At 36.2% G+C, this 144,179-nt stretch overlaps 1 protein-coding gene and 1 pseudogene across 3 annotated transcripts; one reads left to right on the top strand and one right to left on the bottom strand.

Moving 5' to 3' along the window:
- Window positions 1–52,902: 52,902 nt before the first annotated feature.
- Window positions 52,903–135,810, top strand: LNPK (lunapark, ER junction formation factor). 3 transcript variants are annotated; one of them, XM_047772931.1, is made up of 14 exons: window positions 52,903–53,030; window positions 58,703–58,791; window positions 61,305–61,346; window positions 62,196–62,383; window positions 77,594–77,652; window positions 90,887–90,927; window positions 97,646–97,729; window positions 97,812–97,863; window positions 114,697–114,909; window positions 123,110–123,215; window positions 124,733–124,803; window positions 125,484–125,654; window positions 127,205–127,288; window positions 133,425–133,543. In XM_047772931.1, the coding sequence occupies exons 2-13, from the start codon at window positions 58,765–58,767 to the stop codon at window positions 127,261–127,263; spliced, it is 1,113 nt and encodes a 370-aa protein (XP_047628887.1). In that variant the 5' UTR covers window positions 52,903–53,030; window positions 58,703–58,764; the 3' UTR covers window positions 127,264–127,288; window positions 133,425–133,543. The 3 variants fall into 3 exon arrangements, with proteins under 3 accessions (XP_047628887.1, XP_047628884.1, XP_047628885.1); XM_047772928.1 differs by lacking the exon at window positions 127,205–127,288 and having other exon boundaries at window positions 133,425–135,810; XM_047772929.1 differs by lacking the exon at window positions 127,205–127,288 and having other exon boundaries at window positions 52,913–52,990; window positions 133,425–135,810.
- On the bottom strand, window positions 106,783–112,493 carry LOC125122338 (high mobility group protein B3-like; annotated as a pseudogene).
- Window positions 135,811–144,179: the final 8,369 nt, after the last annotated feature.

The raw sequence follows: 144,179 nt of genomic DNA, 5'->3' as shown, positions 1-144,179 counted from the left end.
GAAGGAACTGTACAGAACTATCTCTGGGACATCTGTCAGTTCTAACATTCGAAGACTCTGAAGAGATTTATCTTTCTTACAGAGCCTTCCCTGGAGCAGTCCAGAAACCCCCAGACTGAACTCAACATTTTTTCCTCTAGATTGGTTCCTCTTCCTGCATTCTTTTTCTCAGTTTCTCAGAACCACCATGATGCATTCTGTGGATGCTTGGTGAGCACACAGTAGGTTCCATGACTGCTCCAGGAATTGGTGATACAGCAGTGAACAAAGGGACAAATCCTCTGCCCTGAAGAACCTCACATGCACCCACATATTCACTGCAGCACTATTCACAATAGCCAAGACATGGAAACAACCCAAATGTCCATCGACAGACGATTGGATTAGGAAGATGTGGTGTATGTACACAATGAAATACTACTCAGCTGTAAAAAAAGAACAAAATAATGCCATTTGCAGCAACATGGATGGAACTAGAGACTCTCATTCTAAGTGAAGTAAGTCAGAAAAAGAAAGACAAATACCATATGATATCACTTATATCTGTAATCTAATATAGGGCACAAATGAACCTTTCCACAAAAAAGAAAATCATGGACTTGGAGAACAGACTTGTGGTTGCCAAGGGGGAGGGGGAGGGAATGGGGTAGACTGGGAGCTTGGGGTTAATAGATGCAAACTATTGCCTTTGGAATGGATTAGCAATGAGATCCTGCTGTGTAGCCTTGGGAACTATGTCTAGTCACTTATGATGGAGCATGATAATGTGAGAAAATAGAATGTGTACATGTATGTGTGACTGGGTCACCATTGCTGTACACTAGAAAAAAATTGTATTGGGGAAATAATTAAAAAGTAAAATAAAATAAAATAAAATAAAAGAACCTCATATAGTCTCCTAGGGGAAGGTAGATCATAACACAATTGTATAATACGTTTTAAGAGCTAATAGAAGCTCCTGATGTGGTGCAATGGGGTCAGCGGCATCTTGGGAGTGCTGGGAGAAAGTTTCCATCCCTGGCCCAGCACAGGGGGTTAAGGATCTGGCGGTGCTGCAGCTGTGGCTTAGTTCGAGGCTGCAGCTTAATTTGTGGCTGTGGCTTGGATGCTTCATCTGCTGCCAGGCGGCCAAAAAAAAAAAAAAAAATTCTGTGTAAGAGCTATAGAGAAAGATGCAGCAGGGAAGGAGGATGGGGAATATTGGTAGGATGATGTTGTAGCTTTAATAGGGCAGCCAAGAAAGACCTCACTAGGGAAGTGACATTAGGTAGATACCTGGAAACCGTCCGTAATTCACTGTATTGGACATCCCCTCCCCACCCTCAACCATCTCATGAACCTTCTGATTTCACCATGTAATATTTCTCAACTTTTTTTCTTCCCTTAACTGCTAACACCTGGGTCAGGCCCTTACCATCTCCTCTCTGGATTACTATAACAGCTTCCCAACCACTCCCTGCCTCCTGTCTTTTATTTTCAAATCAGTTTTCTACAAAGCCATGCCAGAGTTACCTGAAAGGCATATCTTCCCATGTCATTCTCCGGCTTAAGACCCACCAATGGCTCCCTGCTGCCAACAAGGCAAAGTCCAGATGCCTTAATAAGGCATTTAAAGCTTTTGCGGTCTGTTCCCTATTATCTTCATCAGCCCCATCTCTCACCCATGTTGGCCTTGACATTGCTGTCCCAAAGGAGAACTTACTTCTCTTTGCAGAACACAGCACCACACAACACAAGACCAGAACACTGATAACCACCCTTTCCATGCCAGCGTAAATCATACTTTTATTTTAAGATCCATTTTAGTAATCATTTACTCCAGATGGTTTCCAGATTCCACACCTTACCCCAGTATGACTAAGCGAACCTCCTTGATGGTCCCTTGATGGTCCCATGATACCTTGAACACATCTTTTAAAAATATCACTTTATTGGGTTGTGGGATGGAAATCCTGTGAAATTGGATTGTATGATCATTATATAACTACAGATGTGATAAATTCATTTGAGTAATAAAAAAAGAAGTAAAAACAAAACAAAACAAACAAACAAAATATCAATTTATTTGCCACATTGTTCTAAAATGATCTGGAATGTCTCTGTTTCCCCCACTAGACTAAGAACTTCCTGAGTATAAGACCATGCCTTGTTCATTTTTGTAATTTTTGGCTGCAGCCAGTCAGTGACTTCATTTGTGTCCTGATCCTCCCATTTCCCTCACACCCCCACTGATCTCAGTAAGGGGAACATGATGATTTATAACTTGTGACTGAAAGACAGATGTGGGGAATGGTCCCGTTTCAAAGCTTATTTCAACCCAAGTTAATTATCAGACACTTTTAGATTCTTTGACTTGGGAGAGCAATTTCAGTTAATCTAGTTCTGCTACCCACCAGACACTTCGAGGCCCTTGTTCAACATTTCTACAAGTTGTAGGGTTATGAAGTCCTTCAAGCAGGTCTAATGGTACTAGGAGTATGGGGAAACCTCAGTTCACTGGTTCAGTCTGTTGTGTGAGAAAGTAATAAAACAAGAGGCTATTTCTATTAGAACACACATATATTTACATACATATGTGCGCGCGCTCACACACACAAACACACACACACACACACACAGTGTAAGTTTAAATCTGTAAATTGCTTAGGATGATGAACGGCAGGCTATTACCTAAAATGTTAAACGTAAGTTAGGGACTGAGATAGTACCCAGAGAGAAAATTATTTGTAATTTGAAGTTAAAACCATCTGTTAAAGCAAGAGGCTCAGAGTAAAAATCACATGAGTAGGCCGACTCTATAGGTGAATGGCAGGGGACAAGAAACGTACCCAGGCAAGGGACTGCCAGCTGGAACTGGTACTTTGGGCACCAATTTATCTACAACCAGAAGAGGGGACTGTAAGCTTCAAGTACCACTTTCACTTTGAGTTTTGTGAGATATACCGACTAACTGTCCCAATTGAACTCAATGTGCTCAAGCTGTTTAAACTTTCATTTTATCTAAGTCTAGATCTTCTCTCTCCTTATCTTTTTTTCCCCCTTTCCCCTTCGTTGGTCTTGTAGGAAACAGAGATGTCTCTGTGAGTGAGAGAAATTGGAATTCTTTAAATTCTGTCTTTGCCTCTTGTTCTTAATCTCTAAGTTGTTTGGGGGTAAAAACTATTACAAAGGAAAACATTAAAGTGTTAAAAAGCAGAGAACTTACTTTGTCCAGAGGTCATTCAGTTCATCAAATAGCCTCTTTGGTAGCTATTCTCTTGGTTGAGTCAAAATCTGTCTTTCTATGGCTTTGATTCATTGATCCCAGGTCTAACCCAGGACAACAAGGAAGAAAAGCAAATGATCTGCCAGGGAGTGGGGTCTCCCAGGACTCAGACTGAAGCAAGATGGCGGGCTCGCAGTCAGCAGTGTCAAGGGATGAAAAGAGGCATGCCTAGAAGCAGATTTTTAAAATTATTTATTTATTTATTTATTTATTTTGGTCTTTTTTTGTCTTTTTAGGGCCATACCCGTGGCATATGGAGGTTCCCAGGCTAGGGGTCCAAGGAGAACCACAGCCCCTGGCCTATGCCAGAGCCACAGCAATTTGCAATCCGAGCTGCATCTGTGACCCACACTACAGTTCATGGCCACAGGGATCCTCAACTCACTGAGGGAGACCAGGGATGGAACCTGTCTTCCTGTGTATGCCACTCGGGTTTACTAACTGCAGAGGCACGAGGGGAACTCCTAGAAGCAGATTTTAAAAACAGTTTCGCTTCAAATCATCTTCTTTCATTCCAGCTGATAATCATCTTGATTCACTATGGCATTGGCAGCAGTAAAATGGGCCACATCAAGCAGAACTGTCTTGAAACATTTATTTCCAGTTCAAAGTGGAGCCCCATATTTCATTTGTTGTAAACCTACATATTCTTCTCTTCCAGATAACTATAATTGCAAAGGAGAGCTTGCTTTGATGTCTGATGGCAGGACAATAGTATGTTGTCACCCTTCTGTGGACATTCCACATGAACACACAAAACCTGTCGCTTGGCCAGATTCTGCACGTTATAATGAAGAGGCACATGTTCTAGTGCTGAAAACTGGATTAGAAGGGAAAGGTGAGAATTAAGAGCAAGGACCCATGATAGAACAACTTAGCAAAATGTTCTTTATCAAGGATCCATGATAGAACAACTTAGCAAAATGCACCTTCGGAATCCTTGTGACAGTATCATAGCCATGGTAGAAAACTGGATCCTCCAAAAGACATATGATACTGAGGTTTTCAGGAATCAAAGAGAAATGCTATCCTGCATCTCATTTACCATTTGAAAAAATACAATTGGTTATATTCACTAATGTTATATAGTAAAATAATTAAAAAGTCTTATATTAAACAAGCAAAACCAAAAACAAACCCAAATTATTTGTCACACTACAGTCCTTGAATATTTTGAGGTGGTTTGCTTGTGTGATCAGAAGTCACTGAATTCATGAATATCATTGCTTAGCACAGTGCTGGCTCATGGTAGTGCCTCAAAACTAGTAGCCATTATTATTATTTGTACTATCACGCTGCCTTTGAGCCATTTCCTCCTTCATAAGCCAAGCCCTGTTAGGAAAGTCATCTGCTGATGTGATAGAATTAACCAAGATAGAGCTCCCTATTTAATCATATCAATACTTTTATTGTAAGTGTTAGACACCAGGGTGCTGGACAACTGGAGATGGCCTTTCTCCACTCTCCACTACTGTACTAAGTGCCAAATCAGCCTTGAAGACTTGGTTTAAGAAGACTTGGTTTAAGTTATTTTCTCTCTGAATCTTTCCCCTCCTCCAAGGAGAACTAACCACTCCATTTCTTCTCTTGATTGAAGACTGAGTATTGTCTGTATTTCTTTTTGATTTCCCCTCCTCTCCACCTCCTCCTCCCTGTCCCACTATCTAGAATGCTGAACTACTCTTGGTATATGTGTCATCAAGCAGAATGCCTGGAACATAGTATGTGATAAATATTTATTAAAGAAGTAACATTTGGGGGTATCAGGTTGTATAATATTCATTCATTCATTCAGGCCGTATTATTTTACTTAAGTACAAAGACTTTTCCAGTCATGTTACCTAGAGATCACCCACTGCTCTGTTTAGCCACCAGTCTCTTGTGTCTCTCTTCAGCAATGATGAGGTGGATAACTTTTCCCTGGAGAAGAGAAATACATGTTTTGTTACCTTTGCCAATAGCAAAAATGTTGGAGAGCCAGGTGGCATCTTCAATGGCTGTTGCCACTGGCATCTTTCACATAAACCACATCAAAAGAACTAGCATTGTACCCCCTCCAGATGCCTCTTCAAGCAGATCTGAATCCTTAATCAGTCAAACCCTCTTATGGAAAGTAAGGAGTATGTGTTCTGGTTATCTACTTCTGTGGGACAGATTATCCTCAAACCTGGCAGCATAAAACAGCAACTATTTTATTATGTCTATGAGTTTGAGGAACAGGGCAGGGCTCAGCTGGGTAATTTCCAATGTTCCAGGTGACATTGCTTGAGGTCACTCATAGGTAATCAGCTTGGTGGTTAAGCTCTGGAGGAACAAAGCCAGACTCACTACCAGGTCTGGCTCCTGCAGGGATTCTTGGAAGGTCAGGATCAGCCAAGTCTGTCAACCAGAGCACCCACATCTGGCTCCTCCTATGAGGTCTCAAGGTGTTAGGGCTGGGATAGCCTCTCCCTTCTCTGTTTCCTTTTAAAATATATGTCATTTGCCAATTTTTTCTTATATTTTTTTATTGTGATAAAGTATATATATAACATTTACCTTTTTAAGCATTTTAAAGTTTCAGTTCAGTGGTATTAAGTACATTCACTACATAGTACAATCAACTATTTCCAAAATTTTTTCATTGCCCCAAACAGAAACCCTGCACTCATTAAGCAGTAACTCTCCATTCCCCAATCCTCCTTCCCCCTAGACCCTAGTAACCTCTAATCTACTTTATGCCTCTATAAATTTGCCTGTTCTAGGTACATCATATAAGAGGAATCATACAATATCCATTCTTGCGCTTGGCTTTGTTCGGTTAGCATAACGTCTTCAAGGTTCATCCCTGTTGTAGCCTCATTTAGGAACCTCATTTCTTTTTATGGCTGAGTACTATTCCATTGTATACATATCACATTGATGAATGGATTTTGTATATCCATTCATCTGTTGGTGGAAACTTGGGTTGTTTCCACCTTTTGGCTGTTGTGAATAATGATGCTATAAACAGCATGAATGTTCAAATATTGTTCAAGTCCCTGCTTTCAATTCCTTTGAGTATATTCCTAGGAATGGAACTGCTGGACGATATGGTAATTCTATATTTAGCCATCAAATTGTTCTTCATAGTGGCTGCACCAATTTTATATAACTATAAGCAGTGCATGAGCATCCCAATTTCTATACATCTTCACCAATATATTTTATATTCTTTTTTTAAAATAATAATTATCCTAATGGTTGTGAAGTGATAAAATTTTGGTTTTGATAAGCATTTTCCTAATAACTAGTGAGGTTGGTCATCTTTTGATATGCTTATTGGCCACTTGTATATCTTCTTTGGAGAAATGTTTATTCAGATACTTTGCTCACTTATAAATTGAGTTATTTTGTTGTTGTTTTTAAGTTGCGTATTTAGCCTTCTTACATCCAGCTCATGGTGTGCAGAAAGAGGATTCCATGGTACAACTATTATGGAAACCAGTATGGATGTTCCTCAGAAAACTGAATATAGTACTACCATATGATCCAGCAATCCTACTCCTGGGCATATATCTGGACAAAACTTTCCTTGAAAAAGATACATGCACACTTATGTTCATTGCAGCACTATTCACAATAGCTAAGACATAGAAACAACCTAAATGTCCATCAACAGATAAATGGATTAAGAAGATGCTACATATACACAATGTGTTACTACTCAGCCATAAAAAGAACAAAATAATGCCATTTGCAGCAACATGGATGGAACTAGAAATTCTCATACTAAGTGAAGTCAGAAAGAGAAAGACAAATACCATATGATATCACTTATATATGGAATCTAAAATATGGCACAAATGAACTTATCTACAGAATAGAAACAAACTCGTAGACATAGAGAGCAGACTTGTGGTTGCCAAGGGGGAGGGGAAGGGAGTGGGATGTACTGGGGGTTTGGGGTTAGTAGATGGAAACTATTGCATTTGGGATGTATAAGCAATGAGATCCTGCTGTATAGCACAGGGAACTATATCCTGTGGGACATGATGGAGGATAATGTGAAAAAAAGAATGTGTGTATATATATATATCTGGGTCACTTTGCTATAGAGCAGAAATTGACAGGACATTGTAAATCAACCATAATAAAAAATTAAAAAGAATACATTTTATACCACACACACACACACACACACACACACACACACACAAAGGGTATTCCAAGCAACCTTGGAAACTGCAAGGCTTCTTATGACTTACCTTCAGAAGTCCTGGAACCTCACTTCTGTTGTATTTTATAGGTCTTGCAGGCCATCAGGGCCAGCCCAGATTCTGGGGGAGGGGTAGCAATAAATTTGTGGCCATCTTTAATCTAACAGAGAACAATATTAAAATTAACTAGAAAGTTCAATTGTTTGAATAACAGTAGCATTAATAATGAATTCTGCTACAACTTGGAATTCATATGACTTCTTTTCTCTTGAGGTCTTAGAGTGCTTTCACCTATAAAGGTCTTCATCATGGCATTTTTTACACATTTTAGGGATCTTTAATTATGCTATAGAATTGGGCAAAATTACTTGATTTTTAAAATCACTTAGCTGATTTGCTATATAATGATGGGATGAGGCAGGGGACTTGGATTTCAGTTTTGGCTCTGTCATTAACTGGCTGGCTGGCCTCTGGGGATGGTGCGCTGGATGTCCTCTAACTTCTAGCTCAAACACAATATTGTTTTTAAGAAAGAAGATAAATTGATCAAGAATTAGGATGTAGAAAATATCTAAGTAGAGGGAGATTTGTTGCTTAGAAATATTCCATTTATTTATTCAATGGGACAGAAAAATAACTTCAGCTTAATGGCAATTATTATAATAAGATTAAAAATTGCCATCAGTAAAAACACATATACAGTTACAATGGGAGTTGAAGGAGGGCTGAAGAAATGTTTGGAGCCTTGAGGGAGAAGGGCAAGAAGATAAGTTAGCCAGGTGCAAAAGGACAAGGACTATGTTTTTCTGGATCAAAGTCTTAGTTTAAGAGCAGTATATAGCAATAAGATCTGCAAACGATGTCTAAATCCTTAACATACGCAGGAGTTCCCGTCGTGGCGCAGTGGTTAACGAATCCGACTAGGAACCATGAGGTTGCGGGTTCGGTCCCTGCCCTTGCTCAGTAGGTTAAGGATCCAGTGTTGCCATGAGCTGTGGTGTAGGTTGCAGACGCGGCTCGGATCCAGCATTGCTGTGGCTCTGGCGTAGGCCAGTGGCTACAGCTCCGATTGGACCCCTAGCCTGGGAACCTCCATATGCCGCGAGAGTGGTCCAAAGAAATAGCAAAGACAAAAAAAAAAAAAAAAAATCCTTAACATATGCAGCAATAGGTAGTGGGGTGAGGAGAAAAGTCACCAAGCATTAGTAGTGTGTTTCTTTTATATGCTAAGCTCAGGGCCAGTTGTTTTATACTGAACTCACTTGATTTTCATGGGCAACCACAAGGTAAAGCATCACCTACTTCTATTTCTTGTTTTCATGTGAAGAAGCTGATGCTCGCAGCACTTTGCATATGGTCCTACAGCTAAAGACCTGGGAGACACCAAAGCTCATGTTTTTCCTACATCAAGCTGCCTGAAATAAGCCAAGATGCCATATTTATAGGAGAATATTGTTTGGGAAAAAATACGTATTAGTAGACACAGTCTTCTCAAACTTAGAACGTAATCACCGTCAGTTTTATAGGTCCTCTTTGAAAATGAAGAGAATATATCCTCTCAAGCTTGCTTTGGAGGATCACTCACTGGCTGTTTCTGATCCCTTGCGGAATTCTCCACTATTATCTGATTACTTCATGTAGAGAAAAAGGATCCTAATTAGAAGAGATGATTATAGTATTTTAAGTAGGTTAGTTCTTTAAAAAGTATGAAACTTGTGGGTGGATCTCAAGGACATTCATTCTGAGTCTAGAGCGGTTAAGTTGCCAGTTCTTCCTCTAGTCAGAGAGGACCCCTACCTTGTATCACTGCAGGAGCTCAGGCCCACAGGTTTTCATAGCTCTCCCCCAGGGCAAGGGGCTTTTGTTTCTACCCTTTCCCCAGAAGCCATGGATCTTTGCCTGCATGGGAAGCTTTGCTTTTCTCCTCCTGCCCATGAGCTGCCCAAAGCTTTTGCCTCTTATGAGTGAAGATTGTGGGGAAGTGGGCTGGGTTTCAGACCTCTCCCACAGTGGGAGATGATCATTAACTGCAATACCTGAGCCTCCAAAGGGGACAGTCTGCTACTTCCTGCTCTTCGTTATGATGACCAATGTTTCCTGTGATGGCCTAGTAGATAAGAGTTTGGAATAAGTGCAACATTCCTTGTAGAAGTCTGGTGTTCCCATTTAATTCTAAACTGACACACTAGCCCACATTTGGCCTTTAAGAATTTGTTTAAAAAGTTTAGCTATTTTCTTTTTACCTACCTGATGGTGGCCATTCCTTCCTTCCATGCTGTGTCAAAGGTAAAATTTTATACAGTTCCTTTTTTCCTTTGTCATTCTTTGGAATTTAGTTGCCTTGTGTACTCAGGTCTCTAATGGATTCAAAAAATTATGATTTTGTAGACTATCTGAGCTTTTTCTTGTTTTTAGGATAGAAGTGATGTTCTCTTGAAGCTTTCTAGATCCTAAGCAGAAGAGGAACCTTTAAATGAAATTAAAAAAATCCTTTATATTATGGAAATTTTCAAACAAAGAGTAAGTACTCACCACCCAGGTGTATTGTATAGTATCAAGATACTTCAGTTTATATAACCATTTCCACACTGATGGTGAGCTAAGTCATTTCTAACTAGTCAGTATTGCATCACACTTTTTTGTACATTTTTCTTTGTGTTCTAGTTTTTTGTTTGGGATGGATTTTTGAAAGTAGAGTCCATGGGTCAAAGGTTATGGATATTTTACATTTTGATAGATAACATCAAATTATCATTCAAAAAATATCTGTACTGATTAAATTCCTACCAAACATTGTATAAGTGGCACCAAAAATTCCAACCTAATTTAAAAATCTGAAGCTACTTACTCTAAAGAAAATGATCAAGCAATTAGGTTTCCAGTTGATCTATTGAAAGACATTCTCACTGTAAAAGCCTACTTGCCATTTCAAAAGAGCCTTTCATAGAAGGAAGTAAAATGGGAATTTATTCTTTTAGTCCAGTATTTACAGCTGAAGCTATTTGCTATTTAAATGCAATTCACCAAAATTTAGTGCTTACCCACATGAACAACACTTCTGGTTTCTATTAGCTCCCTGTCCTTGTATATCAGTGACTTTAGTAATGGAGCTGATGATTTATGTCATCAGTGCTTAACACTTGGCATTAAAGGAAAAATGGCTAAATGACATTCTATAGCTTCCAGTTTAAAAAGGGAGAGAAAAACATCAGACAAAAGAGATTTGCTTCAATTCTCATACTTCTAATTATTTTAACTTCTAGCATCCCATATGTAAGGTTTTTTTATATTCAATAAATATTTAAATTTAGTTCCTACAATATGCATGTACAGTCTGCTATGCTATGTACTGAGAGGATTAAAAATTAGCTATGGTTCCTCTAAGAATTTTTATGCATATATACATGTAAATTTACAGGAATCTATCCTATTTACTCATCCACCTATTCATCCACTATTCATTCAATAAACATGGTGTCTATAGTGTCTGTTCAGTTGTAATAATGCAGTGGGAACTCAAAGTTGAATAAAAGGTGGTCACTATCCTTAGGGAAGGACAAACTAGTGAGAGAAATAGACATGCTCTTGTCTTACGAGGGGATTAGAGATGGCTTTCCAAGAGAAGTGGAATTATAGATGTTTGAAGAGTATGTAGGTCTGGTTTGAAAGTGTGTGGATGGCATAAGAGGAAGTTCAGTTCAGGCTGAGGAAATATGATATATGTTGGGCAAAGGGATGCAGGTGCAGAAGTGTACTGGAGAACAGGTTGGAAGAGGAGGTTGGTGGTATAGCAGATGCCAAATTGAAATTGGAAAAGAGTTGGCTATGATCAGTTAGGAGAAAGAGTATTATTGTGGTAGCAATGGTTGGAGAAGAACTTGTGGAGAAGGAGGAAGTACTTCCTAGGCATTACTCCACTAGATTGCCTTAGCCAACTCATATTCTTCCTTTAGTTCTCATGTTAAATGTCAGGTTTGCAGAGAGGCTTTCTCTGATCTCCCAAATTAAATTAGAATCTTTCTGTTCTAGTTCATGGTACCCTATGATTTTCCCTCATAAAATTTATTACCTTTAAATAATACACATATTTGTGAATATTTGTTAAAAGTCCAGTTCCTCCACTAGACTCTAAGCTGTATGAGAGCAGGAACCATGAATTTTTCTCAGCACAGGTCCCTAGCTGGCATATAATAGGCACTCTATAAAAATGTGTGAATTGAATGGATGGATTCATCTCAACTCCTATTCGATAAAAAGAAATCTTACTTTGATCAGGTTAAAAATTGCTATTGTACCAGGGAGGGGGAACATAAAAATGAATATTAAGCTTAGAGCTATGTTACAATGTGACCCAAAACTGATAGGTACCGTGTACAACAGATAAGACACTCCAGGAATTACATGGTTTAAAAGACTCACAGTTATTGTAAATGACACTGTCAAATGCCAGTTTTGCGTAAAAAGTCTTGTCATTTGTAATAATATTCATTCCTACTTTCTTTTATAATCAAGGTTATATCTCACAGTAAAGCAAATTTTAAATGCATTTACACAGACCAGAACTATCTTGCTTTCCTTATAATAAATTATCTGCATCAGAAATGCACAATCATGGAACTGGGGCTATAAAGAGGTTTTTATATGGGCTAAAGAAATGATTATAAGCCAGTAGACTGCTGTCATTCAAAATATTGACTGCTATATGTTTCAAAATTTATTTACATATTAATTTTGGAGCAGTTTTCAATTAGAGGGATTTAGGAAAAATCAGTTTCAACACTTTATTCATGTCATGAAATGTAGGTGTACTCTATCAAACCTCAGCATATTTGGAAAATCTACCTATAGAATATTATTTAAATTTTGTCAAATTATTTGGACAGCCTGAATGCACTTACTTTCTCTGCTTTCAGTGGGAAGTCTCATTGTTTTTGTCCTGAATAAACACTCAACTCTTTTAGTGATCACACTAACTAGTAACTGATTTTATCACTTTTTAACATAAACACATTTTTGTGTTGTTACGCAGAAACAACAAAGTATCGTAGATTTAGATTTCTATTAGAATAGGTGAGGAGTTCCCTCTGTGGTACAGTGGGTTAAGGACCGGGAGCTGCTGCAGCTGTAATGCAGATCACAACAGTGGCTTAGATTTGATCCCTGGCCTGAGAACTTCGGTATACCATGGGTGTGGCCATAAAAAAAAAAAGAATATGTGAAGAAATTTAATTTGATTTCGTTATAGTCTTCTTTTTTTTTTTTTTGTCTTTTTAGGGCCCTACCCATGGCATATGGAAGTTCCCAGGCTAGGGGTCAAATTGAAGCTGTAGACGCTGGCTTACACCACAGCCACAGCAATACCAGATCCTCTTCGATCTACACCGCAGCTTGTGGTAACGTAGAATCCTTAACCCACTGAGCAAGGCCAGGTGTGGAACCCATGTCCTTATGAATACTAGTCAGGTTCATTACTGCTGAGCCACAATGGGAACTCCCTCATTATAGTCTTTTATCCAGTCTTAAGTTATTCTGTGTTTAAAGGGCCTGAAATTTTCAATTCAGTAATATGGAAATTAAAGGTTTAAGTAGTATTTGTTCCAGAGGGAATCTAAAATCAGAATTTGGGGAGTTCCTATTGTGGCTCAGTGGATTAAGGACCTGTGATTGTCTCTGAGAGGATGCGAGTTCAATCCTTGGCCTCCTTCAGTGGGTTAAGGATCTGGTATTGCTGCAAGATTCAGTGAAGGCTGGCAGCTGTGGCTCCAAATTGACCCCTAGCCTGGGAACTTCCATGTGCTGCAGGTGTGGCTATAAAATAAACAAACAAATTAATTAAATTAAATCAAATCAGCATTTGGTAGGGCGATGTGGGCTGATCTATTTAATATAATTTCACTTGTTAGGCAATCTCTGGGAGTAAGCACCAGCACCATTTGAGAAAATGAATCGTCATTTCAAATCATCCTCTTCTTTCTCTCACACATTGTTTGTCCTTACTGATTATTGATTACTTCTTATATACGGTATTGATTAAAATTTGTAAGAATCTCATTATATAAATAAAGGCAATATGTACAACTAAGAAACTAAAAATCCAATTCCTTTACTTGACAAGGAGACATATTTTTTAGACCTTGCAAAGACACAGGTGAGATGGATTTTTGTGTGGCTTAAGGACCTTTGGCATTTTCTTTTCTGGATCACATTTACATCTCAGTCTTATTTTGTTCTGCTCATGAGAATATTTTAGATATGTTTGAAACCATTACACCCTTCACAAAACTGAAACAGGAAATTGGCTTTTCTTTGAAAGATTTCATCTTTTGAGCAGCTCCTGGCTGTTTCCCAAATCTAAGTTGGGTTTTTAATATCCCATTAAGAAAACCACCTCACCCTGGTGAGATGAAAATAGACAGTAGGATGTCTATGTTCCAGTCCTATTTCAATAGAAACTTGGAATGACTGCCCAAGAGTTCCGTGTCTCAGTTTCTCCATCCATAAAATGCTTTGTAGTAGGTGCTCAGTGTTTGTTGAATGAATGAAATAATAATAACCAATACTTACTGAATGCTCACCATAGGATAAATACTTATATGCGTTATCATATTGAAGCCCTATGAAGTAGATGCTGTGTTTTGTTTTTTTTTTTGTTTTTTTTTTTTTTTGGTTGTTGTTGTTGTCTCTTTTAGGGCCACACCTGTGGCATATGGAAGTTTCCAGGCTAGGGGTCAAATTGGAGCTGTAAGCTGCCAGCCTGCACCACAGCCACAGCAATGCCAGATCTGAGCTATGTCTGCGACCTACACCACAGCTCATGGCAACGCTGGACCCTTAACCCACTGAGTGGGGCCAGGGATCGAACCTGTGTCCTCATGGATACTGTTCATTTTTGTTACCGCTGAGCCACAATGTGAACTCCAGATGCTGTTATTAACTCTATTTCATAGAGGGAAAAGTTGAGCTTAATTGACCTGTCCAAAGTCATTTGGCTAGCCATGTGTGAAATAAATTTGAATCCAGGCCATCTAAACCTAGTGCTTGTATTCTTAAACATGCTACATCTGAGTTTTTCCCCTAGCTCCAGGAGGAGAAATTCAGCTAAAGGCAATTAACAGCATTCCAGCCATCCTTTGCTCAGAAAATTCCCGTCTGTGCACTGTTGTGTTACACCATTGAAGAAGAATTTGGAAGGGTTGGAGTCTCTCACCCTGAGGTGTCAGTAACTTGGGGTGCAGGAAAACTCCTTTACCTTTTGTGTCTTGAAGATTGCATAACTAAGGTCCTTCTAAACCAAAGAGACAGAGTAATTGACCTCAGAATATGATCCTTTGATCCCTCAGGGGGTAACTGAGGAGCACAGAGCTAAGTATTACTGACATCTCCTCCAGAAATCTAAATATAACACTCTCAGAAAGAAAGCTGACACCTGCCACAGCAAATGGCTAATGGATGCCTCAGATCCAGGTGGTGGTGGTTGGGGTTTTTGCAGTTTATAGAAGCCAGAGAGCATCCTAACATTTAGCAAGCGTGTACATGGATATCGAGGTTGAGTTTATATGACTCTGAAAACTTTCCTTTCATTTTGTCAACAGTGCCACAGCATGACCTGGCTATGTGGAGTCTGAGATGAGATTCTGGGCTCTTCCTTACGGTTTAGAAATACATTCCTGTTTTGGAATCTTATTGAAATCTGATTTATATGGTGAACACATTCTAGGGCATAAATGGAATATTTTATAAAGCTGAAGTTAAGTGAAAGTGACTCCAGTTACATTGTGGGTGTCAAGGGTGAGCTGAGGCAGAGCTACCCTGCATGTCTTGAACAGAATTGGAGACACTGCTGCATGTGTGAAAGGGCGAGGAGAACTAACCACCTATTAGGTCAGGCATGAGAAACAGATCTCATCACTGAACAAATGTCTATCCTCCCTAATCTGTGTTTCAAAATAACTTTAAACAATGCAATTTGGCTGAGAGGAAGAGAACAGAGAAGCTATCCCAGAGTACTAGGAGGAGAGAGGCATGGAGTGGAGAACTGTAAAGAAAACAGAAGTTATGTGATTTCTGAGTGTTTTCTTAACCAGAATCACATATCAAAAAGAGACGAATGCTTCATAAGCTGTCAAAAGTACTTGTCAAAGCACAGATGTTTTAAATGCCCCCCCTCTGCAAAAACAAAAAACAAAAATCCCCAAAACTATGAAGACTGTGAGACAAGCCAGTAGGCAGCAAAATACTCTTGTTAAACCTACCGTAGGCCATTGTACCACAACAGAATGCTGTTTTAATGGTTCTCTGAGCATACCCTGCAGTGTTTGTGTTGGATGACACATTATCTTTCTAGTGTAAGCGTGCATTTCCTTTCTTCCTTTCTTGTTCTGTCTGTAAAAACAGAAGTATTCTAAGGTGATGCATATAAATATAAAAAATTTAATAGTTAGTAATGGACTAAATATGCTTAAAATATTTTTAAAAACCAAAGCAAATCCTACATAAAATATTTTGGAAATTTTCAACAGGAACCTCTAAAATAGTTTTCTGTGTTAATACCTGCACCCCCCCCCCCAAAAAAAATACAGGCAATGTAAGCTGTGAGCAATCTTTAAATCATTCATGTTTGACTTCCAAACGTATTACTAGAGAACATAAAAGATGCATCCATTTTTACCTCTCGATGACTCTGTGCTGATGGCTTTATGTCTGTGCTGGGACAAAGCTTGGAAGGTATCCCAGAAGGACATGGGTGATTCTCATAAAGAATCTGAGGAATCACCTTCCAGCATCAGCACAGTAAGGCCAGTGCCTCAGGATCTGGAACCTTCTAGCACTTTGGAGGGGGGGAGGGGTAGAGACAGAATGGGCTTAGAAAGGAGGCTGTGCTCCATTAAAATCGAAGCTAAACTAGGAAAATAAATTTTTCTTCCAAATTAGCTTCAGGGAGAGAGGTTTTAAGGTGGATATTCAAACCATGTACAGTGCATAATTAATATGGATACAAAAAATAGGAGTAACTAACTCTGAAGAAACGAGCTTAATTATGTAAAAAAGCAGTAAATGGCATTAAATTGTTAACTTGTAAAACTGAATACCAAGAATGTTCAGTCTACATTTATGATATCCCAGCACAATAACTTTTACTTACTAAAAGTACTTTTCTTTCTTTTCTTTCCTTTTTTTTTCCAGCTGTGCCCATAGTATGCGGAAGTTCCCAGGCTAGGGAATGAACCTGAGCCACGGAAGTAACAACACCAGCTTCTTAACCTGTTGAGCCACCAGGGAACTCCAAAAATATTTTTTCTCGTAGAAAGTATCTGAAGAGCTATACTTTAATCATTTAAAATCGTTGTGTTTATGGAATCAAAATCTATTAAACATCTGAACCAAACATCTGAATATTTGACAATATGTAATTTATTTATTAGGAAAAACTGAAAAAAAAAGATGAAATTGCTTTGTTTGATTTAAGGCGGGATTTATACTAATGCTCTCACGAATAAGGGCAAAGATCTTACTCATAATGTGACGTGGGTGCAGATTATCTCCTGTTCCCTCCACAGGTCTTCTTATTTCCCTGTTAAGCTTAAAGGAAACTCCTTTCTCAAAGAACCTAAGGTTAGTGAAATATTATGGTTAATTTAATATTCTGAGTAACAAAACAATTGCCACCCATACGAACCCTTAAATCCTGGATCATATATTTCAAGGAAATAATAAGATGTCTTTAACATTCAGTCAAACATAATTGTCCTGGTTTGTGCTGCAGAAGGCACTTTCATCTTGCAGAGCTGTGGGGCCATCCATAGGAACATAAATTATTGCCCAGGACTACAAAGAATTCTGGATATTTGGGTCTGGCAAAGTAGGAGCTTATGGTATTTGCTTCAATTTTCCTTTGACTTCACATAAGTAGAACCTTAAGTGAAGTGGTTTTCAGAACTTTTCTTAATGGTCTTTTTACAGTACAATATATTGCTTTTTATGCAAGATATTTCCTTCGGAACTAAAAGTCACAAAATATAGTAATTTATCTCTAGTTGTTAATTTACTTCTGATTTCATGCAGTCTCTTGTTAACTAATACTATAATATTATATATACTACATATATTAAGTCAGAAATAAAATTTTTTAATCTATCAGGAAAATCAGTGTAAAATTGCATTTATAATGTACGTGACAGCATAGTGCCTCCAGTTTAAGAACTAAGTATAATTGGGGGGTCAGTGAGGGAGTATATTCTTTAAACTTTTCAAAAATTTTTTTTTGCCCCCCACACATGTGGATGTTCCCTGGGCCAAGATCAGACCTGCTGCACAGCTGGGGTAACACCAGATCCTTACTTAACCTGCTGTGCCACATGGGAACTTCCTCAATTTTTGAAACTATGTATATATGTATATTACCACTTCAAAATAAAAAAAAGAAAAGAAGACAATTAACATTTTATTAGGTTAGGATGCGGCGGTAACATTCTATTGTCTTAGCACAGGTAAAATGCCTTATTTTAAAAATTGTCTTGTACAGTCAGAATCATAATTTTACTCAGTTCTCGCTCATTGCGTTGCTCTGGTACTGCTCTCTGACTTTGAACTGCCAAGTATGGCCATTTCTTTAGAAAGATTAAAGTAGTCAAAATCATTCATCTCATGAAAACATTGTGACTAAGATTAGAGAACCCTGAAAAAGTCCTTTAATGTTTAAAAAAAAAACATGCATCGTGTTTTAAAAAAAGCGTTATTATATTGAGTTTAGAAAAAAGTATTTAGAGGCCGGTTTCACAGTGGTTCTTTCCAGAGAGTTGATGTTTCTACATTGGAATATGTGGAAAACAGGTGGATGGCTGCAGGGGACTTTATTTTCCCAGCTGACCCAATAAAACCACATATATCCAATTATGCTTTTTTCATGGGAAGACACAGGACATGTATGTTATGTTATTGTTTATTTAACTTAGAAGAATTTAGGACAAAAGTTAGAACCCAAAAATCTGGTGTTTCTGTGGAATTATGAAGGCAAAATAATATGAAATACTTGATTTTTGTGCCAGAAGTTGAGATTTGGAAACTGATGACAGCTCATCAATTTTTTTTAATTGACCACCAGGCAACATAAATAATGGCGGTCACATAATTCTCATCAGGTTTTGTCTCCAAATTTATGAGTGGTTTTTAATAAAAATATTTTATAGACTCCACTAATGAAATGACTTTGGAAGATAATTTCTTATCTTTCTACAGGGTCTTGCTTGCTTCCAAATGTTTAGGTGAATATGTATCATAGCAATAGCTCATTTTTATTGAGTGCTTACCATGTGCAAAATGGTTTACATGAGTTATTCCATTTAATCTTCACAAATCCTCATAATGTCAGCATTATTATTATTTGTACTTTATCAGTAATGCAACTGAGACTCAGAGATGCCAAGAAACTTGCCCAAGAACCTGTTCCTGAACATCAGAAGTGGAATTAATTCAGGTCCATCTGACTCTAAAACCTGAGCTCTTTCTATTATACCATCACTCTCCAGACCTGAAGTTCTTAACCGACTGCATAGTTAGACAATATTTTGTTAAAAACACATAACTGTATTATTAAACACCTCTAAATGCTCTGACAAATTGTCTATAATTCACTGCATGAACTAATGGGCTGAGGGAAAGTTTTGTTCCTGTATATATTACTCATTCAGTTTTATGATCTATCATTTCTTTTATATTTTCCCAAGCTGGATTCTAATCTGTACTGTGATGTTCCAGATCTTTAAAAGTGACTTACAAAATAAACTATTTTCACGTTTCTAGTTTCTTGATGATTTGGGGAGTCATCATCTTTACATCATTACACAAGATGCCCAATTTTATTCTTATATCCTTCTGTGGTAAGGAACTACATGCTAGGAAATGCTTCTGTCTCTGAGATACCATTCATTTAAAAAGAATTAAAATCTGAATTTGCTTTCACAATAAAATGATCAGTAAGGCAGAGAAACCTCTTGTGAAGAAGGAAGTAAATAAAGGTAATAAAACACCAACTAAAGTTTATGGCATTGTAATTTGCTCTATTTTACATGCCCTGGGTACTTCCCCTTATAATTTCTACTGCATTATTTTGCACTTACTCATCTGTCATTTTACACTCCTCTTTGGTCATCTCACTGGAATAGGACTTCATCTTCCAGTTTTTTTGTTTTTGTTTTTTAGATTATGATCCTGAAGACCGAAGTATTATGAATAAATCAGCACTCCATAAGTGACCACTAAAAGAATACTTAGTCATTTATGTGTGAAGGGAAGAATTAACTCCATTAAATAAGAAATGAGCTTTATTTATTTCAGAGTCAAAGAAACAAGATGGAATTAAATACCTTTTTACAATTCTAAAATCAGTGTACTTTAAAAAATATGTGCCTCATTAAGGGCAAGTTATCAACAGACAGCATTTTCATGGAAAAATCATGAGGAAGAAAAATGCTTATTAAATTTTACAATGGTGAAGTCTTAGGCCACGGGCGGTGAGTGTATCAAGACTCTCCATTGCAGGTTTTTAAAATGGAAATGAAAGAGCATAGAAATCTTACAGTCTTTGGGTACAAGAACATCTTATTCTTCCTGAGAAGGTGCTAGAGTTTTGGTTTGTGGGTGTGTTACCCCGGCTACTAGTCCTTCATTAGTCCTAGGAACATTTATTTTAGTAAGTAGTTTGTCTTTCTGTATTAAATTTCATTGTGATTATTGCCAACTACTGTAGATGCATATTAGGGGATCTAGACAAGCTGGACTAAACTTTTTTTCTGGGAGAGGAAGTGAAGGTATAGAAAGAGTGAGTGATTTCCCAGAGCAATTTTCTACATAAATCTCATCTTTTCCCATCTTGGCCTGGTTTGGGGGTACAAAATAAATACCAGGTGAAGCCAGCAAAAAAAATTTACCTCTATAGACCCCAGAGAAGATGCATGTGTTCTATTGGTATGTGTTTGATTTGTACTTTAGACGTAATTTTTTGTTTTGGATGATGACTGAAGTAAGGTCGTCTACGAAGGGCCCAGGATATTGCTGACGCGTACAGCTGTCCCCCCCCCAACCTCTTCCAAAGTACTTGCTGAATTTCCTAAAGCTGGGGCAGCAATTAGACTCATAAAAATGAAGTTCGTTAATGAAAACTAATTGAAAATTAATTCACCACGACTCCAGGGAAGAGCTTGCATTTAAAATGTTGTGTTGTTAGCGAGTGAGTCTCTAATCATCAGAGCATGGCAAAATACTTCAGAATGACACATAGGTTAATGAGGTGGTGAAGCATCAGAAGAACAAAGTCTTGTAATATTAAAATAGCCACTACGCATAAAACGGCTGCCTTGCCTCTCCCTCTGACTTCCCTGTCTGCCTCATTCCACTTTCTTGTTTCATTGTCACCAGACAGAGCAGAGCCCATGTGGTTAGCCCTTCTCCCAACAAGTCTTTCTTAGGGAAGAAATTCACCGGAATCCCCAAGTTTTGATTACTAAATATGAATTTTGCAAATGCCACTTTATCTATTCTGCACACCTGAAGGAATACACTTTTTCGTTTTTTAAAAAAATATTATGGAAAATTTCAAACCTACACAAAAAGTGAATGCCAAAATGAAAGCCCCTCATGCAGCTTCACAGGTTTTCCGTCAAGAACCTATATTCAGCCATATTTTAGTGAACTTGAAAGAGCAAATGTTTAGATTTACAGTATTTTTTTCCTCACAAAATAGATATTATGCCATAACAGGCAAGCTTTTCTACTTTTTCTCTCATTCATCTAAAAAATATTTGTTGAAGGTATTGTATGTGCAAGATGAAACTAAGTGGGATGGGACATTTATTCTTTTATTTCTTCTAAAAAATCATATAGGATTCTCTTGAAGCATCTCTACATGAAGATAATTTCTAATTTTATGTTTATATTTATAGATATTTTTCTCTGTTAAGTCTCACGTCTCATTTCCATTTTACTGTGTTTTTTGGTCACTCTGAGTGGAATTGTTCTCCATGAAAACATCTACACCTGTATTTTCATTTTGTTCTTAACACAATTCATAGTTATGCTGATATTAAAAATATTGGTAAACTAGTATGTGAGAGAATCTGATGAATGCCTTTCCTCTCTGTAGTATTATTTTATTACTTTTGAAAATGATGAATTAAGGGAAGAATTTTGAAGGTAAATTCCTTTTCTCCATTTGGTTGTTACTAGAGTCAATTTGTATTTCCTTTATCGTCTGTCCTTTCAGGAAATCTCATCTCTCAACTTGTCCAAAATTTATTATTCAAGTATTCCAGCTTCGGCCTCAATCCAAAGAAGATAATAAATACAATCTCTATGTTGCCTCTTTTAGAAAATTTTAAAGAAAGCTATTCAAAACTATCCAACTATTCTGGAAATCTTTAGTACATTCTTTCAAAGTATGGAGTTTATACATACTTTCACAGTAGAGCAGGGCCCTCTTAAAATCCTGTTTTTTCTCCACATGTTCCTGTGTATATGAGTTTAACACTTCGCTTCTTACAAGTCATTTCAGAACAATTCTGCTTTAGTGTCTTCTTTTTGAATTTCTTTTTTAAAAGGATATTTCCTCCCACAATACATCCTTCTGATTTTTCCAATGCAATGGTTTAGGCAAATATATATTTATAGTATGGCTGTACTGTTATAATGTTTTGAAATAGGAAATTTTAAATTGGAGAAAAGGAAATTTGACAGAGTAACAAGTTAAACAGCCTAGGAAAACACCTAGCACTGTTCTAGGTAGTAGCCTAAGAGATTGGTGTTGGGCTCTGTGATTTCATTATTTATTTATTTCTTTGTGAAGAAAAGTTTCTTGCATAATTCAGTTTTTAAAAGAAGGCTTGATGTAATACCAGCATCCACAACCTTATTAGTACAAGACCCAATTTCAGTGGGAAAAACGGAGACACGAAAAAGACTCTCCCAGTTATCCCAATTTGCATATGTCTCTTTAGTTTATCTGATATATTTGGTCAGATATTTCCCTCCTTTGACTGATTTCTTCTGCATTTTACAGTTATTGGTTGAAAGGAATATTACGTAGTCTGTTTGGGGGTCCCTTTCTTGCCCTCCTGTACAAGATTACTATGCTCAGTACAGAACGACGTGATGAGTTAACAGGAGTCATGGAACAGGAAAGGAAATGGGCTGTTTAACGGAGGGATCCATTATGAGAAAGGAGCCCAAGACTGGATGCAAGAAGCAGCACATAAAGTTGTCTTCTCCTTCACAGAAATACGAGCTTACCCGCTGCACGTGTATTAAAGGAAACACATGCGCACAACATTTCTTGAATTTCTGCACTGGTCTTTAGTTCCTGAAAGTCATACTCATTTTCTGTGCATCAAGTTCCTTGGCAGTGACCAATGAGGGGAATTTTAGGATGTGAGCAAAGTATTTGAATGACAGTATCAAAGAAAATTTGGCTGCTTTCCTTTATTAACAACCAGTCAATTAAATATCTCTAATTTTCCTTAGATAACTTACAATGGAACTTATAGCAGAGACTTAATCTTGTAAAATTTTTTTAACTGTAAAACAATAACAACAATGAGAAAAAGAACCCTTGGTTTAATTTGAATTTGAGCATTTCAAAGCTGGCATTTGCAAATGCAGAAAAAAGAGCTTTTCATTAATCCATGATTTTGGAAACAGTTACTCTAACCCACAACCACATACAAATACAAAAATCCTAATGGGACTATTTTCTTACTAAGCCTGTAACAGTTTACATTCACCTAATGGCCTGGGGTTATGAGCAAACTACTCAATTAGAGAATTTAGGCTGGTTGCCCACATATTTTAGAGCAAATTATCCCTTCACAAATGCAGAACCCCCTATATAAAACGCCTAACCAGTATTTCCTGTAAAAAAATACTATTCCCTAAATTCCCACCTTGAACCTACTAAGAATTTCCCTTTTTGCTAGGGCAAAGATTTTATGGAAATATTTGTTTTTATATCACATACCTTACTGTTGGTCTTCCTGTGGGCTTGTGTTTTGACCTTAAAGCAGCTAAAAATTTATCAAGACACTTCTAAATAAGCTATTTCTTTTCTTAGTACTTTTGCTAAGTACTTAAGCTAAGAACCTAAAGTTGGAAGGTGTAGAGTCCTGCCAATTCTTTGATAACAGATCTTCTGCTTGGGGGGTTAAATGAATTTCATGGTTATCCTTAACACTTCTTCTTAGGCCTCTTTCATTTAAAAGGGGGTCGGTGCTTCCAATCTATAAACACCTATTAAAAGTTCTCCACCCTTTTATACGTGGCTGCTGGTCTTAATTGTCTGCAGATGGGTGGATCACTGCATTTTTATTTCAAAGGTAGAGATTTGCAAAATGTAAACGAGCCTATTAAAAGTTCTAAATCAAGACTCTCAACATCCATTAAAGGGATCCATGTGTAAACGGGGATAGACTCAATCTGAAAGTGTCTTTGCTGTAACAAACGTTTTCACCCACATCTAAGTAAAAGCGCATCCCACCACCAATGCATTGCACATGTATTCAGCACAAATAGCACATCGCTAGAGGGGTATCTAAAAATTTCAGGCAAAACTTGGAACTAAGGAAAATATATGTTGGCAAAACATTTTTTCCTTGTATACTGGTTGATAGATAAGAGATGCCACATAACTTATCCTACATTATATGTTTCACTGGGTTGAAAAGAAACAAAAGATTTTTTTGTATTTTGTAAGATAAAGTAACAACAAAATAAAAAATTAATACCCTGTAGACCTATAGTATTAGCAAATGTTTCATTGCACTTAATACAAAAGCTTAAAATGTGACTCTTTTTAGTTCACCTACTAAATTATTATTTTCTGTCCTGGTAAAATTCCTTTTTAAAAACTGAACCTCAACTGGCAGTGTTGTTTGTGACTGAGAACTGAAATTCGAGCTAGTTGTTCTTGGCACTGTGGTGTTCTGGCTTATCTTGCCCTAAGGGACTGACAGTTTATCTCAGATTCTACAGTTTCTTCCATCCTTCTTTCACTAGCATTTCCCCTTAGTCTTGCTTTTCATTAGCCCACCCTGATGGCCCACCACTTCTAATCTATAATATTAAACAGAAGGACAACACAATAGTGCGCTTCTTTTATCTCTGGAAATCAAACCTATCACAAAGACAGAATTCAGTCTGAGTTCTTCAGGTCTAAAATAAAATATTCCAAGTAGCACAAAATGTTGCTAGAATACCTGCTTTTAAAAGCCAGCTTAATATACTCACCTTGCAATGAAGAATGCAGTGGAATTGCTTCAGACTATTTACTTTGGCTTTGAGCCCCATAATCGGTACCCAGTAGTCAAATCAAGGTTTGAACATCTGACAACTACATTTCCTTCATCCTTTCTCTAAATGCAGTGCACAATTTATTTAATTTTAGGGGAATGGTGTTTCTAATTTTAATATACAGATTATAGGGACCATATTCCAGAGATGATCCAACCTTTGAAATTGCATTTTCCTTTCTTAATTTTTCTGTGTGACAAAAGAGAGGCAGAAGTTGGGTATCTAAATAGAAATAAAAAACAATTTAAATTATTCTCCTTCAGCTTGCAAAAATACGTTTACAATCTCGCAACACAATTTTACTTTTAAAAGCCATTTTAATATTTGTTATCTTTTTCTGAGTAAAATAAGCTGATGCTTTTACATGTGGATCTTGTTATGTGAAAAGCTAAGCCTGCTATTGAACATAATCGTATGAATTACGAACTGTGACTTTATTTCTTTTATAATCTTTGTAGTTCTTGCCATTACTTTTACATGTCTATGTCTGGCATTATGTAGCTTTGAAACTATGCCAAAAATATTTATTGTCGTATATCTGGCATTCTCATACTATGTGGCTGAGTTTGGTTTCCAAGCTGGGTAAAACTTATTAGCAGATATAGTTCTTGGCATTTGTTGCAAAAAAAAATCATATGTAATTTTAGTACCCTCCCCACCCTCCCCCATAATACAACCTTTTGCACTCTTTGAAACATGCATAGAGCTGAAATTCCAATGCTTGAACTGTCTCTTTTTCCAATTTTGAATAATTCTTCAGTTATAAAGCACATAAAATAGAACAAAATAACAACAACAAAAGAAAATAGAAAATAAAAGAAGGAATTTAACTGCTCTGGGACATTTTGAAATATCTGTATGGATGGTCTGTGCAAAATATTTCCCTAGTATGCAAATCCCAGGAAGCTGGGCAAGGGTCTGAATGATCCAGTGTAGTGATAGTGCTGATTGTGATTACATGAATTAATAATGTGCTAAAAAGCAAAATATGTATGAAGAATTCTTCTAGTAATCTTTTTGCTGCCTAACTAGTAAAATTCTTTAAGAAGTGTATTCAGTTCCTGCTCTTGTTTCTTATGTTCAGGCATAGCACAGTGCTCATGTAGTTCATTCTCAATATATTTTTCTGTACATGCATGAACTATTAGCATGATTTAAGGTGTCTTTGAAGCATTAAAGCATATTTTCTAAGAGAAGGTAAAATCATGACATACAAATATAAAATAAACATATCAAATCTTTTATTTAATATATCAATTAATGAGGGTATCAATAGACTGTTATAAGTAATTCATAGAATCACCTACACGTGGGCGATATGGAAAGCTAAAATACATTTGTAAATGATGCAAAAATGATCTATGCATAGAGCAGTAATCAACTGAATTCTATTAGATATAATTTATTTGTATTTTTATGGAAAGAATCATTTGTATTATCCATTTTCTATAATTTACAGAGTAATATATAAGAAGGCTTATACCATGTGCTTTAGATGGTAAAGATGCTATTATTTGAAATTTAATATAAATTATTCTGTATTTATATACTCATTATTTTGGGGGGGTCAACAAAAAGTTTTTTTGAGTGCCTATTATGTGTTAGGCATTGCATTTGAGTCTGGAGATACAAGGTCATCAAAAGCAGCCCTCATAGATCTATAGTGTGGGAGACAGACATTAATCAAATAAGCACAAAATAAATGTGTAGTTGTAATGGTGAGCAAAGCCACGAGGTCTCAGAGGAGTCTGCAGGGCTCCAAGAGGGTAAAATTTGTAGAATAGTCATCTCAATATAAATTAATTTTTACTTTAAGGACAATCTATGTTTCCTGATTTTTGTGTTTATCAAAGGTGATACTTTAACTTAGAAACCTATCTTTAAAAAATTTAATCTTGCTAGGTCAGTTATTCACACAAAACCTAGTAATTCTGCAACACGCAAATAAGTCTAATATTTACATACCTCAATATTATTGTAAAAAAATACTATGTAACATAAACATCTGTGTTAATTTGTTAATTAGGATCTTAGATGGTTACAATTAGTAAAGTCAAAACTAAATCAGCTACTCTTTCACCAATTGCTCCTTCTGCACCCTTCTTTCCCACACCCCAGCCCCCACACCGTTTTTCCTATGGTGCAGCAGCCAGTACCCTTGTTCAAGACAATTATGTGCAATGTATTCGGCCCCCCAAAAAGATGTCACTCTTCAGTGCTTCAGAATCCATGACATCCTGTACCGGAAACATTCTAAGTCCCTGAGGATTATCCAGGGCTGAGGTATCCCTGAGCAATTTTGTTGCACATTCTCTCTATTCATTTAACGGTATTCCCTTTATCTTCAAAGATCCAATTAGGAGACTGCTTTTATGAAGCTTGATTTGATAATATACAGTAAGATACAGATGTTTTCACTTTTTTTTTACTTTTTTTATTACTCAAATGAATTTATCACATCTGTAGTTGTATAATGATCATAACAATCTGATTTCACAGTATTTCCATCCCACAGCCCAAGCACATCCCCCCACCCCCCAAACTGTCTCCTCCGGAGACCATAAGTTTTTCAATGTCTGTGAGTCAGCATCTGTTCTGCAAAGAAGTTCAGTCTGTCCTTTCTTCAGATTCCACATGCCAGTGAAAGCATTTGATGTTGGTGTCTCATTGTATGGCTGACTTCACTTAGCATGATAGTTTCTAGGTCCATCCATGTTGCTAAGAATGCTGGTATTTCTTTCTTTTTAATGGCTGAGTAATATTCCATTGTGTATACGTACCATATCTTCTGGATCCACTTCTCTGTTGATGGACATTTAGGTTGTTTCCATATCTTGGCTATTGTAAATAGTGCTGCAATGGACATCGGAGTACATGTGTCTTTGCAAGTCGTGGTTTTCTCTGGATAGATGCCCAGGAGTGGGATTGCTGGATCAAATGGTAGTTCTATGTTTAGTTTTCTGAGGAATCTCCATACTGCTTTCCACAGTGGTTGCACCAATTTGCAATTCCACCAACAGTGTACTAGGGTTCCTTTTTCTCCACACCCTCTCCAGCACTTCTTGTTTGTAGACTTTTGGATGATGGCCATTCTGGCTGGTGTAAGGTGGTACCTCATAGTGGTTTTAATTTGCATTTCTGTTTTCACATTTTGAACAGGTTGTAGATATCTACATCACAAAATCTAAATTTATATGTATGAATGTGTCCCTAGCAACAGAAATACACATTTTATTTTTTTTTCCACCCATAGTAGTGATGGTCACTGCGAGTTAAGTCATTCATACTTGTCCAAATGCACCTTTTGATCTTACATGTACGGCCGCTGAAAATCATCCTTTACCTTGGTGTCTTAGGTTAGGTTTCCTAGAAGCAGCCCATCAAATGAGGATTCAAGTGTGAGTGATTTATTAAGAGAGTAATGCTGGGGGAAACCAAGAAGGGGATATGAAAAGCAGGACAGGAAAGAGAAGACTTCTGAGCAAGAATGAATCTCAGGACAGTTCCCATGGAGAGTAGCTTCAGCCTGTGCTTGCATGGGAACTCTGAAATTTAAGTTATACCTCAGAATCATCCTGACCACAGGGGGCAGGAGGGCTTTCATACTCCTGCGCCCCTTAATTCCCTTAGGGTGAGATAGAGTAGGGGAAGTAAATTCTTAGGACTTTCCAGTGTCCCCAGAGCGTCTTCTGAAAAACAGCCTGGTGTTTCATATTGGAAGCAAAAACATATAAAGAGGTAAAATGGATCTTAGGATATTGGGGAGAAACAGTGATAGTGTTTGCAACACCCTATCTACCCCCCCAACCCTCATCCATTCTTCTCTTCTTCCTGGGCATATTTCCTGGTCTCCCTTGGCAGGTATGACCTTGTAACTGTGTTCTCTTCAGTGGAATGGTGTGCAAGTGATGTGTGCTACTTCTGGGTCTAGGATACCTTCATCCATACTGTCTTTCTCCTGTTTGCTGGCTGGAACTCTGGTTGAGCCAACTCTAAAGATGATGACAGTGACCTAAGCTGTGATGGTGTAACATGAAGGGGGGACTAGGGTTTCTGAATGGAACAGAACTGCTTGATGATCCAGAGAAGTCAGGGTGGACTATTAGGTAAGAAAGAACCTCTTTGCAAACTACTGCATTATTGTCAAGTCTCTATCATAGCAGCCTAGCTTTTTTCTAATTAATACAAGGTGCTTTATTATTATCATAACATTAGATCCATTTTAAGTGCTTATTCTTGATTTCCTCTATCAGAATATATATTAAATGAGAGCAGGAAATTTGCCTATATTTTTCTTGCTGGCCCAAGATACTAAGAACTTATTTAGTGAATAAGCAAAAGTGTGGTTACCTTGTCCTACAATAATTAAAAATTTAAAAACCACACTACAATTGAAAAATTTACTGTAATGCTAAATTAGGAGTGATACAGAGAAAATGGAAAGGGTTTAATGAAAAGTAATCCAAATGATTAATGAGATAAAATATTGACAGAGATAAAATATTGATATATTAAAAATAGATAGAAGATAAATTATGTAAGCTTGAAAAAACAAGGCTAAAGGGCACCTTGGTAACTGTCTTTATGTATTGGAAAGGTGATTATAAAGAGGTTGCTGACCAACTGTTTTCCACGTCTGCAGAGGAAAAACTAGCAGGAAAGAGCTTAAACTGACCTGACAGTAATAGTGATTAAACATTAGAAAAAGCTCCAGAGTAATATTGTAGATTCTCTGTCCCTGGTGAATTTTAAGGACAAACCATCTGTCTTAGACATTTCAGGCAGAGTCTTGCAGGAAGAGAGAGGTCTAGATTAAATGACTCCTTGAGCTGGCTCCCTTTCAATTCCAGGAGTCTGTGCTTCTACACAGGGTATCAGGGGATCTGGTGGTGACATCTTTCACTCTAGTGACCAGCCAGATTGATTAATTGGCATCTCTTATCTGTAACTTGAGGGAGCTATTTCTCTGGATGAAGATGATGGGGGTAGGTGGAAAGTAGGGAGTAGGAAGTCCGATTCCCCCCCCAAATATTAAAAAATACAGTTTGTAACTACAACTCGAAGACACTAAGTAATCTCCATACTATCAATACAAACTAACTAGAAAAGTTCCAAGATTTTTGGTACATTTCAGGTGCTAGGTTTTTATTTAGTAAGACAACTTCTATAACAATGATTGAAAGAAAATGATTTAATGCCAATAGTGACATGACACAGAACGCAGGGAAATATTACCATTGATATTCGTTTATAATATATTCATTTATATATTGGTGTTGCAACAGTAGGAGCAATGTAAGAATGTTGTTTGTGCATACTGCATTAAAATTTATACTATTCTTAATAGTACTTCATAATCATGTTAGAATTTCCCTAAAGACAAGATTTTATTAGAAAAGGGATTTTCTAAGTCTTAGAAGTTCATTTTTTTGTTATTGAAACATATCTCAGCTATTGTTTTGAAGGCAAACTTTTTTTGGTATATACATAGTTTTGTATTTTGGCACGGAAATGTGAAAGAAATTCAAATTGAGCATTTATATATTATGGGGATTTCCAACTTCAGTAGTAGATAGTCTTAATGAAATTTCACATGTTTCTTACAATCCAAAGATAAACTTTTGAATTCTTCCAGAAAAGGTGGCAAAACTCTGCTTTTATATTCTAAGGTGTTGTAGTGATTGGTTTGTTTGTTTGTTTGTTTTAATGGTAACTGTTATAAAGTTATAACTCAGTAGGAAGTTTTTTATCATTGAAGGGGACAAAATCTAGTCAAATCTGGAAGGAAATATCGACTATTCTTTATGTAATAAGTCTTGAAAATAAATGTTGCTCTTGAACACATATAGTGATGTTCCACATTTCTAATCAGAAAAATACAAAACTATAATGAGATACCACTTTCAAAAATTGACTATCATATTGTCAAAAATTAAAAGAAAAAATGTGATCATATACTCTTTTCCAGGGTGGGGAAGAAGGCATTTCTGGTAGTAATGTAATTTAGTACCACCTCTATGGAGAGTAATTCGGCAATAATTATTGAAATTATAGTTGGATATATCCTTTAACCCAGAAATTCTACTTTGAGAAATTCTTTCTTGAGATGTATATTGACATAGAAATAAATGGCATATGCAAAAAGGGTATAGACTTTTTTGCGTTGCCTGTGACTGTCAAAGGTCAGAAACAACCTGTGTTGATGACGAGGAATGCTACATTCTTCTGACTGAATATAACACAGCCACTAAACACTTATAAGGAATTCTTAGGATGTATGCAGAATAGTGTATAGAGTGAAGTATTTTTTTGTGAAAAAAAAAAAAAAAGGAGAGAGAGAGCAAAATATACGCACATAGTGACAAAATACATACGAGGAGCTAACTAAGAACTGGCAACAGGAGTTCCCATCGTGGCGCAGTGGTTAACGAATCCGACTAGGAACCATGAGGTTTCAGGTTCGGTCCCTGGCCTCGCTCAGCGGGTTAAGGATCCGATGTTGCCGTGAGTTGTGGTGTAGGTTGCAGACGCGGCTCAGATCCCGAGTTGCTGTGGCTCTGGCGTAGGCCAGCGGCTACAGCTCCGATTCGACCCCTAACCTGGGAACCTCCATATGCCCTGGGAGCGGCCCAAATCATATGCCCCGGGAGCGGCCCAAAGAAATAGCAAAAGAAGACAAAAAAAAAAAAAAAAGAACTGGCAACAGTGGTTGCCTCCAGGGAAAGGAAGTATGAGTCCTAAGAACAGGGTGGAGGAGAAACTTTCACTGTATGTCCTTTTGTAATTTTTGAATTTTGTATCATATGCACGTATTAACTAATCAAAAATACACAAAATAATTAAAAATGAAATATTATGAATAGTATGATAATTCATTTTTTTCTGAGTTTGAGGATTTATTTACATTTAACACAAAATTATCTTTAATTTCAAAGTATAGAATTAAGACAATTTCAAAAAATTTTAGACTCTACTTATACTTTCTATGTGGGTTATAATCATGGGTTATAATTAATATTTATAATGTGAAAACATACCACAAAATAGTTTTAAAATATTGCCCTATGTAAAGACCATAAGCTGTCATCTTTTTCTCCTTCACTCTTACAGTATGAAGTCCCAAGCCAGGGACTCTATACTCTTTCACCTAGAAGGATAGAATGATAAAAAATTACTTTTTTTGGTCTTTTTGCCTTTTCTAGGGCCGCACTCGTGGCATATGGAGGTTCCCAGGCTAGGGGTCTAATCAGAGTTGCAGCCGCCAGCCTACGCCAGGGCCACAGCAACACCAGATCTGAGCTGCGTCTGCTACCTACACCAAGAGCTCATGACAACGTTGGATCCTTAACCCACTGAGCAAGCCAGGGATCGAACCTGCAACCTCATGGTTCCTAGTCAGATTCGTTAACCACTGCACCACAACAGGAACTCCAGAAAAAATTACTTTTAAAAAATTATTTTTTTAATTATAAAAGTAATATGTGCCATGCATATTTCAAATTTGGTGGTTATTTAAAAATTGACCTTAAGCAAGTACCGGTTTAAACTTTCACCAAAAGCATGTGAGAGTACACATTACAGAGCATATCTCAAGTAGAATATTTGAAGTATTTTACTCTATTATCTCAGAGAAACCATCATAAATAAATTTGACGAAATAACTTAGATGGAAAATAAGAACAACTTTCTGGTATATAGGTAGAATTCCTAAAAGAAGCTTAAGACCTCTGAAGTACTCTGAAATGGGTCATTTTGCAAAAGGTTGAGAGTGAAATTTAAATAGCTCCAGTGTGGAGTTCCCGTCATGGCTCAGCAGAAATGAACCTGACTAGTATCCATGAGGATGTGGGTTCAATCCCTGGCCTTGCTCAGAGGGTTAAGGATCTGGCATTGCTGTAAGCTGTAGTGTAGCTCGCAGATGTGGCTTGGATCTAGTGTTGCTGTGGCTGTGGTGTAGGATGGCAGCTTACAGCTCCAATTTGACCCCTACCCTGGGAACTTCCATATGCCGCAAAGTGCAGCCCTAAAAAGACAAATAAATAAATAGACAAATAGCTTCAGTGTAGGAAAAAATGGAGTAGATCATTCTAGAGTGAAGTAATCTCTAATAGAAATAGATTTCCAAAACAGTAAGCTATTTTTCAATAGCACAAACAATATTTCAAGGTAAAACAAAAAATAATTTGCTCATAATCATCTATTGTAGAGGGTCAAAGTTTAATGCTAGAAAAATTAATATTGGAGGTGTTGCAAGATGGTATCTATAAAAATAATATTTAAATATACTATGAATAGTTATAAAAAGAAATAATAGTCCAAATTCTCCCATCGAGGGGAGTTTTTTGTTTTTTTTTCTTTTTTTAGGGCCACACCTGTGACATATGGAAGTTCCCAGGCTAGGGGTCAAATGGAAGCTGCAGCTCCTGGTCTACACCACAGCCACAGTAACTTGGGATCTGAGCTGCATCTGCGACCTACACCATAGCTCATGGCAATGCGGGATCCTTAACCCACTGAGTGAGGCCAGGATCGAACCTACATCCTTATGGATACTAGTCAGATTCTTAACTTGCTGAGACACAACGGGAACTCCCGTCCTATCAAATTTTTATCATCAGTCCCAATGGGAGATGTCCTGAAGTCTAAGGCAAAGGAAAAATCAGTATCACTGATACTATCCTTTAAAAAAATTTTTTAGGGGTTCCCGTTGTGGTTCAGCAGAAACGAATCAGACTAGGAACCATAAGGTTGTGGGTTCAATCCCTGGCCTCGCTCAGTGGGTTAAGGATCTGGTGTTGCCATGAGCTGTGGTGTAGGTCGCAGATGCAGCTTGGATCTGGTGTTGCTGTGGCTGGCAGCTGTAGCTCTGATTGGACCACTAGCCTGGGAACCTCCATATGCCATGAGTATGGCCCTAAATAAGAAAAAAAAAATTTTTTTTTAGTATTTTGTTCATTATGGATTTTTTGCATTGATTTTTAAAAAATATTGAATTAAAATATTATTGATAATGATTATTGAGTTTTTTGATACTCCCTATACTCTGGACCTGAGGCAGATGCCTCACTCCACTTTCTTTTCATCACTTAAATAAGAAAATAGTGTTAGAAGAAGAGAAATAAATAATTGAAAGTCTCTCTTAAGCACCATTTTCTCAATGTTCCTGGTATTTTATGGAGAGATATTAAAATGAGAAAAAATAGAATTTATGAAATGAAATAAACTTAAAATGGCTGAAAGACTTAAATATACAACAGGACACCATCAAACTTCTAGAAGAAAACATAGGCAAAACACTCTCTGACATCAACATCATGAATATTTTCTCAGGTCAGTCTCCCAAAGCAATAGAAATTAGAGCAAAAATAAACCCATGAGACCTCATCAAACTGAAAAGCTTTTGCACAGCAAAGGAAACCCAAAAGAAAACAAAAAGACAACTTACAGAATGGGAGAAAATAGTTTCAAATGATGCAACCGACAAGGGCATAATCTCTAGAATATATAAACAACTTATACAACCCAACAGCAAAAAAGCCAATCAACCAATGGAAAAATGGGCAAAAGACCTGAATAGACATTTCTCCAAAGAAGATATACAGATGGCCAGCAAACACATGAAAAAATGCTCAACATCGTTGATTATAAGAGAAATGCAAATCAAAATAACTATGAGATACCACCTCACACCAGTCAGAATGGCCATCATTAATAAATCCACAAATAACAAGTGCTGGAGGGGCTGTGGAGAAAAGGGAACCCTCCTGCACTGTTGGTGGGAATGTCAACTGGTACAGCCACTATGGAGAACAGTTTGGAGATACCTTAGAAATCTATACATAGAACTTCCATATGACCCCACAATCCCACTCTTGGGCTTATATCCAGACAAAACTCTACTTAAAAGAGACACATGCACGCGCATGTTCATTGAAGCACTATTCACAATAGCCAGGACATGGAAACAACCCAAATGTCCATCAACAGAGGATTGGATTTGGAAGAGGTGGTATATATACACAATGGAATACTACTCAGCCATAAAAAAGAATGACATAATGCCGTTTGCAGCAACATGAATGGAACTAGAGAATCTCATACTGAGTGAAATGAGCCAGAAAGACAAAGACAAATACCATATGATATCACTTATAACTGGAGTCTAATATCCAGCACAAATGATCATCTCCTCAGAAAAGAAAATCATGGACTTGGAGAAAAGACTTGTGGCTGCCTGATGGGAGGGGGAGGGAGTGGGAGGGATCGGGAGCTTGGGCTTATAAGACACAACTTAGAATAGATTTACAAGGAGATCCTGCTGAGTAGCATTGAGAACTTGTCTAGATACTCATGTTGCAACAGAACAAAGGGTGGGGAAAAAAATGTAATTGTAATGTATACATGTAAGGATAACTTGATCCCCTTGCTGTACAGTGGGAAAATAAAAAAAAAAGAAAAAAAAAGAAAGAAAAAAGGGCCCGAAGAAATTCTTCGAAATTAAAAAAAAAATTTATGAAATGCTAGATTTTAAAAAATTCTTACAAGTCATCAAGGCATATATATTTTTTACCCATATTTAATTTTTTTATTTGCTTTTTAGGGCCGCACCTGAGGCATATGGAAGTTCCCAGGCTAGGGGTTACATCAGAGCTACAGGTGCCAGCCTATGCCACAGCCACAACAATACGGAATCCAAGCCATGTCTTCGAACTACACCACAGCTCACATTAACGCTGGATCCTTAACCCACTTATCGAGGCCAGGGATCAAACCCGAAACCTCGTGGTTACTAGTTGGATTCATTTCTGCTGTGCCACAATGGGCATTCCTATCTGTATTTTATATATAAAGAAACTGAGGCTCAAAGAATTTAGTACTTTGCTTGTGACACACAAAGAACATGTGGCCCAGCCAGGCTTGAAACCCTCTACCTGTCTTATCAAAGCCCAAATTCTTCCCAGTACTCGAGTTCTTTCTCAGGGAATTATTGACATTTGCATTAAGCCCTGAGAGAGAAGTAGGGAGTTTCCAGGAGCACAAAAAGGGATAAGATATTCCAGGCAGTAGGGGAAATTGTGGATAAAGCCTGGAAGTAATGTCCAGAGGCAGATTTACCATGAAGTAAGGAGGCTAATGTGTCACAACTCCTTGGAAGACACTTTTAACAAAGCTTTTTGACAGGGACTCTGGTAATATTTTCCCAAGATTGTATATTTTTGCAAAATTTGCCCAAATAAGATATTTTCACTCCAATCAGTGGGGATCACTATGTCTTTCCCTTCTGACTTTCCCTCCATCACACTTCCCCTTCTGTTAGGTGGCTTTGCAATTGCTTCAGCATTTTGGGGATCCAGGTTAGGGGCAGTTGACTTGGAGATATGCTGTTTTAGGTTTGTGAGATGTATTTACATAGTTTATACCCACTCCTGGGGTTATTGCTAGACATCTCAGGGTAAAATTAGTTCTTAGCATACTTCAGTTGCCCTTTGTGCTGACTTACTTGGCATGGTGATATGAAGGTGCAAGGCAGAGGCTACTACAAATCAGTTGTACTTGGATAGTGGGAATAGGTTGTCATGGAGCAGAAACAAGGTTTGCAATGTATGGAGCTAGAAGCTAGTCTGTGGAAAATTCTTTCAGTCATCAGATGAGTAAAATTATAAGTGGAAAACACTTCTCATTAATAAAGTATCTTTTTGGAAGCCAAAAATTTAAACTGAAGATTTACAAAAGCTTCAAAATATCAAAAACTTTCTTATTAATTTGGAATGTATGCTAAATGTGCCAAAATCTTGAAGAAAAGAAAGCATTCATTAGAGCCAAGAAAATATAGGTGATTAAAATGACAGCAGAAGAGATAAAGATTATGAGAATCAAGGCACTCCCAAAGAGAAAATGAAAAAAAAAAAAAAAAAAAAAAAAAAAAGCAGGAGAAATAGAAAATAGTCAAGCAAAATACAATTTGGATAGTTAACATAGGTTGGAAAAAACTTCATGCTGATGACCTCATTGACTTTGATGAGGACTGTGGTCTTTGATTATAGCCTTTCACAAAAAGTAATAATGTTATTCAATACTTTAAAGACAACTTTTTCTTCCAAAATTGTGCTTCCAACAATATTTATATAGAATCAAACAGAATGTAAAATAAGCAAAAGAGATGTTTCTCAAAAAAGATATTTTGAAAAAACAACTTTAAATGGTCATACTGTTATGTGATTCCAGCTGTTTTTTCCCCAGGCAAAAACAAAGGTCATAAATATTGTTTGTAAATTATTTTCAACAAGACACTGGATGAGTTTTCAGATTAAATGAATATATTAAAAGCCCTCAAAATCTGTGACTATTTTATCGAGCACAAGACAACTATTTTTTCCTTAGGCTATCCAGAAATAAGAAAACAACTAAATAACAGTCCATGTTATTTTGAAGAGCTAAAAGGAGTAGCCAAGGTTGTTGCATTTTTTTTTCCTCTCTCTCTTTTTTTTAGGGCCGCACCTTCTAGGCATATGGAGGTTCCCAGGCTAGGGGTCTAATTGGAGCTACAGCTGCCACCCCATACCATAGCCACAGCAATGCACTATCCGAGCTGCGTCTGCGAACTACACCACAGCTCATGGCAATGCCAGATCCTTTACCCACTGAGCAAGGCCAGGGATCCAATGCAACCTCATGGTTCCTAGTTGGATTCGTTTCTACTGCGTCATAATGTGAACTCCGAGGTTACCGCATTTTTAAGAGACCCTTCAGAGGTCATGATGAAATAATGATCATGAATCAAATAACAAAAATTTAATGGGAATCCTAGAGATAATTGTTGTTTAACTCATTTTTGCATGAGAATTTGGAAAAATGCCCAAAATGGGGGAAAAGTAACAGTTTATGAAGAATGAATAGAAATAATGGGAAAATATTTATATAATGAAAGTGTTAACAGATAAATAAACCAAAACCCAAATACTGTTCCATTTTTGTAGAGTCTAGGCTGGATGTGTTTGACTGATTAGCTGGCCATTATTATCCTCTACTGCTATTATTGAAAAACTATGTATATTGTTAAACTTTTCCAACTGAAAACCAGCTTGTGTCTTTATTCAACGATGTGAAATAGCTTTTGGAAATGGTAATGTGTGGCTGAAAACACTCATGGAGTATTGTCCAACAACGTGGCAGCTATGAAAGGTGAAGAAAAGGGCTCCTAGCACTTTTTAAAGATATTAACAAGTGCAGGATGTACAGCATGTGCAGCTCATTCCTTTAATCTGGTAAGAGAAAAAGCTGCTTCAACAGTTGTTAATCACAGCTATTATTGCGATTTGGCATTTTACGACAGTTATTTTCATTTACAGTTGGCATTTTACGACAGTTATTTTCATTTCCGGTTCCTCTCATAAATGGAGTGTTTTACATACACATCAACTTGGATTAAAAAAAGTGTAATATAATGGTTATGTTCAAGCTTTGCAACATGGGTCAAGGACATTTTATGGACTCTAAAATACATTTTTCAAAGATTGAAAGAAAAAATCCAACACACACAAAAAAAACCCAAAAAGCTTATTAAAAAAATTGACAGCAAGTGGATAGATCATTAAAACTGCAAAATAGGAAGACACTTTGAAATGTTTCTATATTTAAGAAATTTTCATCACTTTATTTGAATTACATAAAGGGGACCATCTTTCGTCATCTTTAAATCCATTTATAAAGAACTGAGAAAAAAATTCAGATTAAAAATTGATGGACTATCTGTGGCTGTGGCTGTGGCTGTGAAGTAGGCCAGCAGCTATAGCTCTGATTCGACCTCTAGCCTGGGAATCTCCTTGTGCTGCGGGTGTGGCCCTAAAAAGACCTAAAAAATAAAAAAATAAAAAAAATAATGGACTATGAACCAAAAGTGGAAAAGGAAAGCAATTAAGTTAATAGAAATTATTCTGATATCAACAAGTATTTGTGGAGTTCCTGTCCTGGCTCAGTGGAAATGAAGCTGTCTAGGAACCATGAGTTTACGGGTTTGATCCTTGGCCTCGCTCAGTGTGTTAAGGATCTGGTGTTGCCATGAGCTGTGGTGTAGGTTGCAGATGAGGATTGGATCTGATGTTGCTGTGACTCTGGTGTAGGCCAGCAGCTGTAGCTCCAACTGGACCCCTAGCCTTGGAACCTCCATATGCCCTGGGTGTGGCCTTAAAAAAAAAAGTATTTGTAACAAAAACGACTTCAAATCATCATAAAAAGCAGGAATTCACTAGATTGAGAGATACATGTCAAATACAAGTGATGAATAGGCTCTTGGGTTGTTTGATAATGCAATTAATGAGAGGAAGGAATCATATGAACACACTAAAAGGAGTTAAAGCTGTTTTTGATTTGACACATACATGATTACTTTGAAAAAAGTAATATAAAACTCATAATATGCCATTACAACAAGGACATTAAAAATGAGTAGTAACTCTTATTGATTCAAAGAATATTCTTTTCTTTTCTTTTTTAGGACCATGACAATGGCATACAGAAATTTTCAGACTAGGAGTCAAATCAGTCTATGCCACAGCAAAGTGGGATCCAAGCCACGTCTGCAACCTACACCACAGCTCACAGAAAGGCCCGATCCTTAATCCACTGAGCAAGGCGAGGGATCAAACCGAGTCCTCGTGGATACTAGTCTGGTTTGTAATCCACTAAGCCACAACGGGAACTCTTAATTGAAAGAATATTTCTGATTTATTACTGCACAAAGAAACTTGAAAACCCTGACATCTTACTGTGCCTATCTGAAAAAACTAACAACCTTAAAGCACTTTCCCCAAACTTGACAACCATTCTTAAAATTTACATGATATTAACACAAAGTTGTTATATTTTCCTAAACTGTCAATAATGCAAAAAATTTTAATCAACCAAAAGATTGAATTATCTTTCTATTCTTTATAGAAAATGATATTACAAAGTCATTGTCACATGAAGAGGTAGTTAAAAAGCAGCAGATTGAACTTCTGATGTGGCCACAACGTAAGCCCACTAAGGCCTTCTTCTGCTGATTACAACTGAAAATGCTAGACAGCATGCAAAGAGAAACTATCTGAAGACTTTGAAAATTAAAGAAAAGCAAAAGATTGGAGAAAGGAGTCAAAACCCGACTGAAGTGAGTTGTGTGGGGGTAAGTTTCCTAGTTTTTCCCTTTTTTTGGGTCATGGTCTTAAGCTCAGTGTGGGCTCCTGGCACAGCAGGGGCATCCACACTGCAGACAGTGACAACTTAGAGAAATCCCATCTGTGTGTCCAGAAGACCAGGAAAGGGGATCCCTATGGGCCAAAGAGTGTGAGGGTAATATTCTTCTGTTTTACTTCCTTTTTCTATGTTTGCGGCTTACAGAGCTCTGGCCTATAGTGGAACTGAAGCTGTGGGCTTCCTGCCTTTCTCTCCAGAGAGAAGTTGAGAAAGGGGAGCTCAGGGCCAGAGAAGGTAGGGAGAATTCCTGTTTGTTCATGTTTTTTTTAAGCCTTCCTTTTTTTTCTCTCCGCCTTGCCCCATGGGTGGCCCCAATTGTGGGAACTATGCAGCAGCATAAGCATCTAGAAATCCAAAAGGAATCCCATTTTTCTCGCCAGAAGATCAGGAAAAAGGGCTCCTGTGGGCAGGACAGTGTGGGAGAAATCCCTGAGGGGAGAGACTTGGAAAAGATGACCCCCCCCCCCCCGCCCCCCAGGCTGTGATAAACAAGCATAATGCCAGACCCATCACTGAGTTGCACCTGTGCAGGTGAACTGTTTTAACTCACAACACTTCTGACACCAATTTTTTTTTTTTCTTACACCAACGAATTTTCCAACTCTGTGGACATCAACTGGGTGTTCACCAATCACTTCAGTTCTGACACTAATTACCAGAAATTAGCATCAGACACTACAGATTTAAAGTGCTAGGTCCTGGAAGATGGCCGTCACTTCAGATGCCAGTCACAAGGATTGGGTCCCCAGGTTACAAATCAGGGGTTCCTAAAACCCTCCTCCCTCAGGTTCAGTGATTTGCTCAAACAGCTCATAGAACTAAGGAAAATAGTTTAGTTACCAGTGCTAGTTTATCATAAAGGATACAACTCAGGAACAGCCAAGAAATGGCAAAAAGACAAAAAAAAAAGTACCAAAAAATCATGAAATATTTAGATGTAAATCTAACAAAAATATGCAGGATCTGTATGTCAAAAACTACAAAATAATGATGAAAGAAATCAAAGAAGTTCTATTTATTTATTTTCTTTTTGGTCTTTTTGCCTTTCTTTGGGCTGCTCCCGTGGCATGTGGAGGTTCCCAGGCTAGGGGTTGAATCGGAGCTGTCGTTGCTGGCCTACACCACAGCCACAGCAACGCAGGATCTGAGCCACGTCTGGAACCTACACCATAGCTCACGGCAACGCCAGATCCTTAACCCACTGAGCAAGGCCAGGGATCAAACCTGCAACCTCATCGTTCCTAGTCGGATTCGTTAACCACTGAGCCACGACAGGAATTCCTCAAAGAAGTTCTAAATAGATGGAGAGAAATACTCTGTTCTTGGACTGGAAGACTCAATATTGTTAGTAGGCCAAATTTCCTCAAACTAATTCATATATTCAATGCAATTCCAATAAAAATCATAGCAATTTTTTCCCTAGGAATTTATAAGTGTATTTAACTTCCATATAGAACTAGAATAGCCAAAACAATTTTTTAAAAGAACAAAGTTGGAGGAGTCGCACTATCTCATTTAATTACTGTAAAGTTATAGTCGTTAAGATGGTGTGGCAAATGGCAAAAATATAGAACATTGGATCAATGGAAAGAAAGGGAAGAAAGAGGAGGGCCAGAAATAGATCCACAAATACATAGTGAACTGATTCTTTACAAAATGCAAAGACAAATCAATAGAAAAATGGTAAGCTTTTGAACAGTTGCTGCTGAAACAATTTGACATTTATATGCAAAAAAACTAAGAAACTGAGCTGCAACTCATACCTCACACTCATAATGAATTAACTCATAATGAATCATAGACCTAAAAGCAAAATCTTAAAGCATAAAACATGTAGATGAAAACTTAGGAAAAAGTCTTTGTGATCTTGTGTTAAATAAAGATTTCTTAGATATGACATTAAAGGCACAACCCATAAAAGAAAAAATGATAAATTATCTGCATTAAAATTAAGAATATATAGAGTTTCCTAGTGGCACAGCTGTGGTGTGAATTTCATCCCTGGCCCAAGAACTTCTGTATGCCATGGGCAAGGCCAAGAAAAGAAAGAAAGAAATTAAAAAAAAAGAATTTATGCTCTTTGCCTAATGTACAGCACAGATAACTATATCCAATATCTGTGATAAACCATAATGGAAAAGAATATGAATATATTCCTTTATATATTTATAAAGGAATCACTTTGTATTATTTTTATAGAAATTAATATAGCTTTGTAAATCATCTATACTTCAATAAGATAAATTTAAAAAAGAATTTGTTCTCTCTCTTTTTTTTTTTTTGGCTTTTTAGGGCCACACCTGAGGCATATGGAGGTTCCCAGGCTAGGGGTCCAATAGGAGCTGTAGCTGCCGTCCTATGCCACAGTCACAGCAACATGGGATCCGAGCAGCATCTATGACCTATACCACAGCTCACAGCAACACTGGATCCTTAACCCACTGAGTGAGGCCACGGATCAAACCCACAACCTCATTGTTCCTGGTCGGATTTGTTTCTGCTGCGCCACGATGGGAATTCCAATTTATACTCTTTGAAAGATACTTAAGTGAATGAATAGACAAGGCACAGATGGGGGAAATATCCGAAAGTTACACGTATCATTTTTAATGATTAAACTAATATCTAGAATTTATAAAGAATTTTCAAACTCATTAATAAAAAGACAAACAATATAATTTAAAAATGGGCAATTTTTTGAAGAGATAATTCCCTGAGTATGACCTATTTGGGGAATAAAGAGAAAACTGTACAGCTGGTGTGTCCACAAAGGTAGCACCTAGAGATGGTTTGGGCCCTGAATACACTATCCAGGAAGTTGGTCTTTAATTTGTAAATAAGTATCGGGTCTGATTTCAGTATTGCCATAGCATGGGGCCTTTTCTAGAATCACGTACATATACAGAAAACTAGTGCTTTTGAATACGTCTTCTAAAGTGAAGTAAGTTCCTTTTACACTTTGGCTCAAAAGTATTCTTAAAGCTTTTTTTTTTTTTTTTTTTTGGTCTTTTTGCTATTTCTCGGGCTGCTCCTGCGGCATGTGGAGGTTCCCAGGCTAGGGGTCGAATCGGAGCTGTAGCCACCAGCCTACGCCAGAGCCACAGCAACTCGGGATCCGAGCTGTGTCTGCAACCTACACCACAGCTCACGGCAACGCTGGGTCGTTAACTCACTGAGCAAGGCCAGGGATTGAACCTGCAACCTCATGGTTCCTAGTCGTATTCGTTAACCACTGAGCCACGACTGGAACTCCTTCTTAGAGCTTTTTAACTTGTTCACAATTCAGCTGCATACAGAACCATATGGAATTTTATTTATATATATGTTTATTACAGATGGAATGATATAGCTTGGATTAGAAGTTTGGTGTAGTGTCTACTGTTTGGGAAAACTAGTTCTTAAGATTTATAAGAAATGAGTTGTTTAGTTAGGATTTCCTGTTGCCTAATTTTAGAGGTTTCTCAAACAAATCAGTCCTACACTTTTTCTCATGTATTGGGTTCATGCCTCAAAGCAGCAAGTCTTTTCCTTTATCCTTATCTTTAGTTTTTCTTCTTTCCTCATTTCTTAGAACTTCGTCTTTAATTTTTCACATCTCTTTTTCTTTCTTCCTTCAAGCTTTTGCAGTCTTTTTCAAATCCCTGGCATTTCTCAGTTCTGTTTTTATAAGACATTTTTCTCTTATACCCACGCGTCCATTGCTGATCACTTGTAAATCACCATGACAATATTTTTTCCTGTTAGCTACTGCCTGCACATGTTTTACTAAGCTCCTCAGGGCAGAAAATTTGTCTTCTATATTTTATGCTTTGTAAAGTGCCATGTACTCTTTTGACTTCTATTAACAATAAATCTAAGTATGAATTAGCTACATCTTCCTTGTTTTATGTGTAAGCTTTACATGCATACAAGAGAAGACAAGTTTCACCAGCTCCCTGATTTTGTCATGTGTATCATTATTTTTTAGGTTGCATTAGAATGCCATCTTTTGGAATTACTGGGCAGCAAGCCAATAATTTATTGTAACCTACTTATTTCACATACATATTTTCCAGAACAAGCAAATTATTTTTTTCATTTTAAGAAGGAAATGTTTTTTCAGTAAACTAGATTGAGCTCACATGGAATTGTCTACATGTCAGGATACATTGTGCTCTAATTTTATTTTCTTTATTTAAAAAAATTTGGCCACACAGCATATGGAAGTTCCCTAGCCAGGGATTGAATCTAAGCCATAGCTGCGACCTGCACCATAGCTGTGGCAACACCCGATCCTTAACCCACTGTGCTGGGCTGGGGATTGAACCCACGCCTCTGCAGCAACCAGAGCTACTGCAGTTGGATCCTTAACCCACTGTACCACAGCGGAAACTCCTTGTGTTTTATTTATTTATTTATTTATTTATTTATTTAAATTTTTGGCTGCCATTGCAGCCCATGGATTTCCTGGGCCAAGGATCAGATGTGATCCACAGTTGTGACCATGTTACAGCTGTGGCAGTGCTGTATTCCTAACCCACTGTGTTGGCCAGGGATTGAACTTGACATCCCAGCATCATTGTGCCACAGTGGGAACTCTCTATTTTATTTTATTTTATTTTTTGGGTTGGAGGGCCCCACCTGCAGCACATGGAAATTCCCAGGCTGGAGTTAAATCAGAGCCGCAGCTGCCATCCCATGTCACAACCACAGCAATGTGGGATCTGAGCCATGACTTCGACCTACACCACATCTCATGGCAATGCTGGATTGTCAACCCACTGAGCAAGACCAGGGATTGAACCCACATCCTCATGGATACTAGTTGGGTTCATAACCCAGTAAGCCACAATAGGAACTCCTATGTTCTAATTTTAAATCATGCCTTTCAGACACAAATGGTCCCTGAAATTATGCATTGTATATAATCTAGGAAACTTTAATGTTAGACTTGATAAATGTCAGTATCAAAATACATGGATATTTTCAGTTATTTCATAGCAGTCTAGACTTTATTTCTTCACTTAATAAAGTGAGGAAATAAATTTTTTATTATTATTAAAGTACAGTTGATTTACAACATTTTTTCAAGTTTTTTTGTACAGCAGAGTGATCCAATCACACACATTTCCTTCTGTTGTACAGTAGGATCCCATTGCCTGTCTATTCCATTGCATCCAAATACCCCCAAAATGCCCATCCATCCCCCTCCCTCCCCTTTTACCTTGGGAACTGCAAGTCTGCTCTTCTTGGCCATGATCTGTTTGTTTTTTGTTTCTTTGTCTCTTATTTTTAGATAGGATCATCTGTTCCATATTTTAGATTCCACAAATTTGTGATATCATATGGTATTTGTCTTTTTCTTTCTGACTTACTTCACTTAGTATGAGAGTCTCTAGATCCATCCATGTTGCTGTATATGGCATTAGCTTGTCTTTTTTATGGCTAGGTAATATTCTATTGTATATATGTACCACTTCTTCTTAATCTGTTCATCTGTTGATGGACATTTAGGTTGTTTCCATGTCTTGGCTATTGTGAATAGTGCTGGTATGAAAATAGGGGTGCATGTATCTTTTTCAATGAAAGTTTTGTCTAGATATATGGCCAGCAGTGGAATTGCTGGATTATATGGTAGCCTCTATATTTAGTTTCCTGAGGTACTTCCATACTGTTTTCCACAGTGGTTTTACCAATTTACATTCTCATAAACAGTGGAGGAAGGTACCTTTTTCTCCACATCCTCTTTAGCATTTGACTTGTTAATGATGGCCATCCTGACTGGTGTGAGGTGGTACCTCACTGTAGTTTTGATTTGCATTTCTCTGATAATTAGTGATATTGAGCATTTTTTCATATGCTTGTTGGCCATCCGTATGTCTTCTTCAGAGTAATGTCGATTTTGGTCTTCTGCACATTTTTCAATTGGGTTGTTTGTTTTTTGTTGTTTCTTTTCTGTTGTTGAGTTGCATGAGTTCTTTGTATATTTTGGAGATTAGGCCCTTGTCTGCTGCATCATTTGCAAAGATTTTCTCCCATTCTCTGGGTTGTCTTTTCGTTTTTTTTTTTTGTTTGTTTGTTTGTTTTGTGTATGTGTGTGTGTGGTTTCCTTTGCTGTGTAAAAGCTTTTGAGTTTGATTAGGTCCCATTGGTTTATTTGTGTCTTTATCGTCATTATTCTAGGAGGTAGATCAAACAAGATATTACTGTGATTTAAGTCAAAGAGCATTTTGCCTATGTTTTCTTGCAGGAGTTTTACAGTGTCTGGCCTTATGTTTAGGTCTTTAATCAATTTTGAGTTTATTTTTGTATATGGTGTTAGATAGTGTTCTATTTTCATTCTTTTACATGTAGCTTTCCAGTTTTCCCAGCACCATTTATTGAAGAGGCTATTTTTCTTCCACTGTATGTTCTGTCCTTCTTTGTCATAGATTAGTGGACCATAGGTACTTGGGTTTATATCTGGGCTTTCTATCCTGTTCCAATTGTCTATATTTCTGTTTTTGTGCCCCTCACTTTTTGTTTTATGGGAATGTGGGAACTACATTTAGCTCACATTTGCTTCTAGAGCATGGGATGGATGAGGCTCACAGTGAAGTGAGCAAATTTCTGCAGCAAAAGCTCTTGGCTTTTGATGCTGTGCTTTTTCCAATTTGTCCCTCTCCTCCCAAGCACTATCTGTCTATCTACAAAACCCTTCAGAGACAGCTGAGAGTAACCTCAAGTGCCATCTTCCTTAGATATAAAATTTTAGAAGACAAGAGAATATTTTAGTGATCTTAGGGTAAAAGATCTCTTAAACAGGAAAGAGATACCACTGATTATAAAGGAAAAGAGTGATAAACTGAATTCAATTAAGAATTTATTTTTGTCAAAAGACATTATAGAGTGAAAAGGCAAACCAAAGAGTGGAAAAAAATACTTGTAGCACATATAATCAACCAAAGACTTGTTTCCACATTATATAATCAATTAATACAAATCAATAGAAAAATTCAACCCAAAATAAAAGTGCGAAAACACATGAACAATGAACAATGCTCATATGAAAAGATGCTGTTCTTTATTAATAATCAGGGAAATGCAAAACAGTGCCACAATAAGTGGCATTACATATCCATTAGATTCGCAAAAATTAAAATGTTAGATAATTCAAGTATTGGTGAGGATGTAGAGCAACAGGAACTTTTATTTTTTTAATTAAAAATTTTTTTAAATTAAATTTTATAGGGTTATAGCTGATTTACAATAGTGTGTTAGTTTTAGGTGTATAGCAAAGTGAATCAGTTATATGGAAATTTTGTATGTTATTGTTGATTATATAAGTTGGCACAATCCTTTTGAAAAATTTTGGCATAGTCCTATAAAGCTGAACGTAAACATACCCTATGGACCAGAAATTCTATACCAACATAAAGACTCTACAGAAATCTATGTTTATATGCTTCAGAATACACACACACGCACACACACATTCGTAACGGCACTGTTTATAATTATCCCAAAGCTGGAAATAGACTGTAGGTCCACCAACAGTAGAATAGATAAATAAATTATGGTATATCAATGCAATATATTATCCTACAGCAATGACAATGAATAAATTACAGCTACATCCACATGGATGAATTTTTTTTTTTTTTGGCCATGCCTGTGGCTTGCGGAAGTTCCCAGGCTGGGGATCGGACCCACTGCATAGCAGCGACCCAAGCTGAAGCTGCAGTGACAATGCTGGATCCTTAGCCCACTGTACCACAAGAGAACTTCACATGGCTGAATCTTAGAGACATAACTTTGGTTAAAAAAGTCCAAGATGTGAAAAAAAAAATCTTACTGTATGATTCCATTTACATAGAGTTTAAAAACAGGCAGAAGCCATATTGCTTAAGAGTGAGTAATTAGGCAATAAAACTCTAAGGGAAAGCAAGAAGGTGAATATGTTACTAAGTGGTTATCCTTAGGTACTTGAGGGTTATAAGGGAAGGGGTACTTTGAGGCTTTGTGGTGTTGGTAATGTTCTACTTTTTGAGCCACTGAAGGTTACATGAGTGTTTGGGTTATAGTAGTACACTTTAAGTAGTACACTTCTGTTTAATGAGCTTTTCTGTGTGTTTGCTATATTTCCCATCACAAAAATAATTGTAATCTTTTCTGCCCATATTTTCTGATTCTTCCTCTACATCTATAGTGCCTCATAGAGAAATAGAGTTGTTACAACAAGACTACGTAGAAAACAAACAATTTGGTCTTGAAAAACAAAATGCTTACCAAGAGTAAAAAAAAGCTTTGCTGAGAGTGAAACACAGCATTTAAACCAACTTCTCTCCCAACCCTAGCCAAATTAGCTAAAAACAAACAAACCCTGAACTGGAGCCTAACACTGAAGAATACTGGGGTGGCAGGGGGGGTGCAGGGAGGGAAGGATGAGGATGATGGCAGTGGTGGAAAAAAAGAGCTTCAGAGTAGGCTGAGCACCATTTCAGAGGACAGGGTGGGAGCCCTGGGCTAGGGGCCAGGAAAGCTGTTACCAGCTTCCTGCTGCTTACATTTGCATAGTACAACAAAGGACACCAGCTTCCCTCTGAACTGCTGGGTAGAGAGCCTAGGACACCTCTGTCAAAGATGGGGGGGGTGGTGAAATCTTGGGCCACTTGGTTGCTATACCTTCTCCATTTCTTCAGTCCTCCCATCCCTCCTATCCCGAGAGATTTTAGTTTGCAGGGCCCAAGAGTACCCCCCCCCCCCATATATATATATATATATATATATAATTTTTTTTTCTTTGTAGGACCACACCTGTAGCAAAAGGAAATTCCCAGATTAGGATCGAATTGGAGCTGCAGCTGCTGGCCTATGTCACAACCACAGCAACACTAGATCCAAGCCACATTTATTACCTAGGAGGCAGCTTGCAGCAATGTCAGATCCTTAACTCACTGAGGGAGGCCAGGGATTGAACTGGCATCTTTACAGACACTATGTCGGATTCATAACCTACTAAGCCACAATGGTAACTGCAGAGTTTATGTTTTAATAAGCACTTCGGATAATTCATGCAGATGGCCTCTGGCACTGGGGTATTGTTGCCCAGAGAAACTGCTTGATAAGAAGGTAAGAATCACCAGTGGCACTTGGTGGCAATTTTTAAATCCAAATTTCTGGGCCCCATACCAGACTTATACAATCAGAATCTTAGGGTGGAAGACTGAGAATTTTTTTTGTTTCCTTTTGGCCACGCCCATAGCATGTGGAAGTTCCCAGGCCAGGGATAGAACTTGAGCTACAGCAATGACCTGAGCTGCTGTAGTGACAACACTGTATCCTTAAATTGTTTGGCCACAAGGGAACTTCAAGAATTTGTTTTTTCAGGAGTTCCTGTTATGGTGCAGTGGAAATGAATCCGACTGGTAACCATGAGGTTGCAGGTTCAATCCCTGGCCTTGCTCAGTGGGTTAAGGATCTGGTGTTGCCATGAGCTGTGGTGTAGTTTGCAGACATGGCTTGGATCCAGTGCTGCTGTAGCTGTGGTGCAGGCCAGCAGCTGTAGCTCCAATTCGCCCCCTAGCCTGGGAACCTCCATGTGCCGCAAGTGTGGCCCTAAAAAAGAAAAAAAGCAAAAAAACCGCTCAATTTGTTTTTTCAATGAAGGCCCCAGGCGATTTTAAATTCTGGGGAACTGCTCTAAAGACTTCCACTTTTTCTTTCATTTTCCGCAATATATTTAAAAACATTTATAATATTGTCATTTTGAAAAAAATAAGTACCTTGTGGAAAAGAACATATTACAAACTGTAAAATGCTTTTTTTGGTCCAGCCCAGACTTCTCCTTAAGTGTTGCAGACCCAGAGATCTATTTACATTTCTTCTTGAGGTCACAAAAACATGAGACTCAACATGTTCAAAATGAAATCTCCATTTTCCCCCAAACCTGACACTCTTTCAGTGTTCCCCACACTTCAGTGAGCATTGCTATTCACCCACTGGGCCTGCTAGAAATCCTGTCATTTTTTTGTTTGTTTGTTTGTTTGTTTTTTGCTTTTGAGGACCACACCCACAGCAAATGGAAGTTCTCAGTCTAGGGGTCCAATTAGAGCTTCAGCTGCCAGCCTACACCACAGCCACAGCAACTCAGGATCCTAGCCATGTTTGCCCATATCCTCATGGATAATAGTCAGTTTTGTTAACTGCTGAGCCACAATGGGAACTCCTGAGGTCCTGCCATTTCTGGCTTCTTCCTCTCCTTCAATCCCCATTCATTCCACTCCACCATATCTAAATTCATTCCTAAGACCTCCCATTTTACTTCCTAAATTGTTCCATTTTCCCTTGTGCCCATCCCAGTCCACTTGAGCTACTTACTACCAACACCAACCATGACCCATAAATCCTAACTGATCCAAGGCTGGCCCTGTTCATGTTCCTAACTGCAACTGGAATGATCTTTTCAAAACACAGATCTGATCAGGTCAAATCCCTTCCCCCAAACTTCTCTCAAGAAAAAGATGAAGGTTCTCAGTATGGCCAATCAAGTCCTGCTTAGTCTGTTCTTTAGCTTTCCACAGTAACACCTTCTCCCTTCTAACTATTCTCTAGCCACAGTGGCCTCCTTTGAGTCTGAAGCTTGCACTCTTTCCTCCTGACAAAAGGCCTTTGCACATGTTCCCTCTGTTTTCTCTTCTCCTTTCTTTAGATTCTCATCCTTTAGACCTCTATTCCAGTGTGACCTCCTCAAGGATGGCTCACCTTTTCTGACAATATCAGTGAATGACCCTAATGTAAGCTCTCATAGTACCTATCTCTTGCAATTTTCATTTATTTAATGTGACTCACTTATTTGTTGGATTAGACCTTTTCAAATTCCTTTGCCCAGAATAGTTTCCTTGCTCATCTTCTTTGTTCTTTAGATTTCACTTCCTGAACATATCCCAGAACTATTTAGGATTAATAGGGGATAACTCTACAATATTGGGACTCAGTTAAAGCATCACCTTCATTGGCTTTCCCACATCCCTTCTGGATGCTTATCATTAATATTAGCCTGTACTACAACATTTATTTACCTTATATTGCATTTTTTTGTTTTCTTGCAGGTTTCTCTCAGTAGTGTCAGCTGCTTTAGGACAATTGTTTCATTTATCTCTGTATCCTTAGCATTTAACACAGGGTCTTATCCTCAATAAATATTTGGAATGACCCTTATGGTGCACATGCTTATTTCTGTTTCTAATGTCTTTTCTCACTGTATCTGACAAAGTCTTATCATTTGATATAAAGGAAGAAGTATTATAGTATTACCTTCAACAATATATTGTATAATTTTTCTACTTTTCAGTTGATTCAATTGAAAACTGACACCTTAAAAGGTTGTTGGGAGGATTAAGAGAGTTGATGATTCCATTATTTCTCCCCTTGTCAATCAAAACTTCTCATCTTCTAGATCAATTACCTAGGGAATTTTGTCTCAGGAATAGGTTTTTTGGAATCTATTGCACCCAGCTAGCTCTTCTCTTCTCCCCTCCTGTTTTTGTCCCATTTACCTTAGATCTTGACAGTTCAATTAAAACTACAAAACAAATTATTAGCGAGTAGAAAATAATTCCTTATTCTCTTAGGAAGAGATCATCCTGAGGTGGGGAGATGTATTTGCATAACTGCACAGGCCTTTTTTTAAACAAACAAAACTTTGAATTGCAAAGGATGAAAAACAAAATGGTTAAATTTTCATGCCAAAATAGATAAAATGTTTTCTTCTCATTTTCTTTTAGATTTGTAAAGTGACCCAGATTACACAAGAAGAAACTTTGCTTCCCTTCCCCTCACATTTACAAAGCTGGAACTAAAGATTTTAGCAGTTAAGGAACTCCACAGTGAGTCATCTGATAGCTTCCAGTATAATAAATTATTCTTACCAAGTAGATACTATGCTCACTTTCTTTTACTTAACCTGTTTGGTGTCAAGGTTTAAACATATTAAAGTGATTATACTCTTTAAAAATAATGGACACTTTAAAAATTATTTTAAAATGTGTATGTAACCAAATAGAAAAATCCCATGAAAAATATCTGTACACAGGGGTTAAACATGACAAAATCTTTTGCTGAAGTTTCTCTACGCCCACACAACTTAGTGCGGTTCAAGTACTATTTGTTATTTAGACCTGTCATTCCCAGTTGACTAGGAAATTTAACGCTCTTTAGCCACTGTTTTAAAACTGAGGCAAATAAAACCTGGGTGGTTTATTTGCGGGCCTAGTACCAGCACCTGTGACAGGAGTGTTCTTGGGTAAGAGTTTTAAGATAGAAAAATCAGCTTATGTTCTTATCCACAGGCTTTAAATCAATATCATTGTGCCTTTGACGCTAACCACACACTGGTGAGGTAAGCATCCAGTCACAAAAGACCCTTTTTGACGTCCAGAAGTCATAAAAGCCTCAAGCACTCCTGGAGTCTAGGCTGAATTTCTCCGCTGGCATATTTGGGAACTGGTCTCTTCCAAGCTGTGTAGTATTAACTTGCTCTTCTGGCGGCTGGACGACAGCTGATTGGTGACTCTTCGGGGCGGACTCATCTCCACCCCCAAGCCCGCTCTTCTATCTCTCGGTCTAGGACCATCAGGACTAATTTTGGGGTTTTCTTTAGCCGGTGAGACTTGGCAGAACAGGCTGTAAAAGAAAACGAAGCAGAGGAGGAGTAAGAAGTAACCCCTTTGGTAAGAGTCATAATAAATGGCAATCCACCTCTGAGATGCGACAATGAGCACCCTACTTGGCCACGGAAACCACAGGGAAAACTGCCCTAGGGCCAACTGTCCGCCGCGCCCCCAACTGCCCGCCAGGTCACGATCACGTGACGGGGGAGCGGCGCGCGCTGGCCGCGGCTCCGATTGGCCGGCGGAGGGAGCGCGGGGTTTGATGGGAAGGTGTTGGCCGGGCCTCCAGCTCTGTCAGTGGTGGCTGCTGCCTGCTCTGGAGGCGAGCTCCGCGGTGGCGGCCGAAGGTGGCAGAGGTGAACGCTAGCGCCGGGCTTTGCCCGCTTCTTGTTGAAGGTAGAGGGCTCAAAATGAAGGCCAGTGGGAGAGTTCGGCAGTGGGGAGGCGCTCTGAGCTTTTTCCTGGGAAATACTCTCCTGGTCCCCACGCTTGCTTCTCCCAGGCGCCTCCGCCCCACGCGGAGTGGCCTAGGAGCTCTGTGGCGGCGGCTAGTCGAACTCCTGCCCGGCTGCTCGTTCACCCAGTCTCGCCGCCGGATCCCCTTATTGTCCCAGCACAGTGGCAAGGGTGGCCGTGGAGTGCTGGAGACCCCTTTCTGTCTCCCAATGGGGAATTGGTTCCCCAGCCTTTTCTCGGAGATTTCGGGGTTGGGTGGGGCGGTGACTGGGACGAGCTGAGCATCGACTCTTTGGCCCACTTCTGTGTTTGAGCGAAAGGTCAGAAGGTTTTACACTGAGCTATCGCTTTGAGTGGGTTCTTACCCATGTGGTCTTTTTCTGAGTTGTGCGGAGGTGCCGAGAGTTGGAAAGATCGTGAGGGACCGAAAACTGTCAGTGTCATGCTGCTCGGCCCATCCTTGTGGGCGTGGATTGTGCGCTACTTAGAGAAGCCTCTGTACCCCTGTTGTCCTTATTTGAGCGACGGTGGGCGGTGTAAGGGGTGGAGGGAAGGGCGAGGTTTCGTGTTTGTCATGGACGAGGCAGAAGGGGAAGAACAAGAATTAAAACAACAGTAGTTTTAATTCTTGAACACTGCGTATGGGATTTGAGAGAGAGCTGGGATTAGCGAACTCAGTTTTGCTGATGGTGCTCTCACTGTACTAAGTAAAATCTGAGTCACAGAATTTTCCACGTTCCGCTTTTCCCAGTAGGCTTCTGTTTTGTGGCACCTAGTGTCGATTGTTTTCTCTTTCCCTGTGGCCTGGGTGTCACCATTGGCAAAATTGTCGTCACACAAAATTCAACAGCAGTTTGTATGGATGTGAGTAAGCTTGGTTTCAGGCATATGTTCAAACTGGCAGGGAATGCTAATCTCTTGTTCTCATCGACTCTCATATTTTCATTTTAGGAGAACTAAGTCGATTTTGAACAATTTTCTCCCTTTTTTTTTGAACACATTTTTTTAAAAACGAGTGACGCTTTTGAAATTAGAATTTCAAGTTTTTTCTGTCATCTACTGGGATCAGCCCAATGCTGTTAAAAACTTAGTGTTTATATATATTATTAACTTAAAAAAATGTAAGAAAAGGAAGAAATTATATGGCTTACTACAGGTATGATTTATTACAGAAATCTTTTAATCAAAGAGTCATTTTTTGTAGTATTTAATTCAGAATGAACATTGACTTACCATGAAGACTAGAACTTAATCATTATATAATAAAAGTGCTTTTAGAGCTGTATTTTTCAGTAATTTTAGTTTTGAGTGATAAATGTGGTTTGGGATATTTCAGAATTGTCTTTCGTTAGGATATTTGGAAGTTAGTGTTCTAGAATAGACACTTTTAATCTCAAGTTGAATAGTAAAATGCGTTGTAGTGGTGGTGTTGATGGTGACTGAATAGTTTCTACTTAAGTTTGGAACTTGATAAACATAAAAGTAAACTTCCTTTGCTGTTAAAGGCCTACAAAGTTATTTTTAATGAAGTCTTCAGATTATTTTGCTTTATTTTTTATATTGGAGAAAATGAGAACAATACAATTTCAGTTAAAATGCAAACTAATTTTATTTTCCAGTTTTAAAATTATGAAATAGGTCCTTTATAAGAAGTTAGAAATGTGTTCCATATGAGAAGTATTGCTGTACTACATGTGTTTTCTGGCAATAGTAATAATAATGACTACAATTTATTATGCACTTATTTGTTGGGCACTGTGCCAAGTGATAATGTAATTTCTTGTAATTCTTAGAACAATTCTGTGAAGTGTACATATTTTCACCACTTTACAGACGCTGAGACTGAGGCTTAGAGAGTTTAGTTTACTGAAGATCACATAGCTAGTATGTGGTTGAGTCATATTTTGATTCTAGGCCTTTTTTATTCCACTATTTCAAAATGACTTGAAGTAAGCTGAAGATTTAAGAATAACATGTCCGAGATTCTGACACCTAAACCTGAGTGTGAATAGCAGTTAGTAGAAAACATACAGATAATATGGTGAGCTTTATTACTTATTGAAAAACACGTTAGATGCATCCAGCTCCAAAGGTCATGTGAAGTCCCACTGTGATACCAGAGTGGAGACGCTTTGAACATGTTCATGGGAGAGTTCTTGGAACAGATCACTTGAGATTGAACCATCTGTCCACTCAAGGGCAAGCAAGTTGATTTATGCTTCAGAAGAAATGCTAGTTATTTGATTCCCATGTATTTTCCATGTTTTGAAAGGAAGCAGAAATGGACTAGAAAACAGCAACAGCCGCAACAGTAAAAACAATTTGTATCAAGAAGTTAGTATGTCATGGCTGTTGTAAATACTTTAGAATGCATTATGTCACTTAAAATTTTCAACATTTAAGAGGGCTGTTAACTATCACTCTTTTGCATATGAAGATAATAAATGAGAGATTAGGTACCTTATTTACCCAAGGTTTCATAGTAATGGGCCGTAGGAATTGGAGTTAAGATGTTTGAGTGGCGAAGTGTTTGAAAATAGAAGAGGTATGAAATCAAAGGAATAGAGAAAATAGTGAATTTATTTAATTTTGTTAGGCTTTCATATTTGTTGGAAAGTACTATGTTTACATGTGCATTATAGTAAATCAAGCTTCTTTAACAAATGCTGGAATCTATAGAAAAATTTCTGGAACAATGAGGGTTGATTGGCTCTTTGATTATGAATATGGCATTGACTATTACCATAGTTGTTGTTCTAGAGGGCAAATTTAGAAGCACAATTCCCTCCTTCAGGGATCTTAAAGGGCAAGGCATAGTTTGTTTCATTAACAGCAAAACAATTCTTCAAGCAAATAATCAATGTCAAAGTTGCTATTAATTACAATATATGTATACATTTCCTATTATATGTATTTTAAAAGTGATATGCAGTAAACAAGTAGAGGCAGTGCTTGCAGACTTCTAGTACCAGTTCTGCCCCTAGCTGGAGCTGCATGGTTTTGGCACATCATTTAGCTTTTCTTCTATGCAGATTTAAGCATTCAGATTTAATCAGATGAACGCTTTGGGCTACATACTAACCCTTTCTCAGTAGCTCTGTTTACCAGCTATTTGAGAATGTCTGAGGTTCTTTTATATATTTTATATATAAATATTCCAATCTAATCTATAGAAAGCAGACTTTATTTCTGCTTTGAGTTATTAGAAATGGCTTGCTGCTTTTTTTGCCTTTTTAATTGAGTGTGGTTGATTTACAGTATCATAAAGTTTCAGGTGTACAACATAGTGACTTACAGTTTTTAAAAATTATACCCCATTTAGAGTTGTAAAATATTGGCTATATTTTCTGTGCTATACAATATATCCTTGTAACTTATTTTTTCTTTTTAATACGTAGTAGTTTGTACCTCTTTATCCTCCTACCCCTATCTTGTTGCTTTTTACAAAATCAAAACCTAAAATATGTCTGGCTCCACTACTTAGTATCTTTGGGAGCTTAGTGAAATTCTTCACTTCCATAGCCTCAGTTTTTTTATTTGTAAAATGGAATGATAGTAGTATCTAAATGATAAAATTCATGTAAAGCATTTGTTTTAGGGCCTCCTAGATTAAGTACTCACCAAGGTTCTAAATCATATTATTGTTGTCATTACTTTCAAATATTAAAAATCCTGATTTGTGATGGCTACAGACTTAACAGGGACAAATAACTGTTTCAAACCAAAATGTGTAGGTCAGTTGTATATAAAACACTGTGCTGTACACCATACATGTATGGTGTAATATATACTTTGAAAATACACAAGTTAAGGGGCTCGTCTGAATCTTCCCTCCTTAACCACCTTTCTTGGTGATTTTTAGCATCTTAAGGTTTTAAGATCTATTTAATGTCCTAACTCAGAAATTTATACTTTTGTTCACTAAAGTTTCTGGATTTCCTACAACCACATATTAGAAATTTGAATACTGAGTTATTACTGAAGGATTGAGTTACTATTGAAGGATTAATATTCATATTTAGATTGCAACTTGAATGTGGCTTATAACATTCTTTATATTTATAAACTTTAAAAAAATTCAGGACTGATTATAGGTATTTTTGTCCCTAAAAATCACTTTGTAAGTGCTTTTCATTATTGAGCTTTTCGTTACTTCTTTAACCAGGAAAGTCCACGTTTGGCATGCCTTATGCTAATTCCAACCTATAAATAGTGTTGGAGAGTGAATGTACTTATTTGACATTGGCATTATTTTGTGATTAGACTTACAGGTTAAAAAAATTAAGATTTACAGCTTAACTTTTTGTGGGTTGAAATGAAGCAGTTTTATACATTGATACAGTTATAACTGTAACCTAGTAAACGTAGGTAAGTTTGAAAATATACTTTCATTATTTCAACTTAAAAGAATAAAAATTTATGTAATTATTTACTGGTAAATTGATTTAGGGTATAATATTGCTGATGCATTTTTATACATCCATTTTTATTTTTATTTTTTTTTTTTGCTTTTTAGGGCCACACCCACAGTATATGGAGATTCCCAGGCTAGGGGTCTAATTGGAGCTATGGCTGCCAGCCTACACCACAGTCATAGCAACGCCAGATCTGAGCCACATCTGTGACCTACACCACGGCCCATGGCAACGCCGGATCCTTAACCCACTGAGCGAGGCCAAGGATCGAACCCACAACCTCATGGTTCCTAGATGGACTCGTTTCTACTTCACCACAACAGGAACTCCTATACATACATTTTTAAACATAAATTGTGATATTTAATTCATTTGAGTTATAGGAAAACAACTAAAAGAAGGGGATATGATAGCTGACATGACGTTTAACTAACTTGAGAGATTTACACATTTTCAGAGAGAAGTGTTTATTTGGGTGTTGAAAGGTAGTGAACAGATCAGAAGTCTGAAGATAGAATGGCTTTGGGTAGTGTTTCTTCTGAGCTATTTGGCAAATCACTAAACTTTTTTCCACTTAGTTTTCTTATCTGTAAAATGGTAATAGTGAAGGCTATCTTGTGTAAAGTGGTAGCATTATTAACAGAAAATAAAATTATGGCCCACAGACATTAAAGGATAAGCCTCGCAGGTAGCTTTAATAACCCTTATTTTCTTACTCATAATCCAGTTGGCTTTCTACTCTTATTTGTAAGGTGATGTTATTCTAAACATTGTGGAGTACCTCAAATTCCAAATAACTCATTTATTTGGGAGACTGCTAAATGATAGAAATGGCTATATTTAAGAACGTAGAATGAAGGTAGTATAGTAGAACTTTTCTTATAACAGCAACATAGGGAACATACTTTAATGAACAGAAAATTGCAAAGTGGTAGGAATATACACTTTTAAAATGCCTTTTCAGTTAAAAAGCCTTTCCAGCTTTGTTTTCACTTTTAAATATTTCCTGGCTTAGAAGGAAGGATTTTTAAAAGGTGGACTGTTTATCAAGACTGTCTGAATTAAAATTCCACATAAGTGGAGTCCAAAAAAAATAATATTTTGTAATATTTGGGGGAAGTATTGCAATATCTAACTTTTATGGTAGGTGTGCTGTGTGTTTCACTTAAAGTTTAAAAATACTTGTTTTATTTCTAGCTGTGAATTCGTTTGGACAATTGATGATATTTATCATTGTGCCCAGTTTCTACAAATAAAAAATGGGTGGATTATTTTCTCGTTGGAGGGTAAGTTACTTTTTTTTTCAGCCAGTTCTTAGTCTAATATAAAAGCGTCACATAGAGAGTTCACTGGTGGTCTAGTGGTTAGGACTTGGTACTTTGAATGCTCTGGCGTTGGTTCAGTCCCTGATGTGGGAAATGAGATCCTGAATCAAACTACTGTACACAGTGCTTCCCCACCCCGCAAAGTGTCATACAAAGCTATTTGTAAAGCTTTCCTTTGTGGTGTAGACTTGAGTAATAGTTTAATATTATCCCCAACTCTGTTTAATTTTAATTTTTTTCTTTCTTCTTTTATGTATGAAGTTTTTTATTTGGACTTTAATGGTTCTACTAGCTATGTAGGTGTCTGATGTCTCTGTTTAACAGAATTATTTCACTTTGACTTATGAATTATTTTTATTTCTCTATTTATACATTCATGTACAAATGGTTATCTTTCCTTGTTTTCTTTTTTTGGTCTCACCTGTGGCGTACAAAAGTTCCCATGCCAGGGATCAAACCTGCACCATAGCAGTGGCCTGAGCCCCAGCAATGACAACTCTGGATCCTTAACCTGCTGAGCCACCAGGGAACTCCTTGTTTTCTTTTCATACTGCCTAAATTTCAATTGTATTTGAAAGATAGTTTAAATTAAGTATTCTATATAATACTTCTGTTGTTTTTTAAAAAAAATTATTGGAATATAGTTGGCTTGCAAAGTAATGTTAATTTCAGATGTACAGCAAAGTAAATCAGTTATACATATACAAATACCCATTCCTTTTCAGATTCTTTTCTCATATAGGTTATCACACAGTACTGAGTAAATTTCCCTGTGCTATACAAATACTTATGTTTTTAGAGGCTATATCTTTTTTCTTAAAGCTTGTCACAAATATTTGCTGAAGTCACACTAGATATACTTTTAAGAATTAATAGGTTAAACAAAATTAAAAATGTGGTTTGATTTTATTGGCTCAGTCTTTAGAGGAAGTAGCTTAAATTTAGAGCTATAAAATGTAAAATATATTTGTAAATGCTCTTCTCCAGTATAAGAGGAGGTAATATAGTCTGTGATAAATAATTTGCTTTACTTTTTGACTCCTTTTTTTGCCATAATAATGGAGTCTAGCAATACTTGGTACATAGTTTAGTTTTTGGACTATTCGTCTATTCATCCTTTGTCTTTCTTGTTAGGTTGAACCATATGAAATTACAGATCTTCAACAGTTTGGACTGTATAAACAGCAGTTTCATGAGGTTCAACCTAATATTAACAACTCCTGTGGGAGCTAAAAATAATTGATAATTATTACCCTCTTAGATTGTTGAGTATATAATTGGTAATTATTTTTTAAGTATTGTATGAGCCATTTTGGCTGATTTTTCTTCTAGGTTATATCAAAAATATCTTTGACATGGAGTCCCCATTGTGGCACAGCAGAAATGAATACGACTAGGAACTGTGAGGTTGCAGGTTCGATCCCTGGCCTCACTCAGTTGGTTAAGGATCTGGTGTTGCCATGAGCTGTGGTGTAAGTTGCAGAAGTAGCTTGAATCTGGTGCTGCCGTGACTGTGGTGTAGGCTGGCAGCTGTATCTCTGATTGGACCCCTAGCCTGGGAATCTCCATATGCTGTAGATCTGGCCCTAAAAAGCAAAAACAAAAACAAAACAAAAAAAAAAACAAAAAACAAAACAAAAAACAAATAAAACAAAAAGCTTTGACAAACAAGCTGTGCTCTAATGAAGTAGTCTTAGATACCCTTTAAAAATCTGATGTTCGGGAATTCCCGTCGTGGCGCAGTGGTTAACGAATCCGACTAGGATCCATGCGGTTGCGGGTTCGGTCCCTGCCCCTGCTCAGTGGGTTAACGATCCGGCGTTGCCGTGAGTTGTGGTGTAGATTGCAGACGCGGCTCGGATCCCGAGTTGCTGTGGCTCTGGCGTAGGCCAGCGGCTACAGCTCCAATTCGACCCCTAGCCTGGGAACCTCCATATGCCGTGGGAGCGGCCCAAAGAAATAGCAAAAAGACAAAAAAAAAAAAAAAATCTGATGCTCAGAAAAGTACTTTAGGAATTTAGAATGAAGGTAGCCTATTGATTTTTGACCCCCAGAGTCTTAAGTGAACTTTTAGCAATAATTAATCATACCATCTTTAGTTTTGAATTTTTTAATATGTGAATTCTTTTGAATAATCATATCTAAGAAAATTTTCCTTGGAGGAAAATTTGTTTCTCTCAGAGAAGTATATGTTCTATTGGGGTTAAGGATGGAAAATTGAACTATCAGTTGAAAGTACTTCTAGGACTAAAAATAAATAGGAACTCTTTATTTCATATTTCTTTAATCTTATGTAATTCTGTTATAATTATTATTTAAATCTATCATTTGTAAATAGGATTACATATTATTGATAACATTGAAAAAACTTAATTTTGTTTTAAAATATTCTTTTACAATTATATAAGTCAAAGTGTTTCCAGTTTTGCAATAACAAGTTTTAATGCTGTTTCTTATTTCTATTTCTATAACAGACAAAACCTTCAACTGTAGAAGTTCTGGAAAATATAGATAAGGTATGTTCTTTGGCTCTGGGGTGTTTTCAATTAATTTTAGGTTTTATGTAAATATTATTTTAGTATATATTATTTTGGAGACCAGATCTAATATGGGAATTTAGAAGTGATATAGTAAGCCTGAGAACTTTAAGGTTAGGTGATCTCAAAAAAAAAAAAAAAAAATCCAGAGTCTATCAGTGACTTTAGAAGTCTGGGTCAAGTAATAGTGACTGTTAGAATGAAATCAGATCTCCAACAGTGTATAAATCAATGTTACAGATAGAATAAAGTAGACTATAAAATAGTCTGCAGGCAGAAGTATCAAGACAGTGGAGGAGTAAGACGCTCACCTTCTCCCACAAACACAAAATAGTCTGCAACTATTTGTATCAGTTTGCAAACTTCACAGCTTATTATACTTTTGTCATTATAAAAAATGGTTATTCCTTGATGAATAGATTGAAAGAATCTAGTATGGTCACTGTTTCAATTTTTATTAATTCTTTTTATAGCTAGATTTTTTTTAAGGCCTTATGCAGGGAGAATTGTTACTTGTTTCCTTTAACAAATACTATCTATTGATGCCAATTGCATACCTCTGATCTTTGCTAACTTGATAGGTTAAAAAAGAATCTTAATTTTGCATTTAAAAAAAGATTTGTCAAATCACAACTGGTATTTTTCATATATTATTAACTTCATTTTTAGTTTTTTTTGTATTATGTTTTAAAATACTATGGTGTTATAAATTCATTGAATTTTAAGAGTTCTTTCTCTTTAACCTTTCTATTACATTAAAAAATTTTAACATTTTAATTTCTTTATGAATTCGAGATTTAATAATATAAAATAACTTTCTCCTAACAGGAAATTCAAGCATTGGAAGAATTTAGGGAAAAAAATCAGAGATTACAAAAATTATGGGTTGGAAGATTAATTCTCTACTCCTCAATTCTCTATCTGTTTACGTGTTTAATTGTATACTTATGGTATCTCCCCGATGAACTTACAGCAAGACTTGCCATGACACTCCCATTTTTTGCTTTCCCGTTGATGTAAGTAAAATGTTCTTTTTGTTGACCTTTCCTCTTTCTGACCAGATAGTTTTAATATAGTCAGTTTCTGTTATGAAACAGTAATGTTGTAGATTGAATAAATTTGCCCTTTTTTTGCAGTTTAAAAACTATTTCTTTAAGAAAGTGGAATAATATTTTTAAATCTTTACTTACAATCCAACATACTTGAAGAATATGACCCACTGGACATTAGTAATAATGACTCTATGTGGTAATCTTTTGTGATTTTCTAATAGAGGATCATGCTTCCTGAAGAGCATTGGGTATGGAATGGGGATTGAGATTGTGGGTAATGGCAAATGAAGGACGGCTTGTAAAACAAAAAGAACAACTGCCCCAATGATTCTGAGTGTATTCCATTCATCTGACCCTTCCTCTCTTCTTAGTAACTACTTTAAAGCAATTGACCCTTACTATAGAAATATTTTATAATACAGCACTTTACAGGAGGTGTGTCATGATTGAGAATTTTGTGAGACAGTTGAATGAAAAATTTGTTCATTCAATCAAATTTTTATAGGTGTACAGTTGCGTATCATGATGTATAGTACACAAAAATACAAAACCTTTGATGGTAGATCTTAGACTGTATACATAAATTAGGTATGATTAATATTTATGAGAGAGAAATGCCAAATACTTTGGGATCATTAAACAGAGTCCCCAACACTGTCTGGAGTGGAGGTGGGGGTCAGGGAAGGACCTTTGTAATCTCTTTCTGCCACAAATTTAGTAACTTAGAGCAACACCCATTTATTATAACACAGTTGTATAGGTCAGTAGTCCAGTTGGTTTGACATTCTTTGTTTAGGGTCTTGCAGGCCTAAACCAAAGTTATCAGTTGAGGGGAGAATCTGCTTCCAGGTTCAAACACAGTGTTGACTGACTTCTTTCTACTGCACCTCTCTGACATACTTTTCTGCCCTTGGCTAGGAGAAACCTCTGCTCTTAAGGGGTTAACTAATTCATTAGACCTACCAGGGTAATCCAGGTTAATCTCCCTATTTTAAAGTCAACTAAGTAATACATAATTATATCTGCAAAGTACCTTCATAGCAGTACCTAGATTACTATTTGATTGTATAACCAGAAGATGGAAATCTTGGGAAGAGAGAGGAGGATATCTTTAGAATTCTGCCTACTACAGTCTCCCTGAGATAGTGGGATTGAGACATGAGGGATGAGTATGTGTAGCAAGGGTGGTGCGACATGGTACGTAGTGTTTTAGGCAGAAGGAACAGCATATTTGAAGGCCCTAAGGGAGGATAGAGCATAGTAGCTTTAAAGAATTGAAAGGCCAAAAACTAGATTATAGAGGAAAGACTGGATAGTTTGGCAAAGGATATTTTTTTGTGGGCTTTGTAGTCCATGATAAGAATTCTAGGTTTTAATCTGAGAGTAATGGGAAGCCATTGGAGATTTTTAAGGAGGAGTATGACGTGATCATACTGTTACCTTGAAAATACCACTGAGGCTACTGCATGGAGAATAAATTAGAAGGGAGTAGGAATGGATCTGGAGTAGCAAGTTAGAAGATTATTGTAGTTATCTAGGGGAGGAATGATTACTAGTGATTTCACTATCAATCAAGTGGTGATTTCACCGTTTGAGTGGTGGTAGCAGTGTTGAAGAGAAGCCGATGGGTGGAATGAAGTGGATGGGTTGAAGTGATTTAGGAGGTATAATTGAGGTAATATGGAAAGGTTCTTAGTCATTGGTTGGATGTTGGGTAAAGGGGAAGAATTGCATCAAGGATAAAATTCAAATTCATGGCTTGGGAAATTTGGTTGATGGTAGGTAGTATCATTCATCTAAATAGGGAACAATGTGAGGAGGGGTAGGTTGGTAACCCACTAAGGTATTTTGGTGACAAAATAGCTGTGTTCTATCCAGATAGAGCTCCCAAATGGGATGGTTAAGTATTAGTGTGGAGCTCAGGAGAGAAATTTGAGTGGGAAATACAAATTTAGGATTTGGCAACTTATCAATATTAGTCAAGTCATCATCTCTTCATTCAGTAAATGTTGGGCACCTTTAATGTGTTAGGTGTTGGGCCAACCCTTAGTGATTAAGAAAGTTGTGACAAGATCTCTTTCCTAATGGAGCTTATATTCCATTGGGGTTGCACAGACAAAAACTGAGAGACAAATGAACATAGTTAATTTAGAGAGAGATAAGTGCAATGAAGAAGATAAACAGTGATGTGATAACAAGTTATAGGCTACTTTTGGATGGTCCTGGAAGGCCTCTTTTGAGGAGGTGGTATTTGGGCTGAGAACTAAAGTAAGAGAAAGAACCAGTATGGGAATAATTGGAATATATGGAAAATTATTTATACATATACAGTATATAGTAGCACATACATCCATAGAGAGATGTAGGAAAGGATTATCCTCAAAATATTAATGGCAATTTTCTCTAGGTGGTAGAATTTTAAATAGCTATATTTTTCTACATATTTTGGTATCGTTCATTTTTTTTTTTTTTTTTTACATCAGGGTGTTCTTCAAATAAAAAAAAAATTCCAAGATCTTTCCATGAAGAAAGAACGGAAAATGCAAAGGCTGTGAAGTAGGAGAGCGCATGACTTATTCAAATAGGGGGTCAAATAGGTATTTCTAGAAAGTATGATGGAGAGGAAGAGTGATATAAGGTGAGCTTGCACAATCAGGCAGGATCTGGGTCCTGGAGAGGAGACTGAATTTCATTTTGGGTGAAATGGGAAGCTTGTAAAGGTTTTAGTGGAAAAATGACATGATGAGATCTAAGTTAAGATCATATGTGCTATCTTGTGGAGATGGAGTAAGTGGAGGATAGGAATAGAAACAGGGACGTCAGCTTGGAAGCTGTTACAGAAGTTTAATCTAAAATTGAAGATGGATTGGACTGCCCAGTGGGAGTAGAGTTGAAGAGATGATTTGGAAATATTTTTTAGGTGAAACTGTGGCAGTTTGATGGAAGGAAATGGAAGATAAGAGAAAAAAGGAACCAGTATATTTAGGTTTTTTGGCTTGACATTGGTAGGGCGGGATCTTTTTCTTTGGGACTACTATAGTAAACAGTTTTTGCTTAGTCTTTAGTGCAGGGTGTATTTTCAGACTGGAACTCCTGGAGCTGATACAATTTTAACTTTGTATGTAGATAAAAGAGCCAAAAACTTAGTGCATGCATATTACAAAATAATCATCTCTGCCATTTAAAATTTTTTCGTCCTCTTTTGAAATCTTTTGGAATGCTTCTTATCCCAGGTGTAGTCACAGATTTCATAAGCCCCTTTCCCTTGTTTCCTTTTTTTTTTTTTAAATGAAAAGAAGGGAGAAAAATTAGAATAAGTGTGATTCAGTTGATTGAACTGTCTTTAAAAACTTAAAAAACTTTGACATCCATTTCCATGTAAAATTGATTTTCTGATTATAAAAGATTTGTATCTAGTTGCAAATGAATGTCTGATAGGGAACTCTACGGAGCTAATAATTCTAATGCCTATTCACAAGTTATGATCAGCTAATAAGACTAAGAAGACTTTTTGTGTGTGCTTGAAATAAATCATATACTAATTGTTTTTAAAAGTAAAACTTCATTTCTTTAAAAATGTTTGTTATTTCTTCAGTATGGTCTCTCTACTGTTTTGAGTATGAAGCTTTGCTATTCTTACTATGTCCTGCCTTTTCTGCCTCTCTTGCATCTAGTGTTTCTTGGCTTGTTAAGCATCAGAGCCATTTCTCACTTTGTCTCATTCACATCTGTGACCTGGTTCTCAACTGCTGCAGCTTCTATTTCAGTGAGCTCTTCACTTTTGGAAACATAAGCCAGTTATCCAACAAAGAATAGAATTGTCCTTCTGATTGATGACAATCAAAAGTGTTTCTGCATTCCAAGTTTCCCAAATGCTTTTACTGGCAGAGAGGTCATGGATTCAGGACTGAGCATATATTGTCTAATCATAACTATTCTAAAAACTTTTTTTTTGTCTTTTTTTTGCTATTTCTTTGGGCCGCTCTCGCGGCATATGGTGTTCCCAGGCTAGGGGTCGAATCGGAGCTGTAGCCACTGGCCTACGCCAGAGCCACAGCAACACGGGATTCGAGCCACGTCTGCAACCTACACCACAGGTCACGGCAACGTCGGATCCTTAACCCACTGAGCGAGGCCAGGGACCGAACCCAAAACCTCATGGTTCCTAGTTGGATTCGTTAACCACTGCGCCACGACGGGAACTCCTATTCTAAAAACTTTTATGCTAGAATATTAATACTCTACCTAAGATGCTTTGAGATTTTATTATGTCCTCTTTTTAGGATGTAATATGAAAGAACTTGGTGAAATTTCAGTCTTTTTTCTGCCTTTCAGATTCAATGACATATTTACATCTCTCTGATATTTTCAACTGTTATTGAAACTGAAATTATAGTGAATGATTTCATAGGAATTATTAAGGCTATGCTTTGTAGTGAGGAAGGTTTGGGTTATAGTTGAAATTTTGCCTTTTTGCATTATGCTGGCAAATATGCATTACCTTGGGAGTTGGTTTATTTTCTAAGGGGGAAGAACCCATAAACTCTGTCTCTATTCTTAACTAACTCTACAAGCATCTTACAAACTTTTAGTCCTAGGTACCTTATTCTAACAAATTATAATTTTCTGGAAATTCCATTCTCTATCAGGTCATTTCAGAGACCAATTAGCATAAAATGTTGACATTCCCAGAGGATTTAGCCATATTTTCTTTGCTTTTCTCTCTGTGTGTGTGTGTTTTCCTCTTAAAATGAGATTATTGAGGGAAAATTTAAGCGAAAGAACTGAGGAAGGTAGTCTTGACCCATTTCTTATGTTTTCGAGTTTTTCTTTCTTTGGTCTTTTTTTTAGAGCCGCACCTGTGGCATATGGAGGTTCCCAGGCCAGGGGTCCAGTAGGAGTTGTAGCGGCCGGCCTACACCACAGCCACAGCAACACAGGATCTGAGCCACGTCTGTGACCTGCACCACAGCTCATGGCAGCGCCAGATCCTTAACCCACTGAGCAAGGCCAGGGATCGAACTTGCGTCCTCATTGATGCTAATTGTGTTTGTTAACTGCTGAGCCATGACAGGAACTCCTGTTTTCTTATTTTTTCTACTTAAATTGAAAGCCATTTGAGTTTGGAGCTTTAATCTTATACAATTTTTATGCCTCCTTCCCACTTTTCCTCCTTCCAACCAGTTTGTAATAGATATTTCCTCCATCCAGCTAGACAGCTGACAAAAGTAATTTGTAACCTTTTGAGGAAAGTTAGCCAGTTGTTTCAGACACCTTAATAATAGTACAAAGTATCTCTTATCAGCTGTAGTTGGCTCTGAAAGGAGAACATCTTAATACTTACTCAAGAAGAATATATTTACTCTTAATTTTTGTAGAAAAGAAAATCAGGGAGTTCCCACCGTGGTGCAGTGGAAACGAATCCGACCAAGAACCATGAAGTTGTGGGTTCGATTCCTGGCCTTGCTCAGTGGGTTAAGGATCTGGCGTTGTCGTGAGCTATAATGTGGATCCTGTGTTGCTGTGGCTGTGGTGTAGGCCGACAGCTGTAGCTCCAATTTAACCCCTAGCCTGGGAACCTCCACATGCTGCGGGTACGGCCCTAAAAACAAAAACAAAAAAAAAGAAAATCATATTGCAAGCCTCCCTTTTATAATATTGATAGATTTTTACTTGATATAATTTTTACTTAAAGAATTATGTAGTGAGACATAAGAGACAGATCCTATTCTTGGATGGGAAGACTGAGTATTTTGATTAGATTGGTTCTCCCTAAATTAATCTGAAAATGTGTGAGCACAGTAAAAATACCAATAATACTTTATAAATCTTGGCACACTTATTTCATAATTTTTAATGGAAAAATAAGCACTTAAGTATAGTCTTGAAAATTCTAGAAAGGAGCAGAATGAGAAGCAGAGATCTGCCAGGCATCAAATGCATTATAAAACTTCATTAATTAAAAGTTTGGTAGAATGTCTGATTAGAGATGCAGACCAAAGAAGGAAACATGAGCATATAGAAAAAAATCTTCAAGGGAATTTTTATTTTTATTTTATTTTATGGCTACACCTGCAGCACATGAAAGTTCTTGGGTTAGGGGTTGAATCCGAGCCAGAGCTGTGGCCTATGCCAACACTGTGGCAATGCTGGATCCTTTAACTCACTGAGCCAGGCCTGGGATTGAACCTTCACCTCCACAGTGACCTAAGCAACTGCAGTTGGATTCTTAATCCACTGTGCCATGGTGGGAACTCCATATATGCTTTTTAATATACGATAAAGGTAGCATTTCACATCGTTGGGGGAAAATGGTGTTGAGTTATATCTCTTCCCCTGCCCCCAAATAATAAAATAGAATAAAAAAATAAAGCTTTTTACTTATGCCAAAATAAGTCATTATTATTTGTCTCAATGTGAAGGTAATTCTTGCTAAAGCCTTTGATGGTTAAATAAAGTGGCAAAATAGTCAACATTGTTATAAATATTGAGACTTGTGTTTTTTCATTTTTAGCTTTATGTATTGTTAAGTTTCATCTTAAAAACATTTCAGTAAATTGGATAGGACTTGTGTGGTTGGAAAGAAAGCACTTAAATTTGACAGAAAGGATGAAATAAGTGAAAATTTCTTTTATAGATGGTTGATGAAAAATCATCAGAGGTTTATGGATATATATAATAAATTATACATAAAATATATATATTAATATATATTTATACACTTTTAGTAAAGTGTATAAAGTATATATTTATACACTTTAGTAAAAGTATGGAAATATATATTATATACATAAATATATGTAATATATATGTTATAAATATAAATTAGATTTGTATTAATTGAATTTTAAGTATTCTGCTATATTTTAACTTCGAGCATTTTAAATTTTAGTACACTGTGGCTCCGTGGGTTAAGAACCTGACACAGTCTCTCTGAGGATACAGATTTGATCCCTGGCCTTGCTCAGTAGGTTAAAGATCCAGTGTTGCCCTGAGCTGCAGCTTAGGTCTCAGGTGTGGCTCAGATCTGGTATTGCTGTGCCTGTGGTACAGGCCTGCAGCTATAGCTCCGACTTGACCCCTAGCCTGGGAAGTTCCATATGCTGCAGGTGAGGCCCTAAAAAGGAATTTTTTTTTTTGTACACTAAAACAATGAATGTTAAGGATTTTAAATGTTTATTGAATCTAAAGTGTGATTCTGTTATATTGAGGCTCCATATTCCTATTAGAACTCCTTTATGCTTTTATAGTGAGTCACTGGATGATATTTAACAGAAGTTCATGCTGTACTTATGTTTCAAATAACATCAGTTTCACTCAGAAAAGAAATGGAATGATTTCATGAATGTGAATTAAGAAAGAGTTTTTGATATGTCTTAGAATCGATTGTATATATGAACTTACTGCTTTTCTATACTAATTTTGTATTCAACTATAATTATCTTATTGTTTTTAACAAGTTTTTGGTTGATTCTTTGAGAGTTTTCAACTGTATAATCATATTATTTGTAAATAGCAATTAATTTTTCTACCTCCTTTCAGATTTTTTTTTTCCCTCTTGGCTAATTGTATTGGCTAATAACACTTTCAGGACAGTGTTTAGTTTCAGAGAAAATAGTGAACATTCTTGACTTGTTCCTTGAGAATGCTTCTAATGTTTCCACATTGGTCATTATCCTGACTTTTGAATTGAGACAGATATATTTTATGTTAAAGAAATTTCTAGCTATTTATATTTTATTTAGTTTTCCTTTAAATCAAGAAAGATTCTTAAATTTTGTTAAATGCTGTTCCATCATCTATGGAGATAGCCATATGATTGCATCTTATATCTCTTGATATGATAGATTATATTAAATATTTAAATCTTAAATTCTAGGAATATTTCTACTTTCATAGTTGTAATCATTTTATTAAAACATCAGAAAGCTTTTCTTTCTTTTTTAATGCTCTGGAACAGTTTAAATAGTACTGGCATCATATCTATCCTTTACAGGTTTAGTAGTATTTCGTTTGAAATCTTTGGAGCTTGGTGTTTCTTTATGGAAGGTAGCTCTTACCAACTTTTAAGATTCAATAGTAGTTAATTTTATAGGCTTTCTGTCTGTTCCAAGGTGAGTTTTGTTAAAAATTATATGTCTCTCCATTCTACAATTTTAAGATGTATTTGCATAGAATTGTAATAGTAGTAGTCATCAGTCATCACTGTCTCTTAGTGATTTTCTTCCTCCCCTCCTCCCTTCCTCCTGGTGATCTAGGAGTTATTTCCAGGTGGCAAATGTGTGTTTATATGTTTGTTTTTTTGGCTTAATTACTACTTCTAGGTTTATAGTATTGCTTTAGGAGAATGTTGTTTAATAGTATTTCTACTTTGCTTTTATTGAGACTTTTTTGGTGGTATGCTGTTTGGTCACTTGCTGTATTTCATGAATACTCGATATATTCCACCCCCCCAGTCACACAGAGTATAATACCATTAATGAAAGCTACCTTACTATATTATATAGGCCTTCTGTATCCTAATAACAATATATTTCTACTTCTCCCTATATTCTCTTTAGTTTTGCTTTATGAATGTTGATGCTTTTCTATTTTATGAATAGATATTCCTGTTATTTCTTCATTGTCAGCACATCTCTTAAAAATACCTTTATTCTGAAATAATTATAGATTCACAGGAAAAAAGATACAGATTTATTGGAAAAAACAGATGTGCGGACAAGTCCTATGTACCCTTCACCTAACCTTCCCCAGTGGTAACATCTTGCATGATTATAATTAAATATCACAATGGGAAACTGACGTTGGTTTAATTCACAGAGCCTATTGAGATTTTACTAGCTTTACATACTCTCATTTTTTTACGTATGTGTTTTATATTTTTATGCAATTTTATCATATGTGTAGCTTCATGTCATTACCTCACAGTTCAGATCAAAAACTGTTCATACATAGAGTTCCTTTTTGCTGTCCCTTTGTAGTCATACCAACCTTGCTCCACCTGCCCCATTCCTACCCCCCTCACCCACTAATCTATATTCCATCTCCATAATTTTATTTCAAGAATGTTATAAGTTGGAATCACATAGTGTGTAACCTTTTGAAATTAGCTTTTTATTTTTATTTTATTTTTGCTTTTTAGAGAGACACCTTCAGCATATGGAAGTTCCCAGCCTAGGGGTCGAATTGGAGCTGCAGCTGTTGGCCTACGTGATAGCAATTCCAGATCCAAGCTGCATCTGCAAGCTAAGGAACTGCAGCAATGCTGGATCTTTAACCCACTGAGCAAGGTCAGGGATTGAACCTGAATCCTCATGGATACTAGTCAGGTTCTTAACCTGCTGAGCCACAATGGGCACTCCCTGAAATTAGGTTTTTACACTCAGCATATTCTTGAGAGCCATTCAATATGTTAAGTGTATTACTAGTTCCTTTTTACTGTTGAGTAGTATTCTATGGCATTAATGTCATGGCTTGTTTAGCCATATGCTTGTTGAAGGACAGTTGGATGGTTCCAGTATGGGGCTCTAACAAATGAGGCTGCTATTTGTGTTCAATTTTTTGTCTGAACATAAATTTTCATTTCTCTGGGGTATACGCCCAAGAGAGTAATTTCTTAGGTCCATATAAGTACATGTTTACTTTTATAAGAAACTGTTAAACATTTTTTCAGAGTAGAGGTACCATTTTATATTTTTACTAGTTATGTTTGAATGATCTAGTTTCTCTGCATCCTTGCCGGTGCTTGGTATTATCACTATTTTCCAATGGTTGTGTAGATAGGTAGCTCATTGTGGTTTTAATTTGCATTTCCCTGATTGCTGTGATGTTGAACATCTTTTCATGTGTTTGCTATATGTATCTTCTCTTCAGTGAAATGTCTTTTCATGTCTGCTGTCTAATTTTCTAATTGGGTTATTTGTCTTTTTGTTATTAAGTTTTGAGAGCTCTTTATATATTGTAGATACAAGTTCTTTGTTGAATATGTGGGAATATTTTTTCCCAGTCTTTAGTTTGTCTTTTCATCCTTATAATAGTTTTTTTTTTTTCAGAACCAAATTTATTATTTAAAACCTTTCCTTTTGTGGGTATTCTTTTGTGGCACAGTGGATTAAGGATCCAGTGTTTTCACTGCAGTGGCTCAGGTCACTGCTGTGGCACAGGTTTGATTCCTGGCCTGGGAACTTCTGCAAACCAAAATTTTTCTTTTCTTTTTTTTTTTTTGTCTTTTTGCCATTTCTTGGGCCACTCCTGCGGCATATGGAGGTTCCTGGGCTAGGGGTCGAATCGGAGCTGCAGCTGCCAGCCTTCGCCAGAGCCACAGCAACGCAGGATCCGAGCCGCGTCTGCGATCTACACCACAGCTCATGGCAACGCTGGAACCTTGACCCACTGAGCAAGGGCAGGGATCGAACCCTCAACCTCTTGGTTCCTAGTCGGATTCGTTTAACCACTGCGCCACGACGGGAACTCCCCAAATTTTTCTTTTTCCTTTTGTACATTGTGCTTTTGTTGTTAAGAACTGACCCCTCTGTAGCTATAGATCCTGACAGTTTTCTTCTTTTTTCTTTGCTTTTTTTCTTCTAACACTTTACATTTAGGTTCATAATCTGTTTTGAGCTAATTTTTAATGTAAGGTCTGAGGTTTACATTGAAATTCTTTGTTCCTTCCTCCTTTCCTCCCTTCACCTGTGGATGCCCAGTTGCTCTAGCACTATTTGTTGGAAAGTAACTGAATTCTTTTTAATGCTATTAAAATGACCTTCTTTTTCCAGTTTAAAGCCTTTTTGGGGGGGAGGAATCTTGAATTCAATCTTGTGACATATTAAGATTACAACCCTTATTTTGTTCCTATTTGCCTTGTATATTTTTTGCCCATTGCTTTATTTTCAACCTTCAAAAACACCTAATTTTATTTTATTTTTTTGTCTTTTGTCTTTGTTAGGGCTGCACCTGCGGCATATGAAGGTTCCCAGGCTGGGGTTGAATTGGAGGCATAGCCACTGGACTTCGCCACAGTCACAACAATGCCAGAACTGAGCCACGTATTCAGCCTACACCACAGCTCATGGCAACGTCAGATCCTTAACACACTGAGTGAGGCCAGGGATTGAACCTGCATCCTCATGGATGCTAGTCAGATTCGTTTCCACTGAGCCATGACGGGAATTCCTAAAAACACTTAATTTTAGATGTCAGTTTACATTATAGCATTGGTTTTTGTTTCATGATCCAGTCTGAAAGTCTTTATCTTTTACCATGGTGAGTTTGGCTTATTTACATTTATTGAGATGAAAGACATTGGTTTATGTTTTGAACTGTAATTTTGTGTTTTGCTTTTCCTTTTATAACTTAAGAAAAACTCTAGCTATGCAGTATGCTTACTTTACTTTGGCCTGGTTTTTTGAAAGAGGTTTATGTGAGAGTATTGAGGCATGTCTTCCTAAATTTAGGCTATCTAGGCTTTTCCTTATGATCCAAGATTTAGTGTGTTAGTTTGTTCAGCCTTTATCTTTCTCCATAGACTAGTGTTAGGCAGCTGTGTATTTTTTTTTTATAATATAAAAGTTTTCTCCCCTGCTGCCATAGGAGTAGAAGAGTCTTTGTAAATAGGGCATACCTGAGTGATTTCTTTTTAAATCCTGCCTTTTCTGTTTTATTGTTGGAACCAAACTGAGGAGTTTCTACCTGTAGCTTGTATTTCTTATTCTCACTGTAATAAACATGAGTTTAAGCTTTACACTTCAAGAAGTTTATCTTCCTACCTTTTAGTGAGATAAATAGTTTTCCTACTCTGCTTTTACTCTTTTGAACTCCTGTGTGATCTCCATTGCTTTTGAGAGTCCTTCTACGTATTTCAAGGGTTGGGTTTTAGCTTATCTTAATTTTATCAGAAAAGGAATTTGTGTTTTTGTTTTTGTCTCCTTGCTGTTTGGATGATTTCTCAGAAGAGAAGAGAGAAGTGGATATTATGACGTTATTCTCAAAGTGGAAGTCAGTAATATCCACAAAACACATTGCTATAGTTTCATAAATTATAATTATTAGGAGAGCAAAATCTTTGCTGGAATAACTAGAATATATATTCCTGAAATACTTTAATTTTTTCCCTAAATTTTATTTTAAAGAATTCTTTAAAATAATTTCATTTAATTTAGCCTTAAATAATAACTAACTCTGTTATATTCTACCTTTTCAAATGTAAAGACTTGACATTTGGACATGTGTATTATTTGATAGCTCATTTTCTTCACCAGTAGTTCTGATAAAAACCAAAAGAAGAATTTGTTGTCTACAAAGTGAGATTAGTGAGTTTTATTTTGAAGTAAGGGAGTATATTTCCATTCTTTTAGTTTTTACACTTTGGAAATTACCCATACTTTCTTAAAAGTATCTATCTTATGAGAAAATTTGCTGACTTTGCACAGAATTTTAGTCATTATTTCTGCAATTCCTTCTCTTGTGTCCTCTGCTTTCTTTCCCTATACTTTTTTCCTATATCATTGCTCTTAACTTGCCACTTTTTCATTGGGTTTGCAATGGGTAAATATTATTATGGGACTTTTCTACTGCTATATGATCCTTGAGAGTTATGAGCAGTATGTTTAATCTCTCTTCTCATCTCCTTTCCCTTGATAAGGACAATGCTCAGTGTCTCTTTTTAGTGTCCAAATACCATGTGGGAACCTAGTGCTAGTAATTTTGGTGTTTACTTATCATAAAAATAAATTATCACAATATAAAAAACAGGTATTGGAGTTCCCGTCGTGGCACAGTGGTTAATGAATCTGATTAGGAACCATGAGGTTGCAGGTTTGATCCCTGGCCTTGCTCAGTGGGTTAAGGATCCAACGTTGCCTTGAGCTGTGGTGTAGGTCACAGACGTGGCTCAGATCCTGCATTGCTGTGGCTTTGGTGTAGGTCGTCGGCTACAGCTCCGATTGACTCCTAGCCTGGGAACCTCCACATGCCGCAGGAGTGGCCCAAGAAATGGCAAAAAGAAAAGACAAACAAACAAACAAACAAAAACCAGGTATTAGTTATCTATTGGTGTGCAACAAATTGCCCCAGGATTTAGTAGCTTAAAACAACAAATGTTTATCATCTCTCACAGTTCTTGAGGGGCAGGAATATGGCAGCAGCTTTGTTGAATGGTTCTGCCCTAGGGTGTTTTTCCTTTTCTTTCTTTTTTTTTTTTTTGCCTTTTCTAAGGCGGTTCCTGCGGCATATGGAGGTTCCCAGGCTAGGGGTCTAATCGGAGCTGTAGCTGCCAGCCTACGCCAGAGCCACGGCAACGAGGGATCCAAACCGCGTCTACGACCTACACCACAGCTCACGGCAATGCCAGATCCTTAACCCACTGAGCAAGGCCAGGGATTGAACCCGCAACCTCATGGTTCCTAGTCAGATTCATTACCCACTGGGCCATGATGGGAACTCCAGGGTCTTTTTTCATATAGAAATTGCAGTGAAGCCACTGGCTGGGGTTACAGTTATCTCAAGGCTTTAACTAAGGCTGGAGAATTTACTTCTAAGCTCATACATGTAGTTGTCAGCAGGCCTCAGCTCCTCGTTGGCTGTTTGTCAGAGACCTCTGTCCCTCACCAAATGGGCTTTTCTATAAAGTTACCTGAATGTCCTCATGTCATAGTGGCTGGCTTCTCTCAGGGCAAGTAATCCAAGAGGGAGAAAGATAGCAAGCACAAGAGGCCTGAGATGGAAGTTCAGTCTTTTATAACCTAATCTTGAAGTGATATTCTATTACTACTTCTATCATATGGACCAACACTGGTGAGAGAGGGCTACATAAAGCTGTAAATATCAGGAGATAGGGTTCATTGGTGATGACCTCGCAGGATGACTCCCAAGGATAAGGATGATTTCAGAGTGAAGAACTAATTTTCATTCTTATTATCTGAATTTATATTTAGATCAATGTATTTTTTTTTTAATGAAGGGCTAGATAACATTCGTATACTTATTTGACATGTTCTATGGAGAAAGAAATTTTGCTTTAATTATATTGAATTTAAGAGATGACCTGGATAATTCTTTGGTTTTCTTTCTTTTTCTTTTTTTGTCTTTTCAAGCCACACCCATGGCACATGGACGTTTCCAGGCTAGGGGTCGAATCCGAGGTGTAGTTGCTGGCCTACACCATAGCCACAGCAACGCCAGATCTGAGCTGTGTCTGCAACCTACACTACAGCTCATGGCAACGCCGGATCCTTAACCCACTGAGCAAGGCCAGGGATCGAACCTGCATCCTCATGGAAGCTAGTCGTGTTCATTTACCACTGAGCCACAACAGGAACTCCTGATTTTCTTTTAATTCTTTTTATATTATTTGATGTCTTATTAATGCAAGGCCTAAAGAGTTATCCTGATAAAATCTTTGAAAGGAGAGGTTTAGCTAAATTTACTTAATCAATTATTTATTTGAAGATAAGATTTTAGTTTTTCTTCAGATAATTTTTCTTATTTAGTAGAGAAGATCCCTCTAATATTTAATAACAGGTACTGGATTAAATGCTCTGGATTATACGAATAATCGTGTTTTCCCCTAGCACATGGAAATAGATAAATTTTTGGAGTTGATGCCTATCTGGTAAGAAGGAATTTTATAATTTGTTTTTAATCTTTTGGGGGATTCATAGATCTCTTTGAGAATGATGATTGCAGTGGTCTCCCCACTTGGCTCTTTCCAGTGCCTATGATGAAATGTATTTATGCACATAAAGGCAATTTTTCAATTCAGGGGGACCCTCAGGAGATCCATAGATTTTAGATTGAAAACTCCTCCTTTGAAAGCACAGATTCTGGTGGCTTCTGAAAAAAAGGAGTGCTTTTTGATTTTCAGAAAATCCGCTGTGGTACAAAGGAATGGGTAGTTTTTCTTCAGCACTGGCACGTAGGTTTGATTCCCGGCCAGACACAGTGGGTTAAGGATGCAGCTGTGGTGTAAGTCACAACTGCGGCTTGAATCTGATCTCTGGACCAGAAATTCCATATGCCATGGGGAGGCCAAAAAATAAAAAATAAAATAAAAAAAGAAGGGAAACAAGGTACCTAACTCTAACTGAAAATGTATGTATATTTGTTTTCATCTTATGTGGCTTCTATTTCATGTATCCTAATTCTGATTTTTGTTTCTGAATTTTGCTTCCTCTGTAGCATCTGGAGCATAAGAACAGTGCTTATTTTCTTCTTTTCCAAGAGAACAGAAAGAAATAGTAAGTTTAATTTCTAAGTTTTTATAAATACATTAAAAAAACCCATCTTTTGGTACATTGGTTTGTAATTGAATGATAGGTTATAAAGTGGTATATTGAAATGACAGTATGGTAAATGTTGAAGAGTTGTTTATTGTAAAGCATAAGAAAGGTTATGAATGATCAGTCTGGTTCTGTTTTTCATGTGTTATTTCCGTCTTGTCCATTTATAATTTTTTACACTAAACAATTCATTTCTTTAAATGAAGAGAAATTGTATTTATTAAATTATTTTCATAGAAATTGCGTTATAATGGAGTAAAATATAGTTAAACATCTTTTGATTTATTCTATTAATTGCATCATCCTCTTCAGTCTCACAGCCCCTAGGCTGTTGTTTTTATTGAAATATGTAAATTATGAGAAAAACTCCTACTGGTTTTGTTCTGTATATGTACAGATTTTAAAGATACTCAGGTCTTAAAACTATGAGTTATAATTAACCAAAGATATACACATTTCATTTTAAATGAACTTTACATGTGACTTTTTTCTTGTTTTAACTTTTTATTATAGAATATTTCAGACATCTGCAAAAGTAGATTGACTAGTATAATGAACTCATATTGCCTATCACATGGCCTAAACAGTCACCAGCTTGTCATCAGTCTTACTTCATTTTTCCTCCACCCACTTCTCCATCTCTTATTTTGAAGTGTATCCCAGCTATATCTATCCAAAACATGCTTAAAATATATGTATATGAACATAATACATTATACCTCAAAATGAATTCTTAAAATTATACAATATTAAATATAAAAATAGGACTTTCTGTTATGGCTCAGCAGAAACGAAACTGATTAGTATCCATGAGGACACAGTTCAATCTCTGGCCTCACTCGGCGTGTTAAGGATCTGGTGTTGCCATGAGCTGTGGTGTAGGTTGCAGATGTGGCTTGGATTTGGCATTGCTGGGGCTGTGGCATAGGCCAGCGGCTACAGTTCCTCTTCGATCCCTAGCCTGGGAACCTTCATATGCCTCAGGTGTGGCCCTAAAAAAGGATAAATAAATAAATATAAAAATAATAAATTTCCAATTATCTTACAAATGTCATTTGCTTTAAAAAAATATTTTGTTTGACTCAGGATCCAAGTAAGATTCACATAGATATATGACTTCCAGATTGCCTTTCTCACTTAGGACTTTTCTTTGACCCAGTAAGGTTCTACAGTCCAGTCCATTGGCCATCCCTTGTAGATACTCATCACTCCTTTGGCCTGCTTTCCTATCCTACTTGTCTGGGAAACTGTGCCTTGTTTAAATACAGTTATATGCTTAATCCATGACTGCATCAGGAAAGCTAAATTTTTTAGAGGAAATTCATACAACATGATGACTAGACTCACTTTAAATCAATGATTGCAAATATCAAATGTACATTCAACACTGCTATATAATCCTATTTTATAGTTACCTAGTAAATTCAACTTTTTCCTTTATGAGAGCATTATTTGACATTCTCCTGAAATCACTAATACCTGCTGCTGTACCAAAACCCCAAAACCAAACCAAAATAAAACCAACCAACCAAATGAAAATTCGGAAGCCACAGATAAAGGAAACTTCATAAAATCTATCTGGCCCTTCTCACCTGGTAGTCTCACTCTATGAAGAAAAGAGATGTAAAACAGGTGAGAGCTATCTTTTTTTTTTTTTTTTTTGGCATCTCTTGCGCCGCTCCCACGGCATATGGGGGTTCCCAGGCTAGGGGTCGAATCGGAGCTGTAGCCACCAGCCTAAGCCAGAGCCACAGCAACGCAGGATCCGAGCCGCATCTGCAACCTACACCACAGCTCATGGCAACTCCGGATCGTTAACCCACTGAGCAAGGGCAGGGATCGAACCCGCAACCTCATGGTTCCTAGTCAGATTCGTTAACCACTGCGCCATGACGGGAACTCCTCTTTACTGCCTAATACATAAAGTTAACTCCATCTGTTACTCAGTATGTTGTCATCTATCATGGTAATTTGGACGACTGACCTGATCCTATTTATGGGCAAGCCTTCCATTGATACTCTGGATTCTGGATACTCTGGCCATCTCATGAACTTTGCTCTTGTTGTTATCCCTACCTACATCTCTTTTGCATTATCTTTTTGTATTGCATTGTTTATACTGGCATATAATCCTGCCTCAGTACACTCATCTGGGGGAAAAACCCTATCCTGACTCCATATTCCCTTTAATTTACAATGCATTTCTCTCTCCCCTTCAAAGTTCTCTCATCTTTACCTCCAAAATTATCTTGATTATAACCATTTATAACTTTCTTTACTACTACTACAATTCTAATTCTAATCCTCATCTCTTTCTTGCACTACTGTAGTGGCTTCCTAACTAGTCTGTTTTTATTGTACATATCAGGTATTGTATCTTTTCTGTTTAAATTCCTCTAGTGGCATACTCATGTAAAAACAAGAAAAAATTGGACTTTGGCTGTTTCATGTTTAGGGCACAGTGGAGTATGGATTATTATGCAATGATGTCATAAATATACTAAAAGAATACAAATACACATTGACATTTTCATGCTAAGTACTCATCATGATATTCTCAATGCACGGAAAAGCAACAGTTGAAAAATTAGAACATTTAAAATGGATTTCTCATAGCAGAATTTCTTTATAAAGTAAGAAGTGAAAATGAAGCTTTAAAGTTTCTGAGTGGCTTATTTGCGAAGCAAAGAAAGCCATTTAGGAATGATTAATAAATTGTGTAATTGCCACAGCTGAAGAAAAGTGCTTAGACAAAATATTTGCTTGGCAAGTAGCCTTTTTGGCAAGAATAATTGCTTGAAGAATTAAGAACATAAGCAACAGAGTTAATTTAAAAACAAGTCATGGGAGGCGGAGCAAGATGGCAGAGGAGTAAGAGGTCAAGCTCACCTTCTTCCACAAACACATCAAAAAAATACATCTACATGTAGAACGACTTGCACAGAACAGTGAATGCTGGCAGAAGAACTTAAACCTCCAAAAAGGGCCGAAACTCTTGACATAACTGGGTGGAACAAAAGAAAAAAAGAGAGAGAAAAGGAATCAGGATGAAACTAGCATTCCCAGAGGGAGCTGTGAAGGTGAAAAGGAACCCACATCATGGGAAGCCACCCAACTGACGAAAAGATCAGCCGCGTCGGTGGGACCTCAAAGTCACTGAGAAAAGTGCAGCAGCTGGACTGAGAACAGCAAAAGAGTGAGAGCCTCATAGATCATCTGAAGCACCGGCCTGGGCACCACAGGCTGAGACGCTCGGGCAGGGGCTGGGCTCTGAGCGCTGAGACTCAGGCTCTGGAGGTCAGTCCTGGGGAGAGGACTGGGGCTGGCTGTGTGGGGACAGCCTAAGGGGCTAAGGAGCAGTGTGCCATGGGTGGGGGAATGGTATGCCATGGGCTGGGGAGTGGAACGCCACAGCAGAGGGAACACCAGAGAAGGTCCAGATCCGCAGGAGAGGCAGGGTGCCATTGTTGGAGAGGGCAAGAGGAGGAGGGGTGGACCACCATAGGAAACTCCTTGCACCAGAGCATGCGCATGCCCGTGGGCTTAGAGGGTGGGGCAGCTCTGGCGCAGGCTATGGGGTGGCGAGAAGCCTCTTGCTCGTTTAGGGGAGACTGGGCACTTCTTGTGCAGGCTACTGGTGGCCAGGCACCTCTTGTGTGGGCTAAGAGCATCAGGGGGCTAAGTGTTATGTGATGTCTCTTGCACGATCTACAGGTGGCAGGGACAGACTGCGGTGGTCATCTCAGAGGCCAGAGGGAGGCGTGGCTTGCCACCACTGGGGTCCTGTGAGTGGGCTCACCCTGTAACCCCAGTCACCTCAGGGGTTGGCAAAAAAGAATAAAAGGGGGCATTGCAACCAAGCAGCATAAGCTGTTGTTCTCACTCCCCTGGGAACACACCTGCTCTGCAACTGCCACTGCCAAATGCTCTGGGCGGCGCCCAGACACTTGGTCACTGTCCTTTCCCAAGACTCTCCAACTAGGAGCATCTGGTATAGCACCTCCTGCTTGGGCTAAGTGGGACAGGGTGCTTCTTGCATGGTCTGCGGGAAGTGGGGGCAAACCGCCACAGTTATCCCTGATTTCAGAGGTGGGTGTGGTCCACTGCCATTGGAGATACTGGAACAAAAATCACTTGCAGCCCCATTCACCTCAAGGGCACCACAGAGGAGGGCATTATGACCGAACACCACCTGTTGGTGCTCTCGCACCCCTGGGACTACACCCGCCCTGCTGCTGCCACTGCCAAATGTTCCAGGCAGTACCCACACACCTGATCTCTGTCACTTCCCAGGATCTGCAAGTAGGAGTAGCCTGTATAGCACCTCCTATGTGAGCTAAGTGAGACGGGTTGCTTCATGCATGGTCTACACATGGTGGGGGCAAACTACTGCAGTTATCGCTGACTCTAGAGACGGTCATGGCCTGCTCCCAATAGGGGTCCCTGAACAGGCACCACCTGCAGTTCCAACACCTCAGAGGAGGGCATTGCAATAGAACACAAGTTGTTGTTGCTCTCACTCTCCTGGGAACTCATGCACCCTGCTGCTGCTACTGGCAAATGATCTGGTCACCTTGAAGATCTGCCTGGAGGTTTTACCATTTCCCAGGGCCCTGCAACTATAAGTAGCCTGTGCCACCTTCCTGCAGATCCTTGCTTCTGTTGAGAACCCAACAACCAGGCATTGACTGCTGGCCCTGCCTATTACCCCCTTCACTCTGAAAACACACCGAGCATCCTGGGAATAACAGCCTGCTCACACTTAAGAAAGAGACAGCAAATATTCAAACTCCCACACCACAAATAAATAAATAGTAACCCCCCCCAAAAATACAAAGGGGTATTCTTGCATAGAAGTAGCCTTACAAGACTACAGTTTGGCTTCCCCAAACTCACAGAAAAAGAAAAACACAAGCAAGATAAAGAAGCTCAGAAACCATTCCAGTTAAAGGAACAGAAGAATTCACCTAAAGCAGTCAACAATGAAACAGACCTCTGCAGTCTGACAGACATTTAGTTCAAAAGGGAGACAGTGAAAATACTGAAGGAATTAAGAGAGGGTATGAACAATAATGCAGATTCCTTTAGAAAGGAACTAGAAAATATAAGGAGGAGCCAAGAAAAACTAGAAAATTCATTTGCAGAGATACAAACTGAGCTAAAGGCAATAAAGAGTAGAATGAATAATGCAGAGGAATGAACTAGTGATGTGGAAGATAAAATAATGGAAATCACCCAATCAGAACAGCAGACAGAAAACCAAATGAAAAAACGTGAAAGCAATGTAAGAGACCTGTGGGATAATATAGAGCAGGCCAATCTGCGTGTAATAGGAATTCCAGAACAAGAAGAAAAAGAAAAGGGGATTGAAAATATATTTGAAGAAATTATGGCTGAAAAATTTCCAAATCTAAAGGATACTGATATCAAGATACAGAAAGCACAGAGGGCCCCAAACAAGTTGAACCCAAACAGGCCCACACCAAGACATATTATAATAAAAATGGCAAAAGTTGAATATAAAGAGAGGATTCTAAAGGCAGCAAGAGAAAAGCAAAGCATTAATGATAAGGGAACCTCCATAAGGCTATCAGCTGATTTCTCTACAGAAACACTACAGACCGGAAGGGAGTGCCAAGATATATTTAAAGTGCTGAAAGGAAAAAAATTTGCAACGTAGAATACCTATCCAGCAAGAATATCATTTGAAATAGAAGGGGGAATAAAGAATTTCTCCAGCAAACAAACAAAAGCTAAAAGAGTACAGCAATACTAAACCCATTCTAAAAGAAATACTGAAAGGGCTTCTCTAAATTTAAAAAAAAAAAAAAAAAAGAGAACAGAAAAAAAGAATTAGGATGGAGGAAACCACAATTGGAAAGCAGTCACTTAAATAAGCCAACATACAGATCTAAACATGAAGATGTTAAAAAAAATACATCAAAATCATACAGTGTGGGGAAGGAAAGTAAGAAAATATAGATTCTTTTTTAATTTTAATGATGCGTTTGAGCCTATGTGACTATCAGGCAAAAGCAAGCAGATATAGGAAGGGATTAACATATTTAGAAAACAGGGCAACCACAAATCAAAACCAAACATTACATTCACCAAAACTGAAAAGTTCTCAAGCATAAAATAAATGGAAACCATCCAACCAAAAAAAGAAAAAAGAAAAGCAGAAAAGGGAAACATAGAATCAACTGGAAAACAAGGTTTAAAATAGCTATAAATACATACCTATCAATGATCATCTTAAATGTCAATGGACTGAATGCTCCAATCAAAATACACAGAGTGGCAGATTGGATAAAAAAGCAAAAAGGCTTCAAACTGCTGTCTATAAGAAACTCACCTTAGAGCAAAGGACACATAAATTGAAAGTGAGGGGATGGGAAAAGATATTGCATGCCAATGGAAAAGACAGGAAAGTAGGACTTGCAATCCTCATCTCAGACAAAATAGACTCTAAAACAAAGGCCATAAAGAAAGACAAAGAAGGACACTATGTAATGGTTAAAGGATCCACTCAAGAAGAGGATATTACAATCGTCAATAAATATGCCCCTGATATAGGAGCACCCAGATACCTCCAACAAATGCTAACAGACATAAAAGGAGAAATTGATGGGAATACAATCATAGAAATTGATGGGAGTACACTCATATCAATGGACAGATCCTCTATACAGAAAATAAGGCAACAGAGATCCTAAAGGACACAATAGAAAAGTTAGACTTAATATGACATTTTCAAGACATTACATCCAAAAAACTCAGAATATATATTCTTCTCAAGTGCACATGGAACATTCTCAAGAATTGATCACATACTGGGGCACAAAGCTAACCTCAGCAAATTTAAGTATATGGAAATTGTTTCAAGTATCTTCTCTGACCACAATGGCATGAAACGAGAAATCAACCACAGGAAAAGAAATGAGAAAAAACTAACTACATGGAGACTAAACAACATGCTAGTAAAAAACCAATGGGTCAATGAGGAAATCAAGAAGGAAATTAAAAAAATAACTCAAGACAAATGATAATGAAGACACAACCAGTCGAAAGCAGTGCTCAGAGGGAAATTCATTTCCTCAAAAAGGAAGAAAAACCTCAAATTGACAACTTAACTCACTACCTAAATTAATTAGAAAAGAAGAACAAACAAAACCTAAGGTCAGCAGAAGGAAGGAACTCATAAAGATCGAAGAGGACATCAGAAAAATAGAGATTAAAAAAACAATAGAAAAAATCAATAAAACCAAGAGCTGTTTCTTTGAAAAGGTAAACAAATTGACAAACCTCTGGCTAGACTCACCAAGAAGAGGAGAGAAAAAAACCAAATAAAATAAATGAAAAAGAAGTCACAACTGATACTATAGGAATAGAAAAAACCATGAGAGAATACTGTGAACAATTGTATGCCAACAAATTTGACAGCCTAGAAGAAATGGACAACTTCCTAGAGACTTACAGCCTGCCAAAACTGAATCAAAAAGAAATAGATCAACTGAACAGACCAATCACTAGAAATGAGTATGTCATAAAAACACTCCCTACAAATAAAAGTCCAGGACCAGATGGCTTCACAGATGAATTCAACCAAACATACAAAGAGGAACTTATACCCATCCTCCTTAAACTTTTTCAAAAGGTTGAAGAAGGAACACTCCCAAAGACATTCTATGACACCACCATCACCCTAATTCCAAAACCAGACAAAGATACCACCAAAAAACACTATAGACCAATATCTTTGATGAATATTTGATGAATATAGGTGCAAAAATTCTCAGCAAAATCTTAGGAAACCGAATCCAAAAACATATGAAAAAGATCATACACCACGACCAGGTGGGATTCATCCCAGGTTAACAAGTATCGTTCAACATATGCAGATCAATCAACGTCATACACTACATTAACAGAAGAAAAGTCAAAAACCACATGATCATCTGAATAGACGTAGAGAAAGCATTTGACAAAGTATAACATCTATTAATGATCAAATGTCTTACCAAAGTGCGTATAGAAGGAACATAACCTTAACATAATCAAAGCCATTTATGACAAACCCACAGCAAATATAATACTTAATGGAGAAAAGCTGAAAGCTTTCCCACTAAAATCTGGAACAAGACAATTATGCCCACTCTCACCACTGTTATTCAACATAGTACTGGAAGTCCTAGCCACAGCAATCAGACAAACAAAAGAAATAAAAGGCATCCAAATAGGAAGAGAAGAGGTAAAACTGTCACTGTATACAGATGACATGATACTGTATACAGAAAACCCTAAGGACTCAACCCAAAAACTGCTCTAACTGATCAACAAAGGAGCAGGATACAAGATCAACGTTCAGAAATTGGTCACATTTCTGTATACTAACAATGAAGTATTAGAAAATGAATACAAAAATACAATACCTTTTAAAATTACACCCCAAAAAATTAAATACATGGGAATATACCTGACCAAGGAGGTAAAGGCCTTATATGCTGAGAACTATAAAACATTAATCAAGGAAATTAAAGAAGATACAAAGAAATGGAAAGATATTCTATGCTTCTGGGTTGGAAAAATTAACATTGTAAAAATGGCCGTAGTACCCAAAGCAATCTACAGATTCAATGCAATCTCTATCAAATTACTCATGACATTTGTCACAGAACTAGAACAAACAATCCAAAAATTTATATGGAACCACAAAAGACCCAGAATTGCCAAAGCAATTCTGAGGAACAAAAACCAAGCAGGAGGCATAACTCTCAGACTTCAGACAATATTACAAAGCCACAGTTATCAAGACAGTGTGGTACTGGTACCAAAACAGACAAACAGACCAATGGAACAGAATAGAAAACACAGAAATAAAACCAGACACCTTTGGTAATTAATCTTTGACAAAGGAGGTAAGAACATAAAATGGGAAAAAGACAGTCTTTTCAGCAAGTATTGCTGGGAAACCTGGACAGCTGCATGCAAAGCAATGAAACTAGAACACACCCTCACACCATGCATAAAAATAAACTCAAAATGGCTGAAAGACTTAAATATACGACAGGACACCATCAAACTCCTGGAAGAGAACATAGGCAAAACATTCTCTGACATCAACCTTATGAATATTTTCTCAGGTCAGTCTCCCAAAGCAACAGAAATAAAAGCAAAAATAAACCAATGGGACCTAATCAAACTGACAAGCTTTTGCACAGCAAAGGAAACCCAAAAGAAAACAAAAAGACAACTTACAGAATGGGAGAAAATACTTTCAAATGATGCAACTGGCAAGGGCTTAATCTCTAAAATATGCAAACAACTCATATAACTCAACAGCAAAAAAGCCAACAACCCAATTGAAAAATGGGCAAAAGATCTGAATAAACATTTCTTCAAGGAAGATACACAGATGGCCAAGAAGCACATGAAAAAATGCTCAACATCACTGATTATTGGAGAAATGCAAATCAAAACTACCATGAGATAGCCCCTCCCACCAGTCATCATTAATAAGTCCACAAATAACAAATGCTTGGAGGGGGTGTGGAGAAAAGGGAACCCTTCTGCACTGTTGGTGGAATATAAGCTGGTACAACCACTATGGAGATCAGTATGAAGATACTTTAGAGATCTATACATAGAACTACCATGTGACCCAGCAATCCCACTCTTGGGCATATATCCGGACAAAACTTTCCTTAAAAAAGACACATGCACCCTCATGTTCATTGCAGCACTATTCACAATAGCCAGGACATGGAAACAACCCAAGTGCCCATCGACAGATGATTGGATTCGGAAGACGTGGTATATATACACAATGGAATACTACTCAGTCATAAAAAAGAACAAAACAATGCCATTTGCAGTAACATGGATGGAACTAGAGACTCTCATCCTGAGTGAAGTAAGTCAGAAAGAGAAAGACAAATGCCATGTGATATCACTTATACCTGGAATCTAATATATGGCACAAATGAACCTTTCCACAGAAAAGAAACTCGTGGACTTGGAGAATAGACTTGTGGTTGCCAAGGCGGGGGGGAGGGAGTGGGGTGGATTGGGAATTTGGGCTTAATAGATGCAAACTATTGCCTTTGGAATGGATTAGCAATGAGATCCTGCTGTGTAACTCTGAGAACTATGTCTAGTCACTTATGACGGAACATGATAATGTGAGGAAATAGAATGTATACATGTATGTGCAACTGGGTCACTATGCTGTACAGTAGATAAAAAAATTGTATTGGGGAAATAACAAAAAAATAAAATCAGGAGTTCCCATCGTGGCGCAGTGATTAACGAATCCGACTAGGAACCATGAGGTTGTGGGTTCGATCCCTGGCCTTGCTTAGTGGTTTAAGGATCCGGCTTGCTGTGAGCTGTGGTGTAGGTCGCAGACGCAGCTCAGATCCTGCATTGCTGTGTGGTATAGGCTGGCCGCTACAGCTCCAATTAGACCCCTAGCCTGGGAACCTCTATATGCCATGGGAGCGACTCTAGAAAAGGCAAAAAAAAAAAAAAAAAGACAAAGAAAAAAAAGACAAAACACTGTATAATTCTACTTATATGGGGTACTCAGTGTAGTCAAACTCATAGAGACAGAAAAATCAAAGTCAACTGAAAAAAATTAAAAAGACAAAAAAAAATCATGATTTCAGGTGATTGTCATTGGTTCTTGATGAGTTGCCAGATATTACTGATACATTCCAATTATAGTTTATTTAAGGGGTCAATACTGAACTTGAAGTGACTGAAGAATTACCCTCTGTGAACAGTTTTGTAGAACACTCTGAGAGAATATTTTTAAAGAAGTTGAATAAACACTAATTCAGTAAAACCTGAAGTGGAATCTGCTAAGATGTATTTATAGCTATTGGTGGTAAAAATATGTGTGAAGCAGGAAAAGGCTTAGTTGGATTGATTTACAAAGCTCATGAAATTGTTAGGTGTTTACATTCTGTGGTTATCCACTGTTATTCAACAGCAGGTACTTGCAGAACATATTTGAACCTATCATGTGTTATTGAACTAGTAGTGTCAATGGGGAACTTCATTTGCTCTCATGAACTTAATCATCATCAGTTATGTGAACTTTTATCAGAAATATAAGCTGAGTATCTTGATCCAAACAGCAATTGGATGGAGTCGTGGTAGCAGTGTAATTTATTGATGTTTTGAGCTCAGGGGCCAGATTGAAATATTTCTGAATGAGAAGAACCAACTTCAACCACTGTGATTGAACTGGCTTTGAAAATTAAATGTTTTTGCTGCAGACTTGATGTAATGAATTCAACCTAAGATTACAAGACAAAACAGTCCTTATATGTGAAACCAATACTGCTGTAAAGTGATTTAGAAAACAAATAGCATTGTGATGACAAAAAGTAACTCTTTTTTTTGGCTGTGCTGGCAGCACCCAAAAGTTCCTAGGCCAGGGATTGAACCAGCGCCACAGAAGTGACCCCGAGCCACTGCAGTGACAGCACTGGATCCTTAAGCCGCTGCACCCCACGGGAACTTTAAAAAGTAATGTAAAGAAAATGCTCTGAAAAGTTAGGAAGCAAGATCTTCATTCCCACACAATTATCTGAGCACAAACTACAGTTCCAGCAGTATTTTTTAGACCTCATGCAAGTAAAAAGGGAATTTCCATATTTCAAAATTCATTTAACTGGAGGTGATTAATTTGCAATGACATGACAAAAGGCAGATATTAAGAGAAGAATCTAAAGATTTTTATACATACCTTTTACACAATGAATATGCTCAGTTAAAATCATGTATTGTATATTGATTTCAATATTCAGCAGCACCTATCTGTGGGAAAAAAACATTTTCAAAAATATAATGTATGAAATCTTATTACAGATGAATTAACAGGTTAACATTTTGCAAACAATTTTGATGATAGGGAACACTAACTTTGAATCTCAAGTGAAATGTCATCCCTCACCGCAAGGAAGATCATTCCATTCTTTTAATTGGTAGACCTATATTACAAAAAATTGAACTCAATTAATAGTGTATTTGAATTTTATCAATAAAGTTTTATGGAAATTTGTTGACTCTTTTGCTTTAAAAGTACAGACTCAATTTTTGTCTTTCGGCCCATAAAGCCTAAAATATTTACTGTTTGGCTCTTTTACAGAAAAAGTTTGCTGATCTCTGCACTAAAGGATAGCTATTTGGCTTGGTCTTATCCAACTTCTCTTTAAAAATGTCTGCAGACTTTTTTTCTTTCTTTCAGTAGTAAGTCTGAAATTACAGACATTAAGTTACAGACTAAATACATTTTAGAAAAAATGTAGTTAAATCTTTTTATATGTTTGTATATTTTTGGATTTTTACATAAATAATATGCTTTGAATTGGGTATTCAGATGTTTGCTACTCCAGAGCTTTAATGAAGAGATAATTTTATTTATAAAATTGAATTAAATATTAACAATTATTTAAGTCCTATTTGGTAAAATGTTTAAATCAAGCTGCGAGTCTTTCTTCTTTCCACCTGGAATAGTATTCCTATTTATAATAGTTAAATATTTCTAAAGAAAAATTAGAAACCTAAAATAAATTTGTAAAGCAGATATGGGCATTCATAAATCTTAGGCTTTGAAGTGATTCTTCATGTCCCACCAGTGCAGGCAAATCTTGGAAAAGTTTGAAAAGTAGTTAATATTCTTTTCCCTTCCAAGTCTCTCCTCAGGTATAATATAATAGATTTTCAAAGGTTTCCTTTATTAGTGGTCAATATCTTGGAAGTTGGATAACTTAATAAAATACTTCTTTCCTTATAAACAAAGTACAACATTTTTATTACCAATGTATAAAAAGATTTGGTTTTAATTTTATAAATTAATGTGGGTGGGATGTTGAAAGGAAGGAGAAAGAATAAAACTATTTCTGAAAACATTTAAAAATATATCTTTTTAAATTTGGAAAGCTATTTTAATCTATTTAGAGTCCATTTTTTCCTCTACTGAGCTTGTAATATATAGGCAAATATATGAAATATATATTCGTAAAGATTTAGATAACTTTTGTCTGTACTCATCAGTGAGAAATCCTAAAATGAGGATGTTTTCTTGGCCCTGCTTAATTAACGTCTATCATTCGACATTTTTTTTTCTTGTATCTAAGTATTTTAATATCTGATTTATTTTGGTTTAAATCTTGTTTTCTAGATGAAGCATTGGATGATTTAAAATCCCAGAAGAAAAAAATAGTAAGTTAATTTTTATTTAAAGTTAATTTATATAAAACTAATTAAGAACTGAATAATGTTTATATGTTCTAAGTAATGACTCTAAAAGTAACAAGTGTGTTTTTAGATAGCAATTTAATGGTTAAGTTAAATTAAGTTAAATTATGAATATTTTTGCTAGTTAATAATGATTGACAAGAAGATGGACTTCTGAGAGTACATCAGCTATAAGCTAAGAAGTAAGTAAATGAATAATTGTATTGGAGGACTACCTGAGTCCGAGGGGTAAGAAGGTGGTTATCCAGATTGATTATTAGGACCAGAAAAGGACCAAACATCATGTGTCAGTTCTTAGATTTTCTTGACATGATAAAGCTAGGAGAGAGGGAATCAAAATTGGTTGTAAAAGACAAATTTAACATGAAAAAAAAAAAAAAAGACCAAAGAAAGGGAGAGAGGAGAGAGAGAATATTTTTTCTTTGGTTTCTTCCATTTTCTGTCAGCAATTCTGATCACATGGGCATCTATTGTAGGGCCAGTTAAGTGCATCCTTCAGATGTGTTGGAGAACGAAAGGCCAAAACTAAGAGAGGGAAAAGGGCTCTAGATATTTAGAAGTTGATATGTAATAATTTTTAATAAGTAAATTAAGTTTGACTTTAATTTACTTATACTTTTTTCATATAATTATTTTTGAAGTATAAAAATGATAATCGATGGTAGTATCATGTTATATGGAAACTTATTTAATGAAATTCAGTCAGATGCAAAATCAATTCAATGTATTTTAGTTTAACCTGTAATAAGTAACAATTATGTCAGGAACTAATAAAAATTATTAAGGTTGTGGAATTCCCGTTGTGGCGCAGTGGTTAACGAATCTGACTAGGAACCATGAGGTTGCGGGTTCGGTCCCTGCCCTTGCTCAGTGGGTTAACAATCCGGCATTGCCATGAGCTGTGGTGTAGGTTGCAGACACGGCTCGGATCCCGTGTTGCTGTGGCTCTGGTGTAGGCTAGTGGCTACAGCTCCGATTAGACCCCTAGCCTGGGAATCTCCATATGCCGCGGGAGCGGCCCTAGAAAAGACAAAAAAAAAAAAAACAAAAAGACAAAATTATTAAGGTTGAGATTAATGTTAGAAGTCGTTCTGTGAATTGGTAAGAAAAGGCATTGGTCTTGAGGGATTTATGTACCTTAAAAAATAAAGAAACTATTTTTTTTCATTTTTAAAGGTTTTATTGTAGTTGATTTACAATGATGTGATAAGAAACTTTAATTCTGAAAGGATTCCTTGTATTTTTTGTTTGATGCCTTGTCAAAATTGCATTGACATTTTTTGATGGTCCTAAATAGAAATATTCCTATTATATCTTGCTTTATTTCTGGAATTCTGCAAATTATGGTACAGCCAGAAATTCAAAATGAGGAAATTTGATAGTTCTCAGTAATACACAAATTATGATATGATTGGTTTGGTTTGCTGATGTGACAAAAAGGAGAGCTGATAGTATTGATCAGAGCCAAGTCCTACTTGTACCAAAATAAAGAAATATAGATTAAAATAGACAAGGAGGAAAACAAAAGAAAAAAAGGGAAAAAAAGAAGAATAAAAATTTCTAAATAAGATGCTGATTCAATGTCAGTGGCATCATGTGACCAGAGAGCAGGATCTTAGAGAACATATGATTGGGGGGAAACTTTCAGTAGAGTAACAGAGAGAACTTGGAATATTCTGTGAGAGGGCACACTAAGCTATTTACTTCTTTAATAGCCCTTGAGGGAATCACAGCATAAAAGATGCTCCATCTAGGTCTGACAGTTGAGAAATTCAATTCAAGGTCCAATAGTTTTGTATATCTAATGGTTCATGAGGCATCAATATTACAGAATAGTTCAGTATGGCATTTCTCTTGCAGTAAGATTAAAGAAAAATAAATTGGCTGCTCTAACTCATTTTATTATTTAGAGAACACAATATTCATTGACTTGTTGATTATAGTACTGTTGCTGTTGGGAACTAGTCCCTGGCCTTTATTGCCCAACTCCTTAACAGAGCTGCTTTGTTTGAGAAACTTTACACTTTATTTAGAACAATAGGTGTTAAGGGTGAATTTGAAGGAGCACAGTGCTAGCTAATGATTGTACTGGTGAAAAAAAAAATGACATTAATTTTTGAGCAAAAGCAAAATGTCATCAAAACTGATCTTGTTCATAAATGTTGAAATTTAACTCTATTATAGCTTCAAAAATGCTGGCAGGAAAAATAACTATTAGTTTAAAATCATCCAACTCCTAACCTTTCTTTTTTACTAAAAAATGAATATAAATTGTATTTACTACTTTATGTTTTATTAAAGGTGGTTTTCTCAGGGATGCTTTTCTTTCTTTTTTTAACGTCCCCATCTGTGGCATATGGAAGTTCCTGGGCTAGGGACTGAATCTCAGCCGCAGCTGTGCTGCAGCTATGGCAACATCGGATCCTTTAATCCACTGTTCTGGGTCAGGGATCGAACCTGCACCTCTGCAGCAACCCAAGCCACTGTGGTCAGATTCTTAATCCACTGTGCCACAGTGGTAACTCCAAGGATGCATTTCTTTAATCTGGATGGATTTATAATGTAATTTTTAATTTGTGAAAATGTAATTTATAGCAATAAATATGAATTATAAATTGATTAAAAGGTTAAATTACTTAGGAAAATGAGTTACAACATTTTAAATCTAAGCACTTAATATAACTATTTACTTGTTAAAATAAAACTAGGAATTAATCTTTACCTAAAAAACCTCTCAAATTTTTGTACATTTTGCCTCTCACATATTTTGCGGTCCTTAAAAAAAAACTTTTAATTTAAAAAATATCACTGTTCAATGGCCTAGTGGGTAAGGATCTGGTGTGGTCATTGCCGTGGTGCTGGTTCAGTTCCTGGCCCAGGAACTTCTGCATGCATGGGCGTGGCCAAAAATCACTATTCAAGAGATAATCTACAAAAAAACCACTATTCAAAATCAAAATTCCTCAAAACATAAATCAAAATGACCTCTTTAAGTGGCTTCATGAAAATACTGTACTTTTTCAGATAAGTACAGGTATTTCTATGTGATAATTCCTTTCTGGCATTTCTCAGGAAATTTATGTTTTTTCCAAGTCCTGAGAAAAATTTGTTGAGAAATTGGGAGCATGGGAACAAGTGTTATAATTTTCTGAGAGTTAAAGCTTAACAGTCACTGCAGATGTTACTGGTTCAAAGGAATCCACTAATGTCAGTTGAAAACAAGAGCAGGAAATGCTGACATGCTGGGCTAGAGGTTAATGTGGACATTTTAGGGAACGGGACAGAAGCACATAGAAAAGAAGTGGCACATCCTAATTAGTCAGTCATTCTTGCTTTTGTGGCTATGCTATGAGTATGTTTTTATGGGCCCTGTGTTAATGGTGAGTTATTCTTGCAAATAAATACTAGTTAAGTTTATATACATAGTATATACTATACAAAATCCTTGTGATAGTCCATGAAATAAATTTTGGAGGCAAGAAAATCCTTAATTTGTCAATATTAGCATGTGATTCTGTGTTAACCTCACTATAAATTTCAAATGTTATATTTTCATATTACCTAATTAGTTTGCTGGCATTTTCCAGTGTTTGGATATTCACTATAGGCTGTCAATCTTTGTAAATACTTTAACAGAAGAAATATAGAGAGGGATGTTACTGTTATTGTGAAATACTCCTGTATGAAATCAGAAAATAATTTAGACTCTGAATTAGTAAAAACAATATTGATTTCAATAGCAAAACCAAAACTTGGGTAAGAAGACTATTTTCATCATTGTAAAAATATGAGTTTAAATGATGCCACATGAACCCTAGTGCTGTGAATTGAAGATGCTTTTGGGCATACTCTTAATAGTTTGACCAAAGTCAATGCAAAATGAAAGAAAATTTTCTACATCTGGAATATTTGTTATGAAGCAAGGATCAAGAATGTTGGATAGGGCAGTTAATAGCACTTTGCATGTTTTAAAACTTTATTTCAAGAATTTTAATTTAAATGTAGAATTATCTTTTCAAAATAAAAAAATTGACATTTATTTTGTGTTAGTGTTCCCTTCATTTAGTGTCCTTTCAATGAAATTCTCAATCAAGTAGAAATAATTTTTGTATGTTCTTAAAATATATAATCTCACCAAAATGATGTTGATTCATAATAAATAAGCAACCACATGTTAAGTATACTCTTTTTTAAATTAAAAAAACTCTGAAGCTTTTAGTATAACCATATCACAGAAAAACAATTTACTCCTTGTTATAGCATTCATTTTTTAAAATGTATAAAATATTGTGAAGAATACAGAATAACTTATAAGTTAGGGAATTCTAAGAATTCAGTTTCTCATTCCTGAATCCTGATATTGATATGTTGGATATTTGAAAACACTGCTTGTTTTCAGACCCATTCTGAATAATTGAGGTATCATTGAAGGTTATGTGTTTCTGTGTTAGGTACTATTGTAGACTCTCCTACATTATTTAAATTGCACAGCAATGGTATGAGAAAGTATTAGTGTTTCTGCTCTACAAAAGGAGAAACTGAGGCTGACAAACTTGCTCAGTCTTTCTACAGCTAATTAAGAGTGGAGATGTGATATTCTTCCCACTGATCAGATGTCTATTTGTAAAACAGATTATTCACTTAAAGTATTGTGGGATAAATGTATTAATTAAGCTGTTATGTGGAAAAAAAAGCAAGTGCAAAAGAAAAAGAGAATGGATTTGTGTATTTTGCTTTTTACAATGGTTTTATTTAAGATAGTTTACATGCACATAGACATAAACACGAATACTTGCTGAATGATTTACTAGAAATGGCATTTGTTTGGTAAAGTCACATTTTGGTTTTGAGTTTTGTGTGTTGTTTTAAAGATCACAGTTGTATTGGAATTCTTGTCATGGTTCAGCAGAAATAAATCTGACTGGCATCCATGAGAATGCAGGTTCAATCCCTGGCCTTGCTCAGTGGATTAAGGATGCAGCGTTGTCTTAAGCTGTGGTGTAGGTCGCAGACGTGGCTCGGATTCTGCATTACTGTGGCTATGGTGTAGGTCAGCAGCTACAGCTCTGATTAGATCCCTAGCCTGGGAACCTCCATATGCAGTGGTTGCAGCCCTAAAAAGATGAAAAAAAAAATCGCATTTGTATCTGATCTTCTTTTTAAGCCTAGCAGTGGTCTCACTTTAGAATTGTGCTGTCCAAATCAGTAGCCCCTAGCCCCATGTAGCTTTTTAAATTTACATTATGTAGAGTGGAATAAAAGTAGCTACAATTCAGTTCCTCAGTTGCACAAGCAATATTTTAAGTCATCACATATGGCATTGTAGCTACTGTATTGTGCAGATATAAATCACTTCCATCATTACATAAAATTCTATTGTTAAAACACTGTTCTAGACAATCAAAAATTAATTTGTAGAAATCAAGGATTTAGTTCTTTGCTATTTTATGTAGATTATGTTGATTTGGGGATACAACCTATCTTACCCACTCTCTATCCCCATCCCCAGTTTTTCACCAACTCTAAAGTGATGTTACAAACATTTTCTTTACATCAGAAAATTGCACTTGTTTTGAGACTCTATCATTATTTCGAAATAATTAGAAAAATGCTTTAGTTTCACTTAATGAGAAATCTATTAACTACTATTTAGCAGCATATTTTAAACTATTTAAACTTGTTAAATGTGCTCTGCTTTGCATTCTAAAACAAATATTCTTTGGAATAAACATGGCATTTAATGAATCTAAGTGGCTGTCGGTGGTCACTGAAAAGATCCTTTTCCAAGTTTTGCAAAAGCATTTTCTATACATCAGCTGTTTATTCATAACTATGACTGTCTGTACTAAAGTTAAACTTTTTCTGATATTGGGCTATAACTGCTAAAATGATACTTTACTAGTGTTTACTTTTTAAATTAAACCCATATATTAAGCCATAAAGTGACTTGAGTGCATTGTAAACAAAATGCTGTAATAATGAAGTGCTTTATTTACAGTCCCTAATATGAGCATAGAATTCAGTAAAATTTTTTCTTCTTATTATGTACAGTTTTTTCCCTCTAAAGTTGTTTGAATCTAAGTTAAAAAAGGGGAGCTTCAGCTTTTAAAGTCATTTGAGCAAACTCCATGAGAGAGCATGGCTGTTCTCCCAGTTAGTGGGTTTTCACTGCATTTCTCAGCAAGCTAATTGCTCCTGCTAATAAATAATCTAAAATCGATGCTGACAGCAGTTAATTGGCACAGAGATTTTATTTTGTAAAGCTCTTGGCTAACGACCTTCTTTAAATTAATAGCATTAAGTGCTATGAGGAAATAAATCTGAGGAATTGCCTGTCATTTGCTTGTCATGTCTAATAACTTCCAATAATGATGGCTGATAGATTTTTGCACATTCCATTATTGAAGTTGGTGCATGTGATTATTCTCCTCATTATACATAAACAATTAGCAATAGTTGGTATTTCCTTGCAGTAAAGCTGTTAAATGCAAGTAACATATTAGCGGTTAGAAGCTATTTTAAAATCTGGATTTTAATTATTTGAATATAGGAAGTCTTTCATGCTACCTGTATATAATATGTGCTATTTATTTTAAGCCTTGTGCTTGAATACTTTTTGAATAGGACTTATAATGTATGTGTGTTTTAACATGTAACAATTTATGGAACTTTGTATTTGCAGCTTGAAGAAGTCATGGAAAAAGAAACTTATAAAACGGCTAAATTAATTCTTGAAAGGTTTGATCCAGATTCAAAGAAAGCAAAGGTAAGGCTGTGATATCACTACTATTTTATTATAAATTGCATATTGTTGTAGGTCACTGTAATAACATTATTGTATTTGACAGGAGTTTGAGCCGCCATCTGCTGGAGTAGCTGTAACTCCAAGGCCTGGACAAGGTAAATAACTTTGTAGAAACTGCTGCTGCTGTTGGAAAGATCCATATTTACCCAAGTGAGTTCAAAGGTGTGATAGAGGTGTGTAAAAACTTATGTAGACTGCTTTTATGCTAATTTCTATTTGGTAATTTGGGATATGACTTGAAGTAGATGGCAATATATTTCATTTTGATTTTATAGGAATATGTTGATAAGTAAAGATGTTATCCATTGAGGTTAAATATATAATTAGTTTTAATCTTTTGAAGTTAAGTGATTTCACCAGTATTTTGTAAGGCTTTTTTTTTTTTTTTTTCCTATTGAAGTAAGAATCTGCTGGAATATTCACTATTATGAAAATTCTTAAATTTTTATGATTTTTGAAGTAATGAAGATTTTTGTCAGATTTGAGTTTCTTCTAAAATAGCACCTTTAATTAGGAAGAGAAGAAAATAATTGAGAAATGAGAAAAAAATTGAATTACTGCTATATAATAACATTGTCTTTCTTTTTGAGATTATATCACTAGATTACTAGTGAAACCATTACTATGATATCATTAAATAGTACATTATTTAAAAAATATTATTTTAAGTAGTTACATAAAGCATTCCCAAGACTGGCATGTGAGAAGATATTTTTGAGTTTGCATTGGCTTCCCTCTTTGTTCGCTTCTCTGGAATATAATAATATACAGGCATACCTCAAAGATATTGCAGGTTTGGTTCCAGACCAGCCCAATGAGGTGAATTTAGCAATAAAGTGAGTCACAGGAGTTTTTTGGTTTCTCAGTGTGTATAAAAGTTATATTTACACTATACTGTGGTCTATTAAGTGTGCAATAGCACTGTGTCTCAAAAAACAATGTACGTACCTTGATTAAAAATAGTTTATTGCTAAAAAATGCTAACCATCATCTGACAATGCTGGGTTGCCATAAACTTTCAATTTGTAAAAATTCATTTTGTAAAAAAACCTCAGTAATTCTGAAGCACAAGAAAATGAAGCACAATAAAATGAGGTATGCCTGTAGTTTGTAAGGCTTTTGTTGCAATATACAATGTACTTTAAAAAATGTAACTTCTAGTCTTATAAATAAACAGAATTGGAGCCTGGTTTATAAAGTTAGGGTGACATTTAGACCTTTGAGAAGTCAGTCCTTTTGTAAATATCCACAAAGATTGTGGGTACTAAATAAGCCGTAATAGTTTTAGGTTTTCTAATTGGTGGAGCTATGTGGGAAGAATCCCACCCCCTCCTATCTTTCATAAATAGGATTCCAGTTTACAGAAATATTAGCCTCCTCTTTTGATAAATGTAGAAGTTTATCAAAAGTTATATAAAAGTTTAAATATGTTAAAACAAATTAGGCATAGATACTTGCAATGAAACATCTACTTTCATAATCAGTTTAAATTTTTTTACAATTTGTACTTCTTTCCAATAATTGTAAACAAATTTTTGGCCTGTAGGCCAGGTTAATATAATTTCTACAGCATTTTGTATAACTGGTATTAACTTTTCAAAAATACTTTTAAAATAACCTTAGTGAATATATGTCTAAAATGTGATATTTCGCATAAAGCTGTTGCTGTTACTTTTTTTTCTTTTTGTCTTTTTAGGGTGGCACCCACAGCATAAGGAAATTCCCAGGCTAGGGGGCAAATTGGAACTGTAGATGCCGGCTTACAGGCTTACACCACAGCCGCAGCAGTGCAGGTTCCTTAACCCACTCACTGATCGAGGCCAGGGATGAGTGAGTCCTCATGGATACTAGTCAAGTTCGTTACTGCTGAGTCATGATGGGAAGTCCTGTTGCTGTTACTTTTTTAAAAATTTGTTTTCTCATTAAAAAAGAATAGATGTGTGATTCCCTTTATTGACATTCTTAAGCATTTATTAATATTTAGGCAGTAAATACCTTTAAGAATCTAAACTTATCTTTCCTTAGAAACTTGAGACCCCAGTTTTTTCTTCCTGATGTCATAATTATAGAAAAACCATTGCTGGTTTCTCTGGTTTGGCTTCCTGCAGCACTACTTTTAGATATTCTTCTGGAGAGAATTAACATTAGCTCTAATATAAATGAATCATGCACTGAAAAGAATGTATTAAGTAACTCTTATGTGTAAACATCAGGAGGAATAAAGCCATGAATGTAATGTGGTTTTTGACCTTACAAAGCTTGTAACATATTTAAAAACTTTTTTTTTTTTCCTTCTGGGGTACACTATTCTAGTATTCCTACCTTTTCTAGGTCTGTAGTTATTAATTGCTCTTTGGAATTTTTTCCCTATTTAGAAAGATCATAAACTATATCTCAACTTTATTTTACTCTTGAGAATTATAATTTCGTTTTCTTGTTTAATTTGATCTTGTTACTGTCATTTTTATAGGTGACTTCATTGTATACTTCATTTAAATTCTGTTTCTGTGAGTTTAATATCAAGTCTTTATTTTTAGCTTTGAACCATTGTTAGTTCCTTCCTTCCACTTCTCCTTCCTTCCCTACTCTTTCACTTCTTCTCTTCCTCCCCCTTTCCTTTCTTTCACCTATTTAAGAACTTAAATAATAGAAAAGGGAAAAAAGTATGAAAGGATGTATGTATGTACATATTTGGCACATGAGTAGATCTGCTCTCCAAAATGAATCTTTTTTTTTTTTTCCCTAAATTCTTTTCCTCCATTCCATTCTCTCTCTGGATTCCTAATCTGAGAAGAATCTATTTCCTGTGACTATTCTCATGTCACTTTATTCTTTCATCTTTTTTAAAAAGAATATATTTTATTCAAATTGAATCTTAATTATGATGCTCTCATTTTACCTGCTCTCTTATATGATTGCTGAACCAGAATTTTGATTAATGTGCAGTAGATAGCTTTCTTTTATTTTTTATTATTGAGGTATTATATGTAATGATATATGATTACAAAATTCAATTTGATTAGGTTTAGCACTAAAAGGAATATATTTGCTGAATATAATACTAACCTGGCCGCCAGCCTCCTCTCTCTCTCCCTTTTATCTCTTATGTTTTTCTTTATTTATTAAAAATTTTATTGAGGTATAATTGACATACAGTATTGGTTTCAGGTGAACAACATAGTGATTCAACATTTATATACATTACAAAATGATCTCCACGTTAGGCATAGTAACCATCTGTCACCATGTAAAGGTATATTCCCTATGCTATACAGTATATTATATCCCCATAGCTTATCTATTGTATGACTGGAAGTTTGTACTTTTAAATCCCTTTCACCTGATTCTTCCATTCCCCAACTCTCCTTACCTCTGGCAACTACCAGTTTGTTTTCTGTAACTGTGAGTCTTTTTCTATTTGTTTTGTTCGTTCCTTTGTTTTGGTTTTTAGATTCCACATATAAGTGAAATATTTGGTTTTTGTCTTTCTTTGTCTGACTTATTTCACTTGGCAAAATACCCTCTAGGTCCATCCCTGTTGTTGTTGTATATGGCAAGATTTTATTCTGTTTTATGGATGAGTAATATTCCATTGTATATATATATATATACCACATCTTTATCCATTCCTTTATGGATGGACACTTAGGTTGCTTCCATATCTTGGCTATTGTGAATAATACTGCAGTGAACATAGGGTTGCATATATCTTTTCAAATTAGTATTTTTTTTTCTTCAGGTAAAAACCCAGGAATGAATTGCTGGCTCTTCTAGTTGTTCTGTTTTTATTGTTTGAGCAACCGCTATACTGTTTTCCACAGTGACTGCACCCAATTGCATTCCCACCAACAATGTACGAGGGTTTCCTTTTGCCCTGGCCAGCACTTGCTATTTGTTGTCTTCTTGGTAATAGCCATTCTGATAGGTTCAAGGTGATAGATAGCTCATTGTGATTTTGATTTGCATTTCCCTGATAATTAGTGATTTTGAGTATTTTTTCATGAGTCTGTTGGTCATTTGCATGTCATCTTTGGAAAAATGTTCAGGCTCTCTGCCCATTTTTAAAATCAAATTGCTTTTTTTTTTTTTATATTGAGTTGTGTAAGTTCTTTGTATATTTTAGCTATTAACCCCTTATTGGATATTTCATTCACAAGTATCTTTTCCCATTCAATAGGGTGTGTTTTTGTTTTGTTGTTGGCTTCCTTTGTTGTGGTTTTGTTCTGCTTCTTTCAAATTTTTCATTTGATTAGACCCATTTGTTTATTCTTTCTTTTTTTTTTCTTGCCCGAGGAGAGAGATCCAGAAAGACATTGCTAAGACCAATGTCAAGACTTTATTGGCTGTGTTTTCTTCTAGGGGTTTTATAATTTTAGGTTTTACATTTAAATCTTTAATCCATTTTGAGGTTATTTTTGTATATGTGTAGGAAAGTGGTCTAGTTTGTTTATTTTGCATGTAATTGTCCAATTTCCCCAACACAATTAATTGAAGAAACTGTGTTTTCTCCACTGCATATTCTTGCCTCCTTTGCCATCAGTTACTTGATTGTAAGGATAGGCGTACTTCTGGGCTCTCTATTCTGTTTCACTGATCTATATGACTGGTTTTGTGCCAGTATCATACTGTTTTGATATGATAGCTTTGTAGTATAGTTTGAAATCACAGAGGATGATAACTCTGGCTTTGTTCTTCTTTCTCAAGATTGTTTTTGCTATTTGGGTTCTTTTATGGTTCCATACAAATTTTAGGATTGTTTTAGTTCTGTGAAAAATGCTATTGGTATTTTGATAGGGATTGCATTGAATTTGTAGTATGGCGATTTTAACAGTATTAATTTTTCCAATCCATGGACATAGTATATCTTTCCATTTATTTGTGTTGTTATCAATTTCTTTCATCAGTGTATTGCAGTTTTCAGAATACAGGTGTCTCACTTTCTTGGCGTTGTTTTTGATGCAATTATAAATGGGATTTTTTTCCTAGCTCATGTTTTTGATGCAATTATAAATGGGATTTTTTTGAATTTCTATAGCTTTTATTCAGTATCTATCATGTGCCTACAAGGTGCAAGGCATGATTCTAGGTACTAGGGACATCTCTCAGAAACTCTGGAAGACAGGCAATAAACTTGAGAATAAGGAAGTTACGATAATAATATTAGATGCTAAAGATGGAGCAGTGAACAAAACAGAAATAAAATCCTTATCTTTGCAAACTTCCATTACAGTACCTTATATTTAAGTTTGTTCAATTATGCTGGCTTATTATTGGTAGCATATAACTTAGATTTCCTTCTAGAGTTTCTGCTTTAATCAGCAGACTGGGTGCCTTAATTCAAAGATTTAGAAGTTAGTTGGCAACTTAAAAAATTATCTTTTTTCATTCTCTCTTAGGTATTAATAGATTTTTCCCATATCAGCAGTGCAAATAACAGTGAACTTTCTATGTGTTTGCTGTCTATTGATGACTTAGTCACAATTTAAGACTTAGCTATACTTAATATATTAGAATTATAATTTTGAAATTTACAGAGTTCCTGCTGTGGTGCAGTGGGTTAATGATCAAGCTTGTCTCTGTGGAGGCACTGGTTTGATCCCTGGCCCAGCACAATAGGTTAAGGATCTGGCATTGCTGCAGCTGTGGTATAGGTTGCAGCTCTAGCTCAGAGTCCATCCCTGGTTCAGGAACTTCCAAATGATGTGTGGGTGGCCGAAAAAGAAGAAAAAATGTTTATTTTGTAATATCTTCTGAATTCTTTATTTATAATTTGGTAATTTCCATTTTCTTTTTTATTTTTACATTTTTTAAAGTGTAGTTGATTTACAATGTTGTGCCAATAGCTGCTGTACGGCAAAGTGATGCAGTTATATGACTTTTCTTGTATTATCTTTCTTTTATCTTTCATCATGGACTATCCCAAGAGATTGGATATAGTTCCCTGTGCTGAACATTAGTACCTCATTGCTTATCCATTGTAAATGTAATAGTTTGCATCTACTAATGCCAAGTTCCCAGCCCATCCCTCTCACTCCCTCCTCCCCCTTAGAAACCACAAGTTTGTTCTCTGTATCTATGAATCTGTTTCTATTTTGTGGATAGGTTCGTTTGTGCCATATTTTAGATTCCACATGTGCAATATCATATGGTATTTGTTTTTTCTTTCTGTCATACTTCACTTAGTATGATAATCTTTAGTTGCATCCATGTTGCTTCAAATGGCATTGTTTTGTTCTTTTTTATGGCTGAGTAATATTCCATTATGTATATGTACCATATCTTCTTAATCCATACAATCTGTTGATGGACATTTAAGTTGTTTCTACATCTTAGCTATTGTGAATAGTGCTGCAGTGAACATAGAGGTGCATGTATCTTTTAGAATTAATAGTTTTGTCCAGATATATGTCCAGGAGTAGGAGTGTTGGATCATATGGTAGTTCTATATTTAGTTTTCTGAGGTATCTCCATATGTTTTGCATAGTGGATGTACCAGTTTACATTCCCACCAACAGTGTAGGAGGATTCCCTTTTCTCCATACCCTCTCCAGCATTTGTTATTTGTAGACTTATTACTGGTGGTCATTCTGGCTGGTGTGAAGTGGTACCTCATTGTAGTTTTGATTTGTATTTCTCTAATAATCACTGATGTTGAGCATTTTTTCATGTACCTGCTGGCCATCTGTATGTCTTCTTTGGAGAAATGTCTGTTTAGGTCTTCTGCCCATCTTTTAATTGGGTTCTTGTTGTTGTTATTGAGTTGTGTGGGTTGTTTGTATATTTTAGAGATAAGCCCTTGCTAGTTGCATCGTTTGCAACCATTTTCTCCCATTGTGTTGTTTGTCCTTTTTTTTTTTTTTTATGGTTTCTTTTGCTGTGCAAAAGCTTGTGAGTTTGATTAGGTCCCAATAAATGGGATTATTTTCTTAATTTCTTTCTGTTAGCTCAGTACTGTATAGGAACAAATACTAATTAATATTAACAAATGCTAATTAACATTAGCAAACATTAATACTGAAATACTGATTTTGTATCTTTCAACTTTACCGAGTTTATTAATTAGTTCTAAAAGATTTTTAGCGATATTTTTAGACTTTCCTATATGTAATATCACATTATTTGAAAATAGTAACATTTTTGCTTCTTCCTGTTTGAATGCCTTTTATTTCTTTTTCTCGTCTAATTGCTGTGATTAAGACTTCCAATACTACTTGAATAAATGTGGCAAGAGTGGGCATTTTTATCTTATTCCTGATCTTAGAGGAAAAGCTTTCAACTTTCTCTGTTGAGTCTGCTGTTAGCTGTGGGTTTGTTATCTGTGGCCTTTTTTATGTTGCAGTATGTTCCCACTGTACTCACTTTATTGAGAGCTTTTTCTTTTTTTACTCATACGTGGATATTGGGTTTTGTTTAATGCTTTTTTGTGTTTGTTGAGATGCTTATGATTTTTATCTTTTGTTAATGTGTTGTATCACATTAATTGATTTGTGGACATTGAACCATCCTTGCATCCTTGGGGATAAATCCCGCTTGATCATGGTTTATGATCCTTTTAATATATTGTTCAGTTTGGTTTACTATGGTTTGAGGATTTATTCATCTGTATTAGTGGCCTGTAATTTTCTTTTTTAATAGTGTCTTTGTCTGGTCTTGGTATCAAGGTAATAGTGACCTTATGGAATGAATTTGGGAGTGATCCTTTTTTTTTTTTTTATAATGACTTTTATTTTTTCCAATATAGCTGGTTTACAGTGTTCTGTCAATTTTCTACTGTACAGCAAGGTGACCCAGTTATACATACATGTATACATTCTTTTTTCTCACATTATCATGCTCCATCATAAATGACTAGATATAGTTCCCAGTGCTATACAGCAGGATCTCATTGCTTACACATCCCAAAGGCAATAGTTTGCATCTATTAACCCCAGACTCCCAGTCTATCCCACTCCCTCCCCCTTGGCAACCACAAGTCTGTTCTCCAAGTCCATCAATTTCTTGTCTGTGGAAAGGTTCATTTTTGCTATATGTTAGATTCCAGATATAAGTGATATCATATGATATTTGTCTTTATCTTTCTGACTTACTTCACTTAGTATGAGAGTCTCTAGTTCCATCCTTGTTGCTGTAAACGGCATTGTTTTGTTCTTTTTTATGGCTGAGTAGTATTCTATTTTGTATATATACCACATCTTCTTAATCCAGTCATCTATCAGTGGACATTTAGGTTGTTTCCATGTCTTGGCTATTGTGAATAGTTCTGCAATGAACATGCAGGTGCATGTGTCTTTTTCAAGGAAAGTTTTGTCTGGATATATGCCCAAGAGTGGGATTGCTGGGTCATATGGTAGTTCTAAATTTAGTTTTCTGAGGTACCTCCATACTGTTTCCATAGTGGTTGTATCAATTTACATTGCCACCAACAGTGTAGGAAGGTTACCTTTTCTTCACACCCTCTCCAGCATTTGTTATTTGTGGATTGGGAGTGATCCTTATTCAGTATTTTTGGAATAGTTTGAAGAGGATAGGCATTAACTCTTCTTTAAATGTTTGGTAAATTCATCTGGAGTTTTTTTTTTTTTTTTATGTGTGTGTGTCTTGGTTGCTTTGTTCTTTTTACAAATTATAGATATGTATAGCTGAGAACTCGGGATTTCTAGCCAATAACCACAGAGTTAACACCATCTTACAAATTAAAAAAAGAAAATGCCAGAGACATCTTTAAATGTCTTTTCACACCAACAGCAAAGTGCACAGGGTGAGGAGACACTTTTTTTTTTTTTTTTTTAAATGTTTGGAAATACGTACAATTTTGATACAGGTTCTGGGTGCTCCAAACACCCATGGATATTTCATGTAAACCACTGACAATTTCTAGAGACTGTGATATGATCATGATCCAATTGGGTATTTAAATCTAACGAGGGCAAGAGACACAGCTCAGGTAAGATGTGTGTCCACCATGGCACTCCCTACTCTAAGGTATTCACAGGGAGACAGAGCAAACAGTTTTTTTATTCATCCTCCTCCTCCTCCTCATCCTCTTCGTTGTCTTCATCGTCCTGTTCCATATTTTTTTCTGGGCAACTTTGGCAGGCCCCTTGATGCCTTGAACTTCTGTTTAGACTTATAGTCTGCCACATCCTTCTCATACTTCTCCTTCAGCTTCACCACTTTGTTGATGTGCAGCTGCTTCTTGCTCTCACTTAAGTTATTCCACATCTCACCCAGCTTCTTGGCCATGTCTCTGATGGAGATGCCAGGATTGGTATGTTTAATCTTGGGGAGGAATTTTGAGCAGAACAGGAAAAATCCAGATGATAGCCTCTTGGGGGCATAAGGGTTCTTCTTCCTGTCTCCCTTGGCTGGTCCATAATCCTTCTTTTCCCAATCATAGTGCACCTTATCTGCCTTCACCATTTCATCAAATTTAGACTGCTCCTTCCCAAACATGGTCTTCCACCTCTCAGAGCACTTCTTGGAAAATTCAGCAAAGTTGACAGGGATCTCAGGGTTTTTCTTCTTATGTTCCTCCCTGCATGTCTGCACAAAGAAGGCATAAGCTGAAATCTTGCCTTTTGGTTTCTTGGGATCATCTTAGCTATCTTGACTGTATTGTTTGCTAGTCTGGGCAGCACAGGCATGATGCGCAGCTCAGCTGGTATTTTTTTTTATTATTAAAAAAAGTATTAAAATATAGTTGATTTACAGTGTTCCTTCAATTTCTACTATACAGCAAAGTGATGCAGTCATACATATATGTACATTCTTCCCTCTTTTTTTTTTTTTTTTTTCTGGAAACGAGGCGCTTATTTCCACCCCTTCGTCTTCCATTTCTTTCTTTCTTTCTTTCTTTTTTTTATTTTGCTATTTCTTGGGCAGCTCCCGCGGCATATGGAGGTTCCCAGGCTAGGGGTCAAATTGGAGCTGTAGCCGCCAGCCTACGCCAGAGCCACAGCAACTCGGGATCCGAGCCGCTTCTGCGACCTACACCACAGCTCACGGCAACGCCAGATCGTTAACCCACTGAGCAAGGGCAGGGACGGAACCTGCAACCTCATGGTTCTTAGTCGGATTTGTTAACCACTGCGCCACAACGGGAACTCCCTTCCCTCTTTTTTTAAAAAATACATAGTTCCCTGTGCTCTACAGTAGGACCCCATTGCTTATCCATCCCACATGTAACAGTATGCATCTATCAACCCCAAACTCCCAGTCCATCCCACTCCCTTCCCCGTGGCAGCCACAAGTCTGCTCTCCATGTCTATGATCTGTCTCTCATTTGTAGATAGGTAATTTGTCCGTATTTGCTATTTCTTTATAATTTAGTCTTGGAAGATTGTACATTTCTATGAATTTAACCATGTCTTATAGGTTCTGCGTTTTATTGGTTTATGATTGTTCATAGTAATCTATGATCCTTTGTATTTCTGTGGTCTTGGTTGTAACTTCTTTTATTCCTGATTTTATTTATTTGGGTCCTCTCTTTTTTTTCTTGTTGAGTCTGGCTAAAAGTTTATCATCTTATGTTTTCAAAGAACCAGCTTTTAGTTACATTGATTTTCTTTCTATTGCTTTTTTTTTTCAGTCTCTATTTCATTTGCTTTTGGATCTGTTGAGTGGGAGTTTAATCCAGGTGGTAGGCATTTAATTATTTAACTTGGAGCTTAGAAGGTTGAGGTTATAGATACAAACTAGGAGTCATTGGGAAGTATAGGTGATATTTATTGAAACCATGGAATTGAATGAAATTGCCCAAGGAGAGACAATACAGTAAGAGGACCTGTGGCAGAACCCCAGGGAACATTAACATTTAAGGGTAGATAGATAAAGAGGAGCCTAGGAAAAGGCAGAAGAAGTGGTCAGAGTTAAAAGCAGAACTAAACCGGCATCTAGAAAGTTGAAATGTAAGTAGGGATGATATCCACTGTCATACTCTGCAAAGGGTCAAGTAACCAGAAGATAAATGAAGCCATTGAATCTGACAGGCTATATAACAGACTGAGGGCATCATTGTCATAAAAACTTGGATCTGAATTCTGGCTCCATCTCTTACTTTACTGTGAGAATTTTGGCACGTTACTTGGCTTCTGAGCTTTGGTTTCTTCTTTTGGAAACTGAGAATAGGAGTTATCTCAAAAAGTTGGTCTGAATATTAGGTGAAATTAGTAACCTCATTTAAAATGTGTAGAGCAGTTCCTAGAAGATAGTAGGGATTTCATAAAGAATAGCTATAATAATTATAATAGTAATGGTGATGTTATAATTTGGTAACCAGAGCAATAGCACTTTCAGTGGTGGGTGATACTCTGGTAGCTAAGGAGGACCAGAAATCAGATTGTGTTGGGCTGAGGAGTAAAATGTTAGGGAATTTTTTCTTTCTTTCTTTTTGTTCCTAAAAAACTTTGCCTTAGGGAAGAAAGGGGTTATGGCATCACTTTTGTTAATAAAAAGTCGCTGACCTATTGAGAAAATGATTTCGGTAGAGAAGTCAGGCAGAAGTAGAATTTTTTTAAAAAATTCTTTTTGGGGCTGTACCTGTGGCATTTGGAAGTTCCCAGGCTAGGAGTCAAATCAGAGCTGCAGCTCTTGGCCTATACCACAAGCACAGCAACACGGGATCTGAGCCACATCTGTGAACTACACTGCAGCTTGCTGCAACTCCAGATCCTTAACCCACTGAGTGAGTCCAGGGATTGAATCCGCATCCTCATGGATACTGGTCAGGTTCTTAACTTGCTGAGCCGCAACGGGAACTCCTTGAAGGTGCTTGGTATGAGTAGGATGTGAAGAAGATGATATAGTGAATGTAGACTTCAGAAAATTTTCAAAGTGAAAGGAAGAGATAGCAGATATATGATCTTTATTATTTTGATTATTTAAGGGAATCAGTTAAATATAAACAATAGAGACCTGAATTTATATGAATTCAAAAATGGAAACTCTCCCGAAGGTATATCTCTATGTTCTATCTAACCACATCTCATAATCACGTAAAGAACTAAATTCACCTTAAATTTGAGAGTGTCCACATCTGCATATGTGAGTTATTCATAGGCTTAAAGATTTTTTTCCATGAATTACTAAAATCCTAGTTATTGAAATTTTTTCTTATGAGGCTTAGAGTTCAGAATGCCTTTACCTAGTGTTAGGGGAACTATGAGAATTGTCTTTGTAATTCTGCCAACACTAAAGAAATTTGAAACCCAAATTCGATGAAAGACTTTGCAGCTCACAAGAGGAACTGGTGGTATCAGCTAGGATGAAAATTCAGGCCTCCTAACTGCTGTATGGTGGTCTTCCTGCTACAGCTTAATACCAAAACAAAGACAAAACCAGTATATAAATAAGCAGTATTTAAAAATCTGATAAGAGATAATTATTGGTATTACAGAACATTCATCTTGAGTTAATAGCAAGCTAGAGTAATAGATTTAAGTTTTTACATAAATTGTGAATATGCATTTTTAAACAAGTTCACAAATAACTTCAGGAAAACATTTAATTTGTAATTTAATATCTATTTTATTTTAATAATTACTTTAGAAATTCTAGATTGCTTAGTGTTAAATTTACTGTAATCTCTGGACCCTTTAGATATATACTACTTCTTAGTTGATGGTTATTAAGTATTTTTCTTGTGCTCTCGCTAAATTCTTTGTGTTGATTATCTCATTTATTCTTTACAACAACCATAAGAAGTAAATGTTCTCATTATGAGGGAGCTGAACTGAGAGACAGTCGGTGTCCACTTGGAAAAGGCTTCATGCACATCTGAGAGACAGGGTGAAACTAAAATTTAAATCAGGACAGTTTGATTACAGAGTCTGTGCTTTCAACAACTATCCTATTTTATCATTATTTTCAATTTTATTTTCTTCCTTTTATTATGAAATAGTAGCTTTTATTCCATTTTGATTCTCTTTGCTTCATTTTGAATTTAAAACTATAGACGTGTCCTCATTCTTGGTGAGTGTGATTTTTATTGAATCATTGATCAATCATTGATAAGGATGTTAAACATCCTCTCGTCAGAAATTGTTTTTATGGAGCATTCCTTATATTTTACCAGACTGATGTGGGTTGCTTGGTAAATCTTGTTGGAAGATCATATTTTGTGTTTAAATGTAGGAAATTTTCAGTATAACCGATATGACTACTTTATTGAGTACTAGAAACTTTTTAAGAGAATTATAACACAAAGCATTTGTAAATGGCATGTAGCTAAAAGTAGGTCTTAGATATTTTTTTTTGTCTTTTTAGGTTTGCACACGTGGCAGATGGAAGTTCCCAGGCTAGGGATCTAATAACAGCTGGAACTGCAGGCCTACATTCACAGACACAGTGACTTGGGATCCAAGCCATGTCTGTGACCTACACCACAGCTCATGGCAATGCTGGATCCTTAACCCACTGAGTGAGGCTGGAGATCAAATCCGTAGATTGAATCGGTGTCCTTATGGTTACCAGTTGGGTTTGTTATTGCTGAGCCACCTCAGGAACTCCCATAAACCTTACATATATTTTTTTTTCCTTTTTTTTTGTTTTTAGGGCTGCACCCATGGCATATGGAAGTTCCCAGGCTAGGGGATGAATCAGAGCTACAGCTGCTGGCCTACACCATAGCCATAGCAATGCCGAATCCGAGCTGCATCTGCAACCTACACCATAGCTTGTGACAACACTGGATCCCCAACCCACTGAACAAGACCAGGGATCAAACCTGCGTCCTCGTGGACACCAGTCGGGTTTGTCATTGCTGAGCCATGACGGGAACTTCTTAGATATTTTAAATTGAGACTACCAGAACATTTCATAACACTTTACCAGATACGGATTTGGTATTGTATTATTGCTAGCTATTTTCAACCATTGTTATTGTAAACTCTTTGTTACCTGCATTTCCTATATAACATTGAAACTGTGTTTTTTTCCTTTCCTGACTTTTCTGTATCATTGTCCCCTTTTATCTACCTAATTTTAGATTTAGAAATTATTAACCCCAAATATCTTTTATGGCATGCTAGACATGGTGTCTTTTGTTAAATAATTAGTTATAGACCGTTCCTATCAGCATGTAAGTGATGTTAAAAAAAGAGTGCTTTTATTCCTTTTCACAAGGGTAAGAGTACACTAAGAGGAAGCAGTCTCAAGTCTTTGTTCAAGAAGTGAAAGGATATTAGTGACTTTTTTTTGTTGTTGTTGTTTTTTGTCTTTTTTTTTGTCTTTTTTGTTGTTGTTGTTGTTGTTGTTGTCATTGCTATTTCTTGGGCCACTCCCGCGGCACATGGAGGTTCCCAGGCTAGGGGTTGAATCGGAGCTGTAGCCACCGGCCTACGCCAGAGCCACAGCAACACGGGATCCGAGCCGCGTCTGTGACCTACACCACAGCTCACGGCAACGCTGGATCGTTAACCCACTGAGCAAGGGCAGGGACGGAACCCGCAACCTCATGGTTCCTAGTCGGGTTCGTTAACCACTGCGCCACGACGGGAACTCCAGTGACTTTTAACATAGTCTAATGTTAAGCTTTTGTTTATCTGGAAGAAAAATGTCATTTTTTGAGTTATATTTCACCTGAAAATCTGCTAAAGAAATGATTTACAATATTTGATGCCTTTTAAAAAAATTGATTTAAATGACCAAATATTCTTATGATTTCCTTGATCTCAGTACCTTTTGCAGCATTTAAAGGCTTTCCTAATGTATAACCATCTTTTAACATGTTCTTTGTGCATTAAAGATAATTAAGTGACAAGCTAATTTGCAGGAGATATTAGGATACAATTAGTGTAGGTAAAATCTGACGTTTTCTATGAACTGTAAATAGCCAAATATAGGGGCAGTTCCATTTATATACTGATGACATGCTTTTAATTTATTATTGCAGTGGCTGGGTTGGTGACTAAATTAAGAAGCAGTGGAGGAGTTCCTGTTGTGGTGCAGTGGAAACGAATCCGATTAGGAACCATGAGGTTTTGGGTTCGATCCCTGGCCTTGCTCAGTGGGTTAAGGATCTGGCATTGCCGTGAGCTGTGATGTAGGTCGCAGACGTGGCTCAGATCTGGCATTGCTATGGCTGTGGTGTAGGCCAGCAACAACAGCTCCTATTGGACCCCTAGCCTGGGAACCTCCATATGCCACAGGTGTGGCCCTAAAAAGACAAAAAAAAAAAAAAAAAAAGAAGCAGCAATGGAAAATTAATTGGTCCAAATAATGGTGATTTGAAAATACTTAGTTGTATGAAAACACTGTCATCTGAAATATATATTCAATAAATACGAGCTATCAATTTACAGACACTATCTTATTTAATTGTCATAACAATTCTGAGTTAGGATATTATTATCCTAATTTTATAGATAAGGAGACAGAGGCTTAGCAAAGTTAACCCATCTGAGGTCATGTAGCTATAGCCAGGATTCTAACCAGACTTCTTTGACTGACTACAGGGCCCAGTTTCTTAACTAGTAAACTGAAATCTGATGTTCAAGCTGTACTCTTGACTGCAATGAACTTTTCATGAAAATCTTTAACTGTAAAATAGAGTCTAAATCTAAAGTATTTTGCTTCTGGAAGTATGCATTTTTTACCAATTGTGTCAGTTAAAATTTAACTTCTTTAGTTTTAGTGTATACTTTCAGTATTTGTAATAATTTAAGGTGATATGTAGAATTAAAAAACTAGAAATGCTTCTTTATTTAAAATCTTACCATTGACATTCAAGTAAGTTATTGGTATAATGTGATATAATTGAATTTTATGTGATTGGAGGGGGGGGTGTCATGAAACTTTCTGTAAAGGACCAGATAGTAAATATAGTAAATGGCTTTGAGAGCCATATGGTCTCTGTTGTAACTACTCAACTCTTCTAAAGCAGCCAGAGACAATATGTAAACAAGAACATTATTGTGTTTCAATAAAACTACAAAAAGAGGTGGCAGCCTAGAGGTTACCAACCCCTGTGGCAGAAAATCTTGTCATTTTTGCAACTTAATTTATGATAATACATTGTTTATGTAGAGTGGAAGCTTTTCTTTATTAAATGTATTGGCAAAAAAAGTTTATCCCAAAAGATAGCAATAGTATAAAGGAGAATGGGAATGGTACTTAATAGTAAAGAATACTTTTTCAAGGAGTTCCCATCGTGGCTCTGTGGAAAGGAATCTGACTAGTATCCATGAGGGTGCAGATTCAATCCCTTGCCTCGCTTAGTGAGCTAAGGATCTGGTGTTTCCATGAGCTGTGGTGTAGGTCACAGACAAGGCTCAGATCTGGAGTTGCTGTGGCTGTGGTGTAGGCTGGCAGCAATTTGACCCCCAGCCTGGGAACCTCCATATGCCATGGGTGGGGCCCTAAAAAAACAAAAATACAAAAAACTTTTTCAGCATTTCTATGATTGCTTAGATTACTTCCCTCATAAGTTATTCTATAATTCCAGAATATACTTACTCCCTCATTTCTTAGCATTATCATTTTTTTTATCTTGAAAAAACAATTCTGCAGTTTTCACTGGATTTTTCACTAATTCTATTTTTCAAAATAAGTTCAAATAAAATACCCAGTTATGCATCATATAGCTTTATAATAATCCTCACCAGGTTATGATAATATCTTTCAGTTGTTACTTGAATATTTATCAGAATTAGTGAAAACTTCCAAGGCTTGTTGTGTAAATGTATATATGCAGTTGAATTGTAGGTTCAGAAATGTAATACTCTATTTATACTGTTTTCAATGTCACATTTTATAAATTTCTTATTACAAACAGTTTTGACCCTATAGATGCTTTCTAGTGCTACAAAACTTTATTAAATGCAAATTGTTTGTGTTATTAGCTTATGGTGATGTATTGGATATTGAACCTATATATATATATACACACACACACACACACACACACACATACTTTTTATTCTTATTCTCAGAGATTCGTCAGCGAACTGCAGCTCAAAGAAACCTTTCTCCAACAACAGCGGACTCTAGCCAGGGCACTCCTCCACAAGTTCCAGTATCTCCTGGACCACCAAAGGACACTTCAGCCCCTGGTGGACCTCCAGAAAGAGCTGTTACTCCAGCCCTATCGTCAAATGTGTTACCAAGACGTCTTGGATCCCCTGCTACTTCAGTGCCTGGAATGGGTAAACAGAGCACTTAATGTTATTTACAGTTTATATTGTTTTCTCTGGTTACCAATAAAACAGGCCATTTTCAGACAGTATGGAAATGGCATTTCATTTGGAAATAGCAGAGCAGTTATCTGATTAAGCAGGAGTTCCATATTCAATTAGCCATAACTCTTTACAGCTGGCACCTTGTGATACTGAAGCCTATTTCTTGAGCTCATTTAACTGTTATGGCTTCTTTGTTTAAATGGCAATAAAACTTTGTAGTATTCTGTAGTCAACAGTATAGCATATCTTTTTATATTCAGCTTTAGAATGGCTCCAGATTTATATAAAATGAGGATAGAAGAGAACACTTTTATAATATATTCATGCCTTTTGCTAAGCCCTTCGTATATATTTTTAAATATGACAGTTACTTAACCTGTTTCAGGAAGAATATTCATGTGCCGTGGTATACAGTTTTACTAATATTAATGCGGGCTTGGTAGATTTCTCTTTTTTTAAGCCCTAGAACCTTAATATTTTCCAACAGATATTTTAACCTATTGAATTAAAATCCTACCTTTATTACTATTTCGTTTCTTTGGATTCTCTTTTTTTCAGTGTGGTAGATCTCTAGGGGAAGATCCCATTTTTGGAGTATTATAGATTATATTACTTGGTAGCTTTCTTTTGGAGTGTGTTCGATTTATGGAAGTCACTACTTCAGTAGATCACATTATCTTATGTAGATTTCCATATTTTATGTAGATTCTTGACTATGATAGTTAATTATTTATCTTATTTTAGGATATTTAATTTTAATTTAGATTACTTTGATATTTCATTACAAATTACTCACATAATTTATAATGATTTTTAAGCTAGTCAGTAGTTGATATCAGGTATTCAGGACACTTATGTAATAAAATCAGTAAGCAATCTAAATGTTACTAACACAGTATTTTTTTCCCTGCTTTTTCTTTAAAAAAAACAAGGTAAGGAGTTCCCTTGTGATGTAGCAGGTTAAGGATCTCGTGTTGTCACTGCAGCTACTTGGGTTGCTGCTATGGTATGGGTTCGATCCCTGGCCCTGAAACTTCCACATGCTGTGGGTGTGGCCAAAAAAAAAAGGCAGGGTAAGATTTTAGAAAATTATTAAATTTTAAATACGTTAAGAGATAGCTACAAATGAAATGAATACAAATCATAACTTTCAATTGAAAAAATACTTTTAAACTTGATGTAATGGTTATCCTCAAGGCAGCTGTGTATTTTTGTGAAATTGAATAGATTAAATTGATGAAATGTTATTCATCTTTCAGTTGTTATCTGGTTGATTTGAGATACTCATGATTTGTTAACTTTTTAGTTGTTTAATGAAAAGAACATTTTCATGAGAATGTATGAATTATCTACATTTATATATTTAACTAGTTTTAAAGAAATGAAAGTTTAGCAACTTATATAAAGTAATAAAAACTATATTATAGCCCATGTAAGAATAGGGTTATAGCAGGAACAATGGCCTACCATTTCATGATCATGTAAATATTACATATTTTACTAAAAATTTTAATTAGTTTCTATGTAAAAGGCTCTATTTAAGGTTGTACATTGCCAAAAATATGAATATGAGTTAAATGACTTCTTGTAGAGGAGATTAATAATTCATTTTTTCATTGTGCCCTATTTGTGGAAGACAATCAATTTAATGTGTATTACCACAGGGCTCCCATATGTTTGGAAATTAATAACCAGCAGGTACTTGATAATTTGCCAAGCTGTGTAAAAATGACCAGTATTCCTACAATGATTGCTCTTGGTGTTTGTATTAATTACTGTTGTACCTAACAGCATGGATACTAAGATGTGTTATTTTAAAAGTTACTAGCATGCAAAGGTGATAGGATATTTTTATGAAATCTGTTGTTTCATGTATCCAGATTCTTTTATGGGCATTTTCATTTTATTTCTATTTATTTATTTATTTTTTGTCTTTTTGTCTTTTTAGGGCCGTACCCACGGCATATGGAGGTTCCCAGCCTATGGGTCGAATAGGAGCTGTTGCTGCTGGCCTACGCCACAGCCACAGCCACAGCAATGCCAGATCCGAGCCGCGTCTTCCACCTACACCACAGCTCATGGCAACACCGGATCCTTAACCCACTGTGCAAGGCCAGGGATCGAACCCGTAACCTCATGGTTCCTAGTTGGATTTGTTTCTGCTGTGCCATGATGAGAACTCCCCGACATTTCCATTTTATACGTTTAGAAGTAAAATACTCCAGCAAAAGTTAAGTAGGCTTAAATGCTTTCAAGGTCTATTTGATAATGAGGGATGACACTTAATGTCTGCATTCACGTTTATTTTTTGATGATAATGATTGAATGTTGTTAGTACAAATATACCAATATCTGATGAAATCTGAAAAATATACTTGATTTACTTAATTTGTAATACTGAGAACTTATTCTAGAACCAAAATGTCATCATTTGCTAGCTGTAATTCTACATCTTTTACCCTTTTTAAGACAGTAACAGCTTTCAGATTTATGATTATTTACAAAGCACATCTCTTTCTTATCTTTAAAAAATATTGCTTCCCTAAAGCTGTTTTTGAATGCTTTAAAAGTTTTTGTCACAGTCATTTTGAAAACCTTCTATCCTTGTATTGCAGGGCTTTTTCCAAGACCTCATTTTATTTCAAAGTCTCTACAAGGTCTCTACGTAAACCTCCATTGCTGCCTAGCTCACTCTTATCTAGCTTTGTTTTACAAAGGCAAACATCATATTTTATTCTCTCATTTTCTTCTCAGTGCCTTTTCTGTGTTGTCTCTCAGTTCAGAGAACCTCCTGCAAATAGTCTCTTGGAGTTTTCAGAGATTGTGGAGTTCTAATTCATAAAGTTTGAATGTGTAACACTTTAATTTTTGTCACTATTTTTATATGATATAATCATTAGGTAAATTCCATGTTATTCCTCCACTCCCCACTCTTCATTCATCTGCTCTGATGCTGCCTAACTTATTACATGAGCACAATATATGCTCTGCTTATTCAGATCTTCTCTAGTTTCTCTCAATGGTGTTTTACAGTGTTCATCATACAGGTTTTTTATCTTTTTTGGTTAAATGTACATCTAATTATGTCATATTTCTGATCCTATTGTAGGTGATATTTTACTAACTTTCCAGTTGGTCCTTGCTAATATATATATATATATATATAGAGAGAGAGAGAGAGAGAGAGAGAGAGAGAGAGAGAGAGAGAGAGTTGATTTTTGAATATTGAGCTCATGTCCTGTAATATTGCTAAACTCACTTGTTAGTTATAGCTTTTTTATAGATTCCATAGTATTTTCTACACAGGCTATCACATTATCTGTGAATAAAGAGAATTCTACTTCTTCCTTTAAAATCTGGATTCTTTTCATGTCTTTTTCTTGCCTTATTACACTAGCTAGAACCTATTTAGCAGTGTTAAATAGAGGGGCTAAGAGCAGACATCCTTGCTTTATTGCTGATCTTAGGAGGGAAGCATTTTACTTTTTCACCATTCAGGCTGATGTAAGCTATAGAGGTTTTGTTTTTGTTTTTGTTTTTTTTGGTAGCCTTTATCAGATGGAGAAGTGCCCTTCTATTCCTAGTTAGCTGAAGGCTTTTTTTTTTAAATCAGTTGTAGATGATGGATTTTTTTCAAATGCTTTTTCTGTATCTATTGAGAAGCTCATGTAGGGCTTTAGTTTTTGTTTTTTTTTTGTTTTTTTAAACATTTGTTCATGTGGTGAAATATATAATTGATATTCTAACATTGATTTTTAGATGTTAAACCACCTTACTTTCCTGAGTAAATCTCACTTGGTTGTGACATTTTATTTTTTATATATGTTGTTGGGTTCAGTTTGCTGAAATTTGGTTAGGAATATTTATATCAATTTTCCTTAGGGATATTGGTTTGCGCTTTTGTTTTTATTTTTTTCTTATAATGTTTTGTATCATTTTGGTATCAGAGTAATGCTGGCCTCAGTATGAGAAAGTATTTTCTCATCTTCAGTTTTACAGACAAGTTTGTGTAGAATTGATATTATTTCTTTCTTAAATGTTATAGATTGAATTTACTGCGCCTGGTGTTTTCTTTGTGGCAGAGGTTTCTTTTAAATAAAAATTCAATTTTTTAAAAGGAAAAACTACAGATTAATATTGCTCATGAATATAGATGCAAAAATTCTTAACAAAATTTTAGCACATTTGCATAGTTACCTATTTCTTGTTTAGTGAGTTGTAGTAGTTTGGTAGTCTTTCAAGGAATTTGTCTGTTTCATCTAACTTACAGAATTTATTGGCACAAAGTTATTCATAACATACCCTTATTATTCAGTTAATACCTTTACTATCTGGATTTATGCCATTTCTCTTATTCTTAATGTTAGTATTTTGTATCTTCCTTTTTTTCCCCTGATTAATCTGTTAGGAGGTTTATCATTTTTTACTGATCTTTTCAAAGAACCAGCTTTTCTCTATTTTTTTTTTTTTTTTGGTGTTTTCTCTTTCATTAATTCCCTCTCTGATCTTTTTAAATTTCTTTTATTCTGTTTACCTTGGATTTCATTTGCTCTTTCCTTTTAGGTTCTTAAGGTGAGAGCTGAATTTATGGATTTTAGACCTATTCTCTTTGTAGTTCTAGCGTTATAGGTGGTTAATGGTATAAAATTTCTTCTAAGTATTGCTTTAACTACATATCATAAATTTGATATGTTATTTTAAAAAATTTTCATTCACTTCCTAATTTTTTGGAGTTTTCTTTAAACTTTGGATTATTTAGATGTATATTATTTAGTCTCCAAATATTTGGGTAGGTTCCTGATGTCTTTTTGTTGCTGATTTCTAATTTAATTCTGTTGTCAGAAAACATACTTTGTATTATTGGAATATTCATAAATGTATTGAGACTTGTTTTATGTCTCAAACATCATTTGTCTTGGTATATGTTTTATGTTCACTTGGAAAGAATATATATCTATTCCTATTGGGTAGGATGGCTATAAATGTCAATTAGGTCAAGTTGGTAGTAGATGGTGTTGTGTATCATTAATGATTTTCTGTCTGTTTATTCTGTCAATTATTGAGAGAATGTTATTGAAATCTCCAACCTATAATTGTGTATTTGTTTCTTTTTGTAGTTCTATTAGTTTTTGCTTCATTTGTCTTGAAGCTCTGTAATGATACACATGTATGTTTAGGATTATTATGTCTTTGTGATAACTTGACTCCTTGTCATTATGATAGTACTCTTTTTATTCTTTGCTCCAGAATCTACTCTGATTGCTATTAATACAGGTGCTCCAGACTTCTTTTGATTAGTGTTAGTATATTTATATATTTTCCCCTGTCATTTACTTTTAACCTATTTGTGTCTTTATATTTTAAAATGGGTTTTTTGGTAAGCAGCATCTATTGGGTCTTGTTTTTTTATCTGTTATGACAATCCTTGCCTTATAGTGAGGATGTTCAGGCCACATATATTTAATGTAACAATTGCTATGTTTAGGTTTGAGTTTAAATTTTTTACTGTTTTTTTTTTCTTTTTCTGTTTGTTGCATCTATTGCCTTTCTCCTGCTTTCTTGTGTGTTGAATATCTTTTATAATTCTGTTTTGTCTTTTTTGTTGCCTTTTTATTAGCTTTATTGCTTTTTGTTATTTTCGCAGTTACTTTGGGGTTTGCGGTGTATATCTTTAATTTGTCACAGTTCATTTCAAGTGATATGATATCAGTTTATGTATAATTTAAGAATCAAACTATAATATACTTACATATGTCTCCTCCCGGCCTTTGTGCTATATTTGTCATACATTTTACTTATACATGTGTTATAAAGCCCATAAGGAATTACAGATAAGCCCTGCTTTTTGAAAGTTCACTTTCCACCACTTTGCTTTTAAGAAAGACCTATGTTAATACCTGTTTGCCCTAACTGAAATAAATTGGAAGAGGGTTTTCGCTTTTGCAAAAAGGGTGAAAAGCGAAAATAGCATTCAGCATTTGTTTTGCAGCAAGTCGTTAATAGAGGCAGCGCACATCCTGAGCAGCAAGAGTGGCACCACCAAGCTCCTTCCCTGGGAACTACACTCAGCATCTCAGCGTCAAGCCGCCATAGCTTTGAACTTTGTCTGTGGGCATCTGTGCTTTATCTCAATTTATTTTGTGCGTCCATTAGCAAGATGTGTGCTAAGGTAATTGCTTCTTCAGTTTATGCCATTTTGGCTTACAAAAGCTTTCATAGATACTTTTTGATAGCAAAGGAAACTTGTATTACTTTTTCTTTAAACCATCTATTATTTTTAAAGCAATTTAAATAATAGGTTTTATGTATTTACCCACATGGTAGCCATTTCAGGTACTCCTCTTTCTTTTGTGTAGATCCAGCTTTCTGTCTGATATAATGTTCCTTCTGCCTAAAGGACTTAACATTTCTTGTGGCACATTTCTGCTAGTGTTGAATTCTCTCAGTTTTGTATGTCATTGAAAAAAATCTTCATTTTGCCATCATTTTAAAAAGATATTTTCATTAATACACAATTCTAATTTTATAGTTTTTCTTTCAGAACTTTAAAGATACTGTTTCATTGTCTTCTGGCTTGCTTATTTTCTGATGATAAATCTGTTACTCTTGTCTGTTTCTTTCTACGTAATATATCTTTTTCTGATTGATTTTCAGATTTTTTCTTCATCGCTGGTTTTAAGCAATTTGATTATGCTGTGCCTTGGTGCAAAATTATGTTTTTTGTGCCTAGGATTTGTTGATATTCTTGGGTCTGTGGGTTTAGTTTTCATTAGATTTGGAAGATTTTTGTGCACTATTTCTTCAAATATATTTTTCTTTCCCTCTCTCTCCTCTTCTGAAATTCAGTTATATGTATACTAGGCTGCATGAGGTTGTTCCCCACAGCTCACTGATGATTTGTTCATTTAAAATCTTTTTAGTTTTTGTTTCATTTTGTATGGTTTCTATTGCTGTCTTCAAGTTTACTAATATTTTTTTTCTGTGGTGTCCAAACTGCTATTTATTTCACCTGTGGATTTTTTTAATCCAAGGCATTGTAGATTTCATCTGTAGAAGTTCACTTTGGGTCTTTAAAATTTTTTCCTTGCTCTATTTAACGTGTTAAATCTTTCCTCTGGATTCTTGAGCATATGGAATATAGTAGTAATAAATGCTTTAGTGTATTTGTCTATTAATGCTATCATTTCTGTCATTTCTAGGTCACTTTTGATTGATTTCTCATTATGGGTTGTGTTTTCCTGCTAATATGCTTGTCTAATAATGTCTTATCTAATGCCAGACATTGTAAATTTTACCGTATTGGGTACTGGATATTTTTATATTCTTAAACAAAGCTCCTCTGAATACTTACCCAATGACCTGTGGGTTATGAAAGTTTTCACCCTGGCTAGTGGGAACATGTGATATTTTGGGCTCCATGTGAGCACAAATACCTTTAGTATTTGGGGGCAGTTCTTTCTCTGTCCTTAGGTAGTTTCCTCACATGCATCCTCTGCAGATCTTTTGTGTTCTTGCTTCATGCATTTTCTCGCTCCTCGTACTATTTCCAGTGAACTCAACCTACCTTGGCCTAGCCAGAGTTCCTGCTTTATCGCCTCAACTCAGGGAGTCTAATGTATTTCACCTGGATTTAACCTGCCTGAGCTGCTACCTAGAAACTCTCTAGGCAGTAAGCTGGGGCCATTGAAGGGCTCATTTTATTTACTTTTTGTCTCTCAGGGATCTTATCTTAATCCTACACTGCCTGATATCTAGTGTCTTTAAAATGATTGCATCATATATTTTACAGAGTATTTTAGCTGTTTTAGGTGGAAAGGTTAAATCTGATCCTGGTTACTCTCTTATGGTCCAAAGTGAGAGTCCCCTGATTTATTATTACATAAGCTTTTAAGAGACTAGGCATTTAAAAAGTTAATTTATACAGAACTCAACATAGTTTTATTCCTTAATAGATTATGTTGCTGGTTCTAATATAGCACATATGTAAATATATTTTTTGTAGTGCGGTATTTTTTAATGAAAAATTGAATACAGAGATTAATAATAATATTTTTGTTTTGTTGAAAATCATTTAAAAGTTCTGACGAGCAGAGGTAGTTCTTGGTAGCTGAATTAAAAGTTTAAATGTGTTTTATACATATGAAATTTATATTTATTTATTTACTAGGTCTTCATCCTCCTGGTCCACCTTTAGCAAGACCCATTCTGCCCCGAGAACGAGGTGCTCTGGATAGAATTGTTGAATATTTAGTTGGTGATGGTCCACAGAACAGGTGATGTTTATTTACTAGATAAATGAAAATGAAGAAAAGTTTATTAGGGTGTGTGTGTGAGTGCACGCACGTGCGTGCATGCATGCATACACTAAATGCTCTAAAATTTTGTAGCTCTTATTTCCTGATTTTAGACCATGTGGAGTATTTTTGTAGCCCTGTAAAGAGTACATATGCAATTATTTTTTCAGTAGTAGTTTGGATGAAGTATTTAGATAAAATTTTTTTTTTTTTTTATCTTTTTGCTATTTCTTTGGGCCGCTTCTGTGGCATATGGAGGTTCCCAGGCTAGGGGTCGAATCGGAGCTGTAGCCACCGGCCTACGCCAGAGCCACAGCAACGCGGGATCCGAGCCGCGTCTGTGACCTACACCACAGCTCACGGCAACGCTGGATCGTTAACCCACTGAGCAAGGGCAGGGACCGAACCCGCAACCTCATGGTTCCTAGTCGGGTTCGTTAACCACTGCGCCACGACGGGAACTCCCAGATAAAATATTTTAAAATAGATTATATATAACAAAAAATATGTAACTCTGTTATGTTATAACCCTACTGTAAGATTATTTTTAGAGAAATCTAATAATTTCATTGAATCTTTTAAAGTTGAAGAACAGGCAAATAGTGAAAAATTAATAGATTGTAAGAAACAGCGTTTTATAGTGTATTGGGCTTAATAATGGTGATAATTTTAATAACAGTGTGGACAGTTTCATATATTTGGTACTTAAAGTTCCAAATGCATTTCCAGTTATCTTACTTGATCTTTATAATAACTCTAGGAAGACAGGTATGATGTGAGCAGAGCAATTCTCATAGTATGTAGGCTTTTAAATAATTCGTAGGATACTAGAGTAGATATTTGACAAAGTTATTGGTTAATATCATTTTAATAAAGGGACTATAATGTTAATGTAAAAATTGTTATTCAAAACAGAATTATTTGATAGGGTCAAGTATTTGTTAAGTATGTACACAGAGAACAGAGAGGGTTATATAAACAGAAAATAAGGAAGATGTTTAAGTGTAACTGTGATAGATATAAGAATCATGATATACAGAAATTAATTTTTGGACTGGACTAAAAATTAAATTCATTTCTTTACTACAAGACTTCTCAGAGGTTTCAGTAATATTCGTTGTGAATCTCTAAGAGGTTTCATCTTTTCCAGTATATCTGACCACAGATTTGAGGTCTGTCAACTTCAGGGATGTATATATAGGAAACATTGATGTTTAAGTGTTCTGTTATCAAATATATTTCTGCTTAATTAGTAAGAATATTTTCATTTGACTGTTGTTTATTTTTAATTTGATGTATAAAGGATATTTTAAAATAGGTGAAATGTTGGCTGTTGTCATGTTTGAGGAGTTTTTATTGTTTACTAAGTAACATCTAATCTATTATGACACATTTAGCTATGTTAAAGTATAAATTAGCTGGATGGCTAAAGTAGCCTCTCCCATGGGCTTTGTCTGCATTTATAACTAAAACGTTCATTTTTCCTTTTGGTGTAGGTATGCCCTGATATGTCAACAGTGTTTTTCTCACAATGGCATGGCTTTGAAAGAAGAATTTGAATATATTGGTAAGAATTATTGAAGTTAGATTTAAATATTTTGCTCTTAAATGTTTCATTCTGTGCCAGCTCCCATGTAATGTCATTTTATTTTATGTACTGTACATATTGTTCAGGCATATTTTAGAACTCAGAACAAAGCAGGAAAGACAACCTAGGTTTTTTTCTTCAGACAATATACAGCCTCTAGGCCAGTTGTTCTCAAACTCATTCTGTATCAGGATCACCTGAGGAGCTTTTAGAAATTATGGTGCCCACATCCCACCTACAAATAATCTGCTTTAATTGATCTGGGTTGGGGCCCAGGCATCAGCCCCATTTTTTTCAAAGCTCCTCAGAATGTTTTCATGTGCAGTTACTATTTAAAAATATTGTATCTGGAGTTGAATTTCTATAATGCATTTAGATCATTATTAATATTGTTTTTGCTATTAGTTAACCTATGTGACTTACCATCTTTTCTTCTTTAAAAATATTATAATTCTAATAATAATTAGAAAGTATGCTTTAAAATAAACTTTGATGAGAACATCTGCCATAATATTATTAAAACCACATGTAATGTCACAAGGGATAAAGAACTTTTGAAGAGTTCTTTGGCTATTTGTAAAAGTAATCTTGAGAGTTACCTGATTGGTCCTTAAAATTTCTTTGGTTTCTGGTTTTATTTATTTTTTAATTCCCGACAGCTTTTCGTTGTGCCTACTGTTTTTTCTTGAATCCTGCAAGAAAAACTAGACCTCAGGCTCCAAGACTTCCAGAGTTTAGTTTTGAGAAGAGGCAGGCACTGGAAGCCTCAAGTACAGTTGGTTCCTTGCCCTCGGGAAGTGTGATTTCATCAGAGAATCAGATCAGTGAAGGTATGAATATTTTGTCTCTTAATAATTATTTTGTCTCTTAATAATGTTTGCTCTTTAGCAATAAAAGCATAATACTTTTAGACAAGAATGGATCAGATTTTTCAGCATGCATATATCAGCTATTCCTCTGATACTGTGGCCTCCTATACAACTAGTATGATGTGTTTCAGTTTTAAAATTGCAGGTTATATTGTGTTAAGCAGCATCTAGAAACAGCTAGGTAAATAATGTTTATGGAGGTGCCTCTTTTAATCACTACTGGGAGATTTAACTAGTAATGTTTTCATGGGATTGTTTTTTAATTTAGGTGAAGCAGATTATGAGAATTATGAAACTACTCATAAGGGTAAATTTCTTATAAGATTTGTAATTCATGTTGATAAAAAATAGGTTTGTGCCTACCATTTGAATGAACAGAAGTTACTTGAGGGCAGGAAACTTTGGAATTGGAAAGTCATCCTTACATGCTTTGGATGAATGTTGATAGGACTGGTGTTCCTTTAAAACAATATATCGAGGTCTGCAGGATTAACACTGCTGATGAATGTCTTTGTTATAAAACAGCCTTATTTTAGAGAAACAATTTATTAGCAGGTTTCATTGGGTTTTAGAACTTATTTATCAATTCTGTTTTAGGAATTCTTGAAGTTTCATGGAAAAAAATGGAAAAGATGAGATGGAAGGTCTATTAATTGCCAGCTACTTCTTGCCATTAATATTGGGTGAGGAGCTGTTAGCAGCTCTGAATTATGAAGATTGCTAAAATTATGACCCAGGCCCTGACATTTTGGTGCTTCACCTGTTGTAGAAAAAAGAATCTGTATGGGAAGTTCACACAGTTTATTTAGCAGTCAGTATTTATCCTTTTAACTTCTAGGAATTTGCATTTACATGTATTTGATTTCTTTATAAAATCACTGAGTAGTGGAAAAATTGCTTTAACTGAGAGTTTGAGAGTATTATATGAGACAGTGACTTTTCACATATCAGCAATTTAGTAGAAGATTTGAGTTTTTTTTTTCTTTTTCTTATTAAACTTTGAAGAGTAACCTAAAATATGTGTGTTTACTTGGGCTTGGCTTTGGCTTACTAACAAATATCAAAATGAATTTGAATACAGATAGCCATGACAAGAGGCCTATATACTTCCAACACTGAATCAATGTAATCGTCTTCTCCAAGTCTGCAACATCGACTCCAAACACAACATCAGTTTTTTTCTTTTGCTTAAGTCATGCTCTGAGCTGCATGCTGTCACATGCAAATCATCCGCCTTGCCATTGCAGCCTCTTGGAACTGAAAATTTAAGAATGCCATAATGAAGATGCCTAGAGGAAAAATTGAAGTCCTCTCCATGAATAACCTTGCTTATGAAAGCTAAAGTGAATATTTGAAAGCCAATAGTTGGGACAAAAAAAAAAAGAAAGAAAAAACGGTCAATAAAATAGAAATCTTGATAATGAGTCCCATGCTTTATATCTTCTGCTAAGGTCAAGATGCACAGTTAGCAAACAACATCCAGCTATACCTTTCCTTCTCATCTAATCTAGGAGGAGCAATACCCCAGATGTCTCATTTTCTGTCAGATTATCTCCGGAATGAAGTCTAACTGGCTCAAACTCAACCCTAATAAGGTAATGTTAGTAGGTGAAGACAAACTTGAAGCAGGGTGTGATAACTCCGATGTGCTAGAAACTGAAGCAACAATTCCATTTGGTTAAGATAGTCTCTAAAGTAGTAACTTCATTCTTCTCTTTGGATTCATCAGAATGGCCATTATGAGCACCTTTTACTTCTTTGGTATTCTAGAAGACTGAAAATTTTTTCCAAGACTCCTGTCTCAACACCATAATGTACATACAAATATCATCTCCAAGCTGGATTCCATTGGTAAATAACTGGAAGTATTTCTGATGAACAGATGAAGTTGCATTTATTGGAATGCTGGTGGTGTATCTTTACGATTAAATTGAACTATGAAGTAAGAGCATACCATCTCAATCAGCTCCCCTCTCTGCTGACAGCCAGTGTGATTAAGGGCTTAGATTGCTGATTTCTACATTTTTGGTATAGAAATTTGAGATCTGAAAGAAAAACTGTCTTGTTTTAATTTTTATATATTTTTTAATGTACTGAAATAGCTCTTTGATGGCAACAGAAACTGCGGTGATTATGTTATTGAATTTACAGATGGAACCAAAGGTAATTTTCTTCCATCTGAATTTTTTTCAACAAATATTCCATAACTATTTGTATGAATCTAGAACTAATAGAAGAAACCTTTTTTTTTTCAATTTATGATGCAAGACTTTGAAATTAAGTTTTGATTCTACTACTGGAAGATTGTATGTTTATGATGAGGCACAAGGCTTTTGAAATTTTTGGATTACTTTTTAAGGCAACATATGAACTCTTGTAAAGTTTTCATCAAAGAAAGAGACCTAGAAGAAATTCCTCCTATTAATTGCTCATTTGAATTCCTAGACTTTTTCTAGAACTATGTGTCCAGGTGCTTTGGTAATGGAGTATTAGAGAGAATAAGAAATTAGTATTGTCAAGGGATTGTCATTTTATCTAAGAGCATACTAGATATGGTATGCCAAAGTAATGAACTGCTTTTTGGTTCCTTTGTTTCTTTTATTGTGAAATGAATAGTACAGTATATTTGAGTCTCTGCTAAGCCATGTTGAAGTGGGTTATCAGTTTTTTTTTTTTAAAGTGCTTTTCTAAATAACTGATAACTAGCATTCTTTTTGTTAGGTATGGTAATAATTAGAGTTTGAGGTTTCTACACTGTTGGTATTCCAGTATAGTGATTTGGAATAGTGATTTGAAGTTAACAAGTTTGAAAAATCTTACCGTTTTCATTGTTCAATATTATTTTGCTAATCAAAAATAACAAGTAAAATTTACATAGGTGAAATTTATCTTGATAATCTGATTCTTGCTTTTCCCTTCCTTTCTTTAAGCAATATATACTGTTACCATTAGGTTATGCTGAACTTAGGAAAATTCTATTTTTAGTATTGTTTATTATGATGCTTTAGGGAGTTGAACTATTTGATAATGTAAATTTATTTTCTGTGTATTTATCAGATCCAAAAAGCTGATACCTTTATTTATTTTTGATTATGTATAGCTTGCTCAAGATGTAAATTCACCTGTAGTGTGTTTTTGCATGTTCTTTTTAGAGATCTTTCAGCCTTTTGATTCTCTTTTCAAAACACTTTCACTTAGTGGTTTTACATTATTGGTTAAAAAATGACATTCTTCCCCATCTAATGGATTTCTTCACCAGTGGTAAATAATTAAACAATATTCTCTGTGTTTAAAATGAGCTATTTTCTCATAGGTGGTTATCATTTATTTGAATTTTGTTCATTGCACTATTGAGTTGAGTTTTGGGATAAAATACATGTCTTTGTTCCTTAAATATAAGTTGGCTATTTTTCTTAAGGCAGAAAAATCTTGCAAAAACTGTTTAAAATCTGTGAGTTCAAAGACAAACTGTCCATTTTAATTTAACAGATTTCCTTTTGTTAAGTTGTATAGTCTACACATATGGTAGATACTGATGTGTTAGCAAGGCAAAATTTTTTTCTAAGTTATTATAAAAAGGGATAGAAAGTAAGAATCTAAGTGAATTCACTAAAATATGAGGGGTTTTTGAAGGCATAATCTAAATAGAATTCTGTATTTTGCTGTGGAGCAAATACATAATTGTATTTCTTTCGGAGATACATGAAGTTGTTTGCTAGACTATTCTTTAATTTTCTTAGAAAATTATTCTTTGAAGAGGTAGAATATAAAAACCTAAAGGTAAGGTGTGGTTTTTGCATGTGTGTGGTTTATAGGTGAGGCCAGTGGTATTCGTTACACAGTTACACTCAGTTTTATGAGTTTGAGCTGTCTAGCTGAATTGAAGCTTTGCCCAAACAACAGGAATCCAATTGTTAGAATTCTGTGGAAAACACTTTCCCTCAAGAATATTGGAGTGGGAGTGGGGGCAGGGGCAGGAGAAGGGAAAGGAACAAGTTCCATGGGTGGTTTTTGTTTTATCACATTCTGATATATTGTTTTCTTGGCATTACAAATGTCAAAGATGATTTAAAATTTTCTTACAGATGGAATTAGGTCATTCTGGTAAATTTGTGTCAGTTTTAGTCTTAAACTGGTGCTGCACAGGGGAGTGTAGGTAGGCCTGTTTAATTAGTGTGAACACAAAGGCTAGTTTTTCTTTCAGTATTTTATGCCCAAATATTGACATCTTTGGAATGTATTTTATACTACCAAGCTAATTTAAACAACTTCACAGAAAAAATTTTCCGTCTTTATTAGAATAGGCAAGTGATACCCATAAAGTAAGGACTTTTGGAATATATTTAATAATCTTAGAAAGCTCTGTGGTTTAGTTATTAAACTAATATACAATTCTCTGTTAATCTTGCACACCTAGTTCACGTATGGTTTGTTGAGATGACCTCTCACAAAATGGCACTGGCATCCAAACATTGCATATCTGTGTCATTTAGACTGGCTCATGTTTGCATTATAGGCATCATGACACATACTAGTTTTTTAGTAGTGTTACTGCTACTAAAATTACTGTTCTACAAATTAACCTAGGGGAAGAAAATCGTCATTAGTAGGATTTTTGATTGTTTTCAAACCCTACTCATCATTTTATCAGTTTTTAGTCTTCTGTATATTCTCTGAAATACAATACAGTATTGATGAGCAAATTTTGTATATAATGCTATTTTCTAATTATGACAGCTTATGGTATTTCTTAGAGTTCTCCTATATAGACATTTTTAAAAACTAAGTATTATACTTCTTCTCTTTGTATTAACTACTTATTTAAGACCCCAGAATTTTATTTTATTTTATTTTATTTTCCCACTGTACAGCAAGGGGATCAAGTTATCCTTACATGTATACATTACATTTTTTTTTCCCCACCCTTTGTTCTGTTGCAACATGAGTATCTAGACATAGTTCTCAATGCTACTCAGCAGGATCTCCTTGTAAATCTATTCTAAGTTGTGTCTGATAAGCCCAAGCTCCCGATCCCTCCCACTCCCTCCCCCTCCCATCAGGCAGCCACAAGTCTCTTCTCCAAGTCCATGATTTTCTTTTCTGAGGAGATGATCATTTGTGCTGGATATTAGTTATAAGTGATATCATATGGTATTTGTCTTTGTCTCTCTGGCTCATTTCACTCAGTATGAGATTCTCTAGCTCCATCCATGTTGCTGCAAACGGCATTATGTCATTCTTTTTGATGGCTGAGTAGTATTCCATTGTGTATATATACCACCTCTTCCGAATCCAATCCTCTGTTGATGGACATTTGGGTTGTTTCCATGTCCTGGCTATTGTGAATAGTGCTTCAATGAACATGCGGGTGCATGTGTCTCTTTTAAGTAGAGTTTTGTCCGGATATAAGCCCAAGAGTGGGATTGTGGGGTCATATGGAAGTTCTATGTATAGATTTCTAAGGTATCTCCAAACTGTTCTCCATAGTGGCTGTACCAGTTGACATTCCCACCAACAGTGCAGGAGGGTTCCCTTTTCTCCACAGCCCCTCCAGCACTTGTTATTTGTGGATTTATTAATGATGGCCATTCTGACTGGTGTGAGGTGGTATCTCATGGTAGTTTTGATTTGCATTTCTCTTATGATCAGCGATGTTGAGCATTTTCTCATGTGTTTGCTGGCCATCTGTAAAGACCCTAGAATTTTTAAATTAAATTGCATTTGACTAGGGATGTGTCTATTTCTGAAAATAGTTATATCACAAAGCTTTAATATGATACATCATGAACTTTGATACCTGTCCTGTTTAAATTCAGTGCTGAGGAAATCTGTCAGATAGAATATGACAAACTCTGTGTGCCTATGCTCACTTAAACATGTTTATTGATGAGTTGAGTTCTGGATCCTAAGCTTTGTTTTTTCATTTCTTGTGACTTTATTGGAAAGCTCACTAAATTATAACCAGTTGTAAAATTCTTGGCAAGTAAGTGTTGCTCTATGGCCAGAGACTTGTGAAAAACCATGACTCTTAAGATTCTGCCCTGGATAAATTCTCTGAAGGTAGAATTACAAATGGTTGGTGACTCCTGCAGTTTTCCACTGAAGAACTTGCTTGCCCTTGTAGCAGAAATGATCTGTACATGTCCTTAGCGTTTAATTTCACTTTCTGCTTTTCCTTTGAGCACTGGAACATTCAAATAACACAACTCAAATGACCTACTGCTTTTCTACTTTGGATTTTTGTAAGATTCCAAGTGGTGCAGCAGTGCCATTTTAAGTTCCTTTAAAGATAAAAATAGCATTTTTGTGACATATGAACATTCCTCACTACTTTTTTGCGAGCATGTGAAATTTTCATACAGTAAAACCTCATTATCTTGGATATCCCTAAACTGCAATTTTGGCCTCTTGTTCTGTATATATAAAAAAGAGAAAGACATTGTAATTCTGTAAACTACAGTGTTAAATATATATTTAAAGAGATAAAGTTATTTTTCAAGTTTTGGCATAGAGTGTACGAGATATAGATAATTTGTATTAATTATAACTGCTTTGGCAAAACCATGAATTTGTAAGACCACCATGTCAACATGTGTGTATATAGCACATAATTTCTTTGCAAAACTGTTAATTAATTTTATTCTGCAAAATTCTGGCTTGTACTATATAAAGAACTAAACCAGAACTTTTTAGTAATGTAGACTTTTCCTCCAGATTTTTTGGATCAATAACATTTGTAGTATGTTGAAGGGATCTTCTGGGAGGGTATGCAAGTCTGCTTATTTGTTTAGCTGATGTGGTTTAACCATATTTCTCCTAATAATAATATTAGTTGCTGTTTTTTGCAAAAACAAAACACAGAAACACCTGAGTTAGGTTTTTCTTTGATTTGGAAATTGGGTGGCCCAAAGCCAAAGCTTTCTGCTCTTGTCATTCCTTTCCCTCTCCTGTTCTTTAAACTTTAAAGAATTAAAATTGTTATTATTATTATTAAATTGTTATTAAGATATTTGAATTTAATGGAACTCAAAAAAGAGTTTAAAGGGAATAAATTTTCAAGACCCTAACTTGGCTTTTGCTATGGAGGAAGGGGCAAAAGACCCTTTCCTTTATCTGACTCAGAAGTTTAAAGCCTGAGGCCTTGTCTAGTAGAGGGATGAGGGAAGGCCTGCTTTGCCCTTGGAAAAGGTGGATCTAGACCTCCCTTGGATAATAGAGATGTAAATCAGTGTGGGAGATCACACAACCTAGACCTACTAGTTCACACCCAACAACAAGGTACACATTCGCACATTGGTCATAGGGTAGCCTGGGTGCAGGGGAGACAAGTTCCTTCAGGAAACGTAATCTGGGAGTCAGTGCATTTGCTTTGTTTGCTAAGCATTTGTCTTATAGCAGATAATTCTGTTGGGACTTTGATATATTTAGACATTCAACTTTCAAATCCATCTTTAGGAAAGTTCCTAAATATTATGAAAGTTTGTGTATTTCATGAAATATTGGGGTCTTACGGTATGGGTTTGTTTCCCCTAAGGTTTTTTTTTTTCTTTTTCCTTCATTCATACCAATTCAAATATGGTAGGATGTAGGGAGTTGAGTACATATTTTTAAAGATTTTAAGGATAATATTAGACCATTCTACTGTTTCTTAGTCCATGTATGCATATGCTAATCTTATTTAGTAGTTTCAACATTTGGGTATTCCTAAAGTCTTAACTCTTATCTTTTCAGAATCTTTTGAAGAACAAGGTGTTCTAGATACCTGTACAGAGCAAACAGATGACAAAACACTGGATACAGAGCAGACAAACCAAGTGATTGAACAAGCATCTGGCACAGAGGAACCAGAGGAGAAGCAAGAGACCGAGAATGAGGAAACCGCAATGAATGAAGCCAAATCACCAATATCGAGAGCTGATGCTATTCCTAAACCTGAACTAAGTGGAGAATCATTGACAATGTAGTAAATGCTTCCACGTGCCTTCAACTGATATTTGTAGTCTTGTTGATGCCAGTTGTTGCTTTTTTAGGTGGTGCTTTCTTTCCCCCCCGCTCTAAAGACATGCTTGATATCATTTGAATTCAGATTGCTTATTTCAGTATGTCAAAGTTACGTCTACTGGGTATTTAAATTAAAAGTAAGTGATATCAGTACAGTAAAACCCTTTTTAATGTGCAAAACTCCACACTGTGTAGACAGCTTTTAGGTATTTATTCCCCTTCTAAAAGTAAAAAATATGATAGAGGTTTTGTTTTCTATTTGTGACCTGTAAATACTATCCATTTTGACATAGGAAGAACTTTGGTTAGGAGTAAGTTCTAATAGTGTTTGTTTTAAGGAATGATACACAATTAAGATTTTTAATACTTCATCATTAAAGTGGATGGAATTTTAACTCTTAAAATATTTGCCAGGGAGTGAAATGTTTATTTAGGCATTTATATTAAGAGGTGTGAAAGTTATTACAGTAACAATATAGGCATTGGTTTTCTCAGTAAGAATGCAGTTGAGCTGTCAAGTGCAGTGTTACTTTTGGATGTGTCTTATTTTGCACCTGGGCCAGAGGTACCTGATGTATATAATTAGCTTATGTTTACATATTAACGTATAGGAAATATCTCTGCATTTGACTGCACTTGAATTTTGAACATTATTTATATTTGTAAAATAATGATGATATTATAAGTGAATTTTGTGCTCTTGTGTGTATTTTGCTAAGGAAAATAAAGATGATCTGGTAGCAGTTTCTTTTGTTAAATATCTAGACTTCTTCAGACAGTATCTTGAGGATGACTTGGCTACCCGAAAAGTCTTAGGAGGAGGAGCTCACAATTCAATAAATCAGCAGATTCTGCTGAGTGCAAATTATGATCTTTGTATTCACACTTATTGCCTTTCAAAATCAGAGAAATAGTGACATTTAGAGGTTCTAATCAGAGATTAGATTTTTCTCATTCGGGAAGCGATTAGGCCATTTGTAGTTTTTAATTTTGAGAGACATAGTTTTGTGAGAATAGGCAGTTATTTACTGGTAGTTCATTTGATTTAATATGTGTGTTAAGCATCAACTGGGAAAATTTTTTGACCCAGAGTGATAATTCTTGGACTTTAAGTACAAATGTTATTATCTTTTCTACCTTCCTTTTATCTATTATTAAAAAAAATTGAAATCACGTTGTTATGCCAAAAGGAAGAATGTATAGGAATGGTGTATATGGCAAGTATTTCTAAATTGTACAGTTTATTAAAAATTTGATAAAATATAATTTGTTATTATTTAAAATTCATCTTTATGATCTAATATTATATCTGATAGGTATTTTTAAGGAACCCAATGTCTTAATAGTCTCAGGCATCATGGTATAGTGAGTGACCAGAGTTTTCAAGAGTATAGGACTAGGCTTAAATTCCAGCTCTGCAGTCTTGGGCAAGTTGCCTGACTTCTCTGAGATTGTTTTTTTCTTCTGTAAAATGGAAGAATAATACCTACTTTGGGGGGTATTGGCACAATTAAAAATGATTTGTGTAGTGTGCCTAGCTCACTGTCTGATAATTAATAGATATTAAGTAAATGGTAGCATTTTATACTATTGATGTCCTTGTGAAATATGAAAGGACTATAAATTCTTCCTCTTGCAGATAAGAAAATGAAAAAACAATATGAACATATAAATCAGCTGTTCAGAATCAAGCCAAAGTTTTCTGCATCAACTTTTCTTTATCATATACATGTATATAAATGCATAGGTTAAGGAAATAGGAACCTGAAACTGTGGAATACTACAGAATATAACCTATTTTATGTTTTGATGAACACTATCACATTTTTTTAGTGCATTATTTGCCCATTACATTTTAGTAACACCTTTGCTGAGTCTTCTTGTTATAAAACATTCAAATTCTGATGTACATTATTGAAAAATGAGGAGTAACTCAGAAATAAAGCTTAATGATATAATCAAGCAGATATGAGAAATATTTTTGAAAAAAATGTAGAAGACTAAAAGGGGGATTAGTGAAATTAATGCAACTGGTAACATGCTGTAATCATATAGTACCCTTTAAAATAGAAAAGTCTATTCTGATATTTTAATAAACAGCTAATGGTTGAAAGAATGGCAAAATGTCCTATTTCTGGTTATTAAGACATTAGTGTAAATGAGGAAAAGCAAACTATTAAGTGCTGTTAGCTAGAGTGATACTAACTTACTTACTTACTAATGCTCAACAGGTCATCATCTAAACTTTTTTCACCATACCCTCAGCATAATCTACAAACATGGTCTGGCTTTTTCTCCATCCCTCTTCCAACATTATGTTGTAGCCTCTGGGCTACAATTATCTGATGAACCTAAACCCTTTCCCACTTTAGATCTCAGGTTAAATCTTCTTTGGTCAGAGAGATGCCCTCCCAAGCTCTGTACCTAAAACCAGCCTCTGCCTTTTTCTCCTGTCACTTTATCTTTATTATCATAATGTATAAGTACTTCATCTGTTTACTAGTTTACTGTATTTCTTCACAAGGTAAAGTCTGTGTGTGCAAGCCTCTTGTCTTACCTACTTCTGTATCTCCAGGGCCTTACATGCCGAACACATTTATTGTGTAAATGAATGACTTTGTTGCTAAATCCAGTGAAAACTCTCATAACTTGCTTGGCAGTGTTGACATTATTGAGTACTCCCTTGAAACACTTTTTTTTTTTTCTTTTGGCTTTAGAGTTCTCATGCTATTGTTTTCTTATTCCTCTGGCGCTTTCAGTGTCCTTTGCAGGCTTCCCTTCCCCTGCCCATCCTTTAAATGTTGCTGTTTCATAGTTTCTACCTTGTCAGCATTTCTTAGCTCTATGTATTCTCCCTCTAGAGGCTCTCATCAACCCTCATGGATTTAATTAACATCTGTCTTTCTGATTCTCAGATCTCCAGCCTTGATCTCTTTCCTTCACTTTAGAGCAATATATTCACCTGCCTGCTGGAACATCTCTCCCAATCAATTTATTAAAAAATGGACACAGTTCTCTTCTTCAAAACTTACAAACTTTCTGTGTTTCTCATTTCTTCTAGTAGTGCCATTATTCAAGCCCAAAACTAGTCTGTCCACTCATCCCTTTTTCTGTATCTTAACTATCACTTTCAGTCTTCTAAATGTTTTTCAGTTAAATTCTTGTTTCTGTATCCCATTAATATTACTTAATGATAATAAACATTTGCTTTCTTGCTGTGTGCCAGGCAATGTGCCAACTGTTGTATGAGTATTATTTGTTTTTTGGCAACAACGCTGTGAGGATTTTTTTTTCTTTATAGAGGAGAAAACAGGTGTAGAGAGTAAGCAACTTGGTAAGTGGAAAATCTGGGATTGAATGCAGGCAAATGACTTCAGAAGGCTTGCGTCTTCTTGCTGTTGTATTGCCTTTTAATTCAAGCCTCCTTCACCTCAAAATTGCCTCTTAACTGGTTTTCTTGTCTCCAGCCTTGTCCATGGCTATTCTGTGCACTGTAGCCTGAGTTTTCACAAACAAATCGTGTCATGCATTGCTTAAACCCTTTAATGATTCCTAATTGCTCTTGGAACGAGGTCCAAACATACCCTGTGACCTACAAACATAACCCTTATAATTTTGCTTCTAGTTATTTCTGGCATTTCTTACCACAACTACTGCCTCCATTCCTCTCCTTGTCCCCCCACACTCTCAATGTAGCCATCCTCTTGTCTTCTGTGGTTTGCATATGCAGTGTTTTTCCTAATACCCCAGCCTCCTGATGTTCTTCCTCTGCCTGGGATATCTTCCCACCCAATACACGTGGGGACACTCAGTAAATAGTTGCTGAATTTAATTGAAATAGTCCCACTTGGAACCCAAGTTTAGAAATTTTGCTAATCATTATTATTAAACCATGCCTTTTATTCTTGAAATTGGACTTTCTCATTATATACATTAGACAGTCACTTTTGTTGGCAAACCTAATTGAATCAGGAGAGCTATAGCTGTGAACAGGGAAGAGATTCTAATTATATAATGATTTTCACTAAATATTGTATATTGAATGTTGGAGAAACTAAATGACTTATGTGAAGTCATATGGATAGCTAGCACCTGAGCTAAGCCAGAACTCAGATCTTAGATCATAATGTAGAATGCTTTATATCAGACCACCAATTTTACACTGCCAGTCAATACTAGTATTAGAATTTTAAGATGCTTTAAAATATGCAACATGTTTACTTCTATTTCCAGCTGACAATGACTACTTTGTCTTAAAACTTTTTTCTTATTTTTTTTTCCTTATAATATTGCTTCCCAATATTACTCTACAATATTACCTATTAGATTGCGTGCAAATCAGTGGAAGGGTTGACCTAAGTGAGAATAATTTATGGAACTATGGTAGATATTTTGAAATAATTATGGAGAACAGAGCTGCTTTAGAAAATTGAAAGAAAATAATGTAAGCTAGTATATAGTATATTTTCAATTCATTGTAAAAATTATAGAAGATATTTAGGTAGAGTTAATGAACTCCCAAAGAGCTATTGAAAATAATAAAAGTAATTACATAAAGATGGACCATTATAGGAGTTCCCGTCATGGCTCAGCGGAGACGAATCTGACTAGTATCCATGAGGACGCAGGTTTGATCCCTGGCCTTGTTCAGTGGGTTAAGGATCTGGCGTTGCCATGAGCTGTGGTGTAGGTAGCAGACGCGACTTGGATCTGGCTTTGCTGAGGCTGTGGCCAGTAGCTACAGCTTAGATTCGACCCCTAGCCTGGGAACTTCCATATGCTGTGGATATGGCCCTAAAAAGACAAAAAAAAAAAAAAAAAAAAAGGTGGGTCAAGATAGAGATGGTTGTGGATTGATCTGCTAAATCTTGCAGTTTGTAATTTGACTTGTTTCAAAATTATTAGAGACCTAAATAGATTAACTCTAGCAAGTTAGTAAAGTAAAATGTGGACATAAAACAAAAATTTTTGTTGTTGCTTCAAGCAATCTTAGTACAAAAGCAGTTTTAATACAAAGAACTAGTGTCTTGTCTTTAAACAGTTCATTGGTACAGCTTCAATTCCTGCCTCTTAAAGCTTGTTGAGATAATCACACAGCAACAAGTGGTCAGAGGTGAAGAGGAACAGCTGCTAAAAACAGGAATCCCAGTCAGTCCCTCTTCATGGTCCCTTGGTTAGTTGACTTTATTATACACAAAAAAAGATGGGGAGTTCCCATTGTGGTGCAGTGGAAATAATCCGACTAGGAACCATGAGGTTTTGGGTTTGATCCCTGGCCTAGCTCAGTGGGTTAAGGATCCCGCGTTGCTGTGGCTGTGGTGTAGGCCGGCCGATTCAGCCCCTAGCCTGGAAACCTCTATACGTGGCAGGTACGGCCCTGAAAAGACAAAAAAAAAAAAAGAGATGGAAGCAAATGAGACTGATTAATAAGTATTCTGGTGAACTCCTTTAACGTATGAGCAAGTGTTTGATTTATGTCCACAGATTGAGGCTGTGAGTTTAGATAAATAAATATATATTTTAAAAAGTACATTTATTAGAATATAATCGTAAGAATAAAATTAAAATGAGTATGGGATTATAACCTTATTAAATAGTATCTATAAGCTATTTCTTTGTCTCAGCCTAGTTTCTTTCCTCTTCAGCAACTACATTTTCTACTTTAATGCTATTTTAAAATGCCTTTTATTGGATAGTAGATGTCCTCCCAATTACCTTTGTCAGTTTGCCTTTGTATGAAACTTAGATTCTATTTAATTTCCCATTATTTTTCCTCCAAAGGTCCTATTATGTGTTAATTTATATTACTCATAGACTTTAGGAGAAGAAAACACTATCCGCTTATATAGTTCTATATTACTTAATTTTTTTTTTGGCTTTCCCATTGTGGTTCAGCAGTAATGAACGTGACTAGTATCCATGAGGATGTGGGTTCGATCCCTAGCCTTGCTCAGTGGGTTAAGGACCCAGTGTTGCCGTGAGCTGTGGTGTAGGTAGCAGATGTGGCTTGGGTCTGGCGTTGCTGTGGCTGTGGCGTGGGCCAGCAGTTTACAGCTCTGATTCAACCCCTAGCCTGGGAACTTCCATATGCCATGGGTGTGGCCCTAAAAAGCCAAAAAAAAAAAAAAGTTTTTAAAACTTAGATTTTTCTGTTTTAGGCATTTTTTTTGTTTTTTTAAAAAAATATTTATGCCTTCCTTTTTTTCTTTGGCAGCAAAATTGATAGAATCTGGAAGAACTCTGAGAAGATTAAAAAAAGTTCTCAAAAACTCCCTCATAAATTAGTTTTTTAAGTTTTTATTCCAGGGTTATAGGAGAATAGGCCAGATTTTCAACTGCCAAAGACATTTACCAGATCTCTGGCACTTGATTTAGGAAAACTGGGAAAAATCATCTATTTTTGTGAAAATAAGTATTTCTATCTTAGTCTGATTTTGAAGGATGAAGAAAGTGAGGAATTAAATGAACATTTTTTGAATATCTACTCTTGGTCAGGCACTATGCTCTGGGTACTTTCATATACATTCTCTTTACAGTCTCAGAAAGCCATGTGAGGGGATGGAGTCTGGTCAAGCAGGGATTAAATTACTTCCCCAAGGTCAATTAGTTTATGAGTATTGTAAATGGAATTGGAACCTGGGATCTTTAAGTCCTGTCCTTTTCACTACTACTTGTGAGCCCTCTTCTTTGCTAGCTGAAAGAAATAGACTCAGGCTCTTGAATAAGTTTTCTCATATTTTTGTGATAACTCGTGTTACTTCTTCAGGGCAGTCTTCTCCTAGCTGAACACTTGGCAGACTCACATACCGTCCCCTTGAAACTCTTTTATAGTGTTATCTTTTGCACCATACCATGAACTCCTTGTAGGTGGGGCTGTGTCTGATTTTGCTTATTATTTTATTCCTGGCATGTGTGTCTGGCCTGTAGAAGACACAATTATCTGTCGAATGGTAGTATGTGTGCATGTATATACACACACACAGTGGGAAATACTGCTGTAGTCGTAGTGCAGTTCGTATAGTGTGAATAAATTTGCAAACCTCAAATTTTTTGAATTACTGAGTAGAGAAAGGGCCAGAAAGCTCTTTTGTTAAGACTTAGGCAATTCCAATAGACTCTTTTGTCTATTTTTTTTTTCAATCCATTGTCTACATTGCTATTGGAGCTTTCTAAAGCAAAATTTAAAAAATTATTCTAAGGCTCATTTGTGTATGGTCAACTCCATAGGTGGCTTGTAAGCATGTGCTTCAGAATCTAAATCTAATTTCTGGCTTTGTCTCTCACTATTCACCCTCACACTCTCACCACAGGTGTTTCGGGTATTTCATTCTTCTGAGAGACTCCCCCCAGTGATCTTCTATGATGCTATTCTTGTCAACTCTCATTTCTTAAGAACCAGCTCTGTAATCTTCTCTGTGCCGCCTTCCTGAGCAGTTATTTGCTTTTTGTTCCTTTGTACTTTACATGCTACGTGTAGCTTGTAGTCTCCTGACCTCTTGTTATTACCTGCCTCCCTTATTTGTAAGTACTGAAGATAAGCCATGTTTCTCAGTTTTTATTTTCTCTTTTTTTTTTGTCTTTTTGCCATTTCTTGGACCGCTCCCGCGGCATATGGAGGTTCCCAGGCTAGGGGTCTAATTGGAGCTGTAGCTGCCAGCCTACGCCAGAGCCACAGCAACGTGGGATCCGAGCCGCGTCTGTGACCTACACCACAGCTCACGGCAATGCCGGATCCTTAACCCACTGAGCAAGGCCAGGGATCGAACCCACAACCCCATGGTTCCTAGTTGGATTCGTTGACCACTGCACCACGATGGGAACTCCTATTTTCTCATTCTTGCTCTCCTCAAACAAAACAGCACACATTAAAACAAAACTAAAACTTGGTATGGTGTCTTCTATATGGACATTTAGAGAGTGGATTCCATAAGTGATGGAGCTAACTTGGTCAGCACCAGCAGTGGATGTGCTACTTCAACCTGAAACTCCTGCAAATAAAGTAATTAGGGCTAGCAAGTGAAAAGGACTATCTCAAGATACGAGAATATGGAGCACATTGCAGAGGGTTCATTTGTGTTTGAATTCTTAGTGCATGATATAGATGCTCAGTAACTATGACTGAACTGACCTGGAGATGGCCTAAGAGCTGGTGTGCTGAGGGGGACAGCAGAGCTCTTCCCTGATTCACCTGAGTCCATTATTTGGGTATGATTTCCAAACTATATGTATAATTTGAGCTGCTTTAGCAAACTCCCATTCCCGAAGATCCCTACCCGCCCTCTGCCCCTGAGCCCATATTTACTTACCTAATGGAATGGAGTTTTAAAAATATTCTTGTTTGCATGTTTATTTTTATCTCATTTATGACCATTTCATGTGCAACTGACATTAAGTTAGGAATTTTCTGGATTAAGTTGCTCCTTTTTGGACATTGTCTCTGGTGGAGCCTGGATACACACAGGCACACACACACTATATTTTACATATATATATATATATGTATATACACACACATACACAGCAATTCAGACGTTAAAGTTGTGTACTTGCCTCAAAAAAATCATTAAAGGCAAAGTATACTGTACATGGCAAGTATAATTAAAACTTGCACTAGTGTGGTATATTTTATGGATTATATTCAACCATTTTTTTGTAAAAATGAAAATAGCTACTTTTGTCTTATTGTCTATAGCAAGAATTCTAAAAGCTTTCCTATCTGCCAAGAGTTGACATTTTATTATAGCTGTATGCTTAAAAAAAAAAACCTTTTTTCCTGGGAACAAACAGGAATCAAATTTTGGAATGAATTTGTATTCTCTCTCTCTCTCTCTCTTTTTTTTTTTTTTTGCTTTTCAGGGCTGCACCTGTGGCATATGAAGGTTCCCAGGCTAGGGGTCGAATCGGAGCTGCAGCTGCTGGCCTATACCACAGCTCACAGCAATGCCAGATCCTTAACCCACTGAGCACGGCCAGGGATTGAACCAGCAACCTCATGGTTTCTAGTCGGGTTCATTTACGCTGTGCCACGACGGGAACTCCCTCATTTTGCATTCTCAACTATGAGTATTCACACAGCCAAAGAATATATGAATTTTAAGAACAGGATGTGAATTTTATAAAACAATCTAACTTGAGAATTGGCCAAAATAAAATTGATATGTTTGAAGCATGTTTTGGGTGGATGTTGTGCATTTTTTTTCAGTACAATTCTCCTTTGTTTTTTTTAAAGACCTGGATTCTTCTTGCATGTTTGTTTGAGTTTTCTTCTCTTCAATAAGGCAATCTCCTTTAGTCTGGCTTTATGAAATGAAATGCTATTTTGTTTAAAGACAGCCACAGTCATTACTGAAGAGTGGGGATTTTTAGTTCCTGCTGCCCTCCGCCCCCTACCCTGCCACACCTCCTCCCCTCCCCCAGCCAGCAAAGGAGAGAGCAGCAGCTGTTCGGGTTTTAGAAGATTCTGAGAAGACCAATTTATCCACCCAGTAAACAATTGTGAGCAGTAGTTGGAAGCAAGCGTGAATGTTCAACACTCCTTTTAGGTCAGGATGGCACAAGACTACTAAATGGTGAGTCTACATAGTAGTGCTGTGTATTTGGAGTAGCAAGAGGAGAGGGGGTGCAGATAACTTGTCTTCCAATGAAGAAGCGGAATTCGGGGCTGCAGTAAGTAACGAGAGGTATGGTGGTCGACGCGTCTACTTTTAACAGTGCCTCCAATAGATATGTAGACAATTCAATTTGTGCATTATAGGCTTTATTGTCTCTAAAGAGTGATTTATGCCCTTATTTCTGTATTATTGTCCATAAGGTACTGCCCTCTGTCAGAGGGCCTGTGCTATCTAATTTTTTAGACCTTTGTCTTCATTAGTACAGCAATTTTAGCTTGTGATCGTTGTACTAGACCTCATTGATAAGCTAAGACAGTGTGAGATTCATAGTGCTAACGTCTAACCTCGCCAGTGGCTTCTTGACCCTTCTGCTTCCGAAACATGGGTTCATTTTTTTTTTTTTTAACCTAAGGAAGAACTCCATCTATTTCTCACACACATTGTGGGCAGTTTAAAGGTTGGTCAGAATCAAATATTGTGCTTTCAAATTTGATAATGTATGAGTACAGAAGGATGACCTTTGATACATGGTCATACATCAACATGACATGAGCAGTAAATGCAGCAATTACCTTCACTACATTGAAACGGTGCTTTAGTTTTCATCTTCAGAGCAGTTATTGCAAAAACCACAAAAAAATGCCCTTAAGTTCTTATCCACATTTGTAAAATTATGTATCTTTAGAAAGAGTCCTAATTTATGCGCTTATTTTCAACATGTTTAACTTTTACAAGATGTAGTAGTTCACTATTAAAAGACCTTGACATGGTAATATTAGGCAGGTTGTTACAAAGCTACTTTGTGTTTTATAAATAGGTTATTCTTCAAAAGGATTAAATGCTGTTTCTGTATAAGAGTTGTACATTTGTGGTT

Source organism: Phacochoerus africanus, chromosome 3 (assembly GCF_016906955.1).
Source record: "Phacochoerus africanus isolate WHEZ1 chromosome 3, ROS_Pafr_v1, whole genome shotgun sequence".
Taxonomy (NCBI): Eukaryota; Metazoa; Chordata; class Mammalia; order Artiodactyla; family Suidae; genus Phacochoerus; species Phacochoerus africanus.
The sequence above is the reverse complement of the archived record's forward strand: the minus strand, read 5'-3'. Positions and strand labels throughout refer to the sequence as shown.

Coding starts and splice junctions, on each gene's coding strand:
- LNPK (XM_047772928.1), top strand. CDS start 58,765: ATGGGTGGATTATTTTCTCGTTGGAGG. Junction 58,792..61,304: donor GATTATTTTCTCGTTGGAGG/GTAAGTTACTTT, acceptor TTTCTATAACAG/ACAAAACCTTCAACTGTAGA. Junction 123,216..124,732: donor GGTGATGGTCCACAGAACAG/GTGATGTTTATT, acceptor CTTTTGGTGTAG/GTATGCCCTGATATGTCAAC.